This window comes from Brienomyrus brachyistius, chromosome 4, assembly GCF_023856365.1.
Source record: "Brienomyrus brachyistius isolate T26 chromosome 4, BBRACH_0.4, whole genome shotgun sequence".
Lineage (NCBI taxonomy): Eukaryota > Metazoa > Chordata > Actinopteri > Osteoglossiformes > Mormyridae > Brienomyrus > Brienomyrus brachyistius.
The window spans coordinates 34,927,244-35,055,828 of record NC_064536.1 but is presented as its reverse complement, the minus strand read 5'-3'; the positions used below and the strand labels follow the sequence as shown (position 1 = coordinate 35,055,828).

Here is a 128,585-nt window from a genome sequence, read left to right as displayed (position 1 = left end):
GGGATTCCTGAATGATTGTACAGAGAATGTGTATAACAAGAACAGCAATAAACACAGTATGGGTGCATAATATAATGAGTTCTGTATTGCAGTTCACGTTGGGACTGAAGCAATAACTGAGTTTTTAGCCTGTCTGGAGGTTGTTGTTCAGTCAGTCAGTTGATGCATAGGTGTTACTGTGGGGGAGATCCATGCATGCTGTCACTGAGCATACGGTTATTAATTTGTTATTTTAAACCCTAACCACCTCCATCCCTCTTTGGAAGACAACTTTATTTTTAATCAATACATTAAGAGAAGCCACTCCAAATCAGCCCACCTCACACCCCTCCCACCCCCATTACAACCTAACGGTAATACAAACAGACAAATAAGACACGTCATGTAAGACAGACAAGATATGAAATTATAAAACTGTGCAAAACTGTGATGTAGATAGACAAGACTGGACAAGACAAAACAGAGCAATACTCTCACTTGGATAGTTAGGGATTTTCTGTGAATTATGAGATGCTGCACTGCAGGATATGATTGAGCAGTTGTATTGTGCAAGTCCAGTGCGATAGAAAATGAGCCCCAAACGTTTTTGAAGTATAATTAGTCATAATGGCAGTGTTCTTGCATATTTGGGACCAGAATTCAGTGTTTGTTGTAGACGATAAGTCTTTTTTCCAGGTTTCATTTGGAATGGAAATTGTTGTATCTACAGTGGATGTCATTTTGTATCATTTTGAGAGAACTTTCTTTGTGTCAGTTATTTTTTGATTTCTTCTACAAGTGGGATTGGTGTTCTTTAAAATATTGATTTTAGGTTTAAGAACAGACTTTAATTGGAGGTACTGAAGGTATTATTCTTTCCTGATGTCATACTTTTGGACTAATTGTTGGAAAGTAATAAATGTATTATTCTCGAAAAGGTGGTGGTGGAAACCTTTTTGTTTCCAAGTACTAAAAAGAGTTTTGTTGATTGCAAAGTCCAAGTTATACCAAATTGGAGTGTATTTACAAGGTTTTACTGTAAATTTGAAGATTTTGTTGAGCAGGCTGTTAAAGTTGTTGAAATTACTCTATTGTTATAGCAATTATGATGTTTTAGATAAATAGATAATTAAGACACGTCACGTAAGACAGACAAGATATCCATCCATCCATTTTCGAAACCGCTTATCCCACTGGGTCGCGGGGGGTCCGGAGCCTATCCCGGAAAGCAATGGGCATGAGGCAGGGAACAACCCAGGATGGGGGGCCAGCCCATCGCAGGGCACACTCACACACCATTCACTCACACATGCACACCTATGGGCAATTTAGCAACTCCAATTAGCCTCAGCATGTTTTTGGACTGTGGGGGGAAACCGGAGTACCCGGAGGAAACCCCACGATGACATTGGGGAGAACATGCAAACTCCACACACATGTGACCCAGGCGGAGACTCTGGGAGACCGGGTCCCAGACGTGTGAGGCGACAGTGCTAACCACTGTTATGTTTCTAATCATTAATTGTTCCGTAGGTTTGGGTGAATCCAGTTGATTTGCTAGGTAATAGTTTTGAAAATTCGGGGCTTCTAGTCCACCTTGAGTTTTGTGTTTCTGTAATGTTGCCAACTTGATTTGGGGGGCACCATTTTTCCCAAGAAAATTAGGTTATTATGGAATTTAGTGAGTTAAACAATTTTGTTGTGGACTGAGTTTGGATCATTCTAAAAAGGTAATTGATTTTTAGTAATATAATAATTTTTACAATTGCTATTCTACCAAATAATGAGAAGTAAATGTATCCAGCGGTTTAAATCATCTTCAATTTTTATAAATAAATGGGTGAAGTTGAGGTGGAATAACTCTGCAAGGCTGGCAAAGTACTTGGTGTTTGCCAGCGGGAACGGGTGGGTTTTGAGCTACAGCATTCCAGTACTCATCATGTATGGGTAGTATTGTAGATTTTGTCCAATTTATGGCATATTTAGAAATTTCTGAGAATTAATTAACAAGCTTGATAACTTATTGAAGAGATTTGATGGTGCTTGCAGATAGAGGAGAACATCAACTGCATAGAGGTTGATATTGTGGTTACTGTTGAGGATTTGGATTCCTCTGATAGCATTGTTTTTGTTATTGCAGTGGCAAGGGGTTCGACGAACAGGGCAAAAAGTGACATGGAGAGTGGACATCCTTGCCTGGTTCTGCTGTGCAGTGTGAACCTCTGTGATATTAGCCCATTAGTAACCACTGAGGCCATTGGTAAACTGCAGAATATTCTTATTCAATGAATAAATGACTCTCCGAAACTAAATATAAGAAGTGTTTCATGCAGGAATGTCCAGTTTACGGTACTGAATGCCTTTTCTACATCTAGGGATACAATTATTGCACATCATGCTGTCATTGAACCGCAACAGCAAAATAATTTTTCCAGTAGCATGAAAATAGTTGCAATCAATAGCTGCAGTGAAATCTTAGCCCTAACCGTCAGTTCCAGATTTAACAACCTTATCTACTCTAAATGCCTAGTTAATATGTACTGATAGCACTTGATGGAAAGAGTGATGGCATGGAGCCATAATCGTACCCTGTAGTGGCTTGGGTCTCCATCTTGTGGTCAAATTGGGACGCTATGCTTCTCAAATAAACACTGTCAGGGTCAGCATCCGTCCTTCATGTCACTTCCCCACTCGGTCTTCCTGTTCCCTCCTCTGTCTTGTAGCCCTTTAGTCCCTAGCATGTTTGCCTGTTCCCTTGGCCACAATGTGGCTTAATGGGCTAAGTAGTTGCCCACTGTTCCAATAGTTGGCAATTTATTTATTTATTTATTTCATGGTCTCTTGGTTTATAAGTGTATTTTCCAGTAACAGTTCCTTGTGTTTGCTCCCTGGTTTAATTCTGTTCCTGTATAATTTTTCTAGTGTTGTGAGCTTGCTGTGAGTTTAATGTTCTCTAGTCTCCTGTGCTTTATAATTGTGATATTTCCATCTGTTTCTTCTTGTTCTGTGCTTAGCTGCTTGATTAATTAAGTTATGGTTTTCATCTCTCCAGCATTGTAAGGTATTTCTGAAACTAATTTCACAAGGAAGAGGAGGCTTGTGGCTGACGCATGTTCCAGGATCCAAAAACAAATCTTCCCCTCGATTTACGTTTGCAGTTTTTATTTTAACAAGCAAGATATGAATTCCATATACATACATATACAAGTCAAGGGGTTTTAAATAAACACTGACTCGTGCACACGCAAATCTATAAGGTGACAGGACACGATGACAACATGGTCAGAAAACCGTGTGACTCCAGGCTTCTCAGCCCGTATCCCTCCTAAAGCACCATCAAACACGACGCACAGCCATAGCCCCTCCGTGCTTAAAGTGGCAGTACCTATTTTTAATCATTAAAGTGCAATGACACTAAATCCAAGTTTTACCCATGTACATTATAAATTCTAGATTATGAATTGTGTAGGGGTGGCATGGTGGTGCAGTGGTTAGCACTGTTGCCACACACCTCTGGGACCCTGGTTCGAGTCTCCACCTGGGTTACATGTATGTAGAGTTTGCATGCTCTCCCCATGTCGTCGTGGGCTTTCCTCTGGGTACTCCGGTTTCCCCCCACAGTCCAAAAACATGCTGAGGCTAATTGGAGTTGCTAAATTGCCCGTAGGTGTGCATATGTGAGTGAATGGTGTGTGACTGTCCCCTGCGATGGGCTGGCCCCCCATCCTGGGTTGTTCCCTGCCTCGTGCCCATTGCTTCCGGGATAGGCTCTGGACCCCCCGCGACCCAGTAGGATAAGCGGTTTGGAAAATGGATGGATGGATGGATGAATTGTGTAAATCATGACTGTATATGAAATATGAAATATAAACTTCATTTAAATTCCAGTGTGTAAAAACAGACATCTGGCACCTACAAGCATTATGTCCCGTTAGCCTGCTTTTGCTCTGAATTGTTCATTGTGACTGTTTCCCCATGTTGCCATGTGTTTGATTCATAATAGTCATTCCCCTGTTAGTTTTTGTAGTCTACCTGTGTTTGCTGCTTGCCTCATGTTAAGTTTTATCAGTGTTGCGTTTGGCCCCTCATGGTCTTATTTTGTAGTCTAACTCTCTGTTCTGTTTCTTCAATAAACTTCTTTCTGTCTTAGAATCATTCTGTGGATCATCGTCTCCCCAATTCTGCCATGACCCGCCATAAAAGAATTTACCAACCAAAGCAACAATGCCAAAGCTCCAAGACCATTGTCAGGATAGGCTCTATAACCCTCACTCCTTCTTCTGTCTGTGACCTGGCAGAGAAGCCTTCATCCCCATTTCCTAATCCAGCAGAGGAACCTGTCTCAGCTGACTTACTTGTCCAGGTGTTCGGGACACTGAGCTATCCATCCTCCGGGGACTTTTCATGACAATCTTTAGAAACCTGGCCACTCGGCAGTCACCGTATATTTTAATCTGCCTCAAGGAGGTTGGGGATAGGTTGTCCCTGTTCTCCCCCAAGTCAGACCTCCAGGAAGTGGAGACTTTTTCCTTGCCGCCGGAATCCTGCCCAGGGAAGGCCTCCATCATGCCCGAGCCTTCGTGTCTCTGCTCAGGGTAAGTTGCCGCATCTCCAGTGTTCTGCCCAGGGGAACCCACCGTGTCTCCAGTGTCCTGCCCGGCGGAGCCCGCCGCCGCATCTCCAGTGTTCTGCCCAGGGGAACCCACCGCGTCTCCAGTGTCCTGCCCGGCGGAGCCCGCCGCCGCATCTCCAGTGTTCTGCCCAGGGGAACCCACCGTGTCTCCAGTGTCCTGCCCGGTGGAGCCCGCCGCCGCATCTCCAGAGGTCTGCACCTGTGCCGTCAATGATGCAGGCGTAGGTCCAGTGTGATGGCTATAGCCACACAGTTAGACCTTAAAAATTCTCACATCCTTAATTCATTATTTGTATGTTTTTGTAATTAAACTGCCTTATTTGCAATAACAATAAATAGTGTTCAGTTTGTGCTTTAGCTCTTATGTGTAGTGTTCATATTGATATTCTATGGTTATGTGCGGTAGTTGCTTAATTAATCCTTTGATTTTGCAGTTACTTTGGTTGTGGGGGATGGTCTTTCCTTAGTTAGTGTAAAGGTGTGGTTGAGGGCAGAGGTCTCTTAAAGAACAACCTCTGGAGCAGGAATGAACCATGTGCTGCCACAGCAAGAGGGAGAAGTTGGGGTTTAGCTGTATTTTGCTTTGTTTAGTTATATGTAGTGTTCATTTGGTTTACCCCTTTGTGTGTTAATTGGTTTGGCCAAACCACTATATATGTTCCCTCATGTCTCATTATAGGTCAGGTCAGTTTCTTTCAGTTACTACTTTGCTTTGCAATATAAAGTTATGTTTGTTTTTTGTTGACGTCTTTTATGGGCCCAGTTATTATGATCTTAAGTTTTGTTACTGTCTGTTTTTTGGGGGTCAATAAAGCCCTATTTCATTGGTTAAGCTCCTGTGTTTGTCTTGTCTTATTGCTTGGTCCCTCACATCCAGTACAGGGCCAGGCCAATTCTCTGTCTCCCATAGGGGGAGATGGGGACACGCCAGTCATGCCAGCCTTGAACCCACAACAATAAGGGCCATCCATTTTTAAGGGGGCCCATTAAGCCACATGATGGCTCTGTGAACAGAGAAACACAATAGGGACTAAGGGGCTATAAGACAGAGCAGGGAACAGGATGGCCAAGCAAGGAATGTGACATGAAGGGTAGGGACAGATGGGCACTGACCCTGACACTCTCACTCCATTCAGGATGAATGGTGATGGAGGAAGGTTATGGAGGAAGTAATGTGTGCAACTGAGTGTCTGGAGCTTATGCACATTATTTCTGAGTACTAGCATATCATGTTACTTAGCATGAATCAGAAGTGATGATGTAGCACTATCAGACTGTCGGTAATGATTTCATCTATCTCCCCTGCCCAGTAATGGCAGTTTGAATGTTTAGCATATAGAATACGGGAGGGTAATTCAAGTCTTTAAGTACTTTACCAGTACCTCAGCTGACCAAACAATCAATTGTTTGAGCACGTACCCCTCCTTCTGAAAGATGAGCTTCATAGGGTAGTGTAAGCTGAACTCTAGATGAAGTACAGCCAGGGACAATGGAAAGGAGCAGCTGCAGGTTCCTGGCTCTGAATGCTCGAACTCTGGGGCCTGTTCACAATATACAAATGAGCAAAACAAGCCATGTTCAACCTCCAGTTTCGGACTGGGCATCCCGCTACCAAAAATGGCGCACAAAATAAGAGCTCAGAGCAGCACCCATGCCACTACGCCAGTGCCATCCAGTTGTACCTGATTTCTCTCCAGATGATACCACACTCTCTGCAGAATGTAGAATATTTTCAGAACAAACAAAAATTTTCACTCAATGACCCTGCACAGATCATGTCCTGAAACATGGTGATTAGGTATCATATGATGTCATATTGCCATGACACAGAATTCATCAAATCTGTCTGAAGTACAGTCAGTCTTTCCACATTGAGGGGTTTTGAGGCGCAGCCGTCCCCATGATCTGGAAAAATCTCATAAAATTTTTGTTGGTCCCCTCAGCAAGCAAAGCAAGCATGCATGTGGCATAAAAAGAGAAACGCAAGATACAAAAATCATGGAAAGATATCAAATGAGATGCTGTCGTAAATACACTTCGCATCCTCCAAAGCAGCACTATACATATATTTTATGCATTTATGAGTTACTAAACTTTTAATGTTTTCATCTGCTGGCCTTCATGTGTCATCTGGAGCACTCACAAAAACTCCAAAACATTTCCATTTAATTTCTTGTGCCAACCCTGTAATACAGTGAAACTGTGATGGAGAAAGTCACAATGCAGAAGGGTTAACACCCTTTATCAACAAACTTTATCATCCTCCTCTTTGACATCACCATACAGCTTGGATCATCACTTCTCCTTTGCTGTCCATAGCAGAATCTCTCAAATTTATAGTTTCATTCTGTTGCCTTGTTTCCACCAATGCGGAGCCGGTGCTGGTGCCAGTGTTGGGGTGGTTCTCACTGTTGGGCTCTATATCATCCTACCCAGCCTTTTAGCCACAGTGTGCTTACTGTAAGTCCCAAGTGTGTTTCTGCTGTCACCTGGAACGCTGCATAGCTCAGTAGGTTGAGCATGTGGCCCTGAGACTATAAGCCCACTGAGCCCATGAGTTTGTAACTTATGTACTATTAGTTTTTCCTGTGTGTTTGGTATTGTATCTGTTTTATTTTGGAAAACACTTCCATCTGTGGCTCATAGGTGGCGAAAAGGCGACACACTTGGTGATTACAGTAAAATCCCATTATAGTGAACTCACTTATAACAGAATATCGCCTATAATGGACGAGATCCGCCGGTCCTGGCCGTGTGCCTTTAAGAACACGCAGAAAAAGCATCGGATATAGCGACTTGCATATAACGGAATTTCACTTACAACGGACAAACTATTTGGTGCCCAGGGCCACTTTTAGCTGTAGTTTTGTTTTATATACAGTGTCCCCTTCGTTCACTCCTGGCCCTTTCGTCCTGCCTGTTCCCTCCATGTCCCCTTTCCTCATCTGTCTGTCTGCGTTTCCTGTCCAATGTCAGGTCCTGTCGTGGCTTTTGCCCCTATGCCAGTTTTGTCTGTCTGTTCTGTTCCCTGTTCCGTGTTAATGGTCTTGTTCTTGTCTTCCAGGTCCCGTATCCCCGGTCTCGTCTCGTCCATCGCCTCCCCTGAAGCGCGCCTGGAGTGCGCACCTTTGGGGGGGTTCTGTCATACCCAGCTCGTACAACCCTGATTATCCACGTGTGTTGCCCCAATCGTACCCAGCTGTTTCTTGTTATTTCGCCTTGTCTTGTTCTATTTCAGTCCACGTCTTGCCCTGGTTTTTGGCCGTCATTGATGTTGGTTGATGTCCGTGATGTCCCGTTCTCCCTATAGCCTTCTTCCCTTTAATAAATCCCCGTTTTCCCCGTATTCCGCCTACCTGCCTGATCCTTTCTGCCAGCCTGCCCCTCGCACACCCGCGAACCTCAAACTTATAATGCTTTGTTGCACATTCGTTCGAATTTATTTATACATCAACACACTACCTGCAAATAAAATCTTCTTTGCTGAATTATGGATGTACTGTATAGTGATTTATTTATGTAGGAAATACTTCTGTTATTCTAAGATAATGTATGTGGAGAAAAGCCTTTAAGGCTTCAAAATAATACTCTGAGGGGAAAAATTATCTGGTCACTATTGACAGTCGCAATGAGGACTACAGCTGATAAGTACACAATATTTTTGAATTTATAATTAGGAATTGCATTACTTGTAATTTGTTAGGTAAAACTCCTCTTAAAAATGTATAATTCAAATAAATGATAAGCACAAACTATTTTTAAATAAAATGATTTAGAAATACATGCATACAAATAAGTGATAACTACGAATCATTTTTAAATGAACTAATAAACTAAATTGTAAAATCAAGAAGGAGCAGCTGCAGTAATGTGTGCTTCAGAGTGCATCTGTGACGTCATTTCCAGGCCAACAGTGATCTTACTGCCTGTCAATGGATGTATAATATCCATGGCTGTGCCTCTCAGTGGATCTGTGATGTCATTTCCTGCCTGTCAGTGGATCTGCAGCCAGACTCTATTGGAGATGTCCCTGCACTACACTGGCAAGCTGTCAGCGGACGACTTGCTGTTTACTTCAAACCACGCATAGAATGTGTTAAATTAATCTGCGGACGTGGAGACAGCGCTTGGAGCAGTGGAGCTTTTACCTTTAAAGTCCGTAATGGTGTGCAGACTGTGCTGCAAGCGGCGGGAGTCGTTGAGCTGGAAGTGGGACTGCACCTGCTCTCGGAACCTGCGTTCCCTCTGACCCCTTTTCCACTCCACTGGTGCCAGTGCTGACACTGGGGCTGGTGCTCAGCCGGTGGTGAAGTTGGGAACCAGCAAGAGCCAGCCTGCATTTCCACAGACTTGAGATCCCAGTGGGAACCGGGTGACAACATTGCCCCCACCTCTAATGACGACACGGGTGCTTCTTCCAGACCAGCAAAGGTTTTGTGCCGGTTCAGAGCTGATTTTTTGGCACCAGCGGCATTTTTTTTTCTGTGGAAAACCGTGGCACTGCATCCAAATTGGGGATCGTCACCGGAATGGCACTGGCACCTTTTCCCCGGTGCCTCTTGTTCGCCGCCCTTCTCCAGTGTTGTGGTCAGCCGCGCGATGGATCTCGGTCGGAATGAATAGAGGAAGTCAAAAAGAAAGCTAAATGAAAGTAGAGCTGGCTGAAAATATCATGGACATGGACAGATCTGCTAACCGGGTGACTGGAGCATTGATCTCTGCGACCGCTTTGGAGGAATCGGGTAAGTTGTTATTGTTGTGTTTAGTTGTAATGTGACTATGAACTTTAATTACATGTAGTGTATGTCAGATACCTTCCAAGGATCCGCCAAAGTAAACACTCGGTTGTGTTTTGTGTGTTGAATGTGTGAGCTGGACTATATATATTGTTGTAATGATATCTTAGCTAACTACTAAGTTACCATTAGAATTTGACTTTGGTGTACGTAGCTGTAACAAATGATTTGATTGTAGGTTGATCCTGAGCACTGGCAGGTGTTGAACAGCTTCAATCAACATGCCTTATCAGCAAAGAATTCCCTGTCATTTTGCTGTCGTACTTTAACAGAATGTCGCATCTTTTGCATTTCACATAACCTACTGACTCATTATTCTCATTATGCACATGGTCAACTTTTCCACACCTCAGACTTTGCTTTCGTTGCCGGTGCAACCAAAATCACCAGAGACTAGCCTCCGTTTCAACTCCTCAGCATCCATTTTTGCATCTTTCTCGCGCTAATCAAAACGCATCAACTGACTGCTCATTTACCGCGCAAGCCGGAGTGCAAGCCTGAGCCTGGCCCGAGCCTGTGTAAAATGATAGAACTTAAGCCCGAACCTTTCGGCTCCCATCAGATTCGGGCAAAGATCTTCAGCTCTAGGCTGGGAAGGAATCAGGACCTGACAGGTTCGATGTGTTTGGGGATATCGTGGTAGACTCCTTATCAGAATTACTCTTTCTACATTTTTGAGGGAAGCAAATATCTCTTTGATCTTGAAGGGCAAACAGCCTGAGGACTGTGCCTCCTGTTGACCTATATCTCTATTAAATGCAAATCTGAAACTGTCCAAGATACTTGTAACACATTTGGAAGGGTTACTTCTTCTTCCAAATGAAGATCAACAAGTTTTATTAAGGGTCACTGTTCTAATAACGTGTAGATTATCGAACACAATTCAGATTTTTCAACAGCAGTCAATAGACCGTATGGTTGTGTCAGATGCCAAGAAGCCATTTGTCTGTGTTGAATGGCCATACCTATGTCATCCATTACATAATTTGGTCTAGGTGAAACATTCATTGGATTAAGAGACTTTATAATGACCCTCTGTTGTCTGTGCTTGTCAACGGCATGTGGTCCCTCAGCTTCCGCATTTGGAGAGGTACGAGAAAAAGTTGCCCTCTCTCACTTCTACTTTTTGCCTTAGCTATGGAGCTTTTTGCTGAAGCAGTGAGACCAAACCCTGATATACATGGCTTAACTGTAGCAGACAAACAACATAACATTACTCCCAATACAGATGATATTCTGATTTCCTTGACTATGAGTGCACTATCTATCTTGATTCTGATACCGAGACTATTGGCAGATTTGGTGCCTCTAGGCAGTTTGAAACAACATCTCATTCCTTCCCCTTCAAATGGTCCCCAGAAGGCTTTGTGTACTTGGAAATATTTTTAACCCGTTTTTGACCAAAGGTATGCAAATTGCACTCCCCTATTTGAATGCATTAGGCAGCATTTAGAGAGATGGCATGTTCTTCCCATCTTTTGTTTGGGGCATGTGGCTCCGTCAAAAATAAATATCTTCTTGGGTTCAATTCAATTTATATTTATATAGCTTCTTTCACAACAGAGTTACATCAAGGTGTGTTGTGATACATTCCTGCATCATTAAGAGAGAATAATACAAAAACAGGGAAAATGAATGACAGAGAAATGAAAGGAAAAAAGCCAGATGACAGCCTAAAACTCCCAAGTAGGGAGAATAAACACCCACCCTGGGCACCATCCACACATGTGAGAAAACAGAGAGCATGGTGGGTCAGAATACACACTGATGGACAAGCATAGTAGATAAACATGGCATGTACAGGAGCAGCAGCAGCAGGAGCCATAATACCGGTGTGTCACATGTTAAGTTGCGGGTAAGCTAAACTGAACTAATAGGTCTTGAGGTGAGATTTAAAAACAGAGACTGATATTTCAGAACATAGGCTGGCAAACCATTCCACAATATAGGGGCCCAGTAGCACAATGCTTTACCGCCAACTTTATTGTCAAGGACACCTATGTTCTGTGATCTGAGAGGATGATATGGCCTGTAAACTTGAAGTAGTTCTATAAGGTAGGCAGGTGCTAGATCTTTATGTGCCTTATATGTATGTAGGAGAAGCCAGTTCTGAACCTGACAGGTAGCCAGTGCAGGGAACTTAGAGCAGGGGTTATGTGTTCAAACTTCCTGCATTTGGTGACTATTTCAGCCGCTGCATTTTGAATATGCTGCAAGGTATTTAATGTGCAGTACAGTATGTGCTTCCAGATAATATAGCATTACAGTAGTATCAATTTCTCAGTGTCTTGAATAATAAGGAATTGTTGTAGTTTAGCGATATTGCATAGCTATAGGAAGCACACCTTTGATACTACATCCAAATGCGATTTGAATGAAAGGCTTGTATCTAAGATGACACTTAGGTTATGGGCTGAGCTGCTGAGGGAGAAGTTCAGCTGCTTGGAGTGGACTGTAGAGATTATAGCATTCTAATCCACAGACTTGCCTCCAAACAACAGAACCTTGGTTTTCTAAGTATTTAACGATAGTAAGTTTACAGTTATCCAGGTCTTGGGTGTCGTCGGCGTACTGTAGGAGTGATAATTAACATTATGTTTTCTCTTTATATTACCTAATGGCAGCATGTAGAGAGAAAACAATACGGACCAAGCAATGATCCTTGAAGCACTCCATATTTGACTGGTGACATAGATGATGACGTACAGTTCAACACTTGAACATATTGATTTGGATTAGTCAAAAAGGATTTAAACCACTTCAACACATTCCACACAACCCAACATCAAATTTAAGCTTTCATAGTAGAGTAAAGTGGTCAATTGTGTCAAAGGCTGCATTAAGGTCCAAAAGCTTTAGCACATTCACATTGTCAGCATCAGTTGCTATTGTTATGTCATTTACGACTTCAGTCAGTCACTGCAGTTTCAGTGGTGTGTCCCAGGTGGAAGCCTGACTGAATTTTATCCAGTATATTGTGTGTCACCAGGTATGACTGAAGCTGAGCAAACTAAGAGGCTAGTCCCTAATCCACCCTGCACATGAGAAGCTGGCTTTGGCAGCCTTTCAAATGTAGATTTCTGCAGGGAGGATACGGACTTTGAATTTTATAGAATGTTTAAGAAAGAATTTCTGTTATTAGATTTGGCTGTGTGGTTTTCAGCTTACAGTAAGTGCTTGGCATTTTGCCAACTGTAACATTCTAGCACAAGAGTGTTTGATTTTGGCAAAATTTCACATACACCTGTTTCGGGGTTAAGCGGCTTTTAAGAAATGTTTGAGAAAGAAGTTACATTGCACGATGTATACCTTCAACCACCACATGTTGGGTTTCACATCCTTACCCTTCGCATCACTGTGTGGTGTACATTTGACAGCCTTTCTCGTATGGATTTTTTAGCGGTAAGAGACTTGATATTTAAAAATATGGAACTTTGAGGATTAGATTTGAACCTTCAGCCGATGTATTACTGCTGAGTGACCCACTACTTTGTGTCCAGCTGTGCATATCTATCACCCATTTAGTTTATATTGTCTACAGTAGTGTGTGTGCATGGGGAAACATGGTAGCCCAATCAAAAGGTACATTTATTATTGCTTTCATATTAAATGACCTCTCTTCACACAGCTGGACTATTACCATCCACCAATAATCCGTGTGCTCAGTCACAGTTTCATGGAATCCTGACACTCCCAAGCCACTGCACTACAACCTAACCCTAAGCCTAACCCTCCTCACCTTCAAAAATAATGAGCTTGACCATGGCTAATTACACAGGTGGATACAATAGCACAGATGTTGATTAAATTATTTATTTCCTAATTGTTTTATAAGGAAGCTTCATAGCCACGTTTGAACTTTAAATCAACATGTTTTGGAGACAGCCTTTTATTCCCTACAGCTACAGCATGCCTAGAGATTATCATACATTGCACAACGATAAGGGATTTCACATTTGAAAACGGTAAGAAAGCACTGTGGACTTTCCTGGGGCAGGGCAGAGGAGTTTGAATTTGTAAGTTTATACACTTTCTTTTAATTTAAAGAAAAGATTAATAAAGACTTTTTTATCCTCCACTCTAAACTGCAGTCTGCACTCCATTTTGTGTGGCAAAACACAAGAATCTAATTTCATTATACAAGGTGCACATAATAAAAACTTTTAAAGCTGCGCCTTCTGTGATTTGATTTCAGTCAGAATTCATGGGAATGAAGAAAGTGCTGCTCTGCTATACACTATGAAGGACAAAATTACACAGAAGCCGTGAACCTGGTTCTGAGACGCCAGACTAAAATTACTCAGTGCAGGGATCATGTCTCCACCTTGTGGTAAAAAGGGGGCTACATCTGTTTAAAAATGCCATTACGCCAATGACACCCAGTGCGGTTGCTTTAATCCATAGCAGCTTGGGCGCACGGATCAGTGTCTGGAGGTAACCGAGAGCTGTTGGTTTCAGTGGGTGTATTTATGTTTCTCATCCTCAAAAGGTTCTTTGTGTTTACACTCATGTCTCTGAAAATATATAACCGCCCAGTGGTAGCACTGGTCAGGCTGCCAGTCCGTTTGTAACACACGGACCACAGAGCAGCCCTGAAGACCGTTTATTTAATATTCACTTGTTTTCTTCACCATACTAAAGAGAGTTTGTTATAAAGTAATAAAACTGACCTTAAAACATGAAGCCCTGGGAGGTTCAGTGCTTGTGTGCCCAATCTACAGTCCTTTCACTTATTATGTATTTAAGCAGTTTAAACTGGTTTCGTTTAGAAGTCTGAGAAAATGATAAATATGAATGCAAAACAGAAGCCATATGGTCCTCATTTGCCATGAAACACAGTATTTTACTGACTGAACTCCTCAACAATAAGTATCAGAAGGAGGATGACAGAGTCACAGCAGGAGAGGCGGAGACATGGACACCCTCAAGGCACATTAAAGGTCACAGAGAATGGAAATGGAGGGTGGATTCCTGGTGGATTGCAGAGCACACATGAAGATCATCAGCTCCAGGACCCAAAGCACTGACTGGAGGAAATGGCTCAATGTGACACAGCCAAATGCGTCTCTCAAGGTTGCACGTGTTCAAAGTCAGTCTGAACTTTGACAGGATTTTCGGAGTGACTCAGTGTCATGGGACCAGAGCAGGGGGCACCCAGCAGCGGCCCTCACCCCCCCGATGGAACGGGAAGGTGACTGCCTGCCGGCAATCAAAGGAGAGGCACAGTCGTGTGACTAAAGAGGAATCCGGCAGGTTGTGATCGGAACAAAAGAAAATCCCACAACCTTCAGACAAGTTCAAGCTGAGTATCACTGCTGTGAGTGCAAACTATCTATATCATATATGTGTCGTGATGCCAGGAATGGTGCTCTGACAAGCCCCCAGGCCCCTGGGGCCCCTCACTGTCCCTGGGGAGTCCAGCAGCTGCCACAGGCATGCTGGCAGAGCATGGTCCATGCCCCCTCCTCACACCTGGCCTTTGGTCTGCTGCTGGATCCACTCAGAGAACTTGATGACTTGTGTATAGACTCCCGGCCGGTTCTGTCTGGCGCAGCCTTCGCCCCAGCTCACAATTCCCGCCAGAAACCAGCGTCGGGTCTTTTCCATGCAGACCAGAGGCCCGCCTGAGTCCCCCTGTAGAGACACAGCAAGTCAGGCGGAACATCCGGGCGAAAAATAAAAAATGGGTGAAGTTTAGGAGAACCTGCAGAAAAAGCCTGAGACACTCACCTGGCAAGCATCCACGCCACCCTGAAGGTTCCCAGCACAAAGCATTCTGGGAGTGACCGCATCATCATAGAGCTTGTTGCAGGTGTTGTGGCTGATGATCTTTACTGGAGCCTCCTGCAGCAAAGTAGCCAGTTCACCTGAAAAAGGCAGAGTGGGGGGTGATGGATGCCTGAAGATACCTGGGGATTCAACAGCAACAGCCATGTGTGACCAAGAACACTGTATGTGAAAGTGCAGGCTGTACGTGTTCCGGCCGGTAGAAGAGTCACCATCCTCTGTGAGCACCCCCCATCCTGTGACGAAGCAGCTAGTTCCAGAGCCGAAAGCGTGTGTGGAGGCTGGCACACACACTGGCTGAACCATCTCACTGAAGACAACGGGGGTGGCCAGCTCCAGCAGTGCGATGTCGTAATCTGACGTGAACTGGTCATACAGTGCGTGGAGGACTATGCGGCGGATGGGCCTCATGGTCGTGGCAGAGCTCACCATGTTTATGCCACGCATGCCCATGATGGCCCTCCAGGCACGCGCATCTGAGTACCTGCCAAGACAAGCTACGACTGAGGCAGCCAGCTCAGACGAGGCGAGCATCTCAGACCACAGGGAGGGTGAAGGTGTTTGGTTAGCAGTAGTGTACGCTGTGGGCATGTCTGATGTGCATTTTTGTTCTGGGCCATTAAGTGATTCATAAACCAGCAGCTAGATAGGGTAGCGCAGGTCCAGAGTGTAAAAGTCCAGTCCAGATTTTGTTTCAACCAACCAGCTGAGTACTCTGTGACTGACTTTTTATACTCCACTGGTTTATACACACCAGTCTGAATTTTTACTCTCTGGACCTGAATTACCCACCTCTGTCAGAAGCAGCCCTTGAAAAATGAGCGCATGTGACGCTTTGAGGACCGGAGTGATGTGTCTATATTTCTTGGTCCTGGGAAGCATCCTCACAGCAGCATCAGCAGAATAAGTGGCATTTCTCTGATTTTCTCTATAAAGTTGCCTATGAATGGTAGGGTTGCTGTGCTAAAATTCTGTGCCAAAATGGTGCTGGTTCCTATATGATCAGTATGTACTGGACCGTACTGCAACACAGATTTCAGTGGCCACATATTTTCCCTCTGGTTCTCAGGCCCCAGAAGCATCATTTCACCTCACATGCCATCGATAGTTAACATGACACTTGTTTTGATGTCAGCAGATGCCTAGTCGGCTAGTAGCTACTTTAACCCGACGAAAATGCCTAAAACAAAATAGTCTATAGCTTGGCTGTATTTCACTGCAAACGAATCCAATACAAATATATTTCTATGTACATGTAAGTTTTGTGTGTGTGTGTCTGTATACATATATTGCTGACGACGAGAACATCAAGTTTACAGCAGTGACTCCTAGGGTCATAGGATTCAGTGTGGAGGTTGTTCCCTGGGACACATAAAGTTTTGCATATGAAAAAGTACTACCAAATTTATAGAAAATTGCTTAACATAAATGCTTAATGGCTATATTCGCCAAAAAAGTGTTGCTAATGACTGGAAAATGGTAAAGTTGCCTTTTAAGTCTAAAGTTTGTAAACAGTGCTCAAACATAATCGTGCTTTTTTGCATTAAATCATCTCCATGAGTCAGAATTACTTGCTTTGCTCTGTAAATACACAGGAAGGCATATTTCGCCTGGCAGACCTTATGAAATATTATACAATATTATTTACACATTATTTTGATATGAAAAATATTTTAAATGGGTATAAAAAGTTTTATATTTTTATAATGTTAAAATTATTTTCAGACAATGTAAACAGTTCATTTAATCTGGAATCTGTTCTTAGTGCTTAGGGAAGATTCAAGAAAAAGTTGCAGTTAAAGTTATTTGTGAATTGATTTTAAATATACAGTCTATGGACAAATTATTGGTACAATAATCCACCAACCTTTACAGTTGGCACAATGCAGTCAGGCAGGTAACATTCTCCTGGCATTAACCAAACCCAGACTCATCCATCAGACGACCAGACAGAGAAGCATGAATCGTCGCTCCACAGAACACTATCATTTCCACTACTCCTGAGTCCAGTGACGGCATGCTTTACACCATGCCATCTGACGCTTGGCAATGAGAGGCTTTCTTGCAGCTACTCGGCCATGCCAACACTTCCTAACCCATTCTAGCAGCAGAGGAGTTTCTTGTGCTAGGATTAATGCCAGTTTGGAACTCAGCAGTTATTGAGTTAAGATCATTGGAGACTTTTACTCATTAAGCACCTCTGCACTCGCTCTGTTACTTTATGTGGTCAGTCACTTCATGGCTGAGTTTGCTGTTCCTAAATGATTCCACTTTGCAATAATACCACTTACAGCTTTTATTTGTGGCATATCTAGCAAGGAAGAAATTTCATGAACTAACTTCCTGCAAAGGTGGCATCCATCCTTTCACAAATGTTTGGAAACCTGACTTTGGTCAACTTTTTTGTTTTAAATGTGCTTTGTTTATAAAGCTGACTTAACTGGACTTGACTGACCGCATGGCTAGGTGCTTGATTTGATACATGTGTGACAATGGGCCTGAAAGAAACACCTGACTTTAATGATTAAGAGATGTGTCCCAATACTTTTGTCCATATAGTGTCTGTGTCTAATACAGTGGTTCTCAAAGTCGGTCCTCGGGCCACACTGCCCTGCTTGTTTTCCAGCTATCCCTGCCCCACAGCGGTCTTTCAGCTTCTGATTCACTGAAAACACCTGATCCAGGTAATCAGCTGTGTGTAGGGCAGGAATAGCTGGAAAACCAGCAGGGCAGTGGGGCCTGAGGACCGACTTTGAGAACCACTGGTCTATCCATACATCCATTTTCCAAACCACTTATCCTACTGGGTCGCGTGGGGTCCAGAGCCTATCCTGGAAGCAATGGGCATGAGGCAGGGAACAACCCAGGACAGGGGGCCAGCCCATCGCAGGGCACACTCACACACCATTCACTCACACATGCACACATACGGGCAATGTAGCAAGTCCAATCAGCCTCAGCATGTTTTTGGACTGTGGGGGGAAACCGGAGTACCCGGAGGAAACCCCACGATGACATGGGGAGAACATGCAAACTCCACACACATGTAACCCAGGCGGAGACTCGAACCTGGGACCCAGAGGTGTGAGGCAACAGTGCTAACCACTGCACCACCATGCTGCCCCTGCCACTGGTCTAATATGTGCTAAAGACCAAAAGTATGTAATAGCGTTTCATGATAGGCCCAGGTACACAATGGTAAAGGCGATATTTAGTGTTAAATTTTTGTAGTTGGGTTAGGTTTTATTTATGTGAATATATTAAGTGTTTTATATTTTTATTTATATATTTAAAAAGTTAATATAGGTCTATTGTACACTTTTAAGTTCAAATTTGCCTTAGAAATAAAAAATGCATTCTTTAATGTCGTCAACCTTAATGCTTTTTTTCTTCTTAAAAGTGCCAGTTCAAGCACCGTTTTGGTATTGGCATCATTTTCAAAGTATCAGAAAAAAAAAAAAATAATACCCTAATGCAGGGGTGTCAATCTCCAGTCCTGGGGGGCCAGAGCTCTGTGTAGCTTAGCTCTTTCCCTGTTCCACCACAAATGATTCAGCTCAAGAGTTGTGTAGTAATTAGCACAAGGAGTTGAATCAGTTATGTTGAGGGGAAACCCAAAAATGTGCAGGGGTCCGGCCCCCCAGGACTGGAGTTTGACACCCCTGCCCTAATGAATGGGGAGGGTAAAGACTGAGGACTGTGACTGTTTAGTACAGAAACATCCAGGGGGATCTTTTTAGGGGAGGCCGAGTTATTTCTTCATGGTGGTGGGAATAGTTCATGTTGCTGCTACGTCTGAATACCTGCTCACCCCTGCAATATGTTTGATCCAATAGGTGAAAAAATACATGTTTAACTAAAACACCAATAAAATATGTAAAAAAAATATGCAAGTTAATTAGATTTGCCAACAGAGAGGAGTGTGTTGGGGTTTGTTAAAGCGTGGTTGTTGTTGATGTTCCTGTGTGTGACATTTGAGAAGAAGGAATGTGATAGCCCTGCTGACAGAGTGCTTCTGTTGAGTATGGAGACGGTAATAATTTTAGTCCTTACTTGATGGTTTCAGAATCCTGGAAGCAGTGAGCTGCAGAGAGCAGCCAGCGGCTCGATACCAGTGATGCTCCGCACACATGCCCATAGCGCTCCATCTGCAGGCTCACCTGCCAGGGCCATGCTCCCATCTGGGCACTGGCGCCACCAACTATCTTAGTTTTCTTCTTTGGCCTTGTTCCACAACCTGTAGCAATAGCAAAGATTGTCTGGATACCAGGAACTGACCGTAAGAGGGTAGAGTTATTGCCTTCAGTGTGGCTGTGTTAAAACGATACACCAGTAATAGCACAGTAAGTTGGAGCTTCGTTAGCATGTTACCACAACGCATTTCGTCTGAGCCGTCCGGACAGTCCTTGATGCCATCACACTCAGGGTTGGTCTTACTCACACACTTGCCATTACCACATGTGTAGGAAGTCGGGGAACAGCCTTTGTTGACTGACAGACAGACAGAGAGAAATCATTCATCATTAGAGTGGAGTGACCATTAGCATCCAGCTGGTAACAACGATGAATGATAAATAAGGGAGCTACAGACGATGAGAGAAGTCAGGGGGACGGCAGGCCACCGAGGGAGATCAGGGGGATGGAAAACAAATTCATAGAAAAATACTGAAAAAGGAGACTCACAGTTTTTGGTACAATTAACTTCATCACTGCGGTCTTTGCAGTCAACAATACCGTCACACACTGAAGACTTGGCCAGGCACACCTTGTTAGAACACATGTGGTGACATTTCCCTGCTGAAGAACAAAATATGCAATGAGCAGCAACTGCCAAAGACTAAGGCACAGATAACTTAGATACCAGATAATAAAAACATAAAGCACACTTAAATAAGCAGAGCACAGATACTGAGAGTAACAGTCACAGTCACAAAGCAGGCATAACAAAAACCACACTGTAAAAATGCATGCCTGCTGAGCCACATAGAAACATCCTTACCAAAGCTATCCTCGCAGCTGTGAAAAAGTAAAATGGTGAGTTTAGCAGCATATCAAAGCACAGCTCTGCACAAGCATTACCAACAGTTTTCACACATAACGTACCACAGCCAGCTTCCTCACTGCTGTCTCCACAGCTGCTCTGCATGCTGCACTGACTGCTGTGTGGCTTGCACTGACCATTCCCACAATGCACTTCCCCAGGCCTGCAAGCTGCCAGACACGGGACAAGCAGGACTTGGGTCAGAAGAGGCAGTGGGTGAATCTGAGCAGATGTGACAGCATGACTTACTTCAACATCAGCTATACATGCAGGTCTGCACTCACAGCATTTACTTTCATCGCGGCCGTCGGGACAATCCTTAACCCCGTCGCACACCTTGCGCAGGGGGACACACTGTCCACCTCCACAGCGGAACTGGCGAGGGCAAGCTACAGTGAGAGCGAGGGGACAAAGGGCAGCGTACATCTTTACACAGTCATCCCCAAAAGGAACCGTCATAATGGTTATATGTCTAAGTACCTGATGCAGGAATCTTAACCTGAGATATCTGAGTGTTTAAATGGTAAGAAACGTCAGCGATGTAATGTGGTGTGATAAAATGATGTTTCACAGCTCTCCTGATTCAGGGGTTAGGGTTTGACTCACAGCTCTCCTGACTGAAGGCCCGGTACAGAATGTAGAAGCCTCTGTATGTCTGCGACTCATCAGAGTGGAAGTGCAGCATCACAGGGGAGGAATAGATCCTTTTTCGGCTGCCATCAGTGATGGGGTTACACAGCCTGGCAGGAAATACAGTTGTGTCAGCGAGGACCCCTAGGGGGTGTGTTTCAGCTATACAGCCATGTCAAAGTTAAAAGTAGAAAATGATAAAAAATGATTTGATTTAATGATTTCTTGCTGAAATGAATAAATTTGAACAGCAATTACATTCCTTAGTGCCATGTCCAATTCCAGTGCTGAGCTCTGATTGGGGAAAGGCTACACCAAACTCACTTTATGCCGTTAATGTCCAACCAGTCTTTCTCACAGCCATCAGAAGAGGGTGAATCCTGAATATCCAGCATCACAATAGTCACAGACAGCAAGTAACCAGGCAACGGAGTCTGAGGGGAAAGAGGAGGGTAGCTGCCAAAGGATTGGAGTGGATAAGCGCATCAGAGAATAGACTGGGATTCCCGAGAGGAAGGATCCAATAGGCATGTCAGAGACGAGACCGGAATCCCCAGGAGGAAGGATCCAATAGGCGCGTTAGAGACGAGACCGGGATCTCCATCAGGAGGGATCCAATAGGTACACCAGAGATGAGACCGGGATCCCCATCAGGAAGGATCCAATTGGTACATCAGAGACGACACCGGGACCCCCGATGGGAAGGATCCAATAAGTACGTCAGAGAAGGGACCGGGACATCTGAAGGGAGGGATCTGAAGGATGCGTCAAAAATGGGACCGGGACACCCCATAGGAGGGATCCAATAGGCGAGTCAGAGATGGGACCGGGACACCCGATGGGAGGGATCTAATGGGCTTGTCAGATATGGGACCGGGACACCCGATGGGAGGGATCTAATAGGCGCGCCAGAGATGGGACCGGGACACCCGATGGGAGGGATCTAATGGGCTTGTCAGATATGGGACCGGGACACCCGATGGGAGGGATCTAATGGGCTTGTCAAATATGGGACCGGGACACCCGATGGGAGGGATCTAATGGGCTTGTCAGATATGGGACCGGAACACCGAATGGGAGGGATCTAATAGGCGCGCCAGAGATGGGACCGGGACACCCGATGGAAGTGATCCAATAAGTGCATGAGAGACGGGAGAGTGACACCTGATGGGAGGGATCTAATGGGAGTGTCAGATATGGGAAAGGGAGACCCAACAGACCATTCAGACTCCAGTGCTCACCCGTAAGGTCCAGCTGCAGTCCATGTTGGGAGCGTAGTGGCTGGGGTAGTAGGGGGACACCAGTGTCCCGTTCCATGCAGTCAGGGAGCCACCACAGCCTGCCGGAAAGCAGAGACACCCTGGTGCCAGCTGGTCTTACCCTCTGTCAGTTTAGGCCCCATTAACACACCAGTGCAGTACAACTGGCCTCCCTTTAATACTGGAGCCTGAGTGTTGAAAGCACACAATATCTGTAAATGCTCAAAGCCCTACTCATAAAAGGAGCTTCTCCTGCAACATGCAACAGCTTTGGCTAAATATCCATGCAGTTGGGTGAAAATGAAGGCGTAACACTAAGCTATGGAAGCCAGATTTGAGCAACACTCCCATGAAGAAAAACTAGAGCATCTGTACTGTGTGATGTTTTTCTGCATCAGGAGACACTCATCTTCCGGAACTGGGCCAACAAAACACTGACCTATCTTTGGCACAGCCTGGAAGTAGGCTTTAAAAATGGCTCCATCCTTTTGTCTGTTGAATGAGAAGGTCACTAGCATGACATTTCCTGAGGACGTGAGTTTCATGATAGGAGAGGATCCAGTAACCGGGAGGCCACACCATCTAGAAGAGAAGGGCTTGTCAAGCACTCCAATTTGTGGTGCAGTCATTTACTTATTGGACGACCCAAAAGCGGCGTCACCAGGGTGATGCGCAGGATGCTACCTGGCAATGATCTTGTTCTGCAGAGGCAAAAGGAAGTCATATGCGGAGAGCTTGTGAGCGGAACAGCTTCCGGGCGTGGCCCCGTGCAGCGTGAGGATGACGAGGCGCACCACGTGACCTGAGGGCACACGCAGCCGCCACTGGTAATACGGCTTCTTGGGGCTCACCAGGCTCAGCGTGCGGTTGTATCCATATTTGGCATAAAGATCAAAGGACATCACTGTGAACATAAAACTGCTCATTACTGCTGGTAAATTCAACAGGTTCATTGCAGAATGAGAATGGGGGGGGGGGGGAGCACCTCCTCACCTTGGAATCCCACCTGCCACTTGATGTTCTGCAGAGAAGCAGGATTTTTAATCTTTTCTGCTTTATCCTCTAGGTCAGAGTCCAGGCCTACAACAAAACTAACATCAAAGGGCAGAACAGAAGCTGGAAATAGGGTACAGAAGAGTGCAGTCGGGGAGCAAGAAACAGATCTGGGAGAAGGTCACTGGGTCCGGGTCATATGGTCACAGAGTCTAGGAAAAAGTCACAAGGACTGGGGAGCCCAGGAGCTCACCCAGCAGATGCAGTGTGTCCTCATCCAGCCCCAGAGAATACAGCTCCCCGTTGTTGCTAAGTAGTGGGTTCTGGTCATTGGCACCTGCCCGCTGCAGACGCCCTAATGCGGCGCTGAGGATCCCCGGAGCGACAGCAGCTGGAGCACTGAACTTGGCCCAGTAAAAGAAACGCAGGCCATCCACCCCTTCGCTACCAGTTGGTGGAAGGGACACAAACTGGCTGATCCGCACAGACATAAACATCACAATGTCTCTGTCAGAGCATTGGCCTGTCCTCCACTTACCTGAAGGCTGTAATCTCTGAGTGCATGTAATAGGAGCCCCAGGGAGAGGTGCTGTACAGCCCTGAGAGCTGCTCCCATCCCGGCATCATCCCGGTGTTCCCGAGGACAGGGAACAGAAGAGGATGTGAGTTGCATTCGGGATTATAAACAGCAGAACTGAGCTGGGGCCTGTACTACGAAGCGGGGTTACTGGCTTATCGGGGTAACTTGTCGGATTTAAGGAAGTCTGGGCAAAATGTAAGTGAACGAATATGAAGTCCATTTAAACTGTGGTGCCTTAAATCCGACAAGTTAGCCTGATAAGCCAGTAACCCCACTTCGTAGTATAGGCCATGGATCTTAAGTGGGTCAGAAATGCAGGATTGTAAATCAGGAAATGCTAGCTAGAGGCCAGAGGATGCACTACTAATGGTGGGTGTATGTATTGAAATCACAGCCTTTTCAGCATGTTCACAAATCAGTAAATAGGTAAACAATGATCTCACTGCCCGATGTAATAACTCTCGTTTGCATAGAGTAACAAAAGTTTAATTGTTTCACCCTCTCCAACAAAGTACTGAAGCACTGGGAGGCTGCTGAGACAGAAGACAATGGTGTTCCTGAGCTTAATGCAGATACAGCCCCTACAACTAAATTCATTTATTTAGCAAATACTTCTGTTTAAAGCAACGTATAAATGAGACAAAGAGCACATTCCAAGCGCACAGCTGTCGAGAAGTCAACTGGGCATAAGTGCAGCTAGGCTGAGCTTCCAATGTATGCTCAGTTACAACATTTAAAGTGACATTATCTTACTAGTTCCACTGCTAACCTTTCCTAGTTCACTACTACTGTCCGTCATTCATCCAGCTGTATAACCGCTGTTGTTATTCATAAGGCCAGCTAACCCTAACCCTTAGCAAATCTCCTTGCTAACATAATCCTCGCTAATCCCAGTTTTGGCTGTGCTACTGACCAAAGAGCCACTAACCTGGTGTCTGTAAACTGGACTGGCAGCCAGCGGCTGTGCTTAAACCCACCTGCCACCATCCCTGGCAAACAGGCTGCTGATTGCATGACAGATATGAAGACAATGTTTGTATTGAGGCTGATCTTCCTCGCGTTCCCTGCTGCCGTGCGATTGCATGACAACGGCGGCTCTTGTCCACCGGCCTGAAAAGCTTGGGCCCCCTGGGAGGTCCAGTCTGCACTACGGTGCAGAATGGGGACCGGGGGAGCCCAGGCTCTGGTTTCGACAGGCTTTGCATGTAAATGGACCCAGCGGGGCGGCCGGGCGACTCGGACACTCACATAACGTCCCAGTGCCAGAGCCTGCTGCCGGAACTGCGGTGAAGATGCATCCATCAAGTGAGGCGAGAAGCTGAGGTTGGCCATCTCCCAGCTCCCGCCCAGGTAGAGCACAGTAGGGGTGCGCGCTGCATAGCAGAGATAATGTGATCACAGCAGGACACAGACATGTATATCTGTATGTATATATATGCCAGGGACACACAGGAATGCTCTCTGCCTTATTCCCAATAAGTACGCAGTTGGTGTACTTACACACAAAGAAGTAGACGGTCAGTGTGACAGCAGCTGTGAGGGGGAGGAGGGGTATTGCCCCCACACTCCACCTCCGCCAAGCAGAGCTGGGGGGGGGACAGCCTCCTTTGTGGCTGCTGTGATTTGCCTGGGTGCACACGGGGGGGCTTGAAGATGAAGGGGGCTCTGTCACAGCAATCTAACACACAGGTAAAAATACCTACGATGCCATTTCAGAAAACGTATAGCAGCCGAAGTCGGAAGCAAAGATGCCTAAATCACACTAATCCCTACCACACAATTAACATGCGTACCTGAAAACTGCCGGCAACACTAGCCACATTCAAAGGAAAAGAAACGTTTGCACATCTCGGTTCAGGTAAATTGTGTTCTCCCACGACATTTTAAGACGGCTGGCATCATCCCTGGTTCTTTAGGAACAGAATAGCAAGCAGAATAGCAATCTTCCCAGTGAACGTACCTTAAGAAAACTATTAATTTCATTTCTGACTATTATGGGCGACAGGATACTACCATTTATTGCTTGTTCGATCATCAAATAAACGCAAGTAAAACGACGGAGGACAAGTAAAACATACATCGGCGACCCCATATTTCAGACAATATGCTTCTTTGTTTGCAGCCCATTCCTCCTACCTGTGCAGGTAGACGGGCGGGGAGGCAGCGCCCGCAGCCCGACACACAGTAAACCTCGCAAGTCCGATCTCCGGGAGCCTTTCTCATGGCTCTGCGGCTGTGGCAAGACGGCACCCCGGCGCTGAAATTTCTCAAAGTCACTAGCGTCTTCTAGGAAAACGGGAAGGGCTTCAGGTGTGCGGCTCTGCGCTGGAGGACGCAGGTGTCATATGGGGACCGGCATGCACCGCGCCTTTCAGAGCCGCTGCAGCGTTTTTACCGGCTGTACACGGAGCAAACTGTGACTCTCAGGGGACCCGAGGACCGAGCAGGGAGGAGGAGAGCGAGAGCACTGGGCATGTATCGCCTGCGGCGCTTTCTGCGTTTATTTTGCCCAGGACCATTGGCGGCTTTTGTAAAGCTATCGCACAGAAATCGGCTTGTTCGGTCACTTGCTCTGTGAAGACGTGGTGTCAAACGTGGTTTTACCAATATGAACACTGAAATAGCAGGATTTCTGCTATGACACTGCTGTGATATGGGATTCAGACAGTACAACCCGGCTTTATAAATTGACAAACGTCAAAAGTTTAGTACAGTAGTACTAAATATATTAGTATAAACCAAGCGTCAAGTTGTTCAGAGTACATTTTTCAAAAGATAAACTGAAAATAATATGCTTTCCTGGTTTCTTGGATTGTGGGTAGCAAGTGTACTTTGGCTTAGTACAAAAAAAAAACACAATTTAAAATTAATGTGCAAATTAAGAGTAACGCAATAAAAACTAGTAATAATTTCTTCTGTTTTCTAAAAAGTTACTGATATCTAGTTGGATGGCTAGATGAACACCGCTTCAGTTCCCAAACTTCTCCTCAGGGGCACCTCAGCCGTTCCATGATTTTGTTAAATTTCTCCAACAGCTCAATTAAATAATTAAATATATTGGTTTAAAAAGTCAGTGACAGATTGACTAGCTGTACTGTATGAGGTGTGCTAGTGGCCAAGTCAAAAAAATACATGGCTGCACTGGACGGTCGCTGCAAATACTAAGATGATTTTAGCAGAGGTTCTGCAATGGCTAAGCTGACACACTTTGACAGGCATAATATCATAGTTTTACACCAACACGAGGATAATCTAAACATCATTTCCTTTGCTTGCCTTTTGCAAGACTTTTGCACAGTCCTGTATACTTTCACCCATAAAAACCTCCCTCATGCATTGTGGCTCCGGGTAATTTGGGGGGGCGGGGGAGACTCTGCTATGTGGTCTTGGGAACAAGCTGAAGTGCTCCATTAGGTACAGTACTATGCAAAAGACTGAAGCAGTGAAAGAAAATATTGTTTTTCTGTGTAGTAGGTGGACATTTTCTGAAAAAAAGACAACGTAACATTAGAATACTCGCAAATGAATAACAACATAATGGAAAGTGAAGAATTTGTATTATTTTCTAAAACGTTACTGAGGCTTTGTTCGATGGCTTGATGAACACCACTTCAGTTCCCAAATCTCTCCTCAGGGGCACCCCAGCCATTCCATACATTCATTAAATTTCTTAACTTAATTAGTTAAGTTGATGTGGTACTGAATAACCAAACAGGTATACTAGTGGTCGAGTCAACAGACATTGGTACTGCAAATACAAGGGTGACGTTAGGAGAGGTTTAGACGAACAAAAACTATAGCTTTACACTAACATGAAATTCATTTAAACAATGTACTGTACGTCCATTAATATGGTAAAGAATTCATATAATTATTCATTCTAGATTAAATGATAGTTATTAGCTAAAGTAAGAGGATGATCGTTACAGTTATTTATTTAAAGTCCATTTGTGTCCATTTGTTGATAAATGACTGTTCCATTAGAGACCCACCAAAAGCCATTAACAGCATGCAGGGCTGCTGACAGGATAATATACAACAGACCAGCCTTTCACATTATGCTGATGGCCAAGCTCTTTTTATAAAATTAGATCCAAGGTGCAAAGAAACATTTAAACACACATACATGTCATGAAATTGTGTGATTAGGACACTACACCAGGGCTAGAGGGTGTGAGGGTAGCAGTGTTTGTGTGGGAAGAAGCTGCTGCACTGGGACGTTTGTGCGGGAAGAAGCTGCTGCACTGATACATTTGTGTGGGAAGAAGCTGCTGCACTGGGACGTTTGTGCGGGAAGAAGCTGCTGCACTGAGACGTTTGTGTGGGAAGAAGCTGCTGCACTGATACATTTGTGTGGGGAAAAAAATGCTGCACAGGTCACTTTGACTCAAAGGGTGTAGCTCTGGATCCAGGCGCTGAACTTAGCCACACGGGCATAAACCCCAGGCAGGTTGGGTCTCCCACAGCCGGCCCCCCAGCTCACGATGCCTACGAGGAACCAGTGGCCCCCATCCTGCACCTGGCATGAGAGCGGACCCCCCGAATCACCCTGAAAGGACACAGGAAACACATACCATATCTGAAACTGGAGCTACTGCTAATAGCTAATGCCTTCATCAGTCATGTACAGAATGTGTCAGTCTGGCCAAAAGCCAGGCAGCCACCCACCCGACAGGCATCCTGCTCTCCTGAGGGCACCCCTGCGCACAGCATGCGTGGAGACACTGGGCTGTAGGTCCGCTTGCACTCGCTCTGACTGAAGATTTGGACCTGAGCCTTCTGCAGGATCATGGGAAGAATTTTATCTGTGGAGTGACAGAGGGTGGCATGTTGACTGTGCTGTTCAGGTGCTGCAGTGAGCAGTGTGTGTGCCTCACTGCTGTGACATCAGCGATTGTGTGTTCAAAGACACTCACCCTCCTCAGACCTGTAGCCCCAGCCAGTCACCCAGCACCGGAGTCCACTGGGCAGAAGCTGGGAAGGAGGGGGCAGGCACACAGGCTGGATGTACGCAGCCAGTGATGATGGCCACGTTCTGCGCAGATGCAGCAGCGCGATGTCATAGTCAAAGGTGCGAGCGTCGTAGTACTGGTGCACCACAATCCTCTGGATCTCCGCTACATGCTTTGCGCTGCCCTGTGTCAGCATCCCCAGGTGAGCGGTCCACTGCCGTGGGTCTGTCAGCCTGCCCGCAAAGCAGCAGTGATGTTTTTAAATATGATCATACATGGGTTACACTGTAAACCCCACACCTCAGGACACACTGTACTAACCACCATGTATGCCCCACACTGCACAGCACGTTGCACCCCCCACTCTATACGACACACAGAGATGGGCATTATTTCAATGAAATGTATTTCAGATATACATTTAATTACTTTTGAATATTTTGTAATTTGTATTTTGAGGGATGGACAAAAATCAGATGTAATTTGTAACAAAATACTTTGAGAGTTTGTATTTTATGTGTTTAAAATATTTGAAATACTTCAAAAAATATGTAATATTTATTTTCTGTCATTTTACAGATATAAATACAGCCTATCACCATCTTTGACTATATGCGTTCTGCACAGATGCAGCATTGTGATATCATAGTTAAAGGTGCGAGCATTAGAGTGGGAATCCAGCTTGTGAATTATGCCAACTACAACCTGATTTGGTTTCATGTCCTCTTTAAGTTGCTACCCTGCTAGTGGCATTCTAGATAATTTCAACAGGCATGCTCTGGCAGTGGCATCTTATGATTTGTCATATATGGAAGACCTATTAGTAATAAATCAGGCTAGCTACCTTTGTTAATAAGGACAAAATAAATTTGTATCAGCTAAACATGGGTGTTTTTATAGCCACTGAGCCTGTGTAAAGCGGATGACTGACTTGCATGGTTCTGTATTTTTGAGTGTGTATTCTTCTTTGAATTTGTAAATATTTGACAAACAGGGAAATTCACACACAATGATAATTAATTTAAGAAAGTTTTGGTGTGCCTCCTTGTCCATGCACGTGCGCATGCTCACAGACACACACACACACACACACACACACACACACACCCCAGCACCCCTGTCAGCCACCAGCACCAATTCTGTGGGAAACACTGGTTATAAATTAGGAATGTAATGGTTCTGGAACTGAGACTGAAACCATGATACAAACATTCACAGAACCGTGATATCCGCCCCCCAAGCCACTGCTGCAGGTGCAGCCTGTTGGGTTTTCATTACATTACTAATGTCACTCATTTTACATTTTTCACTATAATACATGTAAATCACAGAATTATTATTCTATTTAAAGTTAGGGCAAGCTGTATATTTTGTAAATATTATACATTACTAAGGCTGTACCGTTACTATTTTGGATGTATTTTTGTATTTTCCAGTTACAAATCACTTGTATTTTAATTAAATACACTTTCTCACACCAGTATTTTATATTTTATTTTGTTACATTTGATGAGCAAGTATTTGTAATTTGTAACAAGACATTTTTGATGTGTTTGTATGCATCTCTGATGACACTACTGTAAGTACTCTCCACACTGCACTAACCACACTGTACTCCTCACACTGCAGGGGAAAAGCACTGGCACTGTGTATGTGTAGCAGCCAGGAACACACTGATGTTACTGTACCTGTCCTTGCTGAAGCAGTGTGCTGCTGACAGGAGCCACTGTGAAGCGATGACTGCTGCCCCGCAATAAAGATGACCAGCGAAGAGCAGGCTGACCTGCCATGGCCACTCCCCTTCTGAAGCAGCCACGCCCCCCACGATGCGCTCCAGCTTTGAGCCATCCCACATTCCAGTGACACGCTCCTGTCCTATACTTGGTTGGCCACAGGCTGCAGGAAAGAAAATTTGGGAGTAAGTGGAGATCTGGAAAGGAGTAGACAGTGTATTCAGTGCATGTAACTGCGATTGGATGTGACCACAGATTAGCCCAGAGCTGTTATGACCAGGGTTGCGACAATAGTAGCTGTGTGTGTTACAAGTGTGTTATGAACCCAGACTATAAACATGGTGAAGAAACGCTGACTCACACCCCTGCCCCAGTGGGGGTCACCACGGTCTGTGCCATTTAATTAAAAGTCCCTCCAGCAAGGACCCATCATTCCTAGTGATCAAAGGAAGATCTGTAGGGCCTGAAGTCTGGTAAATCATTGTAAGCAGAGGAGATGAAGGCAAAGTATTGAATGAGGTCTGCAAAGGACAGGCTGTGGGACCGGGGCCAGGCTGACTAAGACTGTGAAACACGCAGAGGTTCGAGCTCACCGCAGTCACTCTCATCGCTACCGTCCAGACAGTCACGGGCGCCGTCGCACTTGGCGTTTCTCTTCCGGATGCAGGCTCCGGTGTCGCACCTGAAACGGATGTCTAAGCAGCTCGTCTCTGCCGGAAAGATGTGTGTGTGAAACACAGGATGCATGTTACATCTTACAGGAAGGCAGACACACGGAGCACAGCCAGAGAAGGTGTTTCGCCAGCTATCTAGAGAATTCTGCAGGACCTGCCGTAAAAATCAAAACGAAGTCCTGCTCACCTGTTTCTTACAACCTGCTTACTATGACAGTACAGTAATGCAGAGAGGTTTTTACCCAGAGTGCAGTTTGTCTCATCCTGGCCATCCAGACAGTCCATCTCCCCATTACAGATGTAGACAGGGTGGAGGGGGGTGGGGCTCTCACAGTTTTTGGGAGGTTTCGCTAAAGAGTAAGCAATTAAAGAAAGATATGCACACAGAGAATTATTCGGGAACTGACTGGTCTAAATATAGTCTTAAGAAGCCTACAATAGGGAAAACCTGTTGGTCTTTGAACACAGAAGACATAGACACATACTGCAGAAGACTTCATCACTCTCATCCAGGCAGTCATCCAGACCATCGCAGCGACGCCAGGGCTCCACACAGAAACCTGTGCCACAGTGGAAGTGTCCCTCGGGGCACGCTGTGACAGAGAGCACATGCCCTTCAAAAGAGGTTATGTGCATGGAGGACAGAACATTTCACCACTCCATTAAATAAATGAGGGAGGCATCTCTAAATCATAATTATACAGCAAACAGATTCTATGCGCAATAAATATGTGCACCCTCAGTGAATATACATAATTTACCGTGAGCGCCACATTGAAATGAACCATTTCCAGGCCGCTGGTTTGCAGCGACCTAAATGTGCGAATTGACCGGCAGAGCCACAGTCAGACAGACACAGAGAGTACATGTTCTCTTTTAATGCGATAGCTGTCCTCACGTAAAATTTTGCACAAATTCATGCTACAGAAACAAAAGAGATTATGGGGAAAATGGGGTTAAGGGCAAAACACTCAAAAACTTTGTAAATAACATGCAGAAAGACAGGAATTGGAAAATAACTATAACATGGTGTTATAAATAATAGGTAATAAATAGAAAAATCCTACAATAAATATGGTAATTTGCATTATCCTCTCATTCCGTTCAAAGCACTTTAATATTTCAGGTTTCTCTTCAATATTTGAAACTTTCCTTTTGTATTCACTGCTTGGCTTTTTGAACCAGGATACTTAGACATTTCTTGCGGGTGTTAAATGAGCCTTTCTTAAATTGTAAAAGTTAACAAAACGCAGCATAACAGCAAAACATGCAGGTTGTAGGTTAGCACTCAGTGAACTGGTGCATAAGTGGCTGTTTCAGGCGTGTGTTACACGTGCTCCTGTGCGGGTCGGTTCAGTTGGGTGCTGTTTTTTGCGATCACCTGATGTTTCTCATCGAGGAAATCATGCATAAACAAAGATGAACACTGCAGTCTACGGTAATTGATCCATAATTTATCATATTATTTGGAGCAAAATTTCAAAGCATGTGCTATAGGTGGACATACTGTACTCAAGATGTCAGATTGTTATTATTAGTATTATAGCACTTCAAAAATACATTTGTTATTGGTAAGATAAATTCAAAGCTTTCCTCTAGGCTTTATACGGACAGCAGTTTTCTTACGCTGACTGATGGTGAAGCTGCCGTAATCGGCTGTGAAAGGCAGGTCAGCGCGCTGGGAACTGCAGAGGAACAACACCTCAGCATTCGGTGATGCAATATGGAAGATGGTGGGATGGTCAATGTAGCTGCCACAGTATCTACCAAGGAAATAAGAAATACATAAAGGTTACACATTATTGTGGGTAGTTGAGTGGACAACAACACTATCACCTCCTTAACATGCCGCCCAGAGATTACAGAAAAACCACTAACCTGATTTCTCATTTATGCAGTGGTCTGGCAGATACTGAGCCTAACATTCCCTCTACATGCTTCATAATCTTACTGTAATTAGTGTACTGCAAAAGATTCTGCCCCAAAATGGAGCAGCTTGTCCATGATGCACTTGTAAAATTATTACAATAATTAACACATTTAAAACACACCCATAATCATCTATCCCCTAGATGACAATGCATGTGATACCTGGACCTGCCAGGTCAGTGGATCCTTTATAAAATATAGCATAAACTGTTTAGTTACAAATAATTGGTGGAGCAAAAAATTCCCAACACCAGCTAAAAAGATCAGTTAAAATGTTTTAGCACCATGTGAAAATCCAGGTGTATAGACATCACCCGATTTCTCTAACCCTAACACACCCAAACACACCTACATGATCTCGTTCACCTTCCACCAGCCATGATCACAAGCCTTCAAGTCCTTCAGTTTTAGAACATAGTTGTGGAACTTCAAGGCCACACCTAAACTATCATGTGGAGTCTACAAAAAGGAAAAGAAGTTACAATCATTATCCATTTGTATGATACCTGGACCTGCCAGGTCAGTGGCCCCTAGATGATGATGCATGTGATACCTGGACCTGTCAGGTCAGTGGCCCCGATATGATGATGCATGTGATACCTGGACCTGCCAGGTCAGTGGCCCCTAGATGATGATGCATGTGATACCTGGACCTGCCAGGTCAGTGGCCCCTAGATGATGATGCATGTGATACCTGGACCTGCCAGGTCAGTGGCCCCTAGATGATGATGCATGTGATACCTGGACCTGTCAGGTCAATGGCCCCTAGATGATGATGCATGTGATACCTGGACCTGCCAGGTCAGTGGCCCCTAGATGATGATGCATGTGATACCTGGACCTGTCAGGTCAATGGCCCCTAGATGATGATGCATGTGATACCTGGACCTGTCAGGTCAATGGCCCCGATATGATGATGCATGTGATACCTGGACCTGTCAGGTCAATGGCCCCGATATGATGATGCATGTGATACCTGGACCTGTCAGGTCAATGGCCCCTAGATGATGATGCATGTGATACCTGGACCTGTCAGGTCAATGGCCCCTAGATGATGATGCATGTGATACCTGGACCTGTCAGGTCAATGGCCCCTAGATGATGATGCATGTGATACCTGGACCTGCCAGGTCAGTGGCCCCTAGATGATGATGCATGTGATACCTGGACCTGCCAGGTCAGTGGCCCCTAGATGATGATGCATGTGATACCTGGACCTGCCAGGTCAGTGGCCCCTAGATGATGATGCGTGTGATACCTGGACCTGTCAGGTCAGTGGCCCCGATATGATGATGCATGTGATACCTGGACCTGTCAGGTCAGTGGCCCCGATATGATGATGCATGTGATACCTGGACCTGCCAGGTCAGTGGCCCCTAGATGATGATGCATGTGATACCTGGACCTGTCAGTTCAATGGCCTCTAGATGATGATGTGTGTTATACCTGGAAGTGCCATGTGCATGTGCAGGATGGTGGGAGCAGGCTGGGGTAGAAAGGGCTGCTGATTGCCCCAGTAAAAGCAGCCTCTCTCTGCATCTCTATCGTAGCAAAGCATGCTAGGAGGAAAAATCAGTAGCTGTAAGGCACATCATGAGGGAAGCATAATATACTCAATGAGACATACAGGGCAAGTAACATGAGGCATTACGCTCTTCTGGAATGGCCTGGAAGGTTCCGCGAAAGCTCTTATTGCCCTGGGTCATTCTGAAGGACAGCAGCATTACGTTCCCCGTGGAGATGAGTAGGACGGCTTCAGACACGGGCTCACAGAGCCTGGCGGCAGCAAAGCAAACACCAAACTACAGAAATGTCTGTCAGCTGCTTGAAATGTAGCTCAGTCACAGGAGTGATGACATATCACATACATAACATGCATTTATATAAGTAAATCTGTAAATCTGAAATATGAATGAGGCAGGTGTGCCCCCTTCCCCCCACCTGTAGAGCATGCGGCTTCGGATTGGGAGCAGTGCATCGTACACGGTCACGCTGTCACCCGCACAGCCACTGGGCTCAATGCGGAAGGCCACCATGCTGAGGCGGATGAGGCAACCGGCAGCCGCTGTCAGCTTCACATGACAGCTCAGGCCCCCCCAGGACGAGAAGACATTCAGGGGCACGGAGATCCCTGGCAGGCCGGCATACAGCTTATCCACACACTTAGAGTCTGAAGTGGAAAAAAAATCATGAGCAACACATCCTAACCACCGAAGAGCTGGTGGCCCTGACCTGCTCCCAGTGAAATGCCCATAAGAGGCACAGCTTACCTGTTGCCGTGCCGGAATAGTCTGAGCGCATGGCAGCTGAACCGGGCAGAGAAGCAAATGAGTGAACAGTGCATTTCAACTGGCACAGCCTTAGTTCAAAAAACCACTAATAACACCTGCAACTGCCTAGAGCTGCACCCGCCTATGGCTACCAAGCACATCTGTAAAGGCAATGATATCTTCATCATGATTCCTGTACCATTGATGAGGATGGAGTCAATATCCACTGGTAAGCTGAGCAAGAACCCAATGGAAGAGCGGTTTTTTAGGCTGGTGAGCACAGAGTCGCGTAGGACGGCACCAACACACTCCTCACACATGGCTGGGCTCCTCTGCTGTGGGGCCGCAAACACCAGCCAGAAGTAGACCAGGAGGCCACCCTTGTTGGTGTTGCTGTGAGGGCAGACATAGACATAACCTCACAAACAGGGGAGTGATTCTTTGTCTTGAAATATACCATATTTACCTTCATGTTTATAATGTATATAATTCAATGTATATAAAATCATCCATCCATCCATCCATCCATCCATCCATCCATCCATTTTCCAAACCGCTTATCCTACTGGGTCATGGGGGATCCGGAGCCTATCCCGGAAGCAATGGGCATGAGGCAGGGAACAACCCAGGATGGGGGGCCAGCGCATCGCAGGGCACACTCACACACCATTCACTCACACATGCACACCTACGGGCAATTTAGCAACTCCAATTAGCCTCAGCATGTTTTTGGACTGTGGGGGGAAACCGGAGTACCTGGAGGAAACCCCACGACGACATGGGGAGAACATGCAAACTCCACACACATGTAACCCAGGTGGAGACTTGAACTCGGGTCCCAGAGGTGTGAGGCAACAGTGCTAACCACTGCACCACCATGCCACCCCCGTATATAAAATCAGATAATTTAAATCATAGAATTTACTATGAATGAAAGCAAATGAATGAGAAATGCACAAGTACCTCAGATCTGATATGACAGAATGCCTGTAGAGTTTGGCCACAGGAGAGGCTCTGTACACGCTGCTCACCTAAAAGGCACAAGAAGAAAGACATTTCTGAGTTTTTTCATCTCTAACACAACTGCCTCATCCACTTTGAATGAAGACAATGTGTGTATTCATATACATATTCATATACAAAAGTGAATGTATGAGTGAACAAATAACAGTGAGAAGCAGAGGGAGGCTGTCTGTGCATCACGTTGTGAGGGATCCAGAGAACACGTGTGTAGGAGGACGCACTATGTGTTGGATCCTGCTTGCCATGGAGAGGAACTCGCTGGACTCTGCATGCCGGTATTCTGGCAGGAATTCCACATCAGCAACACGAAACATTCCCGCAAAGTACATGCTGTTGCTGTTCTCCAGTCGAACTACAATCCAAAAAGAGATAAGCACTCAAAGGCACGTGGTATTAACATGGTTAGTCACGCAGCATTCACACAGAATGGTATCCATACAGAATTTACATGATATACAGATAGCACGTACACAGAATTCACGTGGTATTCAGATGGTATGCACACAGGATTCACATGGTATTCACACAGGATTCACATGGTATCCACATGCTATGCACACAGGATTCACATAGGGTTCACATGGTACCCACATGGTATGAACACAGGATTCTCATGGTATTCACATTGTATGCATACAGGATTCACACAGCATTACATGGTATGCACACAGGAATCATATGGTATTCATATTGTATATACATAGGAATCACACGCTCTTCACCTGAAATGCACACCATATTCAAAATGTATGCCCACACACCTAATTTTACAGCAAGCGCAGTACGTTTTACAGCAGTTTCACAAACACTCCAACCTTTCCAAACCCTTTCATTTGTTTTTCATACTCGAAGACAAACAAACACAAATTCAGGGTAGCCTGACTCGGTTGTACCCTCAGTGTATGACTGATGATGTGCGCCTTTATGGTGATTCTGCCTGACACACTGCAATTGCTGCAATCACTGCAATATCACAAGGCTAATGCAAGTGCTAAAAATGAATGCATGGCCAAACCCTGTGATAATCCGTATGCCTAAATAATAGGTTTTCAAATTTTGCACAATGAGCATTTTTACTTTTCGATTTTTCCCAGACTGCTTTAGGCAGAGATCCTGCAAACCCTGCACTAGGATCAGTAAGGCTGATTCTTAAGGGAAGGGCCTGACATTACATATATTAAAAAATCCATTATTCCAATTTCCATTGCTAACTTTTTTCCCAGGTTCCAGTGTCCAGTAACCAGAAACACCTTTTGCATGAATTTTAAATTTAATAACTGTAATAAATTGATAATTAGAAAAGTGATGCTGCTGCATTATGCTTATATTGGATTAAATCACTCTGATTCCCCACACAAGCTTCTTCACTTTTTAACAAAACCAGCTGCTCCTATTTCGCTACCATATCTGTGACACTCTGTATCATTAATATAGATCCTGATTTTCGTGCTGGACTCACATAAAAAGACCCAGAGCAGCGACCACATGATCAGCACCACAACAAAAATCACCACAGTCAGAAGGATAGTGAGATTCTGCAAATTCCAGTAAGGGCTCTTTTTCCTCTTTTTCTTCTTTCCCTTTTGTCTCGTCCGATTGTACTTTTTGCAGAGTTTATTCAGTGTGGCATCAACAGTAGCCAGTTCCACAGTAATATCAGAGACCTACATCAGCCAAAAGCACAGCAAAGACAAGGGAGGGCAATTAGTTTAAAGCTCACATTCCTTTGCTAATATAGTGTACATAGTACAAGTTAGACTTTGGCCGCAAAATGTTCTATTGCCAGATTACTTACGTTTTAAAATGCAGACATGGATGTTGCCTAATAAACTCATTTAAAGATTGAGGCAAGGGGTTTTCAATGTTTCTCCCGATCATAACACACAAGAACTAGGCGCTCCCTACCTACCGCCAATTTGTCATGTAAGTGAGACATGCAACAAACTTTACTATCGCGACTCAGTGTTATACTAATATATGATTGTACTGACATCTAGTGTTAATTTGTAATGTTACACATCGTCTTACTATGATACAAATTATGTGTGGCTTTTTAGAATGAAAATCACATTGTGAACACATCAAAGAACAGAACATTCCTTGGATTTAACCTATACACTTACACACTTGGTTACTTCAGATAAGACACAAAGTATTCAGTGGAGAAATGTATCATTTAATATAATATATAATTTGCTTTGACTTTAACTGCACTCAGGTCAATTTAAGTATTTGTACTGTACTGTATCCCCATTGGCCGTCCATGAATTGGAGATCATTGAGTTACAGATCACATGAATAATGTATTTAGTGTCATTTCATCCTCTGAGCGGTACTTAATCCACCCTGTGAGATAAAGACTATAGATTCTGCCTGTAACAGTAGGACAGAGATAATGCAACCTGCGTTCACTCTAAAGACGCTGAACTATAGCCACACCAGGAACTTTCCCAAACCTACTAAACAATGCTGAAAGTAAAGATGCAAATCCAGTTTAATGTTTAGCAATATAACTGCCTCACAGGATAATGAATACCATGTTTAATAAAATGGCAGATTGTTCCAAGCGCGTTGAGACAGGATTGCACACTTACGCTCGCTTCGTCGGCTTGAGGCGTTTTTTTCTGGCTGCCCTCTGACTCCATGACAGACCAACATCGTCCACGTTCAGTTCATGTTCAAGGTTCGGAGCGGAAAATACCGCGATCAAAGCTGAGCCGAGGACGACGTGCACATCCCGAGAGATCTGCTAGGGAGGGTCGAGTTTAATACCTGCACCAGCTCGCAGGTCTTGAGAAGGTATCTCTGAGCTTGCAGTGTGTAACTGGATCTGTAGGGGGTTAGAGGTTTCGAAATGCCGGTTCATTCGAAAGGCTATAGGATGTACACCTCCTTGAACAAAACCTCTTTGGTCTTTTTCTTCCTTATTGTTCCCTAAAGTGAGAGGTTGGTCATTTAGAGAGCAATATTTTAATGTGGCCAGCAGTATTAAATATCACAAATCCCAGAGAAATTTTTTATTTTAGGGAACAACGTGAGGACCACACTCCCCTAATTGTCAAGGGTGAGGAAGTGGAAAGGATCACCAGCTTCAAGCTCCTGGGGATCTACATCAGTGAGGACCTCATTTGGTCAATTAACTCATCTGCTCTGGTAAGAAAGGCTCAGCCGCGGCTGTTTTTTTGACGGACACTGAAAAAAAACAATCTGTCTGCAGAGCTGCTCAGAGCCTTTTATTACTGCTCCATCGACATACTGCCTGACATTATGGTATCCAAATTGCACAGAGTGAGATCGGAAAAGTCTCCAGCGGGTTACAAGAACCTCGGAAAGGATCATCGTACTCACCCTGCCCTCTCTGGAGGACATTTTCAGAACCCGTTGCCTCCGTGGAGTTATTAACATCTCGAAAGATGCAACCCACCCCTGTCACCACCTGTTTACTCTCTTGCCTTCCGTAAAAGATGCTACAGAGCTCTCAAATCTGGACCTCTAGATTTAAGGACAGCTTTTGTCCAAGGGCCATAATTGAGCTGAATAAATCTAGACACTGCCCCCCCCCACTGTGTTACATTCAGCTGCAATAAATATGCATTAATGGGACAATTTCTGCAACATGATCAAGGAGACGCTTTAAATCTCATTATTGTTTTAGATGTTGGTTTTTATGCATGTATTACAGTATTTATTATGTGTGTAGGCATGCATGTGTGTATATGTGTGTATTATGTTTCTATCTATCTATCTATCTATCTATCTATCTATCTATCTATCTATCTATCTATCTATCTATCTATCTATCTATCTATCTATCTATCTTAATGTGACAGTCAATCAACCATAACCAGGCGTAAATACTGCCTGGAAGTTATGCTCCTCATATTCTCAGTCCATTTCCAACAACATAAACAGAAAAAAGCATACTTCATTTACATATTAGTTTATTCTGTTGAAATGAGGAGAATCCTGTCGCAAATGAGAAATTTACAAGGATCCAAACTTAAATGATCAAATAAAACAAATGTACAGTATATGTAAATCACAGCGGAGCATATTGCTTCTCTGGGCTGCACATACTGGATCCAGGACTGGCTGATACTCAGAACAAGCTGCCCTGCTACCACTGGTCCAGTATACAGTGTACTAAGCACATGACAGTCACATTACAGTCTGCTAATGTTAACTGCAGCTCCTAACAGGTGACTTTCTGTGCAAGTGAGGTCACTTCCTAAGGCGTGCGTGCTTGGTGATACTATCCCATAGGTGGAATGGCTTGTGCATGGGTTCTGCCAGTGAGATCACTCGTTGCTGGGGAAGCCTGGTTGGCACGGTAACATGACGCTGGTGAAGGGGGTGCAGAGGTTGATGAGGAGGTACCAAAGCACAACCAGCAAAGCCCACATCTGTAAGACAAAGTAATCCAAAGACTCAGGTGTATTCGCCAAGCGGACTCTGGCTACATATATATTTTATACACACACACACACACACACACACACACACACACACACACACACACACACACACACACACACACACACACACACACACACACGTAGGGTATACTTATCTTTATGGGAGCTGCTCCTTCACTTCTATGGGAAAAATGTTAACACTAACTATAACAACCTTAACTCCCACCCTGCCCTGACCATAACCATAAGTAACCAAGCAAAATACAAGAGTCTTTGCATTTTTAGAATGCAATAGAGTTTTCCCTTATGGGGACCAGGAAACCGATTCCCATAAGGGAAAAAATTGATATTTATCATGTTGTGGGGATATTGTGTCCCCATAAGGATAGATATTCCCGCATGCACACACACATACACACATACACACACACACACACACACACACACACACACACACACACACACACACACACACACACAGGGAGGACTCACTGTTCATATTTCCTCGCTTGAGTTTTTTTGCATTGGCATTTAGAATTGCTGCCTTTCGCTGACTTTCAGATATTTCAATTCCTGAAAGAAAAATGGACGGAGTTGTCATGGACCACTACATTTGGTTACGTGGCAATGCACATGAGAGTCCTCAGTTCTACACCATAAACCCTAAACTCCACTCCAACTCCACAAAGAATGGGCGTGGATCTGTACCCATCTCCTCTGCCTCTTGCACACGGTGGCGTTCTCTGGCCAGGGCTTCCAGCCACTTCTGCTTGTCCTCAGGCTTCCTGCAGCACAGGACATGTGACTCCCCAGTGATCTTGTCCAGCAGCTTGAAGGCGTGTTTCAGGAAGGTACTGTGTGCCGCATTGTGGCCATTAGCCAGGTCCAGGAGGTCCATGTGGTCCAGGTCCAGCCGGCCCCGGTAGTGCAGCAGATCTCGGCGGAGCAGATCCTTCTTACAGAAGATAAGCTGGTGGTCAAACAGGAAGAAGGTGCGCTGCTGGCTCTTTCCATGGAGGATCATTCGGGTCAGCTCTCCAGAATGAATTAGCTCTGAGCTCCGGCCCAGGATATCGTCTCCCTTCACACAACCAACACAAAAGTAAAGCTCTCAGATCTTTACACAATGGTGGCGTCGCTTCAGCATGGACGGCAGAGCCGCTGACTAGCAGAAGCAGTGTTGATGCTCTCTGGTGCGCATGTCTGCTACGGGTGCAGAATCCCACCCCCGGCAGGGGTGAGTCCTCACCTCCCAGTGCAGAATGGCCGCCTGCCACTGAGCAATGGCATCGATGCTCTCCAGCCGCCTCTTCCTCTCGTTGATGAGACATGCCACTTTCTTCATCGCTTTCAGAGCATCACTGACGCTCTCATAGTCCCTGTAATAGACCAAAAAGACACAAAGACATGTACAGTGGGGAGTCTCTGTCTGCATTAATGCATAGATGTATTTGCACACATATCCACTGATAAATGCTTCTGTATGTATTTGTATAAATGTGTTTAGGCCCTCTCTTTTAAAGAATGCTAAAACTAACAGATACATAACGGATGTCTAAATGGTAATGTGATATATTTCATATCTGCATATTTTACGTTTATTTTATGCCATGTATAGCCTGTCACCATAACTATGTTATCAACTTATAGCAAAATATATGGGCATAACTTTCTCTAACTTCGATATTGGCAAATTGTGTTTACATAAGAATGCACTGCACCTGCCCTCTCGTCCCAGTGTGTACTCCTACGTCTGCTCTTAAAATCCACATTTATGAAGGATGTTATAAGAATATGAATTTTACAAAAACTACAGGGGTTCTGTATGTTTGTTATTTATTTATTTTTTTGGTTCTTTGGTTTTATTTATGTTAGAGATGCTCCGATCAGCATTTTTGGGGCCGATCACCGATTACCGATCACCAAGATCATGATCTGCCGATTGCCGATCACAGAATGGCAGGGGAATGGGAATCTTTTATCTATAATCTAGCAGAGTTTGCACCATTTGTAGAAATGAAATTAACTCTAAATTAACTATATTAAAAAAATGTAGAAATAGGCTACAGTCAAGATCTTGAAGAACCAAAAAGTGTTTATTTTAGAAAATGAGAACTTAAGGCTACTGTAGGCCATCTTTCCCAAATAAGGCAGAGTAACTTAAAATTATTCGTGGATCAAGGCAGCTTAGCAGGCGACGGAACCCTTTATCCTCCACAACCGATAGAGGTTGTTCATCAAGGCAGATGAATTCCATAATTCTGAACGTGATGTCTTTCCACCTCGTACTATCCCTGCTGTATGGTTCACGTCGTTTAAATGCATCACTCACAGTCGGCTGGTTGAGGGATGGGGATGTTGTTGGCTTCGGCTGGTTTAGTTTCTCATACTCGGCATATTCAGTTGTATGGCGTGTTCTAAGATGCCTAATCATGTTAGTGGTGTTAAAATACCGTTGCTTGCTTCCACTTCGAGGGATTTCATCACGACATACATTGCAAACGGCTAACTTTACGTCTTTATCGGACACTTTGAAAAACTTCCAGACGGGAGAACTGTTGCCACTGGTAAGCTCCGCTCTGCTGCTGTTTACCTGTGCGTCGTGCATGCACGTGTGAAAAAGTCGCGCAAGTAATTTACGTCAAGTGATCGGCTTTTTTGATCGGCGCTTTTGGGGTTCGCCGATCAAGCTATTTTTAGCCAATATCGGCCGATCATGTTCGGTGGCCGATCAATCGGAGCATCACTAATTTATGTTTTATTTATTTAGATAATGTACATTTTTTGACATTCCAATTCCAATTGAATGAAAATATTCTTAAAAATGAAAAGTTCATTGGCCTTTGAAAGGGTGTACTTGCATTATTATTCTATTATATTATCATTATATCAGTGGCATAAAATGGTTTTAAAATGACAATAATATTGTCTACTACAATTTTTCTGAGACAATACATCATCCAAGAAAAGTAGTTATTGTCACAGGCCAGGCTACATATATGAGCAACAGACAGAAATTATAATAGTCCATCATTAGGAAGTGCTTAAAGGAAAATGATGAATGAGACCTTTGAGGGAAGATAACTGACTCTCATGCAGAGGGTTAGGGTTAGGGGTTAGGGGGTAGGAGCTGCTGAGGGCTACTGAGAGCTCCGAACCCTACTGATTAGATGAGCTTCCTGTGCTCCTCAGAGGGCTGGGAGCTGTGATTAGATGAGCTACCTGTGCTCCTCAGAGGTGTACTTCAGCAGTTCCCTCAGCTGAAGAGGGTATTTGCAGATCTTTTGGACGGGTGTAAGGAGAAATCCACCCAGTGAGATGTCAATCATCTGCTGTAGCAGACGGCATGCCTCGAAGAAGTGCCGATAACGGCTCAGGCTCATGAGCCTGTGCAGCTCAGAGGAAGCGCGTGGGTGATTGTTGCAGTACTCAGAGTAGATGGAGAATCCTTCACCCTGAGGAAACGAGGTCAAACAGGGCTGACGACCAGAAGTAAACCATGGTATCTTCTGTAAGATGCCACCAAGTGAACGTGTGCTGCAGACTGAATATTATCACCAGCACTTACCTGCAGGAGAAAACAGGAGCCTATCTCACTCAAGTGAGGCTGCACTGGGTTATATTTCTTTTCCAGTTCCTTCAAGAACTTGCGATGGAACCTGTAGATGTCTTCAATGTTGCTGAAGATGGTGACCAGCTGCTGTGGGCTGAACATGGCTGCATGTTTGCGGCACTGACGGACATAACCCTGAAGAGGTAAACCCAGAGACAATGCATATACACACAAAGCACCAAAAACCGTGTGCTCTTAGTCTAGCTGGTTTTGACAGAGTCAGGCTGACCTCACAGATATCCTTCAGATGTTTCAGGTAGATTCGCTCTGTGCTCATGATCTCCTTCACCACATTTGCCCTCATCTGTCCCCTGAGCTCCAGGCTCCGCAGACTCCATATGTCACACATGTTGTTGGACAGTGGATTCTCCTGTGCTTGCATGGACTCCATACTGCCTACCCCAGCATCCTGGTTCACTCGCACCTGCGGAAGACCGAGGATCACTGTGGTCATGCCAGAATCCTCCAGGATCTCCATGGTAACCTCAGATGTTTTGTGGATCACATTAACCAAGGACTGATCTCACAGCCAATCAAAAGCACCCAAACATTCAACCTGTCAGGGTATCCAAATCTAAGCAGCCTCCTTGTAATCACTTAACTAATGTTCTTTAGAACTGTTTTTATGATTTTTAATTCATTTACAGACAATAATTAATAATGAATGATTATAATAATATTAATGATTATAATTATAATATGCTCAGTTAATATCAGATTATAATAATTAATAATGATCACACAATCATCATCATTCCTGCTGCTTAAAAAAGAGTTTTTTTTCTATTAGGTTTTAATCTTTTTCTGAAACTTCCTTACATGCACGTTAAGCTTAGTAGGGGTGCACTTACTCTGACGAAGCTGGAAGGGAACCAGCCGCTCTGGTCAGCCATCATGCCCCGCCACCAGTCTGAGTCAGGGACATCAACGACACGAACAACATCTCCAGCTTTGAAAGCCAGGCATTGCTCCTCCATCGTGACGTGGTCCCAGAGAGCCTCTGCATGCACAACAAGCCCCGAACAAATACACTGCAAAGGGGGAAAGTGCCACAGTATTCACATTGCATTCAGTAATAGAGCACAAGACCCAAAGAGGTGGGGTCCCACCATGCTGAGAAAAACACAGCCGTGCAAACTGGGAATGTCAAACCAGTAAGGGTTGGGCTTTATCTATTACCATGATCAATTAGCTGGTTAATATCAGTTGAAATCTTTATGTAAAACGTGTGACCAGTCACACATGCACAGAGATCAACGTGTCAGGATCAGAGCTGCTTCTCACCTTGCTGAGCTGAGTGTGATCCACTGTGGACTTCAGGTGTAGCTGGCTGTCAGGCAGCTCCTGGAAGCTGCAATGTTCCTCAGTCACAGCTTCCTCCAGAGTCACTGAACCTTGGGCCGGTGCACCAGCTATACCAGGACACAGCACCACACTGCTCCAGTGAAACCAGTATGTGACAGACTGTATTACTGCAGAGCACTCAGTAAACCAGGATACAATATCACATTGCTCCAGTGAAAGCAATATGTAGCACACAGAAAGACTGCAGAGCGCTCATTAAACTAGGACACCACACTGACCTTGTGAAACCAGTATAAACCACACTGCATTACTTGACAGTGCATGTTAAACCAGGACACAGCACCACACTGCTCGAGTGAAACCAGCATAAAACATATTGAATTACTTGACAGTGTTCATTAAACCAGAGCGCAGCGCCACACTGCCCCAATGAAACCAGTAACACCAAATCCAAGACTATTTTAGTTTTTTGATTGTATTCACTCACATTGGGTCTCCACAATAACATATATAAAATCACACACACACGCAGCCACACATAGACAGGCATGCGCGCACACGCACACACACACACACACACACGCACACGCACACACACACGCACACACACACACACACAGGCTCACACGTGTACATAGTGTCAGTTTCATTTTCATTTTCTGAACATTTTTAGTTTCGGTTTCAATTTTTAAAATTTCATTTTAATATTACTTTTTGGGCGGCATGGTGGTGCAGTGGTTAGCACTGTTGCCTCACACCTCTGGGACCCAGGTTTGAGTCTCCGCCTGGGTCACATATGTGTGTGGAGTTTGCATGTTCTCCCCATGTCATCATGGGGTTTCCTCCGGGTACTCCGGTTTCCCCCAACAGTCCAAAAACATGTTGAGGCTAATTGGAGTTACTAAATTGCCCGTAGGTGTGCATGTGTGAGTGAATGGTGTGTGAGTGTGCCCTGCGCTGGGCTGGCCCCCCATCCTGGGTTGTTCCCTGCCTTGTGCCCATTACTTCCGGGATAGGCTCCGGACACAGTAGGATAAGCGATTTGGAAAATTGATGGATGGATATTACTTTTGACACCACACTGGAAGTGAACGCTTTCACCCTTCACATGAAACAGCTAAGGAGAAAGTGTGAAGAATTTTGGTTTCTTGTCTCAAAATTCCCTTGTAAACCCCTCACCTCTTTACTGTAACACCATCATGTTTTTATAGCTATGAAGGACCTAGGATATTGATGGTCCCATTCCCTAATTACAATATGCACACAATTGATGGGATTTGGCACTTTTGGAGAAATTGACGTCTTCCTGGGTGTGCCCGAGTGAAAACCTCTAGGGGATTAGTGGTTAGAGTGAGGAATAATCCCTAGAAATGTTAAATGTTCCTTGGTAAGACCCAATCTAGAATATTGTGTGAAGGTTTGGTCACCATACCTTAAGGACATTGCTGCCATGGAAAGGGTGCAATGTAGGGCTGCGAGAATAATTCTTAGAGGTTGTCTTAGAGGAATGTCTTATGAGGAGAGATTAGCTGAGCTGAATCTGTTTAGTTTTGAGCAAAAGAGACTAATGAGGGATATGATCCAGGTATATAAGATTCTAACAGGTCTGGACGCTGTTCAGCCAAATGGCTATTTCAATATTAGTTTAAATACTAGCACTCGTGGCCATAAGTGGAAATTAGTGGGAGAACATTTTTAAATGGATTTGAGGAAGCACTTCTTTACACAGCGTGTAGTTAGAGTATAGAATAGTCTTCCTGTTAGTGTACAAAAAAAAACCTTGGGTTCCTTTAAATCAGAGCTATAGATATGGTTTTAACAACTCTGAGCTATTAGTTAAGTTCTTTCCAAATGAGCTTGATGGGTTGAATGGCCTCCTCTCGTTTGTAAATTTCTTATGTTCTTAAGTATAGTAAAGCAATAAGACAATTATTGTACAAAGTGTTAAGAGAATGCTGAAATACATGAAATGCTAACATTAACATTTAATAATGAGTGTGTGAAAGACGCTGGAATTTGCAATGCCACCAGCCCTGTTTTAACCTTGACAATAGGTATTGGAATAAGAAATAAGTATAATTTAGAATTTTAGAAACTAACTGACATTGTTGACACACCACACCAAAATGTGTCCTCTGCATTTAGCCCATATGTGACATAGCAGGGGGCAGCTAATTCAGTGCCCGGGGAGCAGTGCTTGGGGGCGGTACCTTGCTCAGGGTACCTCAATGGTGCCTTGCTGTTCGGGAATTTGAACCTGCAATCTTTCAATTACGAGTGTGCTTCCCTAACCATTAAGTCACCACTGCCCACAATAAATAAACACAAATCCAAACAATTAAACAAAGCTTGGTAACTGGTTTCCATTTAGCAGTAGTCTCATATTTTAACAAAAAATACCCTAAAGCAAGTTTTCATTTATATAACCACTGCACAGCACATACGTATGTGTCTGTCAGACAAAGAAAATGGAGAAAATGTGCAGTGGTGCTCACTAGATAAAACTTCTCTCTTCACTGTAGGTCACGGTTATTAACAATTTTTTGGAATCCTACAGAATATTGTACCTTTGTCGCAAACACTGTTGTCAATTCAGTCAAAAGTCAAAAACAGCACACACAACCTTGACAAACGCGGAAAAAACAGTACATACGAGTACTTCAACCAGGCGAGAAATGCACCAACATGGCGGATGATGGTTTTTGCTTCCTATGATGCGGCGACATGATGTAAATCGCAACCCACAACCACAGTGCAAATGGAGGGGGTAAAAACTAAAACAAAGCTGATTTTACCTAAATTTCTATTTTATTTTAGTTTGTCTTGCATTGTTCATTGCAGTTTTAATTTAGTTTTCATTTTTTGAAAGCTGTGGTATTTATTTAATTTCAGTTAACAAAGTTAGTTTTAGTCTTAGGTTTCATTAACTATAGTAATCCTGATACACACACACACTCACCACTGTGGACTCTGTGGAGGACTGGCCCACGGCCCAAGCGGTCCAGGCCAGTGGGGGTGCTCTGGGACAGGGCTGTAGACCGCGGATGGGACAAGGCCTTTCTGTAGGAAGTCTGCGGGTGCGACTCTGGCTGTAACTGAGGAGAGAAATGTGTTACAGTGGAACCTTGGAACTGGAACGCCCCTTAACTCAGCCAACTTGGACATCGAACAGGTCTGTTGAATTTTTTTCGTCTTGTATCTTCACCGAAATCTTGGAACTCGACCATTCCTGCTAAAACTAGTATGGGCTGAGATGTGTTCACCTCTATCAATATGAACCTCAAATGGGTTGGTTGAAAAAAATCTAGCTGCAGCTTGACCGAAAACTCAGAACACAACAAAGCAAAGATGACTTGCAAAAGTTGTACAGATTAAAAAGCCTCTCTGATGGGCTGACACAAAGGCAAACGGATATACTGGGATGCTGATGCCAATGAATCACTGTCATTCTCGCAGTACCTCTCGACTGACTTCGACATGCGAAAGCTGCGTTCCTGAGTTTGGTGTGATTTTATGTTTTATCTACAGTACATTTAGTGATACAGTAATCATGCTCCCTAAGAAAGTGGGGAACAATAGCAGAAAACCAAAGAGGAAAGTACTGACAGTAACTGTAGAACTTGAAAGGAAATTATAGCGAGACTTGAAGGTGGTGCACATGTGTCTGCTCTCGACTCGGAGTATGGCGTTGTCATTTATATTATGTTTATTGCTTCTGTATATTTGCTTTTTCATGTGTGTATAAGTTTTATTTTGATTGTCAGTGCTTTTTATCATTATTTACTTTGGTAGACATGTTTAAATCAGCAGTCATTTGGGGCTTCTGGAATTAAATTAATTTACATTATTTCTTATGGGGAAATTCAACTTGGACCTCGACCAAATCGTAACGCAACCATCCTTCTGGAATGAATTAAGTTCGTGTTCCAAGGTACCACTGTACTTCAGGTAGCTGGTCCTTTGCTAAAGCAAGTTAGTGAAAATAGTGATGTGACGAGCAATTGTTCTCTGCGGTGAATTCAACAGCATGAAGTCTATGGAAGTATATATTGGATTTTATTATTTGTAACATGACAATCCAAAAATATGTACCATGATCCACAAATATTTCACTATCTAAATATGTTTTTTTTAAGTTGCGTTGTATAAAATCATATCCAAAAAAATATGGCGCTACTTGGAGAAGTGAAATGCATCTTGCACATTTATGGATCACATCCCTTGTATTTGTGGATAACGCAACATTTGTGCCTCTGCTCCTACTATTTTGTGAATTTTTGTCCAATTCGTACTGCAGCTGATCCGCAGAAAAATATCCACAATCATGCAGTTATCAGCTCCACCAGCAGGTACCAACATACTGGAAGAAGGCTAAAATAAGAGTCGCTAGTTAAGCTCTGTGAAGCCACCCGCAGTTGTTGTCCTAGTCATATATGCATCACTGAAACATACACCAACAATTTGTCCTCTTGATATGCCTCCCATTATGTCATGCAGATTGTAGTATTTTATGTACAGCTGTGCTATTGCTCTGCTAAATTCAACTTTCACACTCTGCTGTTACTCATGGAATGTGCAATTAGTGAAAATTGGCCACTAGGTTGTGCATATGTAGATGTGAAACCTGAAACATCACTTTGATCAGTGTCTATTTCTGAGTTGTACCTCTTGGTTTATGGCATTACATGATCACCATATAGTGCTCATGGTCGCGTTTCCATGTAGGAATGTCTGATGCCGTTGTGTGGACATATAGCAAATCTATTTTTAGACAAAGTATAATTATGTATTATTGTAACTATCTCAAAAAGTAAGAGAGATTTCTGCGGCACAAATTGGCACACACGCAGCACTAAAGAAGCAGTCAGGTGTCACATCTGTGCGATGTTGTAGGAGGGGCAGTGTGATAACGTTGTCTGGGAAAAATAATAGCACAAATTATTTATTTGGCACAAAACAGCACAAACGTAGCACTAACCAAACACTGGATTTTTCATTTGTGCTCATGTTAGTGGGGACAGTTTCAAGGAGCTTAACTAGCGCCTCTTATTTTAGCTTTCTTCTAGTACATATTTGTGGTGCATATTTGTGGATTGTATTCTGTGGGTTATAAATAATAAAGTCAAATACAACAGACTTAACCACACATCATGCATAACAAACTTTGGGCACCCCCAACTAGCAGGGGTAAGGAACCTTACTAAAAGCTTGGCACTTGATGGAGAGTAAAGGTTGACCCCTTCAACCACAGAGACGGGATGTGTTCCGCAGGGCTCCACTTCCGTGTCTTGGTGGCAATATTCCGCATTTTTGTACTTTCTGCGGCTGGTGCTATGATCCTTCAGTCCAGGCCTGCTGATGATCTCCCCACTCTGTGACCCCACTTCCTTCTCAGGAATGGAGAACTTCCCAGTTACCAACTGACCATAGTCAGACAGCGGTCTAGGTCTCACCCAGTCTGTCTTGTGCCTGATCATGTCTGATGAGTATATTGTGATGTCTATGGGTGTGTCTGGGGAAAACAGGTGCATGTCTGGTGTCATAGAAGGCAAAGCAGATGGGACCATGTCCAGTGCAGTTGATGGCAGAACAGATGGAGGCATGTCTGGTGGTGTAGAAGGTGGAGCAGACGGGGGCGTGTCTGGTGCAGCTGAAGGCAGAGCAGCTGGGGGCACATCTGATGCAGCCCCCAGACTTTTAGACACGTTATTCTTGTCCTGGGGAGGGAGACAATCCTGTTTGATCGCCTCCCCGGAGCTGGAAGGCCCAGGCCAGCCACGGGCATGCGGTTGGCGGCGATGGCGTTCCCCCCCGGCGATGCAGGGTGTCCTGCGAGAGTAGGCGTCATGTAGCACACTGAGCGGCCTCATGGTGGCTTGTGAGCGAGGGGCAGCCCTCTTCCAACGCGACAAGTCTGTCATGCTGCTTAGCAGCTTCTGCGTCTGGGCTCTCCATTGAGCTAAGCCCTGGGCTGCCAGCTCCATCGATGTGCTGCTGGTGGCTCTGTGGATATTTCGCAAGCCTCCATCCTCAGGAGCACCACTGCTATTTCGGAAGGGATGGCTGAAGAGGTGCAGGCTGTCCGTGCTTCTGCTCAGTCTGTGAAACATGGCCTGATGCTTGGCCTTCTCAGGCTGGCCTGGTTGGGCCCCCCTCTGCTGACCTGGCCCACAGGACTCCGGCCCACAGGACTCCGGCCCACAGGACTCCGGCCCAATGTTCAGCGGTGACATGCGTCCAGCACTTAAGGCCATGCGCAGACTATGAGACCAGAGAGTGTTCCTCTGCAACATGTGCTCCTCCTCTTCCTCATCATCACAGCTGCATGCCTCCTCACTCTGCCAACTGGTTCTTAACTTTTGCCTGTGATTCAGTACACTGGTTTCCATTTCACTGCCTTCAAGCACCACGACATTGTTCTGGCTCTGACTTGCTGACATGGTGTGTCCTTGGCTGTTGCTGAGAGCTGCAGTCTCTCCACAGCTCTGAATGCCCTGAAGAACGGAGGAGCGCAGTTTCCTGAAGGAGCCCATGACTCGCAGGCCAGAGAGAGCTGGCCAGGCCGCAGAGCCCCGGAGTGGCAACTTCTTTGGGCTGCTTTGCCTGTGTGTGGCGGACGGGGCGCAGCATGTGACTTTGGAGGGGCTGGTGGAATCGACCCATGACTCCTCGTTTCGGCCACTAAGCCTGAATTCTCCAATGTTGCTATTTTCATACACCTGCCTCTCTCCTTCTGCTTCTGAGCTCCTGTTCCCAGCTGAAATGGTTGCCTGTTTGCACTGAGAGGGCTGTTGTGCCTTGACAAATGTTGATGGCAGACAGGCAGCAGACAGAGGGTCACTGGAAGGGGAGATACCACAGGTGGGCGGAGTTTTACGGGGTAAAGAATCTCGGACGTCCAGAGTCTATGATATGGAAACACAAGCACAATGAAATTCATGAGGATAATTATGGATTATGCAGTGTGACCAACACAGTCAGGTACATCTCTCTGCTGTGCTTTCTCTTTTTTCTTGTAGATTTCACGCAGATTTTCAAACATATTCTTAGTGTGCTTTTAGGCATGACTGAGCAATGAACACTGTAATCCACTGTGATTAATTTAAGTAATTGGTGCTTTTCCTTATGGTCACAGTACTTCCACATGCCTCCTATATCAGGCTACACATTCATAGACATTCAGATCCATATGATTTAGGTTCCACCTTCACCTTTTACCTCAGAAGCCCTGATCTTATTCCACAGAGGCTCCACCCCTTTACGTTCGTGGAGCGTAATCACAGAAAGAGCATAACAGAGAGCTTAAAGTTGAGTATCCATGACGACCAGCTGTGCTTACATTCTTAGCTGGCTTAAAAGTCCAGAAAGAGGCTACATTATAAAACAGATGGGGCAACCAGAGTAAAGTATATTACAACCTTGGTACATTTGCTGTCAATTCACAGGTAAACTTAACAAAGGTATCAAAACTGTCTATTGCAACCATAATCAAATACACAAACACAAAACCCCATTCAAACTGACCAATAGGGTAGATAAAACTTGCACAAACTAAACACAGAGACACATTCAGACACTGGTCAACACTCACAAATACTGCTTGTATGTAAATACTGCTCGATATAAACAACACCTCAAACACTCCACATCCTTACATATGAATGCTTTGCATTCAGAATTTATGGAGAAATATTGCAAAACTAAGAAAATTCCTTATATAACAAATGGACGTATTCCTATGGCAGGTTAGATTACTATCAGGAAGAACAAACCACTGATGTTTTTCCAACACAGTCAGGTACATCTCTCTGCTGTGCTTTCTACCAAGATGGCGGCATGCATGGATGCAGCAGCTTCCTGTTCCACCCAATAGATGTTCTTCACAACAAACAAAGGAACATTCACTATAGTCACCAGAAGCTTCTACAGATCACCTCGAACTGTACATTCCTACCCCAGAGGGAGACGATCCAGGCGGCGCTGGGAGAGGAAGTTGAAGAGGGGCAAACGAGTGGGTTTGCTAGCTAGGCTAAAAGCTGCTCCCTGGAAAACCCCTCTTCCTAGTGCTCTTCTTGTGAGCACTAGATCACTCGGCAACAAAATGGATGAGCTCCGACTAGATATTGCTACACATAAAACTACAAGAGACTGTTGCCTTCAGATTTTTTTTCAGCGACGTGGCTGAATCCCATCATACTGGATACTGCAGTTGAGCTAGTAGGATGCATGACGCACTGCGCCGACAGAACGCCCAACTCTGTTAAGATAACAGGAGGAGGACTCTGTGTCTATATTAGTAATATTTAGTGGAGCAGTACAACCATATTCAAAAAGTTATGTTACTTGGACTTGGAATATCTCACCCTAAGATGCCGATCATTCTACCTTACAGAGACCACTTAGTTGTTATTGTTATATATTGTTGTATACATCCCACCACACCTTAATATTAAGCTAGCGCTCGAGCAGCTATATGACACTATCAGTAACTCATACCCCGATGGAGTTTAAACAGTGCTGGGGTTTCAATGAAGCGAATCTTAAGAATGTACTTCTCACATTTTACCAACATGTGAACTGCAAAACCAGAGGGGAAAACACATTCGATCATGTTTATACAAATATAAAAGATGCTTACAAGATCATACCAGGCCCCCACCTTGCACTGTATGATCATCTGTCTTGTTCCTGCACAAAAAGCCCCTGTTAACAGTGCTAAACCAACTAGTAGGACTGTCAAAGTCTGGCCTGGGGCTGCCATCTCCAGTACTGCTTCAAACACACAGATTGGAAAATGTTTTTCCATCAGACCAATTTAGATACAGTAATTAATATATGAAGTATATGTATGGATAATGTAGCTGTCAACAAAAGGATTAGAGAGTACCCAAATGACCTTGAAACCTTGGATGAATAACGAAGTCAAACAGCTGCCCTGGGAAAGAGACTTGCATTTAAATCAGGAGATTTCCCAGCCTGTAGAGCCGCCAGAGCTAATCTCAGGAGAGGCACCAGGTCTGCAAACCGAAAGTACAAACAGCTGATTGAGGAGGACTTCGATTGTGAAATGAACTCACTGCAGCGGTGATAAAGCATCCAATCAATCACAGGGACTGAGTACGATAACAGACTATAAAACACCACCCTCCAGAATGGAGAAGGCAGACGCATCTCTGGCAGAAGAGCTAAACACTTCCTACGCTTGATTTCAGGCTGCAGCCCACGGTGCTAATAATGCTAGCAGCACTAATAGGGCTGGCAGGGCTATTGTCAACAGTCAATCAGGAAATGTCAGAGTGGAAAGCACTGTCACCATTACAGAGCATGACATGAGGAGAGCTTTCCAGGGAGTGAACACCAGGAAAGCAGCAGGACCCAATGGCATCTCAGAGCCTCAGTCCACAGAGCCTCAGTCCTCAGAGCCTGTGCTGACCAGCTACACCAGCGTTCACAGAGATATTCACACTCTCACTGGCACCGTCGGTAATCCCCATGTGTTTTAAAAAATGTTATGTTTCCTGTACCGAACACACCCCAGCCAGCCTGACTCTATGACTACCGCCCTGTAGCCTTGACCTCAGTGGTGATGAAGTACTTTGAAAGGTTGGTCAGAAACTTCATAACCTCTTCTCTAACTATTACAGATGTAGCCACTTGAATTTTCCCCTGTTTCCATGATGGGACCTTGGCTGGTCCTTGGCTGGCCCCTGCTGGGTCCTGGGTGGGACCTTGACTATAATGAGATCCCCCACGATGATGTAATGAACAACGGGGCCGGCATGATCCGCCCCTTGCCTCTGTGCGTGTAAAGTACCAGGGAGAGCAGTGATTATGAAAGCTGAAGTGACTTACCTGAAATCAGGTACAATACTTAACTTCACTACAAAAAATGAAAATCTAAACAAGTATAATTTTCTTATAATTAGACAAAATTTCCTCTCCTGAAGCCAACACCTTACTGTGGTGGAGAGGTTTGCGTGTTCCAGTGATCTCAGGAGCTATGTTGTTTGGGGCTTTATGCCCCTGGTAGGGTCACCTAAAGCAAACAGGTCCTGGGTGAGGAACCAGACGAAGTGTGGCTCAGAAAACCCCTTATGAAGAAAACAATTTTGGAACCACGTTTTCCCTTGCCCGGATGCGGGTCACCGGGGCCCCCCCCTGGAGCCAGGCCTAGGTGTGGGGCTCGATGGCGAGCGCCTGGTGGCCAGGCCTACATCCATGGGGCCTGGTCGGGCACAGCCCGAACAAGGCACGTGGGTCCCCCCTCCAATGGGCTCACCACCCATGGGAGGGGCCATAGGGGTCGGGTGCGATGTGATCTGCGGCAGCCAAAGGCAGGGACCTTGGCGGTCCGATCCTCGGCTACAGAAGCTAGCTCTAGGGACATGGAATGTCACCTCTCTGATGGGGAAGGAGCCTGAGCTGGTGCGCGAGGTTGTGAAGTTCCGGCTAGATAAAGTCGGACTCACCTCGACGCATGGCTTGGGCTCTTGGTCTCCTTGAGGGGGGTTGGACCCTTTTCCACTCTGGAGTTGCCCACGGGGAGAGGCGCCGAGCGGGCGTGGGCATACTTATTGCCCCCAGGCTGGGTGCCAGTACATTGGGGTTTACCGCAGTGGACGAGAGGGTAGCTTCCCTTCGCCTTCGGGTGGGGGGACGGGTTCTGTCTGTTGTTTGCGCTTATGCGCCAAACGGCAGTTCAGAATACCCACCCTTTCTGGAGTCCTTGGAAGGGGTGTTGGAGAGCGCTCCTCCTGGGGACTCTCTTGTTCTGCTGGGGGACTTCAATGCTCACGTGGGCAATGACAGTGAGACCTGGAGGGGCGTGATTGGGAGGAACGCCCCCCCTCCCGATCTGAACCTGAGCGGTGTTTTGTTATTGGACTTCTGTGCTCGTCACGGATTGTCCATAACAAACAGCATGTTCAGGCATAAGGGTGTCCATATGTGCACTTGGCACCAGGACACTCTAGGCCGCAGTTCGATGATCGACTTTGTAGTCGTGTCGTCGGACTTGCGGCCGCATGTCTTGGACACTCGGGTGAAGAGAGGGGCGGAGCTGTCAACCGATCACCACCTGGTGGTGGGTTGGCTCCGCTGGTGGGGGAGGAAGCCGGCCAGGCCTGGCAGGCCCAAGCGTATAGTGAGGGTCTGCTGGGAACGTCTGGCAGAATCCCCTGTCAGGGAGATTTTCAACTCCTACCTCTGGCAGAACTTCATCCATGTCCCGGGGGAGGCGGGGGACATTGAGTCTGAATGGGCCATGTGCCGTGCCTCCATTGTGGAGACAGCTGACCGGAGCTGCGGCCGTAAGGTGGTCGGTGCCTGTCGCGGTGGCAATCCCCGAACCCGCTGGTGGACACCGGTGGTAAGGGATGCCGTCAAGCTGAAGAAGGAGTCCTATCGGGCCTTTTTGGCCTGTGGGACTCCAGATGCAGTTGGCAGCTACCGGCAGGCCAAGCGGGATGCGGCTTTGGCGGTTGCTGAGGCAATGGAGAACAACTTCCGGACAGCTTCGAGGAGATTCTGGTCCACCATCCGCCGGCTCCGGGTGGGAAAGCGGTGCAGCACCAACACTATTTATGGTGGGGATGGTGTGCTGCTGACCTTAACTTGGGACGTATTGGGTCGGTGGAAGGAATACTTCGAAGACCTCCTCAATCCCACCGACACGCCTTCCGATATGGAAGCAGAGTGTGGGGACCTGGGGATGGACTCGCCTATTTCTGGGGCGGAGGTCACTGAGGTGGTTAAAAAGCTCCTCGGTGGCCGGGCCCCGGGGGTGGATGAGATTCGGCCGGAGTTCCTCAAGGCTCTGGATGCTGTGGGGCTGTCCTGGCTGACACGCATCTGCGCCATTGCGTAGACATCGGGGGCAGTGCCTCTGGACTGGCAGACTGGGGTGGTGGTCCCCCTCTTTAAGAAGGGGGACCAGAGGGTGTGCTCCAACTACAGGGGGATCACACTCCTCAGCCTCCCTGGTAAGGTCTATTCGGGGGTCCTGGAGAGGAGGGTCCGCCAGATTGTTGAACCTCGGATTCAGGAGGAGCAGTGTGGTTTTCGCCCTGGCCGTGGAACAGTGGACCAGCTCTATACCCTCAGCAGGGTTTTGGAGGGTTCATGGGAGTTTGCCCGACCAGTCTACATGTGTTTTGTGGACTTAGAGAGGGCATTCGACCGTGTCTCTCGGGGAGTCCTGTGGGGAGTGCTCCGAGAGTATGGGGTACCGGGCTTCCTTTTAAGGGCGGTTCGGTCCCTGTATGACCGGTGCCAGAGCCTGGTCCGCATGGGCGGCAATAAGTCGGACTTGTTTCCGGTGAGGGCTGGACTCCGTCAGGGCTGCCCTTTGTCACCGATTCTGTTCATAGCTTTAATGGACAGAATTTCTAGGCGCAGCCAGGGCGTTGAGGGTGTCCGGTTCGGTGACCTCAGGATTAGGTCTCTGCTTTTTGCAGATGATGTGGTTCTGTTGGCCTCATCGGACCGTGACCTTCAGCTCTCACTGGAGCAGTTCGCAGCCGAGTGCGAAGCGGCTGGGATGAGAATCAGCACCTCCAAATCCGAGACCATGGTTCTCTGCCGGAAAAGGGTAGAATGCTCTCTCCGGGTTGGGGATGGGGTCCTCCCCCAAGTGGAGGAGTTTAAGTATCTCGGGATCTTGTTCACGAGTGGGGGAATGATGGAACGGGAGGTCGACAGGCGGATCAGTGCGGCGTCAGCAGTCATGCGGGCGCTGCATCGGTCTGTCATGGTGAAGAGAGAGCTGAGCCAAAAGGCAAAGCTCTCGATTTACCAGTCGATCTACGTTCCTACCCTCACCTATGGTCATGAGCTATGGGTAGTGACCAAAAGAACGAGATCACGGGTGCAAGCGGCCGGAATGAGTTTCCTCCGCAGGGTGGCTGGGCTCTCCCTTAGAGATAGGGTGAGGAGCTCAGTCATTCGAGAGGGACTCAGAGTAGAGCCGCTGCTCCTCCGCATCGAGAGGAGCCACATGAGGTGGCTCGGGCATCTGATTAGGATGCCTCCGGGACGCCTCCCTGGGGTGGTGTTCCGGGCATGTTCCACTGGGAGGAGACCCCGGGGAAGACCCATGTCTCCCGGCTGGCCTGGGAACGCCTCGGGATCCCCCCAGAGGAGCTGGATGAAGTGGCCGGGGAGAGGGAAGTCTGGGCTTCCCTGCTGAGACTGCTGCCCCCGCGACCCGACCCCGGATTAAGCAGAAGATGATGGATGGATGGATGGATAGACAAAATTTCAATTTCATTAATAAACTCACTACACTGCAATAAATGGCATGTGAAATTTAAGAAACTGTTTCTGTTGTGAAGCAAAGATGGATCAGAATGTGTTTTAGTTAATTTATTGATGAAATTAGGATTTTGTATTTTACTTCACCTTTTGGAGATGAGGCGGACCCAAGATGTGTGCAGTATAATAATTACAGACCTAAACAAAGCAATAAGATTGATATTGTCAAGCAATGAGGGACAGTGTGGTATATGAAAATTAAACAGATTTGAAGCCCATTGAGCTTGTTTGGCACATGATGAAATACTTCATCTGCAAGGAGGCCAAGCCAGGTACAAAGCAGCAGTGTGTCCAAGCAATAGAGTTATTTTGGGAGAGGAGATTGACCCAAGATGTGTGTAACTGACTAATTACAGGCCTAAACAAAGTAATAATGTTGATTGTGGAGAATAAAGGTGGACAGAGTAGAAAATGAAAAATAAAAAAACATATGGTTCTGTACTGTGCTTGAATAAAACAGATATATTCCTTAGTGTGTTCTGTCTTTCTGTCTGGCTAACAGTCTGAAAGGCTGCTGATGGCTGCATATTCACGGGGTGGGGATGGGGGGCAGTCACAATGACGTGTGAATGTGTCATTGACTTCTCTGCTTGGCCACAATGAAAAGAGATATGTTTGCAGGGGATCAAGGTGAGGTTGTTTTCTTAACCTAAGAACACTGAACCAATGGTCAAGCAGGATGGTGGTAGTATCATGCTGTTTTGCTGACAGCATTTTACATCACTACATTGCACAAAGAGGATGGAATGTTGAAGCAGCACTGGATAGATAGATTGGTACTATAACAAAAAATTCCCAGACTCAAAAAGAGGAACATAAAAGAAACACAGCATAATAAGTATTTACTGTGACCCTTTGGAGTCTGAGGCCTCTCACCCACTTTCAAAGTAGTCTGACATGTCTTAACATTTTACAGTTTTTCTGAATTGCTAAAACACATTTCCTAAATTCTCCTCTCCTTTAATCAAACCACTAAGCACAAACCCTAAAATTCAAGCTAAACTCACAAAAAAATGAAAACACTACCAGTCAAAATAGTTTTTGGCATGTAAATTAGAAACTGTAATACTATAATAAAAAAAAGTATGGTCGTCTACCAAAAATATTTGTATACTGTACAGTTATGACTGATAACTAATATGTAACATTTACAGTATTCAATACTCCAGAAAAGTTACTGTAAAGAACAAAGCCAAAAAATAAACAAATGAGAGGCATATTACAGTAAAATGTTGTGCAACTGCCAAGCTAGATTCACGGAAAGAAAGAATCCTCTGTGGTGACCCATTTGTAATTTGACGTCGAAATTCCGCTCCTATTCACCTATGGCACATATTCTATGTTCTAGTCACTATTTGGCTTCTTCAAATGTTTATAAATGTGTGTGAACAGCTTTGAGTCGTTGTGTTTAAATGACTACTGTGTGCTGGCTGCGCTTAACCTCTGTGGCCTGTGTTTTCTATTTTGCATCAAAATGTGTTTTGATGAATGAGAATGTGTTTCGAGTTTTGCATAAAGGGTGACTGAGATCTGCAAATTGTGTCTAACTAGGTGAGCATGGTTTAAAGTTTTGCCAAGTGATTGATTCAATAAATGACTTTTGGCAATTGGCATGCAGTTTTGTTCCCAAAATGATTTCTAATATTTCAGCAATTCAGAAAAACTGTAAAATATTTCACTTATCTAAACAATATTTATTAATATTTAAGTGCTACAAATGCTTTTATTCAGCACAAACTCAGCACCAATAATCTGAGATCATTTTGAATGTGATTATTCTATTTTTTTGTTAAAATCTACTTTGAACATACACTTTTCGAAACCTATTTTCAGTGGTGCTGACAAATTGTAAAAAAATCACATTATAAACATTTCTGGCCAAGACTTTTGAGCTCTGAAGCTTATAGACATAGGGGCAATTCAAAGAATTGTGAGAGGTTTGATTACTAAAGTGTTACAACTTTGAAGTGACTTTGGAGTCACCACACCTTTGCATACTGTCAATGGCCCATCAGTCTGGAATGTCTGTCACTGCTCCTCACACCAATCAGTTTGGAAAGGCAGTGTGAATTTTACAGTTTTTTTCAATTGCTACTGAAATACTGAAGTTGCTTTCTGAAAACTCTTCATACAGTCACCACAACATTAGCTTATATGGGCTTATGTTAAGCATTTTCCTTAATATCACAAAAAATGACTTAACTTCAAGAACATGGCTGTCTTTAACTAGCTCCTTACAGGGGTCACTCTCAGCAGGAGGCACACCATCTACAGATGCAGCCACTTCAATTTTCTCCTCCCAGCCGGCTGCCTGCCAGTTGCCTGCCAAAAGCCAGCCAAAGGGAGTAGCCCCCCTCCTTCTGGGGGTGTGCCTAAATTCTCGTCTAAACCCGCCCATTTATTCACTTGCAGGGTGTTACCATGAGATGGCGCTTTCTTTACAAAAACACATTTCAGTTGTGGTCACAAGTTTACATACACAAGTACAACGGGTATCAACCAGAATCTTTTGGTAGCCATTAGCAAGCCTCTGGCATAATTCTGGCTGAATATTTGACCACTCTTCTTTGCAGAATTTCTAGTTCATTTAAACTAGTTGGGTTCTCTGGAGCCACTACAATTTGAATACTGTCATAATTGCTCCACCGATGATGTCATGACATATCTCCTCCTCTCCTGAGTCATCTGGATTTCAGGAAGGGAAATTACGTGAAAATGCTATTTGTTGACTACAGCTCAGCGTTTAATACTACAATTCCCTTAAAACTCACTAAGAAGTTGGAGGATCAGTGGCTCAGCCCATCACTGTGCCAGAGAATCTACAACTTCCGGACTGAGAAACCACCACAAGCTGTATGGGTGGGTAGACATTTCTCGTCCTCTCTCACCCTCAGCATTGGAGCTCCCCAGGGTTGCGTATTGAGCCCCCTGCTGTACTTACTGTACACCTATGACTGGGTGGCCACTTCCAACTCTATCACCATGGTCAAGTTGGCTGACAGCACTGTTGTGGGCCTAATCTCTGACAATGAAAAGAAGGACTGCTGGAGGAAATTAAGGCTCTAGAGAACTGATGCCAAAAGAACAAATTGCTCCTAAACGTCAGCAAGACTAAGAAGTTAAATGTGGACTTTAGTACAAAGCAGGAGAGGAGCTACCATATGGTCATAATCAACTGGGACCCTGAGGAGAGAGAGGACAGTTTCTGGTACATAGGTATCAGCATTACCCAGGATCAGTCCTGGCCCTGTCATACAGTAACAGTACCCTGCTGGAGAAGGTTCACCGACGTTTATATCACCTCAGACATCTCGGGGACTTCAAACAGCCCACAATGGTAGTTAAGAACTTTTACTGCTGCACCACCGAGAGCTTCCTAATGTGGAGCATCACAGTCTGGCTCAGGAACTGTACCACACAGGACAGACGAGCCCTGCAGAGGGTGGTGCAATCAGCAGAGTCCACCATTAGCACCAAGCTTCCTGACCTGCAGTACATTTACAGCAAGTAGTGCTGGACTAAGGCCAGAAACATAATGAAGCACCCCCACGTAATGGCTTCTTTGCAAGGTTCGACAAGGATAATAACCAACCACCAGCCAGCTTCACAGTGACGGGTGCCTCAGAGCCTTTGGTACTCCACACACAAGGTGTGGCGGGCACTCAACATCAATATAAGGAAAGCAGCAGGTCCTGATAATGTGCAAGGACGTGTGCTACAGGCCTGTGCTCACCAACTAGGTCACCACATATTTTGCCTCTCTCTTTCCTTAAGTACAGTTCCTGCGTGCCTGAAATCCACAACCATAGTGCCTGTTCCAAAGACACCTATGATTACCTGTCTTAATGACTACCAACCAGCTGCTCTCACCCCTGTCATCACAAACTATTTTGAACGACTGGTATTCACCCACATTAAAGCCTCGGTCTCAGCTGATCTAGACCAACACCAGATCGATTTGTGTGGCCTTGCATACTGCCCTCTCGCATCCTGGAAAAGCCCAACACCTACATTAGAATGCTCAGCTTTCAACACCATCATACCAAGCCACTTAGTCACAAACTCAATGCATTAGGTTTAACCCCCTCCATATGCAAATGGGTACTGAACTTTTTCACCAACTGCCCTCAGTCTGTCAGTTGGACAAGTATACATCATCCACCCTCACCCTGAGCACCAGAGTGCCACAGGGCTGGGTACCAAGTCTGCTCCTCCATGCACTTTTCATCCATGACTGTCAACCTACCCATGAATCAAACATTGCTGTTAAATTTGCAGATGATACAACTGTCACTGGACTCATATCAAACAATGATGAAACTGCATATAAGGAGGAGGTTTGGAATCTAACAGCAAGGTGTGACACCAACAACTTGGTCTTAAACACCAAGAAGACCAAAGAAATCATTGCACGATCAAAGCTGAGGCTGTAGAAAGAGTATTCAGCTTCAGGTTTCTGGGAGTCACCATCACAGAGGACCTCTCCTGGGCTGACAACACCTCAGTGGTAGTAGGCAAAGCACAACAAGGCCTGTACTTTCTGAGGAGGCTAAGGAGGGCTAGCCTTCCCCAGAAGCTGCTGTTTAACTTTTACAGACACACTATAGAGGGCATTTCGACTAACTGCATGACAGTGTGGTGGAGCAGCTGCACCAAAGCTGCTAAAAAAGTCCAGCAGCAAATCGTAAACAGCACAAGTCATTGGCGGCACGGAAGTGCCACCGCTTGACCATCTACACAAGACTTGCTGTGTGAAAAGGGCTAAAAACATAATTAAGGACATCAATCATCCTGAATTTGCTTTATTCAAGCTCCATCACGAAGGTGCTTTAGATCAATCCGTACACATACAAACAGACCAAAAACAATAGCTTTTCCTAACAGCCATCAACCTGCTGAACTCTGAATTCCCTCAACCTGAGATAATGACACTGACTATATACAATAAATTACATTGGTAATGTGCTATACACTTCTTGCTAATATGTGCAATAATAACTGTTTTCACTGTGCACTGGACATTAATAATCTGTTTTTTTTTTTTAGAACAACATTATCTATAGAAGGTCCATTTCAATGCATTTGTACGATTATATTATTTTTATATTCTATTTTGTATTCATTTTCTATTTATTAATGCACCCTTGTCATGGTCATAAATGTAATTTTGTTGTTACACAGTTGAAGGTCCCTGGGTGCTGCTATGGGTGGCTGCCTTTCACATTTCAGTCATGCTGTGGTGATATTTAAGTTCTGCTTTGCAACACAGCTGCATTTCCATTCACTTTCATGTGAAGTGCTTTTACAGAACTGATGCTTTTGTTGTTTATTTGGACCCTCATCCACTTTTGCGCCATCTTCCTTCCGTCGTATTGCCTAGTGCCCAAGTAGTAAATTTGCTTTTTAATAACTGAGTAATTGAGGTTAATCAAGCAATCATGTCAGCTGTACTTGCAACCAGAAGTGGGCAGTGGTGGCTTAATGGTTAGGGAAGCACACTCGTAATTAAAAGATTGCAGGACTGAATCCCTGACCAGCAAGGCACCACTGAGGTACCCTGAGCAAGGTACCGCCCCCAAGCAATGCTCCCCGGGCACTGAATTAGTTGCCCCCTGCTATGTCACATTGTTACATATGGGTTAAATACAGAGAACGCATTTCATTGTTGTGGTGTGTGAACAATGACAATTAATCACTAAATCCTAGAAGGAAAAAACAATCATATGAACATCTCTTCACAGGGTTTTTGTCAAGTTCAAGGCAGAGTTGAAAAATCCCCTTTTGACTTTGAAAGTCATTAAAAATTTGGTCACTCTAAGTAAATAGACTGATGTATAAAATCTGGAACATTCTAAAAGATCTCAGGACATAGGTCTTCTTGCAATCCTTGGGACAAATTAAAGATGCAAAAAATTGATCATCTGTAGGTCTCCCTGTCTATGGAATCACTAGCCATCCAACGCAAGGGTAAGCCTCACTTTTTGCATCCCTACTGAAGACCCATTATATTAGCCAAGCCTGTCATCTTTAGCCTGCTGCTGCTGTCGTATGTCTGTCTTTATGAACATCTGTTATGTTTGTATTAACCCTAAACAGTGTAAGGCCTGTCTGCTGGTCTTAATCTGATTACTAGGACTTAACTCTCTGAATGGGGTCCAGACTGAGTGGGTCACAAATGCAATCAGTTAAAATATCCTACAATCACAGGGCACAGCTATAAGGCTGGACTACCTGCTCTGTGGTCAGCTGGCGACTTGCTGTATCTGTGTCTCCTATTTGGGATTGGAGATTTGCTCTCTGCAATGTAGTTTAAATTACTGCTCAAAAATGAGTTCAGAGTGCAGGGTGTGTGGTAATGACCTTTTGGGAAAAGCAGTGTAACACCACCCTTTACAAGGACCAGGCAGCACATCTGCTGGGAAAATCCACATAAAAGCTACTCAGAGACAGGAACCGGCAGGAATCCCATTCACCGGAGAAGAGGAACAGGCATGCACAGCTATCAGAGCACTGATTAACTTTATTTAAACTGAACCCGACCCTTATGACCAAGAAGCATTTCCCAGAGACAATTACCTGCATTGTTAGATCGTTAGAAAACTTTATTTTCCCAAAAAAGAAATAAATAAAAGTAATCCAAACAATGCTTTTAATTATATCTTTTAATTATGCTATTTTAATTATGTAATACAATACGAGTGTTCTCATTGTGTTGCACATGTCTCCTCCCACAGCACAATGATGTAGTCAGGCCAACTGGTGTCTCTGTATTGGCAGTATTATATATGAGTGCGCGCATGTGTGGCCCTGTAATAGGCTAGTATTCCATCCAAGGTGCACCCCTGCTAAGCACCATGTTACCTCGCAAAGGCTACAAACCCCCTGCGATCCTGCCCAAGATATGTGGTCTGAAGTTGATATGGCTCGTTTACATAATGGACATGTGTTATCCTGCGCCAGGCAATTTTATGATACTTTTGGCACCGACTTAAACAAAATGCATCCAGCATATTATGCAAAACCGTCCACCACATTTCTCCATTGTGGTGTTATTCCCATTTGTCTTCGTGCATTCATTCTATGACCAATCAGCTACGCTCTCCCAACCGCCACATCGTTTCTAAGACCGGTTTTGTGTAGTTTATGACAATATCTGACAGTGAAACAATCAACAAATGTTAACTACAAAACGAAAACTAATCAGTTACCGCAATAGCAAGCAATGTCAAACCCCCATCATTACAACCGTAACACCCCGTTCTGAGACATCCGGGTCGCTTAAACAACACTAAAAATCAGTTACTGCAATATCAAACAAACGACTTTATTAAGAACTAACTTCTATCACCGTAAAACTAAAAGCAAAAACAAAAAAAGCCAATTTAATGTAAGCGACTTCATTCGGAGGCACCAAACATCACTATAACACTAACAATCAGTTACCGTAACATCAAGCGATGACTTCGTTTGGTCTAGGATTTTAAGTTACGGCAATATGGTTATATGATTACTTTGGTATCAATTCTGATGTACCATAACGACTGAGAATTTAATTAATAACCTTTTAAATATTTTGTTTTATATATCTCATCTTATAAATAGCGCAACTAATTACTTTATCTATAAAAACACAAAATAAAAACCAGCATACACGTACCTTTTCCATAATATTTAACGCTGAGATTTCGAAATTACAAACGGTGGACCTTTGCTGCCAGTGGTTAGTTAAGACTGCGGTGAAGTCCAAAGGTTCGGCGTCTCTTAAGAAAGCGTGGAGACTGCATTACAAACAAGTTAAGCGGCTAGCTTCACGCTAACCTGGAGAGCACTCTGAAAATAACAGGCTGCAACTAGCAACCAAATAATTTGCCATAAAATATAGGGCCGCTGGGGATAGATTTACCAGAATACCGAACTGTATGTCACCTGAATGCAGAGGCTAAGTTTGTAATATTAACATGTAGAGTGAACAAAGTGCAGCGGGGCGGGAGTCTCAGCGCACTTGTTACTCCGGAGGAAGGCACTCAGGGGTGGAGTTGGGATGGGGATGGGATATGCTTAGAGATTGAGCCTCGGTCCCTTAGAACAATATGGCTCAGTAACATCGCGTGTTATTGCGATCATAGGCTCATTACCATACAGACAGACGGATAATGGATCTCATTCCACGTCAAATTTAACTTAAAAACACGAGATTCAGTGTTTGCTTATACCCATGATCCACATCACCTTTGTTTTCTCTGGAAACCCTCATACTACGATACTTCTTGTGAGACAGATGTCCCATTGTAGTTATTAAAGCTGCTCAGATTACATGAAAATTCCTAAACATTTAATGTTTTCTCTCTCTTTTGCACTGAAACACAGACTAATAACGCGTTTAAATAAACAACTGAGCTATTCATTTGGACCACGTTTATCTTAAATCGCCAAATGGCTCGTTCGCTATGCATATTGACTACATTCGCGGTGCGCATGTTCACACGGATTCCAGCATCTCTCGAAGGGGCGGAGCCACTCCTCCGTGATGATGAGGTACGTCATCTTGCTCTCGCGTTGTTTGAAAACAGCATGGCTGCTTCGGTGCTTCGGTGGCGCGGCTGGTCTGCAGCCAGACGAAAGGTTGCTTTGTTTTTGGCTCAGTCATCTGGAGGTCAGCGTGTGTTTTCTGTTCTTAACAGTATCACTGTAACTGTATGGTGTTTAAATGATACTGTAGTGACCGAGTCTATGGCTCAGGCCTCCGCAGCTGCACTGTGGCAAGCGCCTCTCTCAGTGTGGCGTATTTATATTATTGAACGAGCAGAAGTTCCAATGCGCAGACATTATGCATGTTTTTGGTGATGGAATGTAATTTTGAAAAGATAAATGTACGCTGGCTCAGGGCGGCGTGGCGCCTTTACAGATTATGGTGTATTGCATACACAGGGGTGCTCTCTCATCTTTGATTTTTCTTGTACCGTGAAGTTGACCTTACCCCAGAATTACTGTTAAGAGGTACTTAAAAACTGATTAATAGCACTGTTATACCTAACTGCGATCCTTGAGTATTATTAGCATTGCGATTCAGTTATTGTTCTTAGTGCGGCCAGTCTTAATGATTGCACTTCTAAAGAACTGTTTAAATATTTGCCTGTCCATCCGCATTCATTTATTTAGCAGACAATTTTGTCCAAAGCGAGGTACACGGGAGGCCTAATGATTAGGGGAGCGTGCTTGTGATTGGGAGATTGCTGCTTCGAATTCCCGACCAGCGAAGTACCGTCCCCAAGCACTGCTCCCCGGGTGCTAAAATAATACTTGCCCACTGCTACATCACATATGGGTTAAATGAAGGGGGTGTGTTTTGTTGTGTGCTGTGGTGTGTCAACAATGACAATCTCTTTCACTTAAGTTCATAGAGCAACTGTCTGAATTCAGGGGCTGTCTTTCAAAGCTGCATTTGAAGTTTGAATGCATCACAGCGACGCAACAAAACTGTCCCATTTCGAAGGCTTCTTCCAAAGCAGCCTAGAAATTCATTACTTTCTTGCACCAATGAACTGTCTCTGCTGATTCTGGCATTTGAACCAGCAACCTCTGATTAGAGGCACACACTGCCCCTAGAGCTTCAAAGAAGAATGCAAACCATTCAGAAGGGTACAGTGTTTGTTTATTTACACAGACAAGCTCATCTTCCTGACTGTGGAAAATGGAACGCTTTGTTAATTTAAGAAACAATTTTTTGCTGAAATGTTGGCACACATGTGCTTTGATTTATAGTGACATCTGCAACAAATCATTGGATTTAATTTAGTTTTCTTGGACATTTATGTCTGCACCTCAGTTTTTACAAATTCTATTTTGCATCTGAATGAAAGGAACCAGGCGCAAATCCTCCATACAGTATGTGAGCCGAGCAGACCTGCCCAAGCTGGCCTATCAGAAGGTGACGGGGAAGGCCCCAGGCGTGGTCTTCCTCCCTGGCTTCGCCTCCACCATGGCAGGACAGAAGGCTGAAGCTCTGCAGGAGTTCTGTAGGTCCTTGGGCCACTCCTACCTGAGGTGGGTCTCAGCTGGAGTGATGCAGTTTTACTGCAAGATTTGATGATTTAGCTGCTTGTAACACATGAAGTAAATTCTGTACTCTGCAGTTTAGAAGGATTACTTTGTTTATAGGCACTGATGAGAAAATGGCTCACTTGTGTGTAAATGTAATTCCTTGATGTTGCCATGTACTGCCCTTGGATGTGCCATTTGCTGTACGGTAGATCCAGTATCACTGGGGACGACACAGATGGCCTTTTTTGGTCTTTTTGCACCTCTTTTCTGCTGTATCATGGTGTTTAGACAACAAATGAACGTTATTGGCAGTCAGGGTTTGAGCTGCATGTAACATAGGGCAGTATTGTCACCAAGATGTGCGGCGTCACGCAGGTTTGATTACACTGGCTGCGGCACATCCGAGGGCCAGTGGACGGAGTGTACGCTGGGTACCTGGAAGAAGGACGTGCTGTTTGTGTTGGACGAGCTTGTGGAGGGACCACAGGTGAAAAGAGCCTTTCCACTGTCATTCCAAATGTCACAGAGATGTATATTTTTAGGGATGAAAAATCCATTCTATGTAAAAACAATCGTGTTTTATCTACCTGGACTCAATCTGTTTGGGGACGACTTTTGTGTTTTGGAAAATGAATTTTAGAGTCAGATTTACCTGCCAGAAAAATGATGGTATTTCCTGGAATCCCCTTTGCTTGCTGTGTTTTAAATGTAAAGCTGTTTCTGAACTATGCCTTTTACGATAATTATGTTGTCAACTTATTGCACAATAATTTTTTCTAACCTCAGTATTTGCAGATTGTGTTTATTTGGTGGGTTGGTGGCAGGATTTGCACTCCAGCCACCGGGAAAAAAACTCACACTGGTCCTTTTGGACTAGTGTGGTGCTGAGGTGTCACCCACCACATGGCTGCACTCCCATCCCTGAGGTGGTTTGTCATGCGGTGGGTGCAGCAACGCGCTGTAACCAGTGCATGCTCCTTACCATTCTCTCTATAATACAAAAATTTAACTAAAACAACAGCTAAATGACTGCTATAATTATTGGTTCTGAAACCAACTGAGATAAAATGAAAACTAATATGAAATACTTCCCATTACCGTTTTTAAATACTATTTAGCTAAAATAGTGATGCTATCTTTGGGCCTCTTGTGCAGTGCACGTGGACTATAGAAGTGGCAAATGGCACCACATGGCTGTATTTTGTAGAAGTCAGCAAAGTCTTACAACTTTAGGTCTGTCACTAGAAATAAGTTAGGAAAACCTAAAGTAAAATATAACCGCTAAATACATTTACATTTTAAAATAAAAATTAATGAAATCACATGTAAAACTAAAATAGATTTCAAATGAAAATAATATAAAAACCAAATAATAAAAATGATAGTAGCATTTATGGCTTTTAAATATCCCCCCTTCCCCAAATATCATTACGTTCATGAACCCTGCAATCTGTTCATTTATTTCATTTACATATTCATTATTCTAGATTTTCACAAAACATTTTGCTCAACTGTGTTCTAATCCCAAGTATGTATGGTATGGATCGGAACGTAAATAATATGTAAATATGTCTGCAAGTTTATTTTATTTAATGTTAAATATAAGTTATCATTAAACCTCGTTTCTTTTTGATTAGCTTTATTTAAGTAAAAATTTGAATACTATTAAGTAGTTTGATCCAGATTGCTGTTAGATAAATCTTTGTGAATTCTGTTGCTATATACAATAAAATGATTTAAACGTATAATTTGGATCCCTGATGTTTATAGTTTTGTACCACAGATATGGTTTTGACCAGCCTTGTTTTATTTTTCAGCAGCTGTTACAGCTAGCTCTCTTGTTGTAGAACTAATTTGTTGCACCGCTAACTAGTTTCATATATTCTGAATATCACCATCAATTGTCCAAAAGCAAAATCAAAAGGCATTTTTACTGTCACACAAGTCTGATATGGAACACATTATATGAACTTTAATCGCCCTATCTTAAATATATTAAATGAAGACTAATGACACTACCCACATTCCGTCATCACAAATATGAACAGTTGGTAACACTGAAAATGACCAGATAATAAAGAGTTAATTAATACATACAAGTTTAACTATTTATGTGTCAGAAACCGGTTTGTGTATTGCTGCATTGTATTGTGACGTGGTTCTTCTTGCCCAAGGCCTGGTGATACACAGCCCTAATAGCATTGACGCAGACACATACATGGGAATATAGCATTGCAGTACAAACATTTTATTGTAGTTTGTTGCCATCTGGGAGTCTTTATAATCCTGTAGCAAGGAATCGTATAAATGCTGGTATTTCCAGACCTTTTCAGTCAACCATTCTCCAATTCTGACTTGCTGTTATGTTTCCCTTGGTCAATGAATGATTGAGGTTCATTTGTTTCACTGAGCAGTGCCTCCACGGTACTGGGTTGGCAGTATATTGCCTGTAAATGAATGACCTAACGATTCCTAGACCTTTTTGTCAAATGTTAGAATATATAATGCAATTTTTGGTAACAGATCTTGAGTCTGTTTTGTCTAATTTATTTTTCGTTGTGTGGTTTTATGTAGGATATTTACATTTTTTGACATTCCAATTCCAATGCCTGAATATTCTTATGGATTAAAAGTTCATTGCTCTTTTAATGGATATTATGCTACTGTATTATTATATCAGTAGCGTAAAACGATCTTAATACAACAATAAAATCATTTATTGCAATTATTTCTGGGTTAATGTATTGGCCAACAGAAGTAGTTATGGTGATAGGCTTATTCTGAACATAGGGGGTAACATGGTACATGAACAGCAATGATACATACCCTCAGAATCTGCTGTGTTCTCTGCTGCAGATCCTTGTTGGCTCTAGCTTGGGTGGCTGGCTTATGCTTCTGGCAGCCATTGCAAGGCCTGAGAAGGTCGCCGCCCTAGTGGGCGTTGGCACTGCGGCGGACCACTTTGTCACAGCCTTCAAAGCCCTTCCTCTGGAGGTATGTCCTCTACTGCCTGTGGCTGTAACCTCCTACTCTGTACCATATAGGGGTTGTCTACGTTTGTAATGGAAATGTTGTTGTTGTGGGGGGGGGGGGGGGGGGGGGGGTGGTGTGGTGAGTTGTGGTGGAAATGTAGCCAAGTGATGGTGCTGCTGTTTGTGTCAAAGGTGAAGAAGGAGGCGGAAGAGAAGGGGGAGTGGACACTAACAACCAAATACAATGAAGAAGGTGTCTACAGAATCAGCATGGACTTCATCCGAGAAGCGGAGAACCACTGCATCCTGCAGGGCCCAATCCCAGTGACCTGCCCTGTGCGGCTGCTCCACGGGCTCAAGGACCAGGATGTGCCCTGGCACGTATCCATGCAGGTGGCCGAGCGTGTGCTGAGCACTGATGTGGATGTCATTTTGCGTAAAGAGGGACAGCACCGTCTGTCTGAGAAGGACGACATCAAGCTGATCGTGTACACAATCGACGACCTCATTGACAAGCTCACTACACTGGTGTGAGTGCGGCTGCACCGCATAGCTGCCTGCACACTGTGATGGATGGAATGCTTCTCTGATCTAGTCCCAGAAACACTTATTCCCATTGACTCTGTGCTGCAAACACATTAGTATTTGCATACAAAGCTGCTGTCGTCTTTCAGAATGCCCGTCTCCTAAAGGTATTCCCCGGTCAGTAACCAGATTCCACCATGTGCCTTTTAACGTTGCTTTTCACCCGATGTGCCCTGATTCTTTCTTTAATAAACTCACTCTCTCTCATGTATGTTTCCTGAACGTCTGCAATCCTAGACTCTGCTTACTTACCTAAGTGTTTCATTTATGCTTGACTGTCTGTCTGATATTTGCAGATAAGTTTTGCTGTACTGTTAACTTCAGGTTAAGAACAACGTTTCTGGTAAAATATCTGTATAAAAGGGAAAAATGTTGCCCTGGATAAAAGTGTGTATGAACTTTGTGAGTGAACTGCCAACACGAAGATGTTACAAGTGCACATGGTAGGCAGCACGGAGTGGCTCACTGTGCTTTATCTAAGGATTAAGGAGTGCTTTGAAGGTCTAGATGCTGAACAGGCCATCAAAAAGCACTCTGCAAGTTCTCTGAAGTTTTTCTTACAATGCCACATGGATGTTCAGAGGAACCAGCAGTGCAGAGGACCATGCAACTTTGGCTTCTAGATCCTTTGGTTTTGGTTTCATAAGCCCAGTACAGACCCTTTTTCCTTACATGTCTCATCCTTAAATTCGGTGTTAAGTAGAAGTCCTCAAGTTACAGTTGGTTCATTAATACTCCCCAGTGTTTATATCATGGATGTAGTTATCATTCCTGTAATACGACCCCACAGCCCGTGTGGTTCGTGAGTCTTTGAGTGGTTGCTGTCTCTGGCCTTCCAAACCAAAGCATGCTGGGAAATGTCTACAATCCAGGTAATCATTTGGGTTGCTAATAAAAGTTTACACTTTTTGTTTAATGAATGTTCTCTCTTCTGTACTCAGATTGACTCACTGGTCCCGTTCTGTGGTCTGCCGTCAGTGACACTGCATTAGCCCTGTGCTCGCTGGTCCCGTTCTATGGCTTTCCATTGCTGACAGTGCATTAATGCTGTGCTCGCTGGTCCTGTTCTATGGCCTGCCACCAGTGAAACTGCATTAGCCCTGTGCTCGCTGGTCCCGTTCTATGGCCTGCCATCAGTGAAGCTGCATTAACCCTGTGCTCGCTGGTCCTGTTCTATGGCCTGCCACCAGTGAAGCTGCATTAACCCTGTGCTCGCTGGTCCCGTTCTATGGCCTGCCACCAGTGAAACTGCATTAGCCCTGTGCTCGCTGGTCCCGTTCTATGGCCTGCCACCAGTGAAACTGCATTAGCCCTGTGCTCGCTGGTCCCGTTCTATGGCCTGCCACCAGTGAAACTGCATTAGCCCTGTGCTCGCTGGTCCCGTTCTATGGCCTGCCACCAATGAAACTGAATTAGCCCTGTGCTCGCTGGTCCCGTTCTATGGCCTGCCATTGCTGACAGTGCATTAATGCTGTGCTCACTGATCTTCTTTATGTTGTAACTCATCCCACAATCTCTAACCCTCAAGTGCTACTGTGACCTTTCCAGTTAATCAGTCATTTGCTTCCAATATATCCAGCTGGAAACTGGCTTGCAACAGCAATTTGTTCTAGCACTACATATTAAAACCTAAGATCTTTTGTGGATTTGTTTAATGGTGAACTATTTATTCATATACGGATACTCTGTGACATTTGTATATCCAAGTATTCATTTACCTGATATCCAGAAGTATTCATTAAAGTCATTCATGTCTTTATAAGACATTGTGCTGCTTTGTTTATAAAACAAGCTGAAGGCCAAGAAATTCAGTTAAAATGTACATTACAAATTCTGCATTCTATGACAGTACCATGCTTGCGTCATGGTGTGATTCATGAGAAACTGTCACATAAGTTAACGGTCATCTCTGGTATTAGAAAGTTGCTTCTGCCCTTTAGCTGGCTGGTTCCTGATTGTTCCCACTATCTCCAGTGTACACCTTATAGTGTACTGCTAGCCTTTCATCCTGAAGAACCACAATTAAAGTAGGATTTAACAATGCAGATTTGTTTAAAAATATAGAATGGTCTCATCATCGTTTTTCCACGACTGTATACATTGTAATTGGTGTAAGGCAGGAACCAACCACACAGGTGCACACACATTCACATGTGCGGTCAATTCAGGGACTCCACTTAAGTCGCGTGTCCAAGACCTGAGTACCAAACTAATTTGCATATCATGGCATGCTCAAGCGGATCTGTAAATAGCCCCTGTCTGTGTGTAATTGTAAATAATGTGTGCTGTGTTTCTGTGACTATATTGTATTTAAACTATATGGATAAAAGTATTGGGACACTTGGCTGTTAAACCTACAGGAATTTTTATCACATTCCATTTTAAATCCATAGGCTTCAGTATGGCGTTGGGGACCCCACTGCAGCTATAACAGTGGCCACTATTCTGAGAAGGCTTTCTTTGGAGTGTGTCTGCGGGAATATTTGCCCATTCACCCAGAAAAGCATTTGTGAGGTCAGGCACTAATGTTGGGCTGAAAGGCTTAGCTCACAATCTCCATTCTAGTTCAGCCTGGCAAACCTGAAAGTCACACTGAAGCAGTGGTTTGGGAGTGGCAGAGGAGAGATGAGCACCTGTTACCTGTTTGTGGGCAGACGCCAGCACGGAGGGGAGCAACTGGAAGTATTCAGCAAATTTAGTACCCAACAAATGTGTTGGAAGATCTGGCCCTGCAAGCCTTGCATGCCCTACTCCTTCCAGACCACAACCAGCAACAACCTTCTGGCCCCACACAGCATGAAGCAGGCCCTGTCTGAGGTGATGGCCACTGACAAAGGCAACAACCCCCTGGCAAGGCTGGCCCAAAACTAAGTTGTGTGACAAAAAATTTACGGAACATCAACATGAAGGAACATCAAGCACACTTCTCCCGCATCAAAGTCATCAGGCAAACAAGTGAGGGGCCGTGGGGGAGTTGCTGTCCCATGCTGCAGGACTTCCTCAGCCCTGCGGCCTTGCCTTGACCACCTATCTGTTTCCATTCTTCTGAGTCCATCCTTTTGCCCATAGAGACAGTAGCTCCACAATCTCCATTATCAGGGCTGGCCTCCTCCTAGGGACAAAGGGGCCTGCATCAGCAGGCTGGGAATCCGCTACCGCCAAGCTGTCCTCAGTGACTGGAGATGCAATGCCGCCACCACCTGCAGATACAACTGGAACAGCCGTTCGGCTCACATGAGCTCTGGCTTGGCCCCATCTGGGATGATTGAATCGTGGGCATGGATCTCACCAGCCAGCGGGCAGTCCTCCACCTCCGAAAGATTACCTATGCGCTGAGGGGGACCACGGTGGCACCATTAACTAAAGTGCAGCCAAACTCCCGGAGACCCCATCCAGTGCATCACTCATCCAGTGCATCAGTGAAGGACTTGGCATGAGAGAGATAGCCAAGCTACGATGGGTGTTAGTGGAGTTCACGGACATCTTTGCTGCAAGGAAAGAAGACTGCACGCACACCAACTTAGTGCGCCATGACATCAATACCAGTGATGCCATCTCCTGTCCAACCCTACTGGCTGCCTCTTATCAAGAAGATTGTTAGAGAGGAGATGGTCTAGGACATGTTAACCTCTGGGATCATACAGCCATTCCAGTTCCTGTTCTGTGGTGTAAAACTGACACATGAAAGTAGCCAGGAACTACGAAAGCTTCCGTTTCATACAGCCCAAGGACCTTTAAACAGGGACCAAGTTGCCTTATAGTTACTGTAAGGGTCTTATTCCACATTAATAAGGCAGGCAATCTTTGGGAAGCAAGTTAGCAAGACCATTCTTGGCAAAAACACAGTATTGTCCAAAATTTGTAATAATATTGGCCGATACTTAATATTAGTGTTTTCAATCGATTAAAAAACATTAATCCAGTTAATCATGATTAATCGTAAAGTAATATTTGCTTGTCTTATTTGGATGATGTACCATACATGTGTGTTCTTGGAACAAAGAAATGCAAACTGGTAAGAGGTTCCAAATGTGTAAGTCGCTAACGTAATTAAGCCTACCCCTGCTCTGCTTTTATTTTTTTATTTTGCATTGCAAGTTCGTTCCTCCCATTTTTGAATGAACAGAGAACAGAGAAGTTGCATCATTTATGTGAATTATACAAGTGCTTTTAGTGCAAAAGTTAATATTTTACACGAGATGTTTTTAGCAAATACAATCCATAGTATTTTAAGCTATTTTATGACATGTATTTTGAGAAACATAAGATAATAAAGCAATTGCTTTGTAGTGTTATACTTGAAAAAAAAAGTCACATAAAGGTAGTGAAAAATGGTACAAGAACAAGCAGGTTACGAACAGTGTTTTGTTAGACAACCCACCTACCCATCCAGTTTCTGAAACCACTTATCCTGGTCAGAGTTGCAAGGGATCTGGAGCCCATAGGCACAAAGCAGGAAACAACCCAGGATGGGGCACCAATCCACCCCAGGGCACACTCATGTACACACCTACAGGCAACCTGGTAATTCCAATTAGCTTCAGCATGTTTTTGGGTTGTGGGGGGAAACCCCACAACAGCACAGGAAGACCATGCAAACTCCACACACATGAAACTATGGCAGAGACTCAAACCCAGGTCCCAGAGGTGTGAGGTGACAGTGCAAACCACTGCACCACCATAAGAGTTCACATGCACGTATTTGTAAAAGGTAAACCACAAAACATGTACTGTAAGTCTAATCAAAACAACAATGTGTGGCTCAATACACTAAGCTTCTGTGCCTATGAAAAAAAAGTTAACAGTTAAAGCCCATGTTGGCATGTTTGTGGGTCCATGAGCAAGGCCCTTAACCCACAGCTCCCTGGGTGCTGCAACAGGTGGCTACCCTGTGCAAAAGGGGGGTTAGTGACCCCACACACACAAACACACACATAAATAACAAGGGAGGCCAGCAGTCCAACTTTTATGGTCCAATGATTTAGGGACCTACGGACAGCAGAGTGGACCTCAAGGATAGGGGTCCCTCACTTGGCATGTAACCTCCTCCCTGGCTATCCTGCTGTATCTACCACAAATTCACCCAACACCCTAAAGAAAGTTTCTTTTAAGTTCGGCTTTTGTATACCTTGTATATTGATTTACTCATGACTTCTAGTCTCAATATCCAGATAGTTTGTGTGTGTCCTTAGACAATCTTAGTGTTTTGTGTGCCACTGTTATAACCATGTTTCACGGATTATCACCTATTTTACCCCTCACACTTGAACACTTATATAAATTTGAATAAATAAATATGTATAGCTGTTCTGGTTATACTAGAAGAATCTTGAAAATTAAATAGGGTAACCAGATTGTCACGCTGCGTGATCACGGGCGAGGCAAACGGGCAGGAAGCAGGCGGACAGGCGCAATCAGGGCAAACAAGGGGTTTATTTAGGGGATCCAGGGCAGGGAACAGAAGACGCAAACTAACATCAATGACGGACAAAGGACTCGGGTAAGACACGGACTGAAATACACAGGACTGATTGAAAATAATCAGACACAGCTGGGTACAATCCGGGAAACACACGTGGGTAAGCAGGGGGCGTGGCACACAGGAGGAGCCGACGAGCAGGGCATGTCACAGATATCTTAGTGTTTCCTAACTATCAGAGGTTCTTTGTTTACCAACCCCCCCCCCCCCCATCTCTTCTACATTCCTCTGTGTCCCTTATCTGATCTTTGTGGTCCGTTAACGTTTCTTTGTGCTACTATTCTGCATTAAAGGAACTGAATTAATGTGTACATCATCAATTCTGGAGAGCAGATCAATTGGACAAGCCACACCAACCAAAATATGTTGTTCCCAGATGTGCAATTTAAATTGGTAATGCCACAAACGGCCACGGCTATCTAAGGGGAAGACGTGCTATTTGAATGTGAATATGTAATGTAATGTCTGTACAATTTACCCAAAGTGTAACATCTGTTAAGGTGCAACCCAAAACACCTGTACCCTATACTAATGTGAGTCAGTAACATACACCATGTAAGAAATTGTTAATTAATTAATACAAACGGTATTAGGTGTGTGGGTAGCATGGTGGTGCAGTGGCCACCTGTTGCAGCACCCAGGGAGCTGTGGGTTAAGGGCCTTGCTCATGGACCCACAAACATGCCAACATGGGCTTTAACTGTTAACTTTTTTTTCATAGGCACAGAAGCTTAGTGTATTGAGCCACACATTGTTGTTTTGATTAGACTTACAGTACATGTTTTGTGGTTTACCTTTTACAAATACGTGCATGTGAACTCTTATGGTGGTGCAGTGGTTTGCACTGTCACCTCGCACCTCTGGGACCCAGGTTCAAGTCTCCGCCTGAGTCACATGTGTGCGGAGTTTGCATGTTCTCCCCATGTCGTCGTGGGGTTTCCTCCGGGTACTCCGGTTTCCCCCCACAGTCCAAAAACATGCTGAGGCTAATTGGAGTTGCTAAATTGCCCGTAGGAGTGCATGTGTGAGTGAATGGTGTGTGAGTGTGCCCTGCGATGGGCTGGCCCCCCATCCTGGGTTGTTCCCTGCCTCGTGTCCATTGCTTCTGGGATAGGCTCTGGACCCCCCCGCGACCCAGTAGGATAAGTGGTTTGGAAAATGGATGGATGGTATTAGGTGTGAACCGCCAGGCTGGTATAGCATGTTTGGTGTCAAACTGATGGAAAATCACTTCTGATTCCAAATCTGGTCAGTGGATACCATGAAACTGCATGTATCAAGTTACCCCTGGTTTAATTGAAAATCATCAGTAATGGGGAATCAGTCTGGTCATAAATACCAGAAGGACTGCCACATACACCCCTCTGAGAGCCTGCCAACTAGATGGTCAGCCATTGGTTCAGGTGTCAAATTCCTGGTCAACCCTATTCATGAACTTTAGACCATAAAACCTGGCACCTCAGAACAAAGCCTAGGAGAGCCCGGGGAGAAGAGAGGGAGGAACAGGAGAAGAGCAGAGAAAAGCAGGCCACGAGAAGCCCTCCTGAAGCCTGCTACCCAACAGAGAACTGCAACCAAGATAAAACCTTTAACCTTAAAGCTTCACAAGGAGAGGGAATCCAAGGGGCTCCACTCCAACAACCACTCCAAATGCCACACCTTCTTGAGTGCCTTGAGTGTCAGCTCATCAACATCTGCAACCAACTGCCAAGACCCCCCCCCCCCACTCTGCAACCAAGTAAACCAACTTCCTTTCATTCTAACAACCTAAGCTGTTCTGTTAACCTGCTATATGACTTTAGGGTCGTGTTTCCAAAAACTGTGTTTGCTGTGATTCGTAAGTAGAGGAGCGTCTGTAAACCCATATTTAATTGAAAATAGAACAAAGAGAAAGTGTATTGTTTTTGACAAAAATTTTAATTTTATACCAGCAACATATTTACAAAAAGTCGACACAGTGGCATGTTTATCACTGTGTTGCCTTAAATCTTCTTTTAACAACACACTGTAAACGTTTGGGAGCTGTGGAGACCACTTGCTTGAGTTCTGAAAATGAAATGTTGTCCCATTCTTGCCTGATATAGGATTCCAACTGCTCAACAGTTCAAGGGCTCCTTTTCTGTATTTTTCGTTTCATGATGTGCCAAATATTTTCGATGGGTGACAGTTCTGGACTGCAGGCAGGCCAGTCTAGCACCTAGACTCTTCTACTGTAGAGTCATGCTGTTGTAATACACACAGAATGTGGTTTGGCATTGCCTTGCTGAAACATACAAGGCCTTCTCTAAAAAAGACGTTGTCTGGATGGCAGCATATGTTGCTGGAAAACCTATATATATATATATATATATATATATATATATATATATATATATATATATATATATATATATATATATATATATATATGTCTGCATTCCATGTGTGCATGTCCATGTAATAACGTGCTTGCAGTTGGATTACATGCAACTTATTTTGGAATTTACCCAGAAACCACAAATGCTATTTTCTGATTGGCTAGTAGATGGTTATTAACTCTGCATAACAGATATGAACTTGGCGGAAAATTCCACCTCATTCATTAATTCTATATTAAATTGGGCATCCCTTACTTCTCAGTGTAAGAAACAAAAGGTGTGGCTTGTGAGCGTGTGTAAACTGGTTGAAATGTGTGTGTCTCACAGTCAATGCATGCAAACTTCACACACATGTAACCCAGGCGGAGTCAGTTATCTCTGTTATTGCAAAGGAACAACATGGATTAAATGTTCCAGTCGGAGTTTAGGCCGAACCACAGCACTGAAACTACACCATTGAGGTTCATTAATGACTTGCAAATGGTTGCAGATGAGGGTTGCATATCCCTGTTGATCCTGTCGATATCTTTGTTATGCCGATGATTCATGATGCGCATAGCTGTACATATCTGTTAAAACAGATGAGCTGGTACAATTGCAACTACATTCTTACTCGTACACTTCGATCGCAAGATACAGGTCTTCTATTAATACCCAGATTTTTGGAGGAAGAGCATTTGCTCATAAAGCACCACAGTTATGTAATAAACTTCCTATTAGTTTTCGGAACTAAGAAACGATCTCTGCTTTTAATTCAGGGCTTAAGACTTACCTCTTTAGTCAGTCTTTTGGATACTAAAATCCCTTTTTTATTATGATGAATGTGAGATCTGGGGGTTCATGGTCATTTGAGAATAAAGGTGAAAAGGGGGATTGGTGCTGTCTTCCTGTCACTCTTGCTGATCACTTAAGTTGTTGATGGTAGTTTGACTTGATGCCAAAACCCCTGGAAACTCTCATGTCTGTGCTGCCTTCCAGGTCTCCCTTTTAGCCAGGCTGTCACAGTTACTTTAGTTCTGCTGGAGGTTAGGTTAGATGTAGGGCACTAACTCTCTTCTCTTTCTTCTTTTTTCTGAGTTCATCCCATGCTGACACTTCACCGCTTGAACCCTCACCTGGGCTCCTTGGAGACCTTTATCTGGAACCACCTGGGACTTTTAAATTATATGGACTTGAACTTTTGAACTAATGTTAATGTGAATACATTTTCATGCACCCCATTTGCCCAGAGGAGGATGGCGTCCCGTTCTGAGTCTAGGTCCCTCTCAAAGTTTCTTCCTGCTAGAAGACGTTTTTCCTTGCCACTGTCACCTCATGCTTGCTCGGTGGGGGTCAACAACAATGACTTTTGTTGAAAGAGCTATATAAATAAAATTTAACTGAATTGAACTGTCAAAAATTGAGGAATGCTTTCCTGATATAAGGAGCTGGATGGCCAGTAACTTCCTTCTGTTAAATTCTGACAAAACAGAGGTATGCCTACCAGGCCCTAGACAGCCCAGGGCGTTCTTGATAGCATAAAGTTTAACGGCTGCCAAGTCAACCCCATCGAACCCCTTTGGGATGACTTTAACAGAGATTGCAAGCCAGGCCTTCACATCCAGCATTAGTGCCTTCTAGATGAATGGGCAAAAATTTCCACAGACACGCTCCAAAATATTGTGGTGAGCCTTCCCAAAAGAGTGGCAGTTGTTATAGCTGCAAAGGGGGGGGGGGTGTTGGAGTACGCCGACTGGAGGCATGGATGAGTTGTCCAATAACTTTTTATTCCTTTTATGCCAACAGATCGATCTGGGAACTCTGCGACACACCATATCCCAACAGAGTTCGACTTCCTTGTTGTTAATGTTTGTCTTATACCCCTTCTACAGCAGCCCCTGCCCCTGTCCATACTTTTCCACTTTCCTGCAATTTCACCTTATCTGGTACACCATGTTGTTGTCCTTTGCCTAGCAACTGTCACCACAGCCTGAGTCAATAGATTAACTTTGGTACGCACAGAGCCTCCCTATATGTCCTTGGTCCCCTGCAGATATCGCTCTCCACAAGCCCCTGAGTGGGCAGAACGCTGTACAACATGTGACCCTATAGCTGCTTTGTCGAAGGAGGTGGGAGGACCGTTTGGATCAGCAAATGTCCTTGGTCCTCTGCAGATATTGCTCTCCACAATTCCCCCTTTTGATCTCTGAAAAGAGATCACCTGTGCGACTGTGGAAATTGTGACTCCCCCTTTTGATCTCCGCTAGGAGATCACTACTTATGGTGGAAGTCTTCTTCCCTGAGCTCCTCCTCCCCGTCCGGAAGGGCAAGGACGGGCATCATGTGTGGTAGACTTGGATCACATTTCTCTATGGTGGATGTGATCAGTCGTACGCACAGGGCTCGGAGGCAGGGGATGCAGCAGCACCCACACGTGACCATTATGGCCATAATGTAGCTAGCGATAGCAAGAGAGAACTCATTAACCCGAACATCACTGACCAAACATCGAGACCATCCAGTTATCCCAGATGCTGTCTATGCCCGAGTGCTCATGAATGGTTTTGGACAGCATTTTTAGTCCATCCAGGGCCTTCGTGACCGATCCGTCTAGGGCCATATTGTTAGGAATGAAGGTGCAACACACATCCCAGAACATGACACACACGCCCCCTTTCTCAGCCAGCAGCATGTCCAGGGCCATACAATTCTGAACTGCCATGAGAGACGTCCGCCCCAATTGCCCCGCCAATCCCTCTACAGCGTCCCTGGTAAGATTGTACAGGCGGAGTACGTTGTAATGTACATAATTGATCCTGTCTACATTTTTGTGGGAGTTATAGGAAATAGAGCTGCCACGACAGGGATGTTTTCAAACCCCACAGCCACCTCTTCTGCCAATTTAAATTTGTCGGGTACTCCCCGAGGGATCCCTATGGCGTCGATGTATGTAGGTAAATTTGCAGTCGGGTCGAAATTGTGAGTGCTCCGGCAGAAGAGGATATGCTGGTGCCTACGTATCGAGCCCGCAGAAGTTGTGTTGAGTCAGACGGGCCGCTCACCAATGAGAACTAGGGGTGCCCCCAACTGGACCATCGCACACACCCCTTGCCCCCCTGGGGGTACCCTGGTCAGGAGATGTAGGCCACCACAGTAGAAATACAGGCCAGACCGCGCCCAACTACCGATGGTGACATTGCTCGTCCCATTTGGCACTGTAGTGTTACACCAATCCGGGGGAATCTCTCCCAACGGGCGCCCGGACCCCGTAAAATTGAAACAAACATACACGCCCTCCCCCTTTCGAGGCGAGAACGGACCTGGCTTGGTCTCATTGTCTATTGTTGGAAATATAGAGTCTAAGGCCTCTATCTAAGTGCAGTTCTTGGGGGTAGCTTCTCTGGTGAGTGCTAACATGCAGTCATATCCCCATGTGTCAGAGGGGCTCAGTGTATAGCTGTGGCCTACTGGATGCGCAGGCCACACAGCCCTCCATTTGCTGTTCCCTAGCCGTCTGGGCTATCCAATCCAGCCAGAGGTTGCGATCCTTATACCCTATAGCTAGCTCCATAATGTTGAGGGGATTTAATCTGGTATAATCTATGGTGATGACTTTCAGGGCAGCCTCCTGAGAAGGCGGTTTAGGGGTGGATTGGGAAGTGGACACTGTCTCCTTAACCGGGGGATCTGTCATGGTTACCTTGAGCAGTCCCATTGTATCTCTGCCGGTCTGTTCGACCCCTAACACAAGATAGAATGAGGAGCCACCTTGTAACGAGTATTGGCTCTCGGTCCAGTTGCCTATGGACAGTGTCAGAGGATTCTGGGCACTACTGTAATCACGCTGGAATGCAAACGCATCCCACACTCGCTGAGCCTCGTTCCTCATCCTGTGAGGAGTCCACGATGTTCCTGTGTTCCCTTTCACCCGTCCCCAGTTGCTACACCCAGTTCCTCTAGTCCACCCTCTGGTCAGGCACTCAAAGTTTGCCAGATTGTCATAGCACACATACACGTCATATCCTCTCCATGAACTGTTTTTGCTCCTGCAGTCAATTACGTCGCATAAGTCGAAGGTGAATGAGACGGTGGAGCTCCTGGGTTATTTAAACTCCACGCCACCATAATAGCCCAGGCAGTCTGGCGAGCTAGGCCACCCAGATGTTTGGTCAGTGGAGATTCCTAGAATCATAAACAAAGCAATCATCACATGTAATATAACTCCACCCCACAGTCCCCCTTTTTATCTTAGTCTTCTCCATCCTGGTCTCGTGATGTCGGATGGGGCCTTCTGCTTCTTCTGCCGGACAGGGGTAGACTACCCTGCCAATCCTCTCAGGTCTGGGGATTATTCTGCCCCTTTTTGGAGACCTGAGTTTGTTCTGGTTGCTCCGAACCAGAACTCTATGCTCTCCCGGCGAGCTCCTCCTGGATCTCAGCTACAGATCTGCCTGGCTCCTGCGTCGTGGTGTACTGGCTCCAGTGGAACCACGTGTCTCCTTTCCCTTTCAACCGCACTGTGTGAGAAGTCCTGTCAGTGACTAGCAAGGGGCCGGTCCACCGGGGCTCTGACCACTTCCTCTTGATGACCCTCAGGAAGACCCACTCCGCCATGTGAGGTTTGCCGGTTCCTGCTGGTGACTGCCCCTCTTGGACCTGGGCGAGAAATCTGAAATGAGAACTTGCAATCTATCATAATATGCTTTGGCATTCCTGTCCCCCTTTTGTTCTGGCCCCCACTTAAGTTCCCTGTGGGGACCAGGGAATTGCCTCCCTGTCTGGAGCTCAAAGGAGGTGAACCACGTTTCCCGATTTACGGCGCATCTGATGGACATAAGGGTGAACCCAATTCATTTTGGTCTGTGCACAGATTTTTGCCAATTTTTGTTTGGCTGTCTGGTTCATTCACTCCACCTTACCCTGGGATTGGGGATGGTACACCGTACCGAAGGAATGTCTGAGTCCTAGCGCAGTCTCTACTGTGTGGAAATCCTTATTTTTGAAGTGGGAGCCATTGTCCGATCGCTCCCTGTCCGGAAACCCATGTCGTGGGATGTACTGGTTTACTGATGAACTTGATGACTGATTGGCCATCCTCCTTCCACGTGGGCCACGCTTCTGGCCATCCCGAGAATGCGTCTACTCACATTAGTACATACTGATATCCCCACGCCGGAGTCACCATGTCTGTGTAATCTATCACTATCTCCTGTCCTGGCCAAGAACAGACCGGAAAATTTCCCTTGCCTGCTTTCACCGTTGGTCTAGGGTTGTGTAGTACGCATGCGGTACACTGGCGGACATAGTTCTGAACCATGTTCTTCAGGATGGGGTGCCACTACACCTCCAGGTTTTTTAACATCTGTCTCGTACCTACATGTCCTATGCCGTGTGCCTCCTCCAGCACACCCTGCCGGTCTTCTGTCCACGCCCTGCCATAACCCCTGTTCCTCCTGTGCTCCATTCGGCACCCACACCACCTTCTCCTCTGGTGATGCCTTCTCCTGCTCTTGTCCTACCCTCTCTCTCGTGAGCTCCTGTTCTCGCTTGATTTCCTCCTCTACACTCACCATTTGCCTGACCGTTTGATAGCCTACAACCCTTTTGGCCTCCTCGTCTGTGGCCTGGTTTCCTCTTGCCACCACGGTCCCTGATCCCTCATGGCCTTTGCATTTGACCACCGCCACTGTCCTAGGCAGCTGTAGTGCCTCTGCTAGTTCCCTCATCTCGGCCTCATGCTTAATGGGCTTGTTTCCTGCCGTTAGGAATCCTGCTCTCACCCACTGACTCAATTCCACATGCACTGCCCCTACTGCATAGGCTGAATCCGAGTAAATGGTCACATCCTTGCCTTTCCCTAATTTTAGGGCTTCAATCACAGCTACCACCTCAGCCCGTTGGGCAGATTGTGGTCCTTCTAGTTGCTCAGCCTTCAGGGTCACAAAGTCATCACCCTGCCTTACTACTACCGCATATCCTGCCTGCAGACCCCTTGTCTCATGCCTGAAGCAGCATCCATCAGTGAACCAGTCCTCCGTTCCCTCTATTTTCTCTGCCTCCAGATCTGGTCTTACTTTCTCTTCTCTGAGTACTTTATATTCACATTCGTGAGGCTCCCCCATCCCCCATCGATCCTCCATGTTTATCCCCTCGTTTACAAATGTCAAATGAGGTGCCTCCAATATTTTGCTGAGTCTCTGTTGCCGGAGGGATGTCATGGTGAACAATGCCACCACATTATGTGACATCAGGATGTGGAGTGCATGTCCCATCACTATGTGTGCTGTCTTCTGAATGATTTTTGCCACCCTCGCTGTGTGCCGTGTGCAGGCTGGGTGACGTTTCTCTGTTGCGTCTAAGCCTACACTGACATACATCAGTACTTTCCTCTCTCCCCCTTTTTTCTGAAATATCACGCCGTTCGCCACATTCTCTGTTTCAGAAACATCAAGATAGAAGGGGAGGGAGTAGTCTGGCAGAGCAAGGTCAGTGGCCTGCGCCAGGCATTGCTTTAGAGAGATGAACTTCTCTTCTGCTACAGTGTCCCAATTAAGGGGGCAGTCAGTCGTCTCAGCCCATGTTCCTTCACTAGGGCCCGAAGTGGCTGTGTGAGACCTGTGTAATCGGGGATATATGTGCGGCTGTACCCTGTGAGCCCCAGGAACGACAACATGTCTTTGACGATCACTGGTTTGGGGTGATGCAGGATGGCAGATCGATGGGCAGCGGAAAGCCCTGTCCCTGTCCCAGAGAGAACCCTCCCAAGAAATAAAACAACTGTGCGGGCAACCTGTACTTTCTCCCTGCTGACCTTGAACCCCTTCTCTGCCAAACAGCACAATACTGCCCGCGTAGCCTCCAGAGCTGACTCAGGGGAGGGTGCGGCAATGAGGAGATCGTCTACGTATTGGACCAATGTGACCTCATAAGAACATAAGAACTATACAAACGAGAGGAGGCCATTCGGCCCATCAAGCTCGCTTGGGGAGAACTAAACTAATAGCTCAGAGTCGTTAAAATCTTATCTAGCTCTGATTTAAAGGAACCCAAGGATTCAGCTTGCACTACATTATCAGGAAGGCTATTCCATACTCTGACTACACGCTGTGTAAAGAAGTGCTTCCTTAAATCCAGCTTGAAATGTTCTCCCGCTAATTTCCACCTATGGCCACGAGTTCGTGTATTTAAACTAAGGCTGAAGTAACTATTTGGTTGAACAGCATCCAAACCTGTTAGAATCTTATATACCTGGATCATGTCCCCCCTCAGTCTCCTTTGCTTGAGACTGAACAGATTTAGCTCAAGTAACCGTTCCTCGTATGACATTCCTCTAAGACCAGGAATCATTTTTGTGGCCCTATGCTGCACCTTTTCTAAGGCCACAATGTCCTTTTTAAGATATGGTGACCAAACCTGCACACAATATTCTAGGTGAGGTCTCACTAAGGAATTGTATAATCTTAGCATTACCTCCCTGGACTTAAACTCCACACACCTGGAGATATACCCCAACATCCTATTGCTTTTTTATTGCTTCCCCACACTGGCTAGAATGGGACATGGAAGCATCAACATACACACCAAGGTCTTTCTCATGATCAGCTACCTTTATTTCAGTGACACCCATGAAATACCTGTACTTTATATTTCTGCTCCCTAGATGGAGTACCTTACATTTATCGACGTTAAATTTCATCTGCCAGGTATCGGCCCAGTCACTAATTAAATCAAGATCCCGCTGTAGCTGCTGAGCCGCTAATTCAGTATCTGCTATACCACCCACCTTGGTGTCATCTGCAAATTTCAGTTTACTGTATATAATCATCTGGTAAGGGGCACCCTTTCAGGGCCTGTTTGAGAACCTGGTTGAAAATCCCTGGAGACAGGGCAAAGCCCAGAGGGAGATGAGTGTACCTCCACTGGCACCCCCTGTAGGTGAATGAGAAGATGTCCCGGCAGTGATCAGCCAGAGGTAGGGAAAAGAAAGCATAGTCAATATAAGTACACCACTTTTGTTCTGGGGCCAGATTGGTGAGAGCCACATATGGGTTCGGGACTGGGACAGTGGGGGTCAGCAGGAGGTTGTTAATGGAGCGCAGATCATGGGCCATTTGATATTTACCTGTACCTGCCTTTTCTACTGGGAGAATGGGCGTATTCCAGGCAGAGCAGGAGGGTTCCAACACCCCGACCGAGATTAACCCTTCAATGGTCTCTGCTATTCCTTCCTCTGCGGCCGGTTTGTGGGGGTACTGTCCGATCCATAGGGTCCCTTCCCCAGGGCGGAGTTTGAAAGCAATGGGGGAGCAGTGAACGTGGCCTACATCTGTGGGGCTCTGGGACCACAGGTAATCTGGGAGGGAGGCCACCAGGACTTTAACGTCTGGGTGGTTCATTTTTTTCCCTTCCATTGTCCCGTGATATCTGGTCATGCTGAAGGGTGACGGCGTCCTGGGCCGACACTTTAACGCAGTATGTATTGCACGTGGGGGAGAAGGTGACAGCCGGGATCTGGGTCGCCACCCTGTCCTCATTTTCCCGTGCTCTTTTGACCATGGGGCCGAAATCTTTGGCTTGATTTCTGCGGTGCAGGGAGAATGAAATGTGAGGAACCGCCTCCTGACCCATCCTGTACCAAGGCTGCTGTTCGGGAGTGAGGATGGTAACTGAGGCCATCCCCTCATGGCCCACATAGATGTTTTGGGAAGCAAATTTCCATTTATGGCCTTCCAGCTGCTCCGAGAAAGCTCCTTGTACCACTCAGTGCTATCCCTATCATAGAACAGACTTACATGAAGTGGATCGGGCGGAGAGACGCAGGGCTCGAGGAGTGAGATCCAGGGCCTCCACATCGAGTAGGCCCCGAGGATGCCCCCATAGCCAGGCTCCAGCAGGCCCCAGTAGATGTCTGCAGCACGTGGTCGCACCGGCCGCATGAGCCACTGACCGCTGCCCTGGTATTGAGTCCCGCACTGTAGCCGGGTGCCTTCCGGCAGTGTCACCACCAGACCATCTGCGCTACACAGTATGAAGGCCCCCAGCTTCACTAGAACGTCTCTCCCCAACAGGTTGACTGGGACTGTGGGTGAGATCACAAACGGATGCAGGAAAGTCTGTTTTCCAATCGAAACCTTCACTGGTTTTCTCACTGGCAGATCCTCCCCGGAGAAGCCCACCACGGTCACTGTGGAGGTGGACACCTGATCGCCTTTCGGAACGATGTTCAGAGTGGAATATGTGGCTCCAGTGTCCACCAGAAATGGCAATTCTTTGTCCATGACCATGAGGGACAGCATAGAATCTGCCTCTCCTCTGTCCTGGGCCTCTCTTGGGGTTTGTCATTGGGGGAGGGAGAAATCTTCCCACTCCCCGCCATCCAGAGCCGGATATTGGCCTCCTGTCTGGGGTGTGGCTTGTGGGTTTGGGGCCACCATGTGTCCCCACGGGGGGCCCCCACAGCCTCTGCCCCTCATTGGGCCGGGGGCCGGGCAGTGTTTGGCCCAGTGCCCAAAGTTCCCATACCGGTAGCAGGCGCCTCCCCATGGCTGTCCTCTCTGCGGAGTGCCCCTTCTCCAACCTCGGCCCCTTGACCTCCGACCCGGACCACCTCGCCCTCTTCCTCAACTGGGTGCCCACCCGCTGTATTGGCAGGGCGGACCGAGATACGTTCCTCCCCACTGGCCTGGCATGGGTTGTGGGGGTGGGCCCCCTGTGGTCGCCTCTGCCACCATCTGCTTCCCAGCCCCCCTCTTTTTATTCTTGTTCGCCTTCTGCTTAGCCTCCCCCACTTGCAACTTCAGCAATTGGGTTTGTAGCTCTTTAATGTCACTCTCCTCCTTCCCTGCCTCGTCCTTGGCCTGCTGCAGGTGGTGTATCACATGCCTATCCCACACGTGGGAGTCCGCACCCAGTAAGTCTGGGTTGTTCAGGATCGCAGCCTGCACCCCTTCTGGAACCCCCTCCATTACAGCCCGCTGCACCCCCTCTTGTCGAGGGTGACACCTGGTTCGCCGCGTACAATCCTCCTTACACTTACCCAGGTATTCCCTGGGGTGCATGGTTTTATCCCATGCCAGCTTTGGGACACCTGCTCCAGCTGGAGGAGGAAACATTTCTCTCATGGCGTTCCCAATGTGTAGTGCTACGGGTGTCAAGCTAACGTCATCAGGATGCGCCAGTGTCCCTGCCCTCTCTTCTACCTCCAGCAATGAGTCAGACATCTGGCTGCCACTGCCCAGAAATCTCCCAGTGCCAACATGGTCCCCTGAGTAAGCTGGTCTAGCTTATCCATCCACTGTCCTCCTCCTTCTGCTGGGGGCGGCATTTTATCACGTCTGCACGTCTCCTATTGGGAAAGGTCTATATTTATCCTGTGTCTGGCCCGTCCCTCTTAGCAGAGGTAGTTGATGCTTTGGGGGCCTTGAGACCTTGTAATGACACGCCCCCTCGCTCTCTCCCTCTCCATCGAGGGCAAAGCCCTGAGTCCTCACCCTTTCCTCTAAGCGTGAGGTTTCCCGGTGTAGTGCCGCCTCTATTTCGGCCATCCGCTCCTCTATCTGGTCTGCGAGGGTCCTGTGCTGAGCCCTGTACTCTAGGTCATCCTTCCATATCCCCGAAACGTGACCCCACATTTCCACCTTTTTACCGTCCTCTAGTTTCCCTGTGTTGGTCCCTGCCCGCTGACCGGGGAATCTGCTCCCCCTTGTTTCTCTAACTGCTCTCTCCTTACTCGAGCTGCAAATGCCACCTGGTCCTGTCTGCCTTCCGCCCTCACCACATTTTGCTTTTTCCTTTTCTCCTCCCTGCTTGCCTGTCTCCCCTTGGGTTCCCTACACTCTGTATCTACGTTCGAGTCCGCCCCGATCTCCCACCTAATCCGGCGTCTGAGGGAGTCGAGGTCTCCCCCCCAGCCGGATGCCCCCCTTGTACATGTATCGCCCCAGATGTAACTGTGATCACAGGGCACATATGGGCAGGCGGGGCAGAAGGGGCGACCTTTTTACACGTATAGGCAGGGGGCCCATCTCCCTCTCTCGGTTCCCCTTCTCGGGTTCTGGCTGGCCCTTCCCTCTGCTCTGACCCTCACGATGTAAATGATCTGTTCCCTGTCTCTTCTCCTCCTCCTCCACTTCCTTTTCCCTATTATCCGGGCCTGACGCATCTGTTTAGCCGCCTCATCCCTGTGACTAGCGTGCTCCCTTTCTTTCCTCCACAGTAACTCGCCCAAGGACTGTCTATCTTCTGGCTGATACCCAGCGCCCCGAACCACAGTACACATCCTGTCTTTTGCTGTGGCTACCGCCCTATCTCTCTCCTTCTCCTTTGCTGCCTTCGACACCGCTACTCCTACGACTTGCATTTGCCTTGATAGGGGCTTCCATTCCCCATTTTTCGACTGCGGGTGTCCGGTCCCCGGCGTCCACTTCCCTATCGAATTCCCTGTCCATTCTGGCACATCCGTCTCTCTTTGCAAAACCATACACTAGGGTTAATAACACTATTACACTTTTTGGTGCTTTGAGACCCCTGGTCTCGGGACTCCAACCCGGTACTTTGAGGGCTCTATACCTCGGGACTCCAACCCGTTTTAGAGAGGCGGAACCTTACTCCTCTAGCCAAACTAGCATTCGGGGGTCCTGAATTCCCCGGGACTTTAACCCAGCTCACTGGGACCCTAATCCAGTGTTTTTATTCGCTCGTCAGTGAATAGTGGGGCTGCCACACCAAGGACACCACAGTGGGACTCTAACCCACCGTCCTGGGACTTCAACCCAGCCTTAATGTTCCTTTACCTCATCCGCCGCCTCAATTTACTGACGGCCCTGATGGACACTTCGGACTACTTTATTTAGTATAGCCAATGTGCAGATTTTGATAAAACAGGCTCGGCTTTTCATAGTGGCGCCTGCAGCCTTCCGTGCCCATTCAGGTCTCGTCTGGTATTTGCCGAATGCCAACCTCTATCTAATCCCGGACGAGCCCCCAAATTGTTGGAGTACGCCAACTCCACCGGGTCCGTAGACGAGAAGAGATCACCTGGAGGCGTGGATGAGTTGTCCAATAATGTCTTATTCCTTTTATTCCAACAGATCGATCTGGGAACTCAGCGACACACCGTATCCCAACAGAGTTCGACTTCCTTGTTGTTCATGTTTGTCTTATACCCCTTCTACAGCAGCCCCTGCCCCTGTCCGTACTTTTCCACTTTCTGGCAATTTCGCTTATCTAGTACACCATGTTGTTCTGTATGTTATCCTTTGCCTAGCAACTGTCACCACAGCCTGCGTCAATAAATTAACTTTGGTACGCACAGAGCTTCCCTACGTGTCCTTGTTCCCCTGCAGATATTGCTCTTCACAGGGGGCATTTTTATATTAATGTCTGTGAATTTAGAATGGGATATCATAGAAGTTCCAAATAGCATAGTTTCCACCCCCAGCTAGGATTTTAGTGTGTGGCGCAGAGTTAGTTGTTGTCAGTGTTGTCGTTATGGTTTCACATATCTCATGTGTTGTTGGAGTGCTGGTGCTCAGGGATTCCTCATGCTTGTGTTCCCTCCCATCTCTTCTACCTAGTTAAGCAGCCATAGTTAATTAGACCTGCCAGAGCCTCCTTATCTCTATAACACATGTTAATAATAACACAATTATTCATATAATTTCAACTATTTGTTACACAGTTCCCTGTCTGCGCACCCAGCCTGACTACGCATCTGCCATCCTTCCTTGCTGCTGGACCACACCACCCCTCCATCCTGCCAAAGGAAACAGCTTCCTCAGCTGCCTGGCCAGACATCAGCTTCCATAATTCCAATGAACCTTCTGCCTTTAGACCTGGACTATACAAAATCTTACTTTGTAAACTGGGACTGTATGGGAGCTTTGTACAGGGATAATTTAAAGTGCTTTGTGATAATGTAATGTTGTGAAAATGTACTATGCATAAATTAATTGAATTGAGTTTGTAAGCTGCGCTGTGGATTGTCCTTCTGTCATGCCATGCTGATGGCTCAGTGGGCTGTCCCTGTGATCAGAAGGTTGCCAGTTTGAACCCAGCTCCAGCATGTCTGCAGGTCCTTGAGCAAGACCATCATGGCCAGCTTATTCTTGCCTACAAAGAGCAAGTTGGGGGAGGTATAAAGAGAATTTCCCAATGGGGATCAATAAAGTATCTGTTATCATCTCATCCTGGTCATTACCTTTTCCATAACTTTCAAAGTGGAAAGTGTTTTCAAGTAATACAAACCGAAACCGCAAGACACAAAAACAGTGTTACAGCTCGCACAGGGAAGCAGACGAAGATAGCCGTGGATACGGACAAAAGGGTTTTATTCGCGGGGTAACACACTCCAACCACAACATGCAACGTTAATGACCGGACAAGGGAAACAAATTGAAACGCGGACTAAATACATTGAACTAATGACAACAACAGGAAACAGCTGGTGAACATGGGGAATCCACATGGGGTAGATGAGGGGGCGTGGCACACGGGAGGGTAGGACAAGCGGGGCATGACAAACAGCTTCTTCCCAAAAATTGTAGTAGCCATCAATCGGTTGTGATCTCAGCTTATCTCATAAATCCACTCTTTGCCCCTTTTGCAGATAATGTTTGTTCACTGGTACCTTGACTATTCTTAATCAATACTGTCTTAAAGTTTTTACTTTCTAGTACATATACTTATGTTTATTTAGATTCTGTTTTTCTCTATGTGCATCCATCCAATTTCCTATTCAGGGTTCTGGGGGTCTAGTGCATATGGGTACAAGGTAGAAAATAACCCAGGATGAGACATTTACTCACATCTACTGGCAGTTTGGTAACTCCAGTTCACCTTGGCATATTTCTGGATTGTCAGAGGAAACTCCATTGCAACATGGGGAGAACATGCAAACTTCACACATGGAGCCATAGCAGGGTCTCAAACCCTGTTCCATGAGGCAACAATGCTAGCCAGTGCACCTTCTGTATTTACTTTTAACACCCCTGTTTACCCGTATATTCATTATATTTAGTGTTTTTATGATGTTTGTCTGTATAGCTATGTCTCTCTGCTCGTACATCTGCACCTTTCACGCCAAATAAAATTCCTTGTACATTCCTTGTTCATTCCTTCACTGTTTCTGAGCTGTAAAGCTTCTTGGCACAGAGCTGCAAAGGGCTGCAGAGAAAGGTACAGACCATTCAGAGCATTATCAGCAACACCTTCCAGCAATCAAGCACATAGCACGCCAGACTGCATTTAAAAGTATACTGCATATTTCACCACCCTTAAGCATTCTGACTACCCAGGCCCTTTTTGCGTGTGTATCAGTTTTGTCTATGGATGTGGAACTTATTGTTGTTATCGATGGCCAGCGTATTTGACTCAGTGATCTGACAGAAGTACCACTGTAAAAATTATCATGTAAATTTACAGTAAAATACTGGCAGCAGGTTTGCCAGTAGTTTACTGTTAATGTTACATTTCATCTACTGTACTCTATTTTACAGTATGTTACTGTTATAATACCCCTCTGAAAAAAACAACCTCTAGGACTTAAGCCAACGTTTTTGCACTCAATTATTTTGGGTAAATTTATAATTTTTTTAGGAGTAACGTAAAGCCAAATTTAGCAACTAATTTGACCAATGCTAATTAGAAGGCCCTATTCAGCATCTGATCTAAAGTCACATCCAACAATACATTTTTAGTGTAGGTAGGCAGATGGATGGATAGAATCAATTAAGGATTTATTTACTACAAACATCAAAATGAATGTTACGCAAGACCTTGAGGGTAATTATCAAATTTCCTTAAATTTAACATGTGATTCTTAAGGCTTATAATTATGTGACTTTTACTCAGTAGTGCTGCAGTTAAACTTACTTAGGAAAAGTTTGTGCAAAAAATTACGGGGATTTTTTTAAAGTGCATTAAACTACGTTAAAGTACACATCATCTTTTTCAGTGAAATCACCATTAAAATAACAGTGAAATAATGTGCCATTGACTTTAGGGCAGGTTTGCATGTGGCATTATGTTGCTCACAAGACTGAAAGTATCTGGGCTGGTGACCAGCAGGTTGTGAGTTTGTGCCCAGCCTCAGCAGAATATCTACATGTCTATGGGCCCTTAAGCAAAACCCTTAACACCCAATGGGACAGGGAACTGCATCAAGCACATTCTGGTGAAGACACCTGCATCTTGCCTTGTACCACTTTGCATCAAATGCTAAATATGGCACATTAAATGAATTGACATATTTGCTATACATGAGTTTAATTAAAAAATGATTACCCCAAAAAAGTGAAGGCAAATTGTTACATCATTTTATTTGAGTAAATTCTGTAGGTTACTTTTTCAGTGCATATGCTGAATTACAGTACATTGCAAAATTTTATGGGAAACGGAAAAGTGCCCATACAGCAGAATGCATTTTTTCTACAGTATTGTACCGCTTTACATTAAGATTTTGTTACAGTAATACGTAAGAATGCCATTGTACTATATACAAATGACAGTAAACATTTGAACCTTGAAACAGATATTTCATCTTTAGAAAAATCCCATCTGTTATTAATATGACAATTCTTTTAAAACGCATTCTGTATGTCCTATATTTAGCTTTAACTACAATACAAGCGATAATTTGGATAAAGCGTATTAAGTTGCACTATAACGTGAGTTTGCTTTGGGGTTTTTCAGACTTTGAAGGTGCTGCTCGTGAGATCCTTCCGTTCTGTCCCGTATGCGAGCGGGGCGCTGTCCGCCTGGAATTATGAGATCATCGCCTCGCCCCACCCAGGACTCCCTGCTTTATATGTCGCCGTACAGCTTTTTCAGCAATTGCCAGCATAATCGACGAACGGGTACAGAGAGATCGAATTTAATGTAAGTACGATTGCCGGTTATACATTTGAGTAAATAGAGAACAAGTGAAATTGAACAAATCATTAATGCTATAATTTCAAGAGCCTGTAGCTAGCACAACCGTATCTAATTAGTATTCGAATATTCTTTATTATTGTTTTAGTTACAACAGTATTTAGACGAAATACTGTTGTTCCATGGCGGGAGGAACTCTTTAAGACATAGCATGCGTTGTCGTTTTAATTATAGGAATGTCACTTCGATATAAATGTTGTATTTAAAATAAACACGACAATGTATATTTTCAACAATAATAACAATACACACAATCCACCTGCTGCTTTTCAGAACAACTTTTCCTGGCATATACGAGGAAATATGAATTTAAATGATATAAAGTCATTTTGCATGTTGCTTTGTCAGCCATATTTTGTCCCTTATTCTGGATATAAATTATTTGATCTGTAATTCTGCATGAAGATGATTATTAATAGAGGTTATGGTAAGTCAATATTCTATACTTTGTGTCCGAGTACAGCTATTGATATGTTGTGCTTAGGTGTAAACCTAATGAGTATAACAGAAATAACAATGACTTTAAAAGAATCGTATCATAAAAAGGTGGACAATTTTCATCCTAAATTTTCTGACTCCAAGAATGAATTTAGTATGAAGATAGTAGATTTTTTTAAATACATTCATATATTTCATACGCCATTATTGTTGTTACTATTTACATTTCCCCGATCAGTACAGTAGAAACCCATAATTCCATAAGTCATTTAAGACATACGCAACTATATATGAGCGACCGTTATTTTAGAGTGAATGAAACGTGCAGTTTAACATGCCGTGTGTATGTTTCCCTGAGTTTTTCGTTTAGTAGCCAGACTCATTTCCATTAATTAGCAGCGATGGCTAATCGAGGTCCAAGCTACGGCCTGAGCCGTGAGGTGCAGGAAAAGATCGAACAGAAGTACGACCCTGATCTGGAGGCGCGTTTGGTGGACTGGATCGTCGCGCAGTGTGGTGGTAATGTGGAACGGCCACTGCCTGGAAAGAACAACTTCCAAACCTGGCTAATGGACGGGACTGTAAGTGTTTTTAACTAATCAGTCTTACTTTGGCCCAGTTTTGTTTGCAGGTTTCCATTCAAGAGATTTTATGAGCAGAACACTTTAACGCTAAAATGGGGGTGATGGAAACATTGTTTCATGCTAAAATGTTCCAAATATCGACGCAAACCTTAGTTTAGTGGATACAGTCATTGTCGACACTTTTATGTAGTGAAAAACTACGGTGGTGACATTTTTTAAGAGAAAGAACGGATTTACGCCAAAGTTCTGACAGGTGACAGGACTTTTATAAAGTGCGTGGTTCGCTACTACATCCTCCTAAAATGGTTCTTTGTTTGTTTTCTTTGTACCATAAATACGTACCGTTTCAACTAAGTGAGCTAATAAAATATTTTAAAATGCCCGATGCACATTAATTCCCTGTACAGACAGTCTCCAGGGCCCAGTTGTTCAAAAGTAATCCAGTGGGATTTCGGAACGGATTGGATTGAATCTTGAAAATAGGTTGTTCAAAGGGAGAAGAGGGATTCTGAAATCAGATAAGATCACATAATTTAATCTCGGTTTTAATCTGGATCAAACCTTCACTTTGTGTTGTTTGTGTTTGAATTGGGATACATTTGATCCAAATAATCAGGATAATCCTGATCCCAACACAATGGTGGATTCAGTGTGGGTTTCTGGCACAAAATTAAATAAAACTTGAAAAATTTATCACAAAAGCAATGTTTGCTGATGATATGTACATTTTTTATATATTTTGTACAATTGTTGAACTAGAAAAATGGCAGTGAAAATAAAGTAGGAAATAAAACATGAAGCTTTTCGGTATAGTCAAGGGGAAAAAATCCATGTGAGAGATCTGTACTCAAACAAAGCCTCAAAGCTCAAAACAAAAAGCTCTACTGTCCATTGTATTTTAATGAAAATGACAATAATTCATCAGTCAAAAGTAATGTCTTACAATTGTGACCCTGACCACATGTCCAGTCTGTCCTTCGTTTGGAGAGAACATTGGAGGTTGATCTGTTTTATTGTGGTGTTTCCTGCTTGTTCAAATTAATACACATAATGGCTGTTTGTGGCCACCAGTATTTTAGGTTTGTCTGATGTTTTTTATGTAGCAAGTAGGCTTCACTGTGGGTTCCAAAGCACTAGTAAAACATATTTCGTAATCCTGAAAATTTTGTATTTGGATAACAGTGAACCAGTCCAGTGTTGCTTTGAAAAACTGGCATAAAAGTAAAATGGTCCTGGATAGCAAGACAAGGGATTTCAAAATTCAGATTACTTTGATCTAAATTAAATTGTTTGAAAAACTGGGCCCAGATGACGATGGAGATAGGTTCCCTAAGTCTGCCTTTAAGTGGATTTTGTAAGTACATCAAAAAAATAATACAGTGCATAATAATATGAATTATACAGTAATAATAATAGTACCTACATATGGTACTGTACTGTACCTCGAGCTGATGAACTGCTGAAGTTGCACTACGTTTTCACGAGCGTCACAAAGCATTGCATCATTATTATGAACAATTGTGATTGAAATATTTAATATTATACTATTTATGGCAGGGGCAGCATGGTGGTGCAGTGGTTAACACTGCTGCCTCACACCTCTGGGACCCGGGTTCCGGTCTCCGCCTGGGTCACATGTGTGTGGAGTTTGCATGTTCTCCCCATGTCGTCGTGGGGTTTCCTACGGGTACTCTGGTTTCCCCCCATAGTCCAAAGACATGCTGAGACTAATTGAACTTGCTAAACTACCCATAGGAGTGCATGTGTGAGGGTGCTCTACGATGGGCTGCCCCCCATCCTGGGTTGTTCCCTGCCTCGTGCCCGTAGCTTCCAGGATAGGCTCCGGACCCCCCACAACCCAGTAGGATAAGCGGTTTGGAAAATGGAGGGATGGATGGATTTATGGCAGTCTGCTTGTGTGCAGGGACATTGGAACCATTGTTTGTTCCTGCCCAATAAATAGACCTTTGCAGTTAAATTATGGACTTGTGCCCACCCCCAATATCAAACTCCCTCCTGTGTACTTCCACCTATTATTTTATTTATTTATATATATTTAATTTGGATTCATTAATCCTCCACCGTGCATAAACCTTTGTATTTAGATAATGAAGTTGTGTCATCCCAATATCAAACTCTCACATACTGCTGCTTATGTCACTTATGTTTGTAACACTGTTGTCTGTGTACGGGGATTTCTGTTCTGTCTGCATCCCAGTTCTCTTTGTTTATCTTACCCTTCAGTGATGTCAGCAATACCACACTCTTTACTGTGTGCTTTGCTAATTTCCTGTGTGTCACTTCCAGCTGCTATGCCGGCTTATTAACAGCCTCTACCCTAGAGGTAAGGAGCCCATTAAGAAAATCCCTGAGACTCAGATGGCTTTTAGACAAATGGAGAAAATCTCCCAGTTCCTGAAGGCAGCTGAGGCCTACGGCGTCATCACCACAGATATATTTCAGACGGTGGACTTATGGGAAGGTATGCTGATTTTTGCACCATCTTCTGAAATGCTTTATTTATATGCTATTTTCAAAAATCACTACAGGATAAGCTTATGGCATTTGGCCAATTCAGATGATGAACGGGGCCAGCTCTACACTGGGGCAAGAGGGGGCAACGCCCCCTTAAACAAATGTGCTGCCCCATTAAATCAAAGTTGAGGAAGAAAATAGTAGATTACCCACAAACTGATTATGGATGAGATTTACTACAGTAGCTGAAAAATCCACTGGAAAAGGCACAAACGAGATGATAAGTTTCACTTCTTGTTCGCTCTTTCCCACCGCTCATACAGCTCATACAGCAGTCGGCAGAGATCCCCCCCACTCACCCTCCCCCCATCTAAACATCCAATCACTGTTAGTATGCAAATGAGCCGGTTTCTCAGTAGGCAGGGCAGAGCGAAATGAGCTGTGTGATTGCGGGAGGTTTAGAGGAAGCAGCAATCTCTCTCATCAAAATCATAGCGACTCGTGAGATAATTAACAATTAAAAAAATACATGTATATTTGTACATTCAATGGGGGACTGGTCCATTGTTCTTCTCACAGTTTCAATCTGGTAGAGAAGTGTTTCTTTCTCGATCCCACAAGCACCACTGTGAGCCAGACTGCTGCACAGATCCGACTGGAGGACCTGTGTCTGTCGGACCTTGACACAAAGCCCCGCCCCAGCTTTCAACTCACTCAACAGTTTTCTTGTTTCATATACAGATGTAATCACAGCGATTTTGGTAAAGTTTATTCACTTTCCACCCCAGCATCCAGCAGCTCACAAAGGGAAAGTTAATGTTGTAAGATGCATCCTTTTTTCCAAGCTTTTAAAAAGTGTGGTGCTGCTCTTGCCTGTACCAATAGCAGGAGTAATGATTCTGCTGCTGGTCCATCAGAGACAGCAGCCAGCATGTCTCCTCCAGTGGCACCAACAAGCACTGCTTCTCCTGTACCTCTGCCAACAACTGCTGCCCCAAAGCAACCCGCCCAGCTACCCAGTGACTTAAATGGCAATACACCATCCCAGCCAATACTGGGTAGTTACCCCAAATGTGTATTTGGTGGTACATCATTAAGATCATTCAATCCTGCCTGGTACCGCACACGACCATGGCTGGAGTACTCTGTTGTGCGGGACGCATGCTTCTGTTTCCCCTGTCGGAAATATGGCAGCACTGTTAATGAGAGGGATGTAGTTTTTACCTTAACTGGTTTTAACAACTGGAAAGCAGCACTTGATCGAGACAAGGGGCTACAGAGGCATGTGTGCAGCCACAACCATGTGCAGGCTTCAACCTTCTGGACTGAGCATAAAAGCAGGGAGGCCACAGGGGGGACAGTGCATTCAATGTTGGTTGGTAAAGCACAACTTGAAAAAAAACATTACTATGTGAAGAGTATTGGTAGTGCTATAAGGTTTCTCTGTGTAAATGAGTTAGGGCTCTGTGGGACTGCAGAAACTTTGAGACATGATGCAGCGGGTAATGATGATGGCATTGCTTCAGGTATTTTTCTAAAACTGATGGAATATACCTTAGAGAAGGATGAGAAGCTAGCAAGCATTACTAAGGGTATCCCAAAAAAATGCAAAATACACATCTAAGGATATCCAAAATGAAATTATCCAAACACTGGCTGACATGGTGCTTGGAGAGGTCAGGAAAAAATACGAAAGTGCTGATTCTGCAGAGTTTTGCCTCAAAAGTGATGGGACCAGGGATAGGTGCAATGTGGAAAATTTGTCTGTGATAATATGGTTTGTCAGAAATTCCATGCCAGAGGAGCATCTTATTGGGTTACTTGACTTGCAACAACTTGATGCAGAGTACATCACCTCTGAGATACTGTTACACCTTTCTGATGCTGGTTACAGTGCTGACAGTAAACTTAGCCATGGTTATGATGGAGCTTCTGTGATGAGTGGGGTTAGAGGTGGTGTACAAGCTCTGCTCCAAAAGAGGCTTGACAGATATGTCCCATACATCCAACTGCTACAAGCACCAACTGCACTTAGTGGTTGTGCATGCCATGCAGAGTGAGCCGTGTGCAAAAAGATGTTTTAGCCTATCTAGTTCACTCTACAACTTTTTTCACCACCACTATGTGCTCAATAAACATGATGCACCTTGTCTAAAAAGGCTGCTTGAGATCAGATGGACAAGCCACTATGAGATGACAAGGTGCATTATGGACAATCAAGAACAAATCCTTAGTATCCTATCTGAGATGACAGAGGATGATGATGCTGCAGTTGAATTGTGCACCGAGACATCAGGCCTGCTATGCCAAATTAAGAGGCATCACTTCTTCGAGACTGGAAAGTTCCTAGTGCAGGTGCTTGGTGTCTTGAAACCAGCAAATGCTATTCTACAGTCTCAGTCAGTTGATCTGTGCAGTGCTGCTGAGGTTGTTAGTGCAGCACTGGACTCCGTGAGGATGACTGTTGGGGAGTGTCATCTCCTGCTGAGGATGAGTCACATCCAACAAAGAGAAGGAGAACAATGAGCAAACACCTTGGTCAAAGTGTTGTGCTTTCAACTTTGGGCCATACAGACCCTGGTGACCCTACCATTTTCCCCCATCAGTCTCTGAAAAGATCCCTGCTCAACATCCTTGACAGGGCCATTTCAGAAATGGAAACTAGATTTTCACACAAGAATATTGACCTGATGAGAGCCATATCTAGTCTTGCACCCAAATCTACCACATTTCTAGATCCCACCCTGTTGCACCCTCTGGCTGTGATGGCTGGCACTGTAGCAGATGTAAGTCTGAGAAATGAAATTCTTGTGGCAAAACAGATGCTGCTCAAAAAATGTTCAAAGGAAACAGACCTGTCCACTGTTTGTCAATTCCTGCAGGAGTACAAGGAAGCCTTTCCTGAGTTGCATAAATTGTATATAACAGCCCTGGTAATTGGTGTGTCTTTGACAGCCACTTTGTCAAGGGTCCTAACTCCCTATTGTCGCACCATATTACATAAAAGAAAGAGGAATTTGGTGATTTTGGTCCATGAGAAGTCCATAAGAAATAACTTGGATATGGATGAATTTGTAAGAGTTTTTGCAAAGGGAAACAGGAGACTGTTGTTGTAGAGTGGATTGAGGAGAAAGGAGAGTGGAGCTGTTCAGTTGGAAACAGGGAGTTCAGTTTCTTGCAAAACAAACAAGCTTAGAACAAGACAAAATGACAAAAAAGAAGAAAAAGGTTAAAATGTTCTGTTCTAAATCAGTTGTGTTCTGCAAATTAGTTTGAGAAATGTATGAAAAGACATGGTGAATTATTTTTTTTTAAAATTACTATGCTGACCATTTTTAGTTTTGTAAATATTGGCTATATAGAGAGGTCTTATTTTATTCTTTATTTTGCAAATTTATTTGAGAATTAGGTCATCCAATTAAGATACATTTTTATGTTGTTGGTTGTAAAGATCTGGATGGATATTTAATTTTATTCTTTATTTAATTTTTTTTAATTCTATTTTTCAGTTATATTTTTCCAGACTTGAATTTATTTTTTCTTTTTCTTTTTATAACTTTGACTACCCTTTTTAGTTTTGTTAATATTGGCAATAGTGAAAAGTGTTTTGTTGGGTTCAAATATGTTTGATATAGGCCATCCAATTAAGGTAAATGTCATGTTTTTAGTTGTTTTAATCTGATGAGGAATATTTTATTTTATTTTTTGTTGTTTTATTTTTCAGTTTCCCCCTGAGGGATTGCCACCTTACCGTGGTCAGGGGGTTTGCGTGCCTCAGTGACCCTAAGAGCTATACCAGCAGAAGCTTAGCCTTTAGGGGGGACACCCAAGTTGGACAGGTCTTAGGGTAGAGGCCTGACAAAGTGCAATCTAATTACATAACAAAAACAGTTATCCAGAGCACCCCCACCCCTTACCCGCCTCCATCACCACCATGTGCCCCCTTCACATTTCTGTCTACCCCCTTATATATGCCTGTCTAGAACCGGCCCCGATGATGAATCTGAATCGCTGTGGTTACAGGGAAGGACATGGCTGCTGTGCAAAGGACACTGATGGCTCTCGGAAGTGTAGCTGTCACCAAGGATGATGGGCATTACCGTGGTGATCGTGAATGGTTTCACAAGTAAGTGGAGTGGTGTGGTTACCTGGTTTCCAAGTGATCTCAGCTGTCCTCACTGTCTGACCACATGCCTTCGGTGTGTCCTCAGTGTTTGACCACATGCCTTCAGTGTGTCCTCACTGTCTGACCACATGCCTTCGGTGTGTCCTCACTGTCTGACCACATGCCTTCGGTGTGTCCTCACTGTCTGACCACATGCCTTCGGTGTGTCCTCACTGTCTGACCACATGCCTTCGGTGTGTCCTCAGTGTTTGATCACATGCCTTCGGTGTGTCCTCACTGTCTGACCACATGTCTTCGGTGTGTCCTCAGTGTTTGATCACATGCCTTCGGTGTGTCCTCACTGTCTGACCACATGCCTTCAGTGTGTCCTCAGTGTTTGATCACATGCCTTCGGTGTGTCCTCACTGTTTGACCACATGCCTTCAGCGTGTCCTCACTGTCTGACCACATGCCTTCGGTGTGTCCTCAGTGTTTGATCACATGCCTTCAGTGTGTCCTCAGTGTTTGACCACATGCCTTCGGTGTGTCCTCACTGTTTGACCACATGCCTTCGGTGTGTCCTCACTGTTTGACCACATGCCTTCGGTGTGTCCTCAGTGTTTGACCACATGCCTTCGGTGTGTCCTCACTGTCTGACCACATGCCTTCGGTGTGTCCTCAGTGTTTGATCACATGCCTTCGGTGTGTCCTCACTGTCTGACCACATGCCTTCAGTGTGTCCTCACTGTCTGACCACATGCCTTCGGTGTGTCCTCACTGTCTGACCACATGTCTTCAGCGTGTCCTTGCTGTCTGACCACCTGTGTTTTGTGGGTGCTCATTTGTCCAGTCCGACCTGTGTGGTCATCAGATCTGTCTCAAATGTGCTTACAGGAAAGCTCAGGGACACAGACGAGAGTTTTCATTGGAACAGCTCCGTCGGGGCCAGAGTCTCATTGGGCTTCAGATGGGCAGCAACCAGGGAGCATCTCAGTCGGGCATGACAGGGTATGGCATGCCCCGCCAGATCATGTGATGTTAGTGGGTCCTTCTTAGCACTGGTGCCCTTGCACACAAGATGTGCTTCTTAAGTTGCAGGCCATTTATACCCTCTTTCCCCAGCCTTGCATGCCCATCCCACTGCAACCACCCCGTTTTGCTCTTTTCAGCTCTGTACTTTCCTGGCCCACCCCATCTTGTCAAACCACAGTATCTCTTCTTGAGAATTCTGAACACACATTGGTAATATTCACATTCATTCCTGTGCCCTTTGAAATCTCTACATTGGACTTATTACGTGTGCTTTCTTTTTGTAGTGTCACTTATCCCGTATGATACCGAGAGCCTTCATCCATACATCTGGCTCATTTGACAATTTTGTAGTGTTTGTTACAGGTTTAAATTTATCAGAGTAAATGTATAATATACCACAAATAAAACAATGTGTTTTGTTTTATTTAAAGTAGTGCATTGTATGTAGTTACTTTAGTATTATTATAAATAAGAGCAGTATTTCCTACTCTAATCATGAAATGAGTTTTCCTATTTATTTGCTTTATGATTTATATGATGAAATTTTACTTCTGGGTTTCCTTTTGGAGGCTGAGTAGCACTTATAAGGTTCTTTCGTCCATTCAAAATTAATATTTGAATATGTGAAAAATCGGTGTTCTCAATGTCTGTTGTGCATGTTTAAAGAACTATTAAAACACTACAGTAAATATATATGCACATACTGTATGACTTATATGAAAAAAACTACCAATAAACTATGAAATTCCATTTGTTGTCTGGCCATTAACAAATGACATGTCGAGTGGCAAAAGTGGGTCACATTAACAGAGTGTGATTCACTCCATTCTGTGTGAAAACCATTCAGAGAAACAGAACTAGGTTAGTTAAAATGTATGACAGAAATCTTATGTCATATTATATGTTATATACGCTACCAGTCAAATGTTTTTGCACACACTGAGATTTTTTACAATTGCATGTTAGTCACTTAACATTTACTAAAAATACATTCAATATTCTTTGCTAATACATAAATTTACATTATGTTCACAATTTGAGTACCTTTATTAGCAAGAAAATGTCATATCTTTCATTCATCAAAGTAACCTCCTCTAGCAGCAGAGAAAATTAAAGGCATTTTTTCTTCAATGGACATTAAATACTGCTCTGCTTCATAGGATGAAATGATTAACTACTGTATTTAAAGTTAAAGGACAGCCTAGAATATGACACTGCCATCACCACTTAACTAGTTAATAGGATGTCAGACATGCACTGTTACATACTTTTTCTATGTTATAAAGGAAACTTGTTTTAACATATATTTTCATTGTAGATTTCCCCTCAACTTTCCAACACTTATCAACAATAAAAAACCAGCAGTTTATGAAATGAATGGAAATGTGGTAAAAACCTGTGTTGTGCAAAAACATTTGACTGGTAGTGTATGAATAAAGCAATTGATTTTGAAATGGATAACTGCATCCTCTGTCACACTGTGCATTTCATTTTCTGTATAATTCATTTGCAACTTATAAGAATAAATCCCACTAATTTCTAGTTTTATTGCTGATAATTTTATTGAAGCACTGAAACATCTGCATGATGGCATAAATGAAGGAAATCTTTCTGGGACATGAATATACTTGAATATACACATACTGTCCACCATATGAGTGCCAGCTTTATCCTTGCTGATATTTATATTTAAATCGAACACATAAATCTGGTTTAATTCCCCTTTGGCCATAAGATCTTAGGAGCTCGGCCCCACAAATAATGTCACAGTCTCTAAAGGTCAATACTGCTATCCAGTTACGCTCAATTAGAGAAATTTATGGGGTCAAAATGAAAAACATGCCTCCCAATGAGGAACGCGACACATGGATTAGCATTGGTTACTCTGGCTGTCCTTCCTTTGTCCTCTACTTCACTGCCAATTGATTTTTGTTATTGCTTCTCACACTTGGGGCAAAGGGATAATTTATTACATAGCTATGTAACGGCAGTGAAGAAAAGAGAAGCAGCACCACCTTCATCTTTTTTGATCACAGGCATAACCTTTTAACTGCTCTATTAAGTTGGCAGAAATGCCACTGATGCCTTGGTCCTGCAGTGACAGCAATGAACCAGTGGAATGAAGGGTTTCCTAGCTGATCATGATCTCAAGGTAAAAAGGAGGCTGAAATGGAGATGCATAACTGCGTAGAACATACACTTTATCATGTAGTGTAGGCTGTACTTTTTTCTAACTGGGCAGCTACCAGGCTGCGATGCCCCTTGGATTCTTGGTTCAATCATTTGGTTGTTATATGGCCAGTATGACATTAGAACGAGTTTGAGGGGGGTAGCTTGGACACACCAAGACATTATGGTGTACCATGTCGCTATGGCAGCAATGGGGACAAGATGGAGCTGAATCAAACTAAAAATGTCATTCATTTAGTTTGTGGTCAAATCCTGGTATGGTTGCTTGGAATTATAGTTTTATTTAAAGTTCATTAGACTGATGTGGTTGAAAACAATGCGTAATATAATAGATGGAATATTTTACGTTCATTCTGTGTATATTGTGCTGTGTATACATGAGAATATACAGACGTGGACAAAATTGTTGGTACTTTTCGTTCAATGAAAGAAAAACTCACAATGGTCACAGAAATTACTTTAATCTGACAAAAGTAATAATAAATAAAAATTCTATGAAATTTGACCAATGAAAGTCAGACATTGCTTTTCAACCATGCTTCAACATAATTATTTTAAAAAATAAACTCATGGAACAAACCATGTAATCAACTGAGTATGTATTTGCACCTTTTGTTAGTCTGAGATTCTGTTAGCTACTTTATGTTAGTCCTGAATCTATGAATATTCACTTTTATTAACGTATATTTTATCACTATGTTATAGGAGAAATATATTATCAACCTTTTAGTTAGACAATGTGTAACAGGCTGAAACTGCCAAGGTTTACTAATGAAGGAAGGGATTCGCCTGAGTTCACCAGAAGTTCACGGCTGAGCATTTTTAAAAAACCAAGTGAAGCTGCTCGCGCCACTATTATGTTCAGCCGAGAGGCCAAACGGTAAAAGAAATGATGGACAAACTTATCACCTAGGGGTGTGGATTAAGGGAAAAAACAATGATTGTGAATGGATGAAGGAATGATGATGCTTAAGTGACGAGATTGTTAAATGATAAGAACATATAAAAATTGGTGTAAAACAGTACTGGACACACTTTTACGTGTCCAGCCTTGGTTGTAACTTCTTTGTTGCAATAAAGACTGAATTCTGGATACTGCACAAGCGGACCTCTGACTTCTGATTTGGCGGGGAAGGAGAAAAAACCACGACACCCCTCTCCGTGATATGCATGCAGGACAGTGCCCCTTCCCATGATATGCATTCAGGACAGGGCCCCTTCCCATGATATGCATGCAGGACAGTGCCCCTTCCCATGATATGCATTCAGGACAGGGCCCCTTCCCATGATATGCATGCAGGACAGTGCCCCTCTCTGTGATATGCATGCAGGACAGTGCCCCTTTCCATGATATGCATTCAGACAATACCCCTTCCCATGATATGCATGCAGGACAGTGCCCCTTCCCATGCATCAAAGTATTCTTTAGATTGGCTAAGAAAGGTGATTGAATTATGACCAGGCCCCCATCATCGCCTGACTTAACATCCACTGAGAGCTACAGGGCCTGACTAAAGTATGAGATTCACCAAGATGGCAAGCAGCACACTTCTCAGAGCAACGCCTGGGAGGTGGTCCTAGCTAAAACGTGATTATTTCAATGGCGAACAAGCTCATGATGGTCATTCAGAGTAATGGTGGCTACAGAAGACAATAAACTTGGTGAAGTTTGTTATTCCTTATATAGACTGAAAAAGACGATTTTATTATTTATTATAATTATATTATATTATATTATTATTTATCTTTTGACAGTGAAATGAAGTTAGTTTCTGATTGCCTAATAATTCTGCAGACTGAAAATCAAGTGCTTTTCTTTAATTTATGTTTGTGAAAGTCTTATGTAACATTTTCTCCCTAAATACATTTATTTGTCTGTCCACATTTTTTACTAAAAAATAACTCTGGAAATAGTACTTGCCTAATAATTCTGCACACAGTGTAATTGAAAGTATGACATTTAGAGACTTGGGATTGACAAAATGCTTGCTTCCTAGTCGCCTGTTAAGGAACTATACATGGTACATCTATACATGGTCCACCTGGAGAAGCAAATGAAGCATATTAAGTAGAAGTGCTAATAACAGTTCAAAAGTGAATTTTATGGTTCTCAGAAGATAGACGATCCTTAATTCCTGTGAAATGACCAAAAATTTGTGTGTCATTTTTATGTGCAGACAATAAAGAGCACATGAATGGAAAATGTAATGAATTGCACTTAGCATGGTTGTTGTGAATGATTACCAAGAAAAATGTCGATTTGTGCTGATGTCCCTGAGAACTCAGAGTTGATACAGGTGGAGCGGTTCTTATTCCTCTGCCTCAATGTGTGGCACATCAGGATGGGGCTGTCAGTTTAAGCTTTGAATGGAAAAGTTACACGCCCTGTGAAAAATTTGTCATGCAATGTACATTCCTTAAAAACCCAACAGTCATGGACAGAGCCTAGCCATTTTGCCTGGATACTGAATATCATTTGTGTGATCTTCACAATGGACACAGATAGTCTCATGCCCCGTCTCTGACAACCCCGTCCTGTCTGTGTCTGGCCAGCAGATGTCACTGCTGTGCCCATTTGTTGGCATCTATCCCAGCTGTTTCCAATCCCTTGTTACATGTTTAGCATTATGGCCTCACCTGCTTCTTGTGTACTCCTTCTTAGTAGTGTCCATATGTGTCCCTCCATCATGTGTTTCTCAGTGTGTATCTATGGGGGTTTCCATATAAAGTTCTGAAAATAAAATGTTATGACATTACCTGCACATTAATGCTGTTTAAGGATTGCCTGTTCACATAATATCCTTCATTTGCTAACTACATTGATGGGAATGTAAGTTCCATTTAGGCAAAAAATGGTATTAGCGAATCCTACAAAACGTAATCAATTAAATGTATTCATTGTGATAAATTGTTCAGTCTGTCACCAATAAACATTTCTGTAATAAATGACAAACCGGTGGCAGCATGGTGGTGCAGTGGTTAGCACTGTTGCCTCCCTCCTCTGGGACCTGGGTTCAAGTCTCCGCCTGGGTTATATATGTGTGGAGTTTGCATGTTCGCCCCATGTCGTCGTGGGGTTTTCCCTGGATACTCTGGTTTCCCCCCACAGTCCAAAAACATGCTGAGGCTAATTGGACTTGCTAAATTGCCCGTAGGTGTGCGTGTGATAGTGAATGGTGTGTGAGTGTGCCCTGCGATGGGCTGGCCCCCCATCCTGGGTTGTTCCCTGCCTCATGCCCATTGCTTCTGGGATAGGCTCCAGACCCCCTGCAACCCAGTAGGATAAGCGGTTTGGAAAATGGATGGATGGATGACAAACCTGCACCTTTTTAGAACTATCCTTTAATTATTCTCCGAGGTTTTGTCTGTGAGACTAGGAAAATATGCAGTGCTATTTTGAGTGCTAAACATATGTATCTTGTGGATAACCCAACACGCCATTGGTTTTCCAATATATTTGTCATCTCGTATATTATATGAGGCTTCCAGTAGGGAAAATGGAGCACAATACATAAAGTTTGTAAAGAGTGCAAACCCACAGTATGTGATGTTTCAAATGAGAAGCTGAAAAAAAGTACTGATTATATTATTCCTTTTGACTTTACTTAAAATAATGGCTAATTGGTTAAATAAGAAGTTTATCATTTGCAGGAAGAGGGAGGTTGTGGTAGTGGGGGATTCCATTATTAGGGGAGTAGACAGTAGACAGTGCACGCGTGATAGAGGGTCCCGTACGGTGTCTTGCCTGCCTGGTGCCCAGGTAGGAGACCTTCCAGATCGTGTGGATAAGCTTTTGGCCCCAGCTGGGGTGGATCCAGTTGTCGTGGTGCATGTTGGCACCAATGACATAGGCAAGGGTAGAAGGGCTGTTCTGCAGGATAAATTTATAGAAGTCGCCAATAAGCTTAGAAGCAGAACGTCCACGGTGGTATTCTCCGAAATACTCCCCGTGCCACGTGCAAGTCAGGCTAAGTTAGCTGAGATAAGGAAATTAAATGCGTGGTTAAAAGGATGGTGTAGGAAAGAGGGGTTTAGGTTTATGGGGCATTGGAGGACCTTCTGGAACAGGTGGGACCTGTTCAAGCCGGATGGGTTGCACCTGAACCAGAGGGGAACCAGTGTATTGGGGAGGCGTATGTGTAGAGTAGTTGAGGAGTGTTTAAACTAGGGACTGGGGGGGCAGGGAGGTTAGTTAACTATGTCAGTGGGGGGAAACGGAAAGCCCCAAATAATCATATTGTAAGTGGGCACCGTAGTAGGCCTACCCTTTGTTGTCTGTATTTAAACGCCAGGAGTATTAGGAATAAAATTCATGATTTATCTCATCGGACTCTTATGATATTATAGGAAGAACTGAAACGTGGTTGAGTGAAAAGGATGAACAAGAATATAATATGGATGGTTACACGTTGTTCCGTAAGGATCGTATAGGAAAAAAGGGAGGTGGTGTTGCAGTATATGTAAAGGAAAACTTGCAGGCAAGGGAACTTACTGATATAAATAAAACTACGGAAGCAATATGGGTAAAATTAGATGCTAAAAACTCAAATAGCCTAATTGTCGGTGTTTGTTACAGAACACCTAATATAGCTGCTGAGGAAAGCAGATTGTTATACAGTGATATTAGGACTATGAGCAATAAAAATGATGTAGTTATGGGTGATTTTAATCTACCAGGAATGCAGTGGGACATTGTCACTGGCTCTTCAGAAAATGAACTGGAGATGGTGGAATTAGTACAGGATTGTTTTTTTACTCAGTTTGTTAACACCCCTACCAGGGGAGATGCCATTCTTGATCTTGTTCTCTCTAATAACCAGGACAGGATTGGTAAATTAGACGTTTTAGAACCACTTGACAGTAGCGATCATAACATGGTCAAATTTGAGGTTAAGTTTAGTGTTTGAAGAGCTAAGTCCAAATCAAAAATATATAATGTTAGGAAGGCTGACTTTAAGTGTATGAGACTAAAACTAGAAACTGTGAACTGGATGGAGTTAAATAACAAAACTGTTGAAGAGGCCTGGGAATTTTTTAAAAGCACATTATTGCAAGTGCAAGAGGACTTCATACCTGTTTCCAGCAAGAATAAATCTAGGAAATTGCAACCTAGGTGGTTTACTGTGCTAACTATTAGTTTACACAACTCTGTGTTCAATTAACCCTGATTGTCGCACGAGCACGAGCACATAAAAAGGCCCTTATCAATGGCATCCAGAGAAAACGATTCACCATGGCAACACAGGGAAACAAATCTCGCGCTTCCAATTTCACACCAGTGTAGCTTGAATTATTAATAATGGCGTATGCTGAAGATGAGCATGCCATATCAAAAAAAGTAAACACAGTTACAGCCACGAAAGAACGGGAACAAGCGTGGCAGAAAATAGCTGACCGAGTGAATACGTAAGTATTGATAAGAACGACGTTGATTGATGTATATTTAAGAAATATTACTAGTTTTTGTATATTCTCTCTAATTTAATTTTGTTTTTACAGTTGTAACCCAGCAGGCATAAAGCGCACTTGGCAGCAAATAAAGATGAAGTATAAAAATATAATACAAACAGGTAAGCACTGGACCATTGGGAGGTTTTGCTTGTCTATAAGACACAAAAGCTACAGTTTCATCTTAAACCTGGCAGCATGTAATATTGTGCATTTGTCCAGTGTTGGCTCAGTGATGGCCATCCATTAAACTCATCATCAAACCCATCATTTTCGAACCGATCGTAATTTATTTAAAGTTATAGATGAGTATAATTTTATAGTTGTCATTACTTCATGTACATACTGTTGAAAGACTGTGATATGTGAAAGACTGCCCACTGTTGTAAAAGCTATATTCAAAATGTGCAGGTCACATTTCTGTTTATGAATTGTTTGTAATCCTCATTGTCTTGCAGTTACTGATGGTGTAATCTCTGTTCTGGAACCGCCAGACACCCATGAAATGGTACACTTCTCCAGATTTTTCATACTCTGTCTTTAATTATTGGTGTATGCAAGTAAGAGATAATATTCACTACAGGATGAAGACACCTTTTCAGCTGTCACAGGGAGGGAGGATGTAGAACAGCCTATGGTATGCACTTTCTAACAAATATCTCACGTAAGTGATGCACCATTTTAAAACATTTATCCATTCTTCACAGAGCAATGCAGAAAATTGCCAGGGTGAGTCGACTGCATCCACAGCCACAGCGCAGCTTACCTCTGTAAGATGCTTCAGTATTTGCCAACCAATTATTGAAAAATTGGAATAAGAATCATTCTTCTCAATAAATGAAAATGCCTTTAGCCACAAGTGTCTATTTTCTGAGTTATATTTATAGTGCTACAATTTTCACAGTGCAATACTGCCAAGATGTAAAATTTTTGTGTATTTTAATAGCTCCCTGTAACGCAGTTGTACAAAATGTACCTTGAGAAACAAATTGAAAAATCGGATCTGGAAATGGAACACATTAAACAAAAAATACAGAAACCCCAAATAGAAATACTAATATTAGAACATCAGTTAAAGGTGGGTAGTGGCACAAGTTGATGGATCCTTAACTGTCTTTCAAAACAAAATATTGTTGAACTTCGGATTCAGGAGGAGCAGTGTGGTTTTCGCCGTGGAACAGTGGACCAGCTCTATACTCTCCGCAGGGTTTTGGAGGGTTCAACCAGTCTACATGTGTTTTCTGGACTTGGAGAAGGCATTCGACCATCATCTGCAGCATCGCGTGGACATCAGGGGCAGTGCTGCTGGACTGGCAGACCGTGGTGGTGGTCCCCCTCTTCAAGAAAGGGGACTAGAGGGTGTGCTCCAACTATAGGGGGATCACACTCCTCAGCCTCCCTGGTAAGGTCTATTTGGGGATTCTGGAGAGGAGGGTTCGCCGGATTGTCAAACCTCGGATTCAGGAGGGTGTGGTTTTTGCCCTGGCTGTGGAACAGTTGACCAGCTCTATACTCTCGGCAGTGTTTTGGAGGGTTCATGGGAGTTTGCCCAACCAGTCTACATGTGTTTTGTGGACTTGGAGAAGGCATTCGACCGTGTCCCTCGGGGAGTCCTGTGGGGAGTGCTCCGGGAGCATGGGGTGCCGGGCTTCCTTTTAAGGGCGGTTCGGTCCCTGTATGACCGGTGCCAGAGCCTGGTCCAGGTGGGCGGCAATAAGTCAGACTCGTTTCCGGTGAGGGTTGGACTCTGTCAGGGCTGCCCTTTGTCACCGATTCTGTTCATAGTTTTTATGGACAGAATTTCTAGGCGCAGCCAGGGCGTTGAGGGTGTCCGGTTTGGTGGCCTCAGGATTGGGTCTCTGCTCTTTGTAGATGATGTGGTTCTGTTGGCTTCATCAGACCGTGACCTTCGGCTCTCACTGGGACAGTTCGCAGCCAAGTGTGAAGCGGCTGGGATGAGAATCAACATCTCCAAATCCGAGACCATGGTCCTCAGCCGGAAAAGTGTAGAATGCTCTCTTCAGGTTGGGGATGGGGTTCTCCCCCAAGTGGAGGAGTTTAACTGTGTCAGGGTCTTGTTCACGAGTGAGGGAATGAGGAGATCGACAGGCGGATCGGTGCAGCATCAGCAGTGATGCAAGTGCTGCATTGGTCTGTCATTGGTCAGTCGATTTACGTTCCGACCCTCACCTATGGTCACGAGCTGTGGGTAGTGACTGAAAGAAGAAGATGGCGAGTGCAAGCGGCCAAAATGAGTTTCCTCCGCAGGGTGGCTGGGCTCTCCCTTAGAGATAGGGTGAGGAGCTCAGTCATTCGGGAGGGACACAGAGTAGCGCTGCTGCTCCTCCGCATTGAGAGGAGCCAGATGAGGTGGCTCGGGCATCTGATTAGGATGCCTCCTGGACGCCTCCCTGGTGAGGTATTCCGGGCATGTCCCACTGGGAGGGGGCCCTGGGGAAGACCCAGGACACACTGGAGGGAGTATGTCTCTCGAATGCCTCGGGATCCTCCCAGAGGAGCTGGAGGAAGTGGCTGGGGAGAGGGAAGTCTGGGCCTCCCTGCTGAGTATAAGAGGCCCCCTTGACCCGACCTTGGATTAAGCGGGAGATGATGGATGGATGGATGTTTTGCATATTCAATTACAGGAAATACAAAAGAGTTCATAAAATGATTATCATTTGTATTTATTTGATACTTATTTACTTATTATAACATATTGCTTTTCGAACAGCTTGTCCATCTGTTGCATCAACAGGAATGTCAGGGTTGTTATCAGGGTCAACCTTCGGTGCAGCAATCCAGGTTTCTCTTCTCATCATTGCAATATTCTGCAGGACTACACATGCAACAATGATATTACAGGCCCTTTCTGGGGTGCCACAGAGCCCACGAAGGCACTGGAAACGGGCCTTCAGTATGCCCAGGGTCATCTCTGTTCTGGCCCGGGTCCTGCTGTGAGCCAAGTTATATCTTTGCTGTGTGCCAGGCTCAGGATCAGGGTATGGGGTCAGTAGATAGGGCTGGCATGGGTACCCCCCATCACTGAGTAGGCAACCACTGAACTCTCCTACAAAAATGAGTAAACAGTTTACATGTTAAGGTGCAATATGAGGCAACAAGATATTGATTAAAGATTATAAAATAGCTGCACTGTATACATTTACCACGAGCAAGTCACGGAACATTCCGGCATCATGCGTAGACCCAGGCCACTTTGCCTCCACATTGCTGATGACATAGGCTGCATCACATATAATCTTCACGATGCAGAACAGTGATTAGTTACTGCAGATGTACTGTAAAGTAGGCCAATAATTCAATGCAGTAAACTACTAAAAGCTAGAAACTCACCTACCTACACATTAATACTGTTTAATGACTTTCTATTCACATTCTTCATTTACTGAAGGAGCCTTAATGGGAATATGTGTGCCATCTATGCAGCCAATCACACCTGGAAATCCTAACACAGAGGGCATAAGCCTATTTAATTTGAACAGGTACTACAGTCAGTTTCTAGTTTTGGATGGTGTAACAATGCAAAAACCATAACTGTATTTAATGTAGTCTTAACCTACAATTGTTTATTGCTTCAAATCTTAAAGCATATTACTAAAAATATGAGGCTATTACTTCATGCCTGCAATTCTATGGAATTCTTCCTTGATTCTTCCTACTACATCTGTGACAAGGAAATGCCACAAATGTGTAGAGAAAACGTTTAAGCACAAGAGTATCCTGTCTGATACACCGACAGACGGTTGCCTTAGAAACGTGTTGCGCGTCACCAATATTGTACAGAAAGCTGCCATTAGCAAAGAAGCGAAGTGCCGTACAAAGAACTTGCTCAGAACTGAGAGGATGTCCACGGTGTGTTTGACGAGCAAAATGAGGGCTAAGAATATTGTTGAGATAAATGATTGTTTGTGATGAAAAATGGTAACGCTGTAACAGAAAATCATCTGTAAATGATAAAATATCTAAACGGGGTATAATCACCCTCTCCCGACGGAGATTCCTGCGGATAATTTGTGCTTCGATGTCGACCGGTCTTTCGAGAAAAGGACACGCCATGTCTGAGAAAGTACCTGCTTCAATCTGACGGTTCATTTAAAGAGGAGAAACTCAGAGTTACAGGGACTAAACCTGCCAGCGAGCAGGTTAGCTTCATGGGGTATGTTACCGCGGTAAATGACTCAACTGGCTTTTTGAAACCGAAAACTCTGAGTTGGCTAACTCACACACAAATAACTATTATCATTAAACCCGCTTTGTGAAATATCCCCCTGTTCTTCCTGGAGTCATTGATGTTTGTTTTATATCTTAAAGTATACTGTGTTCTGTATACTTGTGCCTCAAGGCACAAGGAAGACACGCATCTCGGCTCTTCTCTGTCCTGGCACCTAATTGGTGGAATGAACTCCCCCTAGATGTCCAAACAGCTGAATCCTTGACTGTCTTCAAGCGACGACTCAAAACATTTCTTTTTCAGAAATACTTGACGTAGAACTTCTATATTCTTTCTCGACTCTTATTCTGGTGTGTTTAAAAAAAAAAAAAAAAAAATCTGCACTACTCAATGGAGTTCTCAGAGATAGTATTCATAGCTTGGGTCCTTATTGAGCTAGCATCAGAAATTCATTGCAGAGTCTCAAAGCACTTATGTAAGTCGCTCTGGCTAGGGGCGTCTGCCAAATCCTGTAAATGTAAATGTAAATGTAAATGTGTTCCTTGTTACCAGCCTACTTACCTGCCCCTTGTTATAATTAGTCTTTGTTTTTCCCATTTACTTTTGACCCCGCATGGTTTCTTTGTTTTTTTTTGTTTTTTTTAGTTCAGTTAATAAACCCTGTTTGTCCAGTGAGCCGCAAGTGGGTCATCCACATTTTCTGTTCCGCCTGCATGATGCCTCGTCCCCGCTCAAAACCCGCCCAGATCCATGACAGTTTGCATGACGATTTACGTCTCTATCATACATATCATGATAACTGTTCATCTTTCATTCTGAAACATGTTACGTAAAATCACATTCTTATCATTGCAATAATAGCTATGTAATAATAACAATAAATAAGATTTCTGTTTCATGTACATGTTTTACTCCTGAAAAAGTAAACAGTATTTCTTACAAGTATAAGAACATACGAAATTTACAAACGAGAGGAGGCCATTCGGCCCATCAAGCTCGTTTGGGGAGAACTTAACTAATAGCTCAGAGTTGTTAAAATCTTATGCAGGAAGACTATTCCATACTCTAAATACACGCTGTGTAAAGAAGTGCTTCCACAATTTAGTTGTAAAATGTTCTCCAGCTAATTTCCACTTATGGCCACAAGTTCTAGTATGGTATATATAGTATTCTAGTATGTGCTGCTTTGTGTAACATTATTAAATTTCCTCTGTTTTCAGGTGCTGTGTAACTAATGAAGCTGGTGGGCACATTGTGATTGGACAAAAAACATTATTCCAGGTAATTAAATGACAATTTAATTAGTAAAACCTGTGTGGTCCATTTATTGCTGTTCTTTTTTAAGGTTATTTATATACATATTTATTTATTTATATGCAGTGTATTCTATACTCTACACAGTGGTCATCTTATATGAAATATTCCCAAATGTTTTAATATAAAATGGACCTGCTGGCTAATGAGTAAGGATGGGTTATGGAACTCAGAGATACATTCGCTAAAGAGATGAACATGGACATTTGAAGATTATTTAACTATGACAATATGAAAGATAACTATATCTATATTTCTATATCTTTAATAATGTTGTACCACCCTGAACATGAAGGGAAGCAGATATTTATGCAGTGTTTGATTGATTGATGATTGATGAAACCCTTTATTGCTGTTGCAATATACCATGTCACTAGTCACGAGTACCAGCGAAAAAACTGGCCATCAACCCGACCATACATATACACAAACATCACAGTAGGGGGTAGACCGGTCGGGAGACAGGGGAAGAGAGAAGAAAAGAAACAGAGTAACATGAGGAGAGAGGAGAATAAAAAAGCCCCCAGACTGTACTCCAGTGGGGAGGACATTGTGGGAACCGAAAAAAACACCTCAGCAACATAAGCACATGGTCACTACGCCTTACAACATAAAAATGACACGACTTGCAACGGGTGAGGGAAAAGGGGTGGTGGAGGTAGTCCAGCAGAGACAGACAGCCATCCGGTCCTGCAGCCATGGAGGCGCTGGTCAACAGACCCGCCTGTTCACGCTGGGGGAATGAAGCGGCGAAGGCGTTGGATGGGGGGGAGGGTAAGTCCTTGGGATTGGGGGAGAGGAATGCAAGAGAGTCTCACTGCCTTGTTCTTCAGGGGGAGTTGTTAGTTCAGCAGCGGCCTTGGCCGAGGCCAGTGCTGATTGGGGGGAGCCAAAACCTGATAGAATAGGGTTGTTTGGGTTTCCGTACGAGAAGCTGTAATTTCCAGCTCCACTAATGTCCACGCTGGTCTCTGCCATCCAATAAGTTTTGCAAAGCTGTGAGCTTTTCCATGATGTTATCCAATTTGCGATCCGTAGTCACAGTGATTTTATCCAGTTTCCGATCAATTGTCACAGTCTGAGTGCTAACAGCTCTGCCCACTCCATCAATCATTCCGGCCAGCCTAGTGGGGCTTTGAGCGGCTGTCACCGTCTTCTTCAATCTTTGATAAACCAGGGCAATGCCTAATCCAATCAGCATAATACCTGTAATCATGGATCCGAATAGGTAGATGTCTTCAATGTCCTCCACGGAAAGAGCTGCCAGGCACACGACCCTCCACCGCTCCCATCCGTCCATCGTGTAGCCAGCAGCATACGTTCCCGCCGGACAGTCAGGTTCCCCCGAACCTAGGCTTCTCGTCGAGAAGATGGTGTCAATTGCGTTGAGAGACCAGCTGATCAAATCCATCGTTTTTCGTAGTTTGGAGAGCAGGGCTGAGAGAGTCTCTCAAGTATAAGACAGTAGACTAGACGAGACGAGAGGAGCGAAGCAGGGAAGATAAGGGGACGGAGAGGGAGAGTAGTGCGACTGCCTCCGCTGAGAGCCAAACGAGAAGTTTTATGTCTATAATAATGTCCTACCACCCTAAACACCGATGAGAGCAGATATTTATGCTGGTAGGCTATTATTACAAGGTAGGACAAAATAATAGATATGGTTACAAATTTACACTACGTGTAGGAAAATATTTCAGAACATCGGCATAAAGAAACCTCCTGCGCTGCCAGTCGTTAAAAATAGCTGCCAGACTGCCTCCATGCCCAGAGCCATGTGGTTTCTCTATGAAACTAAACCCATCAGATGAGGCTTCAACAAAAAGAATAGTGTCTGTGGGTCTGAGCCAGAGGTTTCAGTTACATAATATATCAAAATCCTGGTTCATGGTACTTTGGTCATGACATTGATATTAGCATTCAGGAAAAATACAAGTATTAAAAAAGATATTCATTCATTTTCTGAAGCCACTTGTGTCACGTCCCTCTGTCCAGCCCTCTTGTGGACCACGCCTACCTCGTTAACCCTGTGTGGAATCCTTCCGTTTGCCAGCTGTTCCATGTTTCCTGTTGTTAGTCTTGTGTATTTCAGTCCGCATTTAAGTCTGTTTCCCCAGGTCTGTCATTGACGTTGGTTGCCGTTCTCTCTTAATAAACCCCGTTTCCTGGATTCCTGTCTGCCCGATTCTGATTCCCCGTTCCCTGTCTGCCCGACATGCGATCACGACAACTTTTCCTGTTCAGGGTTTTGTGTGTGTGTGTGTGTGTGTGTGTGTGTGTGTGTGTGTGTGTGTGTGTGTGTGTGTGTGTGTGTGTGTGTGGTGGTGGTGGGGGGGGGGGTAAATACAATGACTCCAATTAGCCTCAGCCTGTTCTTGAACCCCATGATGACACGGAAAGAACATGCAAACTCCACACACATGGAGCCATGGTGGAGACTCGAACGCTGGTCCCGGAGTTGGGAGACAACAGTGCTAACCACCACACGACTGTCCCACCCTCAATATATAACACAAAATACGTACATCAAGTTTATTTTGTTTTCATGGTAAAATATTTTTGTTACAAATGCAGAAAATGCTGTGATAAAAGCACCTGTGAGAATCCAAATAGTATTCACAATTTCCAAGACGTTGTATCTTTAAGCAGTTATCTGCAAATATTTTCACTATTTCGCAATTTCTTCTAATGTAGCAGCATATCTCCATCATGATCTCCAAACTGTATCTGACAGTGTGTGGAGGAGCAGGAGAGAGATCTCTACTCAGTACCACTGTAATGAGAGACTCACCTGTGAGCCCAGCAATGAGAAGAAACAGCAGTATCAGAGGATCCATACATGTTTGTGTCACTGAACCCAGATCTTTGGAGACTGACACTCACTTCCTCATGCTCTGTACTTTCACTGTCTCTGACAAGGAGAACATGCAAGAACAGGTAGGAAATTAAAGAAAAAAACAAATAAATAAAAATAAATGAAATAAATAAATAAAAAAAGGTCAAAAAAGCTTTAAGAAACATAACTTTTCAGTAAAATAATGGATAGCTGGTCTTTACAAATAATCATTGTAGCTCACCGGGTATAAAAATACAGTGATATATGCTATATCACAGACTGACGCGTCACAGTTCTCTCTGCATATCGCGTACCTTGCTTATGGCCCAACTGTTTTCGTTTTGTTTTACGCCCTATGATGGCTTCCAAGCATCCTGCATCTTCTAAGCCTTCTGGTAGTAGTGTGCTTCAAGCTCTGTTTGTGGATTACTTCTCTGCTAGTAAGGTAGGACTCTGTTTGCATTCTGTTTACTGTCTGTTGAAACTATTGTTGTGTGTAGTTTCTGGCAATCAAGTGTAGTTTCGGTCTCCCTGAACTGTTGTTGTTGTGTGTAGTTTTGGTCTCCCTGAAGGTGTTAATTAGGGGGCAGGGCTTACTGAGTTAAATTGAAGGTGACTCCAGCTCAATACTCAGTGTGCTTCAAGCTCTGTTTGTGGATTACTTCTCTGCTAGTAAGGTAGGACTGTTTGCTTTCTGTTTACTGTCTGTTGAAACTGTTGTTGTGTGTAGTTTCTGGCAATCAAGTGTAGTTTCGGTCTAGTTGAAACTGATAAAGGCAAACGGTCTAGTTGTTACTACTGCTTCTAAACCTTTCTCTCCTACTCTATCCTATCCTCTACTTCGCAATCTCTCACACCATCACTACAGACATGTGCCTTAGACGTATACCAGTACACTTATCTTTGAGACCTAGAATATCTCATCCAACATCCAGGCGCCGCACTCTCAGTAATCTTGTCTACCCTCCCATAACACCCCAGTCCCAGCGAAGCGTGTTGGGTGGCCTCTGGAATTGCCAGTCTGCTGTAAAGAAGGCTGATTTCATTTCTGCCCTTGCTTCACACCACTCTCTTGACTTTCTGGCTCTGACGGAGACCTGGATATCGCCAGAAAACTCGGCTACCCCGGCAACTCTCTCCTCTGCTTATGCTTTCTCTCACTCTCCTCGCCAAACTGGCAGGGGCGGTGGCACAGGTCTATTGGTAACTCGGAACTGGTGCTACACGCCCCTCTCTCTGCCCCATCTCAACATTTCATCCTTTGAATTCCATGGAGTTGCTGTTACCTCTCCACTTGATATTCCGATCATTTTTGTCTACCGCCCTTCTGGCCCCGAAGGCTACTTTCTAGAGGAGCTTGATACTCTCCTCAGTCTCTTCCCCACTGACAGCTCCTCTCTCATTCTCCTTGGTGACTTCAACCTCCCCCATGACAAGCTCCCTTCTTCTGGTCTCCTCCCTTTTCTCGATTCCTTCTCTCTAACATCCAACAGCTCCTCTCCTACACACAAAGGAGGTAACGTCCTCGACCTGGTTTTCAGCCGCCCCTCTCCGGCTACTGACATCACTTCTACTCCTCTACACATTTCTGATCACCACTTTGTATCCTTTACCATTGCCCTACCCGTCTTGCCCAATCCCGGTTTTCAATGTTTCCTCCCCACTCGACTAAACCTCCACTCTGTCTCCTCTTCTTCTGTTGCTTCCTGCACCCTGTCTTACCTTCCTGACCTGACCTTCCTTACCTTCCTGACTCCTTTTCCTCCTTGGCACTGGAGTCTGCAACTGATACTCTCATCTCCTCACTTTACACATCCTTGGACAACCTCTGCCCGCTGTCTTCCAAACCCAGGAAAACTCGGCCTACTCCTTGGCTTTCAGCTGCATTACGCACCAACCGAAGAGAATTGCGGGTAGCAGAGAGGACGTGGAAGAAATCTAAGCTTGATGCAGATCTGTCTTCCTACCGTACTCTGCTATCCAAATTCTCTATGGACGTGACTGCAGCTAAAACTGCCTTTTACAAAGACAAACTAAAATTATCCTCACGAGATCCTCGCAAACTCCATAACATCTTTTCGTCTCTACTGAACCCTCCGCCTCCTCCTGCTCCTTCCTTCCTGACTGCTGAAGATTTTGCCAACTTCTTTGCCGAGAAGATTGACAGAATCTGTCAGACATTCTCTCGCTCATCCACTACACTACACACTAAGGATTTCCCTCCCCCCTCACTGGCCCAGTTTTCCGGTCTTACAGCAGATGAGATCATGAAAGTCATCTCATCTTCCAACCCTACCACCTGCCCACTTGATCCCATCCCTTCTGCATTGCTTCAGACAATCTCTCTAGACCTTCTCCCCTTCATCACGACTATCATTAATGGCTCCATAACCTCCGGTCATGTACCAATAGCATTCAAAATAGCCAGGGTCATTCCCATCTTAAAAAAAACCCACTCTAAATCCCTCATACACTTGCAGCTACCGACCAGTATCGCTTCTTTCCTTCCTTTCAAAAATCCTCGAACGTACAGTCTACAACCAGCTTTCTCTCTATCTCTCTCAGAACAACCTCCAGGATCCTAATCAGTCTGGGTTTAAAGCAGCTCACTCTATAGAGACTGCCCTCTTAGCAGTCACTGAGAAGCTACATGCTGCCAGATCAGCCAAACTGTCATCTGTCCTCATCCTTCTTGACCTATCAGCAGCATTTGACACGGTCAACCACAAAACTCTCCTATCCATCCTTAGGAGTCTTGGCATTGGTGGCTTAGCCTGGCGCTGGCTGGCTTTCTACCTAGAAGGCCGAACATACCAAGTGACATGGAATGGATCCACATCTACTCCATGTTGTCTTTCCACCGGTGTCCCTCAGGGTTCGGTTCTTGGCCCTCTCCTATTCTCCCTCTATACTAAATCTCTTGGCGAAGTTATATCCTCACATGGCTTCTCCTACCACTGCTATGCCGATGATACTCAATTCATCCTCTCCTTCCCTCCCTCAGACACTCATGTCTCCACTAAGATCTCTGCATGCATGGCAGACATCTCATCTTGGATGACCACTCACCAGCTAAAACTCAACACTAGTAAAACTGAGCTGCTTTACATCCCAGCTGACTCATCCCCCCTCCAGAACCTTGCGATCTCTTTTGACAACTCCCTGATCCGTCCTTCGGTTTCTGCTAGAAACCTTGGAGTTACCATAGATGATCGGTTGTCATTTTCCTCACATATCACCAGTCTTTCTCGCTCTTGTCGGTTTCTCCTCTTTAACATCAGGAGGATACGTCCATTTCTTTCCACTCAGGCTACCCAGATACTCTTCCAGTCCCTCGTCATCTCATGCCTTGACTACTGCAACTCGCTTCTAGCGGGTTTACCACTGAGCGCCATCCGTTCCCTCCAACTGATTCAGAATGCAGCTGCTCGTCTTGTTTTCAACCTTCCCAAGTTCTCCCACACCACTCCTTTGCTGCGCTCCCTCCACTGGCTTCCTGTAGCTGTCCACATCAGATTCAAAACACTGATGCTCGCATACAAAGCCAAAAATTCTCTGGCACCATCCTACCTAAAGGACCTCATCACACCCCGCACTGCACCACGATCTCTCTGATCCTCCAGCACTGCTCGACTGGTCCCACCTTCCCTCAAGGCACAAGGAAGACACACATCTCGGCTCTTCTCTGTCCTGGCACCTAATTGGTGGAATGAACTCCCCCTAGATGTCCGAACAACTGAATCCTTGAATGTCTTCAAGCGACGACTCAAAACATTCCTTTTTCAGAAAAACCTGATGTCACGGGAGATCGGCAGCGATCGCGGGCAGAGCGGCGATCGTGCGGGCAAGCGGGGAAGCAGGAAGCAGGCAGGCAGGATTCGGGACGAAACAAGGGGTTTAATCGAAATCCAGGGCAGGGAACACAGGACGGCTACAGACATCAATGACAGACAAGGCAAACAGGTAAGACCAGGACTTAAATAAGACGGGACCAAGCAAAGTAAATGGACAAAGCTGGAGACGATCAGGGAAGCACACGTGGGTAATCAGGGGGCGTGGCACACACGAGGAGCGGACAGAGCGGGCGTCACACCTGACGTAGTACTTCTGTATTCTTACTCGGCTCTTTTTCTGGTGTGTGTTTAAAAAAAAATAAAAAATTCTGCACTTTCTCAACGGAGTTTTCAGACAGATGGTATTCATAGCTTGGGACCTTATTGAGCTGGCATCGGAAATTCATCGCAGAGTCTCAAAGCAACTAATGTAAGTCGCTCTGGCTAAGGGCGTCTGCCAAATACTGTAAATGTAAATGTAAATTTAGTAGTGAACCTAAGCACCAGAGGAAGACTTTGACCATTCAGGAGAAGGTAAAACTCCTGGATATGCTTCAGTAAGGAAAGCGTTACACAGACGTCACTCGCCATTATGGCTTGAATGAGTCAAAGGTACGCTACATGAAGAAAGATGAAAAGAGCCATATATGTTTTTATTTTTCCATATTCCATTAGTATACAGAGAGAGGGAGAAAGCGAGAGATGTGTATATATGTACATTATTATGATTATAATTATAATTATTATTATGTTACTCATATCCTTAGCCCGACATACACATATCATTTGTGGTGTTTTAATAAGTTTACATGTGTTTAAAGTGTGTGGGAGGAGTATTTAAATGCTTAAACTATAAAGAAATGTTTATTTGTATGGTCTTTCTATGGATTTTCACTTATTGATGATGGGTCTGGAACATAACTTCCGCGATAGGTGGAGGATCACTGTACATGCAACTGAAGCATATAAGTTAATGTGATTTATGAACTGTTGAATCGTTGAATTTTAGCGTTTAACATAGTCATAGTGCATTCAGTTCGATTCCTCCACTGAGTTAGGTCACACTCCTACACCCACTTGCCCTCCGGCAGATGCAAGGATGGGAATGTTCTTTCCAGCAGTAGCATCCCCCACTGACGTACATCTCGCTCCCGTTATTAGGGGCCAGTTCAATGACGAAGCATGATTGGTTTGCTGGTCAGGTGAAGATGTCTTGCTGCCGCTCCGTCACGCTGTCATTCCATCCAATTCTGAAAGTAGAAGTCTGCTCCAACTCGGTCCCTGGGACTGCAGCGTAGCTGAAGGTCATCCACAGTGTCGGCCATGCCCATCGCCAGAGCCATCTCGTCATCCTTCACACACAAAAGAAAGAACTCACATGCACATTAGTTTCCTCGTAAATAACAATCATTAGCTGGGACATGTAGCCACCCTCAGTGCCATGCTCCATAACAGCCACAGTGTTGTTTTGTCCCATAGTTCTGACTTCTGCAGGTTTCGATGGGCGGTTTTGTAGTTAAACCCACATACCTGTGTTTTCATGCTCTTTACTTATTTCCAGAACCATCACTACTGCTCATAACTCAGCCCATTGGCTACTTTTGCCATCTCCAGTCATTTCCAACATCTGCTGCGTACCTGGGTTATATGCCGCAGCTTTCCACTTTCGCTTACCACCTACATACTTAGCTGCCCCCTCCGTAAACCACGCATACTCTTTCTGTTCCTCACTCCCCCCAATATAGAGGAATCCTCCAACAGCGTCAATATCACAATCTCTTCCCCTTTCTCTAGACCATCCGTCACTTGCGCATAGCCCTGTCAGCTACATACCATTTCCATTTTAAAACCCATGCTTCTTACTTTCCACCAATCCGGTGCTGCTTCAATCTCACTGCCTTGTTTGCGAGAGGTATGGGGAAAGGTTGCATTTTCACCTCCCCCACCCATACCAGAGAGAGATGGAATACCGCTTCTTTCAAAAATGATTTATGACCTAAAGGTCAAAAAGATCACGGGTGAAAAGTTCACTTGGGGGGCGGGGCTTGGTTGTGGTGGTACGATGTGACGTCACGGGAGTTGGATTTAATAATTTATTTAATAATTTATTTAATAATTTATTTTAAATTATTATTATTTCAAATTATTATTATTTTAAATTATCTATGTATTATTTTAAATTATTTATGTATTATTTTAAATGATATTGAGGAGAGTGGTTATGAGTGTGTATTAATTTACTAAGTTATTATTTTAAAAATTATATATATATTTTTTTTTATATTGAGGAGAGTGCTTACTAGTGTGAGGGGGGGTTTTTGGTCGGACGCCGCCGCCGGGGGCTGAGCGGGGGTGGGTTACCTGATGGAGCGTGAGCGTACGGTGTGTCTGGTATTGCGGTACTGTGGTAAGGTCCCGGGCTTTGGAGAATCCGCAAAGGACTTAGAACGCTGTGTCTGTTGCGGTACTGCGGTAAGGTCCCCACGGCCTTGGATAATCCGCGGAGAGAGCGATGCCGGTGAGCTGAGAGCCGTGCTGCTGCGCAAGTCTGACAGAAACTCTGAGAGACTCTGGGAGAAAATGATAAAGTTGGAGCAAAGAATGAGAGGAGGAGGAGGCGGAGGGTCTGACGTGCAATAAAACCGCCCGCATAGTTTTCCTCCTTTGGTAAAGAAGGTAGCCCAATAAAAGCGCTTGGCGGTTTTATTGGACGTGTATGTGTTTTTTTCCTCATGCAAGAGTGTGTATTACATCAGCGTAGGTCAAGTGTATGGGGCCGCACTTTTGTACACCCCCGCTAGGTGATCCGCGTGGCCCACACATCAAGTTGGGCACGTTGGCTCCCAGTAAAATTCCGCCTTTCATGTATGACCGTTATCTGCACAAGTACATATATGGGTTAAAAAGAGAAACGAGGCGACGAACATAAAAACCATCCGCAGATATATATATATTTTTTTTATTTATTAGGTCCAGCGGGGGTTTTCCTCTTTTGGTAAAGAAGGTATCATCATCGACCCCTTGAGCCGCAAGTTTCATAATTGCCTTACCCTATGTGCAACGCTTGCATAGTTTTCCTCTTTAGGTAAAAGAAGGTATTCCAAGAAAACCGCCAAACGGTTTTATCACCATCGAGCCCTAGAGGCGCAAGTTTCATCAATACCTTACCCTACGTGCCAGCCAAAGAGCCACAAGTTTCATCCAGGCCTTACCCGGTGAGTATATTGTTTCTTTTATTCGTGTGATATAAAGGCTATTCAATTAAAAAATAACATTCTAATAATAGGTATTCTCTTTTTTTTTCTATGTACAAGAGAGACTGCACTGACCGGTCAAGAGAAAATCTACAAGAGACATGAATCAGCAGGTATGGACGGGGCAACAGCACCACCGGCTATACCCGAAGCCTTATTAAATGAAATAGACATTATCAACAACGCTAATAATGAAAATGATGCGGATTACTCTGCGCAACACGACTCGGCACCCGCGGCGTCTGATGAAACAGTGGCCCAAGAGCCCTGTTTTCTTCCATCCCTAGAGACATTAAGAAGTATGTTAAATGAAAGGGGTGGAGCCACACCACCAGCGGAAAAGTTTTCGCCTGTTTAATAGGCCTCTGGATAAAAAGGTCAGGGTCGTCTACGACAAACGCAGATTGCTGACTAGCGGGGAAACTCTGCCTTTTGGTTACTGAAATGTAAAACTGTCTTTTAAAAGTTTTTTCCAAAGATGTTTTTTAAAATCAAAGATGTACAAATGTTTTAAAATGAAAAATGTTCATAGTAAGATGTTTTTTAAAATGAAAAGTTTTTTTAAATCAAAGTAAGATGTTCATTTGTTTTAAAATGTAACTTGTGTGTTTTATTTTTCAAACT

The 128,585-nt window shown here is 44.5% G+C and overlaps 6 protein-coding genes across 8 annotated transcripts; 2 read left to right on the top strand and 4 right to left on the bottom strand.

Annotated features, from left to right (window-relative positions):
- Nucleotides 1-11,565: 11,565 nt before the first annotated feature.
- On the bottom strand, nt 11,566-26,047 carry LOC125740776 (suppressor of tumorigenicity 14 protein homolog). Of its 2 annotated transcripts, XM_049012429.1 has the most exons (19): nt 25,835-26,047; nt 25,199-25,376; nt 24,947-25,071; nt 23,657-23,724; nt 23,372-23,562; nt 23,119-23,205; nt 22,810-23,029; nt 22,565-22,707; nt 22,108-22,205; nt 21,191-21,300; nt 20,843-20,976; nt 20,521-20,625; nt 20,299-20,406; nt 19,879-19,992; nt 19,567-19,686; nt 19,249-19,432; nt 15,408-15,679; nt 15,139-15,275; nt 11,566-15,042 (listed from the first exon to the last, which is right to left on the bottom strand). In XM_049012429.1, the coding sequence occupies exons 1-19, from the start codon at nt 25,919-25,921 to the stop codon at nt 14,875-14,877; spliced, it is 2,649 nt and encodes an 882-aa protein (XP_048868386.1). In that variant the 5' UTR covers nt 25,922-26,047; the 3' UTR covers nt 11,566-14,874. The 2 variants fall into 2 exon arrangements, with proteins under 2 accessions (XP_048868386.1, XP_048868387.1); XM_049012430.1 differs by lacking the exon at nt 25,835-26,047 and having other exon boundaries at nt 15,139-15,679; nt 23,372-23,557; nt 25,199-25,306.
- Nucleotides 26,048-26,151: 104 nt separating this feature from the next.
- tmprss7 (transmembrane serine protease 7) lies at nt 26,152-39,045 on the bottom strand. The gene is made up of 18 exons (XM_049012432.1): nt 38,874-39,045; nt 37,739-37,943; nt 36,501-36,631; nt 36,220-36,287; nt 35,456-35,649; nt 35,257-35,292; nt 34,928-35,156; nt 34,638-34,762; nt 34,433-34,545; nt 33,339-33,445; nt 32,684-32,820; nt 31,543-31,650; nt 31,300-31,407; nt 30,977-31,093; nt 30,339-30,546; nt 28,615-28,883; nt 28,367-28,503; nt 26,152-28,247 (listed from the first exon to the last, which is right to left on the bottom strand). The coding sequence occupies exons 1-18, from the start codon at nt 38,922-38,924 to the stop codon at nt 28,086-28,088; spliced, it is 2,505 nt and encodes an 834-aa protein (XP_048868389.1). The 5' UTR covers nt 38,925-39,045; the 3' UTR covers nt 26,152-28,085.
- A 1,158-nt stretch (nt 39,046-40,203) lies between these two features.
- spata13 (spermatogenesis associated 13) lies at nt 40,204-67,374 on the bottom strand. The gene is made up of 12 exons (XM_049011267.1): nt 66,581-67,374; nt 50,814-52,517; nt 48,572-48,707; nt 45,592-45,719; nt 45,159-45,338; nt 44,537-44,731; nt 44,263-44,442; nt 43,917-44,149; nt 41,944-42,073; nt 41,403-41,775; nt 41,187-41,267; nt 40,204-40,682 (listed from the first exon to the last, which is right to left on the bottom strand). The coding sequence occupies exons 1-12, from the start codon at nt 66,587-66,589 to the stop codon at nt 40,501-40,503; spliced, it is 3,531 nt and encodes a 1,176-aa protein (XP_048867224.1). The 5' UTR covers nt 66,590-67,374; the 3' UTR covers nt 40,204-40,500.
- Nucleotides 67,375-67,420: 46 nt separating this feature from the next.
- On the top strand, nt 67,421-73,437 carry abhd10b (abhydrolase domain containing 10, depalmitoylase b). Its single transcript, XM_049011330.1, has 5 exons — nt 67,421-67,576; nt 68,784-68,967; nt 69,340-69,451; nt 71,821-71,958; nt 72,129-73,437. The coding sequence occupies exons 1-5, from the start codon at nt 67,495-67,497 to the stop codon at nt 72,468-72,470; spliced, it is 858 nt and encodes a 285-aa protein (XP_048867287.1). The 5' UTR covers nt 67,421-67,494; the 3' UTR covers nt 72,471-73,437.
- A 15,429-nt stretch (nt 73,438-88,866) lies between these two features.
- Nucleotides 88,867-90,394, bottom strand: LOC125739878 (uncharacterized). The gene is made up of 3 exons (XM_049010409.1): nt 89,973-90,394; nt 89,129-89,663; nt 88,867-88,917 (listed from the first exon to the last, which is right to left on the bottom strand). Exons 1-3 carry the CDS (start codon nt 90,392-90,394, stop codon nt 88,867-88,869), a joined length of 1,008 nt encoding a protein of 335 aa, XP_048866366.1.
- Nucleotides 90,395-96,071: 5,677 nt separating this feature from the next.
- Nucleotides 96,072-105,650, top strand: tagln3b (transgelin 3b). Of its 2 annotated transcripts, none has more exons than XM_049011347.1 (5): nt 96,072-96,212; nt 97,101-97,285; nt 99,596-99,770; nt 103,787-103,889; nt 104,763-105,650. In XM_049011347.1, exons 2-5 carry the CDS (start codon nt 97,106-97,108, stop codon nt 104,902-104,904), a joined length of 600 nt encoding a protein of 199 aa, XP_048867304.1. In that variant the 5' UTR covers nt 96,072-96,212; nt 97,101-97,105; the 3' UTR covers nt 104,905-105,650. The 2 variants fall into 2 exon arrangements, with proteins under 2 accessions (XP_048867304.1, XP_048867305.1); XM_049011348.1 differs by having other exon boundaries at nt 96,096-96,212; nt 97,104-97,285.
- Nucleotides 105,651-128,585: the final 22,935 nt, after the last annotated feature.

What these genes read in the sequence shown, in the direction of transcription:
- LOC125740776 (XM_049012429.1), bottom strand. Translation starts at nt 25,921, where the DNA reads ATGAGAAAGGCTCCCGGAGATCGGACTTGCGAGGTTTACTGTGTGTCG. An exon ending in CAGAACAAGATCATTGCCAG is followed by an intron (nt 22,708 to 22,809) that starts GTAGCATCCTGC and finishes CTTCTCTTCTAG; the next exon opens with ATGGTGTGGCCTCCCGGTTA. An exon ending in AGTTAATTGTACCAAAAACT is followed by an intron (nt 19,687 to 19,878) that starts GTGAGTCTCCTT and finishes TCTGTCTGTCAG; the next exon opens with TCAACAAAGGCTGTTCCCCG.
- tmprss7 (XM_049012432.1), bottom strand. Translation starts at nt 38,924, where the DNA reads ATGGAGTCAGAGGGCAGCCAGAAAAAAACGCCTCAAGCCGACGAAGCG. An exon ending in TCTGTCATATCAGATCTGAG is followed by an intron (nt 35,650 to 36,219) that starts GTACTTGTGCAT and finishes CTGCCCTCACAG; the next exon opens with CAACACCAACAAGGGTGGCC. An exon ending in CGAAGCCGCATGCTCTACAG is followed by an intron (nt 34,763 to 34,927) that starts GTGGGGGGAAGG and finishes TGCTGCCGCCAG; the next exon opens with GCTCTGTGAGCCCGTGTCTG.
- spata13 (XM_049011267.1), bottom strand. An exon ending in TACACCTCTGAGGAGCACAG is followed by an intron (nt 42,074 to 43,916) that starts GTAGCTCATCTA and finishes GGTCTATTACAG; the next exon opens with GGACTATGAGAGCGTCAGTG. An exon ending in CAAGCGAGGAAATATGAACA is followed by an intron (nt 40,683 to 41,186) that starts GTGAGTCCTCCC and finishes TTTGTCTTACAG; the next exon opens with ATGTGGGCTTTGCTGGTTGT.
- abhd10b (XM_049011330.1), top strand. Translation starts at nt 67,495, where the DNA reads ATGGCTGCTTCGGTGCTTCGGTGGCGCGGCTGGTCTGCAGCCAGACGA. An exon ending in TTTGGCTCAGTCATCTGGAG is followed by an intron (nt 67,577 to 68,783) that starts GTCAGCGTGTGT and finishes TCTGAATGAAAG; the next exon opens with GAACCAGGCGCAAATCCTCC. An exon ending in TTGGGCCACTCCTACCTGAG is followed by an intron (nt 68,968 to 69,339) that starts GTGGGTCTCAGC and finishes GGCGTCACGCAG; the next exon opens with GTTTGATTACACTGGCTGCG.
- LOC125739878 (XM_049010409.1), bottom strand. Translation starts at nt 90,394, where the DNA reads ATGCACCCCAGGGAATACCTGGGTAAGTGTAAGGAGGATTGTACGCGG. An exon ending in CCGCCCTGCCAATACAGCGG is followed by an intron (nt 89,664 to 89,972) that starts GTGGGCACCCAG and finishes ACAAACCCCAAG; the next exon opens with AGAGGCCCAGGACAGAGGAG. An exon ending in CTCCGCCCGATCCACTTCAT is followed by an intron (nt 88,918 to 89,128) that starts GTAAGTCTGTTC and finishes CCTGCACCGCAG; the next exon opens with AAATCAAGCCAAAGATTTCG.
- tagln3b (XM_049011347.1), top strand. Translation starts at nt 97,106, where the DNA reads ATGGCTAATCGAGGTCCAAGCTACGGCCTGAGCCGTGAGGTGCAGGAA. An exon ending in CCTGGCTAATGGACGGGACT is followed by an intron (nt 97,286 to 99,595) that starts GTAAGTGTTTTT and finishes TGTCACTTCCAG; the next exon opens with CTGCTATGCCGGCTTATTAA. An exon ending in GACGGTGGACTTATGGGAAG is followed by an intron (nt 99,771 to 103,786) that starts GTATGCTGATTT and finishes CTGTGGTTACAG; the next exon opens with GGAAGGACATGGCTGCTGTG.